The following is a 134058-nucleotide window of genomic DNA, read 5'->3' as shown; positions in this document are numbered from 1 at the left end:
CCCCCAGGTCCTTTTATTTGCCTTTTCTGCACGGAGAAGGGGGACAGCTCGCCCAGGGACATCCAGGCCCCCGTGCGCTCTGCCTCTCTTGTCTGCACCACCTTGAAACGCCCAAACTCCTTGTAGGCTCATCGGAACCTGTCCCAGCTCCCCAATTTTGCCTTCTCTGTGCCGCTGGCGTATTTCCTGCTGAGTCAGCAGGCAGACCTCCCCAACCAGGAGCTGAGCTCTGCGAGGGAGAAGGCCTCTCTCCTGATCCAGCAGGCGCTTTTCATGTTCCCTGGAGGTGGGTGTGTCCCCGCAGTCCCCGCGGGCACGGATGGGTCCCAGCGCTTGCCCCAAGCTCACGGGAAGATGCATTTTCCAGCGGGGACTTCAGGCGCCGGGGCTGCAGTTTGAAAGCTAGCTTTGCTCTCAGGGCACCTGGAGGTTTTAGGGTGTCCTTAGATATTAACGGTTCAAGCAAAACTTATCACCTGAAGTAGACGCGTTTTCTCTGGCGGTGGGCTAGGTGTGAGAGGAAACGGGGCCAGGAGGGGCTGAGTCAGCAAACTGGGCGTCTGTCCTCGTCCTCAAGTCCCGGTTCTCACTGGGGTGAGGAGCTCAGAGTTAGGATTGTCCTGGGTCCTCTCGGATGACCTGCTGGTTTCCATGGGCCCCTAAAGTTGTGGGTGTGTGGACGGGAAAAGGGCCCACGGCTCCTCTCCTGGGCGACATTCTCAAAGGGTCTGTGACCTGAGGGAGGAGCCCACTGCCCTCTCAGGCCCTGGTGGGGCTGGGGTCCAGCACCGCGTGCAGCTCTGCAGGGGCTGGGCCGTGCAGCTCGGGCCCTCGCGCTCCCTCCCTGGCGGCAAGCCTCGCTGTGGGCGGCCGAGGCGGGGGACGCCTAGCCGCTCGGGGTCCCGGCAGACAGCATCCTCAGCCAGCCGCTCCTGCTCATCTCAGCTGGGCTCCATCCACACGGGCTGCCTGGCCGGGTCTGAGCCGTGCTGGCCCTTCCCAATGAGGCCCCTGACGGGAGGTTAAGGCCCTGCGTGGGGGGCTGTGGCCGCCAGCAGGGCCTGCTCGCCGACCCAGAGTCTACCTGCTTCATCGGGAAGCTCCCGTCAGGCGCGTGGCTGGAGTGGAGCCTGTCCCTGGGAGAGCGTTGGGGCAGGGGTTCTCTGTGATGAGAGCATCCAGCGCATGTGCTCAGGGCTCCTGCGTGGGTCCCCTCGGGTGCAGATGGGGCCGCAGGGCAGCGGGACGGACAGCCCTCCGTGGCGGCAGGGGCCCCTGGGCTGGTGTGGGAGAGCGGCCTCCCCTGCCTCTCAGCCCTGGCCTTGCGGGCGTGACGGCCCTGCTCCCCCCGCAGTGCTCATGCCTCTGCTCGAGTACTGCAGCGTGCGCCCCGACGCCGCTGTGGCCGCGCACCGCTTCTTCGGACCCGACGCCGAGATAAGGTGCAGACTGGTGGGCGCCCTGGGCAGGGGGCGGGCCTGGGTGGCAGGACTGTCCTCCCTGCAGGGGCTCTGGGGCCCTGACCACGTGGGCATCAGCCTGGCCTGTTGGACACAGCGGGGGCCCTGGGGCTGTAACGTCCTTGCAGCCGTGAGTGTGGTTCAGACGCCTGTGTTGGCAGCTGCTGCCTTTTAAAATTTCTCGTAAAACGTGAAGGAAAACGTGGGACTTGGGAGCCAGCCACCTCAAGCCCGGTCACGAAACTGGGGCGGGCTCTCCGGTGTCTGTGCGCACAGGTGTTTGCGTTCTCCTTGTATTTAGATTCTGACTGAGGAGCTCGTTCTCAGTAAGGACGCTGCACAGGAGCAAGTGCCTGCGTGCCCTGCCCCGGGGTCCCTGTCCCTTGTCGGCAGCCCCCTCTGGGCAGCCTCTTGCCCCTCCAGGTCTCAGCACGCCCTGGATGCCCACAGGCTCCGGCGGGCGCGTGGAGCCGGGGCCCGTGGGGGTCTCACAGGCCCCACTGCCCACAGCCAGCCCCCCGCCCTGAGCCAGCTGGTAAGCCTGTACCTCGGGAGGTCCCACTTCCTCTGGAAGGAGCCGGCCACCATGAGCTGGCTGGAGGAGAACGTGCATGAGGTTCTGCAAGCGGTGGACGCCGGGGACCCCGCCGTGGAGGCGTGTGAGAGCAGGTGAGCCCGGGGCCGGGGTGCGGGCAGTGCTCTCAGGACCAGGCCCGTCTCGCGGGCGGCGCCGGGCCGCGGCCACCTCCACCACTGCCCCTCGTCTCCCTGGGCCCTAGGCGCAAGGTGCTGTACCAGCGCGCACCCAGAAACATCCACCGCCACGTGGTCCTGTCGGAGATCAAGGAAGCCGTTGCCGCCCTACCTCCGGTAAGGGAGCGGGCTGGACTCGGGCTTCTTCCTACCAGCAGCTCTGCCCCCGGCTCGGGGTCACGGGCAGAGGCCCCTCCCCTCACAGACACTCGCGTTCTGAGAGGCAGAGGCGCGCCTGCAGCTTTCCGTGACCTTATGGGGCTCAGAGCGGTGACCTGGTGGCTCGGAGCCCCGAGGCCAGTAGCCGGCAGCCTGGGAGTGAGGCCCTGACATGTTGCAGGGGGGTCACAGCATGTGTGAGGGGAGGTCCTGTGGTTCCCACGCCCGCGCCGGCCCCTGGGCTCATCCCAGGCCTCTGAGCGGGCCGGATGAGCGTCCTGGTGGAGGAAGGGCCGTCCTGCCCCCTCGCCCAGGTTTTCAGTACGGGGAGCACGGCCTCGCAAGCAAGGGCCACTCCGTCAGACTCTTCCCACTCCCAGCAGAAGGGCCTGGTCCAGAGTAGAATCGGCTGAAAGTCGCCCCTCTGCTCTGTGCCTTTCTGAAGGACGTGAGCACGCAGTCTGTGCTGGGCTATGACCCTTTGCCTCCCTTGGACACCATCTACTCCTACGTCAGACCGGAGAGGTACTTGCTGCTCTGCTCCTTTGCCCACACGGCTCCGAGGTCAGTGCTGGGGCTCGGGGGGTCTTGCTGCCTCAGACTCAAGCCCTCAGAGAATACGGTGATCTGGGGTCACGGATCAGCTGTTGCAGGCCATGTGTTTTCACTTATTTGTCCATCTAAGGCCGTTTCTCTGTCAGGTTCTGGAGCAAGTGGTGGAGATAGGGTAGGAAGCAGTTGTAGAATCCGGGAATAAATGTAAAATCAGAACTGCAGTAAGAACCTGCGAGGAAACAGCGGGTGAGCCTGACATGTGAAAGGCTGCTGGTTTCCAGCAGGAGCCTCAGCCTGTGCGGAGGCCCCGCCAGGGACGAGTGTCTGGCAGAGTCAGGCCAGGACGCAGAAGGCCCCGAGGTCCAGCCAGGAGGGCAGGGGAGGGCACCGCGGTGCCCGCGTCTGCAGGCTGCCTTCAGAATTGGCTCATACAAACGCTTTTTTCCCCCTTTCCTTCCGGTCTTTAAAGCTTTACCTTAAGTAATTGCTTTACTTCAAGTAATTGCTTTACTTCATGTAGAGCCCGTGGTCACAGAGTCACCGACCTGGGAGAGTCACAGACAGACTTTCTCGTTTCCAGGCTTCAGGCGGACATACTTTGTAGAATGAAGTCCTTTTTGTTCTCTGCTGAATTATAAAAGTTGAGCGCCCATTCATAAGGAAATAGAGTCTCCAGTTAAACTCTCAACAGGTTAAGATGAAAATTATTAACGATCAGCGTCTGTGGCTTCAACACCAAGCTGACGTGCTGGGCGTGGCCACACTGGGGATGGCTGTGTGCTGTGCTGGCTCCAGGCGCCCAGGAAGTGCAGGGGGCCCCCCGCCGTGACGCACGCCCTAGAATCTTCTCTCCACCCCTCAATTCTGAGCGAAGGACACTTTGAAACACAGCTTTTCTCAAGAGCGAGTGGGGCTTGCCTGCAGTGGCCCCACTCTCCGCTCCACTCAACTGGCCACGTTCCGAAGGCCAGCCCCACGCTGGACCCCTTCCCCCTCGGGCCTGAGCCATCCCCCTGCCGCCCCCGCCCCCCTCTCTCCCCAGCCGCCGTGGGGGCTGCCCTCATGGCCCCGCCAGGGGCTTTCTGACCGTCCTGACTCCCCTTCCAGGCTCAACCCCGTCAGCCACGGAAACACCATCGCCCTCTTCTTCCGCTCCTTGTTGCCGAACTACACCGTGGAGGTACGTGGAGCCCAGCACGTGGGGGCCGCCAGCCTCTGAGAGCGGGTGTCGGGTCCCGGGGCGGGGGCACGACCCAGCAGGCGCGGCTCAGACGAGTCTCATTGCCGCAGGGGGAGCGGCCGGAGGACGGAGGGGCCGGGGGTCCACACCTTGACCAGGGCTTGAACAGGCTGATGCTGGCCCTGCGGGACATGATGGCCAACTTCCACTTCCACGACCTGGAGGTGCCGCGCGAGGACCACCCCGAGGGCGACGGGGAGTGGGACTGAGGCACGGGCGGGGCCCCAGCGCTGTGCAGTTACGTTCCTGATTCTGTGCTGGTCGGATCGGCCAGGTCCCCGACCTAGAAGTGCTGCCGTGTTGTCCTCCTGCCTCTGCTGTTCTATAAACGTGAACGGGTTGCGCTCTGCCCGGCGTGAGCTCTTCTTTCCGGGCGCTGCGGTCGGCGCCCCCAGATCCGCACACCCCTCAAGGCTCCCCAAGAGTGTGGCCCGTGGCCACTCACGGCCGAGCCCCAGCCCCGGGCAGGCCCTCCCCGCCGCTGCCCTGCCGGCCTGGGGCATCGCAGAGCCAGACTCCACGCTCGCTTCCGGGAGCGCCGTCAGTGGGGAGGCCGAGAGGTGTGCTTTGGAAAGGACGCTCGTCTTGGCAGCTCGGGGGGGTGTACGTGGCAGAGACTGGGGGGCACTTGGTCCAGGGGTGAACGGACCGCGGGCTGGGGAGGGTGAAGGGATGGGACCTGGTGCTCTTGAGTGACAGCTCAGAACCACACGGGCTGCCTGTGACCAAGGATCCTGTTTGGTTCTGGAAGGATCCAGGCCACCAAGGTTGTGAGCCCCACATGCTACCCTGTACGCTGGGCACCCTCCCAGCCCTGACCTCTACCCACAGAGGCTGCCCGTGTGCTCCAGGGTGTGATTGGGGCCCCAGGCTGGTCAGTGTGGCAGGAAGTGTGACCCAGCCATCTCCTGTCAGCATGCACCCAAGTCCTGGTCCGTTGGCCCATCTTCCAGGAAGTCTGTGGCATCCTGATCGTGATGTGGGCTCACCTACTGCAGAGGCCTGTGAGGTCATCCTTCCAGCTGTTCCCAAGTCGGGGGTGCCTCTGTGCCTTGAACACCCGTGGCAAGGACAGGGCCCTGCAGATGTGGTTACCCCTCCCACCATCCACAGCCAGCTCAGAGACTGAGCCTGCACTAGAACCACATGGTCCCCACCAGGGTAGCCTGTGATGAACTTCAGCAAGTAAGACAGTCTGCTGGGGGTCTTCTGGGAAGGGGTTTGATCTCTGAAAATGACAGGCAAGCAAGGAGAGCTTGGCACCCTACCTCTTCCAACCTTAAATACATTTAGGTGAGGATGTGATGTGTGGAGCTACAGCAGCCATCTTGCAACCAGGAATCAAACTTTAAAATGAAGAGCCAGTGTCCTGGGGATAGTGAAGCAGAGGCTGGGCCCAGGAAGTGATGAAACTGCTCACCACCCCCAGGCCTGCTGCCCACCCAGTGCTCAGTCATGCTGCTCCGTCTAATGGGGGTGAGAAGACAGCCAGGGCCCTCACATCTAGACACCTACTGTAAAGGCTCAACTGACCACTCAGGCCTTGCGCTGCTCATGGATTGCTGATGGGTTGTGCTCTTTCCCATCAGGTCACACGCCACCTCAGGTCTTCAGCATGGGCACCAAAGGGTGGGCACAAAAGCCCCTCCTTTCCCCAAGTTAAAGAAAACTGGACAACCCTGGAACGCAGACCCTGTGACCCAGCTCTGGGCCAGGTCTTCCTGAGATCTCTCCTTGGTGAGGGGAGGGGGCAGGGGGGCTGGCTGCACTCCCCATGGCTGCCGTCGGGGGACCCCCATAAAGGCAGGCCGCCTCGGCATGGCTGTGGCTAGACAGGGCTGCCCCTTGGCTCTGCAGGCAGCAGCTCGTCGGGCTCCAGCTCCCATGAGCTCCCTTACATGCTGAGCCTTTGTGTGCTGCGGGCCTGACCCTGTTCTGGTGCTGGGGACCCAGCACTGAGACAGTTCCTGCCCTCACAGCCTCATGAGTGGTCAGCACGTGGTCTCATGTGGTATGTCCTCTGAGGGGGTGGCCGTCCCCCCCACCGCCTGTCTGGCCAGTCCTCACTTGCTTTCTTCCGGGGGCACTAGAGGTCAAGCGGGTAGGACTGGCCGCAGGGTTAGCTGTGGTTTCACGTGGACGTTTCCCAGGCCTGTGACCAATCGCAGCTCAGCTGTACCTGCTGTCCCCCTCCCTCGGGGTGAGAACCAGACAGGGAGTCTCGAGGCCTCCCCAGGAAGAGGGCTGTGGTCTCATGGCAAAGGCCCCCCAGTTCTCCTGGCCTTTGAAGTCTCAGGCTGGGGGCGCTGGGTCCGGGGAGGCACGGCAGTCTCAAAGGCCTCATTGATGGAGCCGTGATGACACGTAAGCTAGAGGCAGGACACTGCTCGCCCGGCGGCCAGGGAGTCCTGGGACTCACGGGGCAGAGACGCCGGGGTTCAGGGCAGCGGTGCCAGCACCGCCCCCACTGTGGCTCTGCCTCGTGGTCCTGCCCTGGGACCCTTTGTTCCCTTTGGGGTTCTCCACCAGGAGGTGGGGCGCCCTGGTTCCTGCGGAGCCCAGGCAAGGCCCTTCCTTCCACCCTCCTCTACGTGGCGGGTGGGGGCTCGTGCATGGCCAGAAACAGGCAAACAGGTCCACCAGGGTGTAAAACGGTTTGGCAGAATCTACCAGAGCTGAAGGTGTGCCTCTGACCATGCGGTCCCACCCCTGTGTGTCACCCAGCAGCAGTGTCTGTGACGGACGGGGGCCACCCAAACGCCCACGCGGCCTGCGCGTTAACGACCGCTGCGTGTGGCCGCGAGGGTGTCTCAGTGCTGAGTGAGGAAGGGTCCAGAGTCCACACGTATCAGGTTCCAAAACAGGCAAAGGTAACCGATGGTCGGGGCCAGGAGGACACCCCGGAGGGTCTGGTGCAGTCAGTGTTTGATTGACTGACTGATTGGGTGCTGCTCTCCCGGCTGTATTTGGATGAGGTGTGCACCAACCTGCATGTTTATGATTCGTGTACTCTCATGTACGACGCGCTTCAATAAATAGCACCAGCGGAGGCAAAGGGGGAAAGGGCTGTGTGAGTCGTCAAGGGCAGGGAAGGGAGCTGACGCTGGTGAGCAGGTGCGCCCTTCCCCGTCTGGTGGGGGGCACAGGACGGACCCAAACGGGAACATCACAGCCCAGCGCCTTCAGAGCACCAGACCCTCGGCCCGCCTGACTTCCCCAACCCGTGAGGGGCCGGCCCCGCGGTCCACACCCACCCCGCCCTCAGAGGAGGCTTTGTCGTCAGCACCGGGCCCTCTTTAGTGACAGAGTGCTGGCTCGGCTGGGGGTCCTTGGGGCAGGGCCGCCTTCAGTCAGCGTTTAACGTGGGGCAGGCGGGGTGCGTGTGTGTGTGTGTGTGTGTGTGTGTGTGTGTGTGTGTGTGTGTGTGTGTAAGTCTCAGAGGCAGGTCCGGAGCGGAACTCCCGTGCCCGCGACACCTGGAGGGGAGGTGGGCTGAGCACGGGCGCGGCTGGCCAGACTGCCTGCAGTGGTCTGAGCGCCAAGCAGCCGGGACAGGCCCGGGTGCCAGCTGCGCCATCTAGCGGCAGCCCTCACGCTGCAGCCGGGCACACGCCCGTCACGGTGCCGCCCTCAGGAGGAGGGGCTCTGCGGATGACTTTAAAGATGCTGAGGAAGGCAGGAGGTCTCGTAGGACCGGAGGTAGCAAGAGGCCTAGAAATGTCCGGATCTGGGCGACCGCACCTCCAGGGAAGAGGGGAGGTGCACTGAGGACCAGGAGAGAGACACTGAGCCCACAGGGCCGGCAACTGGGAGCTTGGGGTCCTGGCTGGGAAGTGACTGGACTCTGGTGGAGAGGCCTGGGGCCGCGCCTGGGCCGACATTTGCCCAGCCCCGGAGGACGGAGTGTGAGGGGCCTCCCGGTGGAGCCATGAGTTGAGCGGGACCCTGAGAGCAAGGACCTCTTCCTGCTCCCTGGCAGGACGATGCCAGTGCTCGGCCCCCAGAGGCAGCTGCTGGGTCCCCTCAACTCCACGTCTCCAGCCACCCCCCGCCTCGGGCTGGCCACCAACCAGACGGGGCCCCAGTGCCTGGAGGTGTCCGTTCCCGAAGGGCTGTTCCTCAGCTTGGGGCTGGTGAGTCTCGTGGAGAACGTGCTGGTGGTGGCCGCCATCATCAAGAACCGCAACCTGCACTCGCCCATGTACTACTTCATCTGCTGCCTGGCCGCGTCCGACCTGCTTGTGAGTGTCAGCAACGTGCTGGAGACGGCCGTCATGCTGCTGCTGGAGGCCGGCGCCATGGCCCCTTGGGCTGCCGTGGTGCAGCAGCTGGACGACGTCATTGATGTGCTCATCTGCAGCTCCATGGTGTCCAGCCTCTGCTTCCTGGGCGCCATCGCCGTGGACCGCTACATCTCCATCTTCTACGCCCTGCGGTACCACAGCCTCGTGACGCTGCCCAGGGCGTGGCGGGCCATCGCGGCCATCTGGGTGGCCAGCGTCCTCGCCAGCACCCTCTTCATCGCCTACTACAACCACGCGGCAGTCCTGCTGTGTCTCGTAAGTTTCTTCGTAGCCATGCTGGCGCTCATGGCGGTGCTGTACGTCCACATGCTGGCCCGGGCATGCCAGCACGCCCGGGGCATTGCCCGGCTCCACAAGAGGCAGCACTCCACCCAGCAGGGCTTCGGCCTCAAGGGCGCGGCCACCCTCACCATCCTGCTGGGCACCTTCTTCCTCTTCTGGGGCCCCTTCTTCCTCCACCTCTCGCTCATCGTCCTCTGCCCTCAACACCCCACCTGTGGCTGCGTCTTCAAGAACTTCAACCTCTTCCTCACCCTCATCATCTGCAACGCCATCGTGGACCCTCTCATCTACGCCTTCCGCAGCCAGGAGCTCCGGAAGACGCTCCAAGAGGTGCTGCAGGGCTCCTGGTGAGCTGCTGGGCAGAGGGAGGGGGTGCTGTCGTGCGGCCCAAGCCCTGGGTGGCCGGGGCAGTCCCTTGGCAGAGAGGACGGGCTAGGCCACCTCTGAAGGTGTGGACGCACAGACCCTCTGGGGCCCGAGAGAGGAATGGCACGAAGCTCCAGGAGGAGCTGTCGGGGATGGAGGAGGCTGGGGAGACGGCGGGGCACTGCCCACGTCTCTAGAGTCCCCCCTCATCCAGAGACCCGCCGCACCCACTCTGGGGACTGCCTCCCCGCCACCCCGCCCACTGGGATGTGCAGCGTGGCGGCAAAAGCTGTCGGCAGTGCTGCTCCAAGGACTTCGTGACCAGCAAGGAGGAAGGTGTGGAGCAAGGTGGGAGGGCGGGGCTTCTCTCTTCTAAGGCTCAGTGGTGACCGGAGAGCCAGGGCTCAGCCCATCTGTCGACACCGCACGCCCCCGGCAGACAGTGCCGGCCAACACCTGCTCTGGGTGAAGCAGGGGCCATCGGCCTGAATCGGGGACCGGTACCCAGGCTCCTGGGGCCAGGAAGCAGTCTAGTAATAAATTCTATGTTTGGTGCAGCCTCCTTGCCATCTGTCTTGCCTCCTTCCAGAAGCTGCTTGAAGCTTGAGGTGGAGGAATGGGGGCGGGGCTGAAGAGGGGAAGGAAGGAAGGAAGTCCCAGGAACTGGCCAGAAACCGTGGCTGGCCTGCCCAGGTGAGGAAACCACAGCCCCACCTGGGGGAGAGCGTGGAGAACCTGACCACACCCACTCGATCCTCTGTCTTTGCTTTCTCTCTGGGGTGCAAACCCCAGCCCAGAGCAACTGGCGGAAGGGCAGCAGCTGCCCTGCCCCCAGTCACCACCATGGTGACAAGACCCCAACACTGTGCAGGCGCCCTCAACTGCAGCACAAGCAGGACCACAGTGACCCATGTGTGACCCTGGCCAGAACGTGGCCCTCTCTCGGCCCAGTCCCGCAGCCCCTCGTCCGTATCCCTGCCTCGTCCAGCGGCAGGGCGGCCCGGAGGCTGGGGTCTGCTCTCTTCCAAGTACTGCCCTTCTGGGAGGAGGGTCAGGGCTCCACCAGCCCTGGGGAGTGTGAGGCAAGGCCGCCCAGAATGGGGTGAGGCTGTCCAGGGGCTGCAGGGGTGTCCAAGCCCCAGGGGAGTGGGCCTCTGGGGTGGACCGTGCTGCCTGATGCTGGGAGCCCTTGGGCCCTCCCTCTGCTGCGACCCTGGGCTGAGTTCCCACCCGGTTCCTCCACAGACACAGCATACATTCGACCCCCTTCCTGGTACAGGCTCAGTGGAGGAACAGTGATGGTACCAGCCAAATCCAAGGCAGGTCTAGTAATGCCTGCAGCCCCTGCCGCCCCCTGGCCAGCCACCCGAGCCCTGTCCCGGCCAGTTCCTGCCCGCCCACCACTGGCAGCTCCAGCCCTGACTGCTGACCTCGGAGCTGGGAGCTGGTTCCCAGCAGGGCCGGCTTTTGCTGGGAGACAGGATGATGAGTCAGCCTCGAGCCGGGCACCAGAGCCCTCTGGGGATGGAGGGGGAGCTGGCCTGGCCCGATGCCATCCTGCAGGGCGGCAGGGCGGGTGATGGGTCCTGGTCAACAGGATGCAAAGCTTCTTCCTTTGCTCAACAGGGAGGCGCAGCCAGCTCCAGGGAAGAGCCAAACGCTCACCAGGACCCCCTGAACGGGGACAGGGAGGGGCCCCAGGCAGCTGGAAGCCAACCACAGAAAGCCACATCATGGACGTGTTGTGAGGGAGGGCGTCTCTCGAGAACAAAAGGCCCATTTCTAGACTTGCCAAACTGGGGAAGCTGCAAGAGGAGAGAGAGAGGGTCGTGCACACAGCCACACCACACAAGCAGTGTGAACGCACGGACAGGAACAGGTCCGCACGCTGTGGCCGAGACCCCTCCTGAGGATTTTGTTACTGAAATATCAGGAGGACTTTATGACAGGCGGCTTCACTATAACGTCTGACCCCAGCAGACCGCTAGGCCAGTGGGTCGTCCAGCCTCTGAACTGCGTGCCCACTTCACCGCCTCCCTTCTCTCCCTTATGCGCACACCATCTCCCTACATAGGTCCCCCAGCCCACCGAATTTCCTTGGCCTCACTTGGACCAAGACTCCAGGGGTACAGGTGACATCAGGGAGAGTGAGTCAGACAGAAACCACTGCCCCACCCCCTCGTCAGTTCTGTGCCTGGCTTGTTTGTGGCCTTATGACAATTCCTGACACCGACGTCCACTGAGCAGCAGCTACATGCCAGGTGCTCTGCCTGGCAGGGGTACAAAGCAGCCCCACCTGCTAGGTCCATTTGGAATCTCATGGCAGCCCCCTGGGGAAGAAGGGGCAGGTGGCATCCCCCAGTGCAGAGAAGAACAGTAAAACTGAGATGCCATAGCAACCCACCGCCACCCTCCTGCACTCACAGCCCTTCTGACTCAGACGTTTGGGAGCCCTGCCCCATGATTTCTTTCTTCTGTTGAGAAGTCGGTGCCTGCTGCAGCCTTTTCCTGGCCACCCCGCCATTAAGGGACCCGGCAAAGCTCAGAGTACCTGGTCTGCCCCTTCGCGACACAAGACAGGGAGCTGGGAGGCGTCCATGTTGGCCTTTCGGGGTGGGAGATGGGGTTGGTCCCTACACAGGTGTGGACAAGAAAAACCCTCCTCGCAAAGCCCAGGGGTGAGGCTGCCGCTGGGGTGGGATAGAGACGGCAGCCGGGGCTGGGGCCGAGGGCCAAGGGGGCTTCTATTGTCCTCCCTGGAGCTCGCCAGCCCCTCCTTTCGGGTGCGCGGTCCCCAGACCCCTGGGGCGGCGGGAGGAGGCGCTGCAGCGCGCGGTGGAGCGGGGATGCGCGGTGCTGATGCTGCAGCCCTGCCGCATTCTGCGGCGGCGTCCCCGGATTGGCCGCGCGCGATGACGCCAGGCCGGGCGCGGCGGGCGGGGCCCAGCCTATAAGAGCGGGCGGCGGGGGCGGCAGATCCTCCGCAGCCAGCCCCGGCCCCAGCGCGTCCGCCTGCGTCCCGCAGCCGCCCGCCACACGCACCGAGCATGAGGGAGATCGTGCACATCCAGGCCGGCCAGTGCGGCAACCAGATCGGGGCCAAGGTGAGGCCGCGCGCCGCCCCCCTGCGCCGGGCCCCGCACCCGGCGCGCATCCCGGGTCCCCCCCGCCTACCCCTCGAGCCGGTCCCCGGGGGGAGGGAAGCAGGGAGGCGGTGCGCGCAGAGCCGCACCCCGAGCCTCACTCGCCACTGCGAAGCCTAGAAGAGAAGGATGGGCTGGCCCTCTCTCCGGGCTGCCGGGACGCCGGGTCGTCCCCTCTGCCATTCCCACCCCCGCCTTTCCTCTGCCCCTACCGGGCTTACCTCGGGCCTGCGGGAGCACAGCGCAGGTCAGCCTCTACGCTCCATCCACCCGCCGCTGCAGGTGCGGGGTGGCGGGGGGGCGCTGGCTGGGCGTGGCCCTCTTCTCTGGGGTCACAATGCAGCCTCGGGCGAGATGGGTGGGGTGGGCAGGTTTGGGTGGGGCCCCCCGCAAAGCCGTAATGATCCCCCCCACCCCGGCACGCCAGTAACTTGGTACCCTCCAAGCGTCCAGAGCCGCCCGCATGCCCCCGCCTAGCTTTGACCACCCTCAGCTTCCTGGCCCCACCCTTTTCCTTTGTTGGGGGAGGCATTGGGCCCGGACTCGGGATGACCTTGGTCGAGGACTGGACTCTCCCTCAGCGTAGCCCTGCCTGGGCAACCTGTCGCCCCTCGCCACAGGGTTGGATCAAACCCACGTAGGGACCGCGAGTCTCGGGGTCGGACGTGGGAACAAAGCCGGGGTGGGCGGGTGGGGTCGAGAGCTACTTCACCACTAGGCCCCTCCCCTCCATTGTTAGCCCACCTCACAGATGTTGGAACTGAGGCGGGAAGGGGATGGCGTCATCCCCAGCCGAACCCAGGAGGCAGGTGTCCCATCCCTAAGTCCAGGGTAGCTGTCCCTTGCCCAAGGTCACACAGCAAGTGGAGACAGAGCCTCTCCACCCTCCGGCTCTCAGTCTCTGCAGATGCCCAGTGCAGGGCTCAGGCTGGGTGGGTGCGGCCTGCTGCCCCCTGTGCTCTCCTCAGAACAATATGGGGGGGGGGGGCGGGTTGCTTTGTCAGCACCAAGGCCAGGGACCCAGCGAGGGATGGTGTCGAGCTGGTTCCCCAAGGAGGCAGTGGGAGGAGACAGGTCCTGGAGGGGAAGGGGCCAGGAAAGGCTTCCTCTGGAGGCTGTTGCCATGGAAACCGGGCAAGAACAAAAAGCTAATTACAACAGGGCTGTGGCAGCCACGTGGCTGAGATGTAAATTGCAACTTGGGCTCTAGGGTGGAGGCGCCTCACATGGGGGGGAGGGCATAGTGGGGAGACACCCTAATCACCGAGGAGACAGCTGTGCCTGCCAGAGGAAGGGGCTGGGGGAGGGGAGGCCTGAGGGACCAAGGCCTCAAATTAAATCAGGGCTCTGGGGGCTGTCACTGACAGCTGCCCTGGACGGGCAGAAGGGGCCATGGGCTCATTAATGTGGTCACAGGGGCCAGGCCTGCCCTGAGCATCTGCTCCTCCGATAGTCAGGGGTCACTGAAGGGAAGCAGGGCAGCCTGGGTCCCACCGTGAGCCTGTGGGAGTGGTGATCCTGTCACGGGGCTTCCTTCTGTGGCTGGACCGGCACGGATCAGGCAAGGGCATGTTCATGCCCAGCTGCAGCCCCATGGGTGGGGGGCAGGGCAGAGGCAGCGGCCCGAGTGCTGGACAGTGGCCTCCGCAGAGATTTTTCCTGCTTCAAGTGCAGTGGCCCTTGGGTTTGCTCATTACTTTTTATTCATTTTGGCTTAATTTCCTTAACTCTTGTTTGTTTTTAAAACTAATATCTGATCCTTTTTAACAATGCAAAAGAGAGAGTGGTGGATTTGGGGGGGAGGGGGATCGTTTCTTCCTTTTCAACCACTGCCCTTTGCAGTGACCAATGGAAGCAGTCTAGTGGTTTCCTTCCGGCCTCCCTGCCCTGGAAAATCTCCAGAACCGAACTGGACGCGCTCACAGCGTGTGTGGGGATTTGCCTGCCCCGGCGCACAGCACCTGCCCTGTGGACAGGCAGGCGTTCCTTGGCCATTTTTGTTTCCAGCTTCCGTACTGGTTGTGGCCTCCTGGTGGAGGGATAGCAAACTTTTTTCGCCCATCACCAGCAGTAGCTGACTGGGGTGGGCAAGAGGGGCTGCTTCCCCTGCTTGGGGGCGGGCCGCCCACTTGGGGGAGGGCCTGGCTGCGGGTGGGGATGGGAGTGGAAGTTATGGAGGGAGGTCAGGGCGATCGGGGCCAAGAGAGAGCACGGCTCTCGTGAGAGGTGACATGACAGCATTTATGACTCGTGACAATGACCACTACGTGTTGGGCGCTGCACCTCTCGAGGCTGCGGTGGGATTGGGTGTCGCCCTTCCCCCAAGGATAAAAAAAACGCCTGGGAGGGACAGGGCAGGAGTTTGAATCTAGGCCTGTGTGGACACATCAGGATGGGCAGGGAGCCCCCAGCTCCCACAGTGGGGCGAAGAGTCTGGGAACCCCACCCTCCTCCCCTAGGGGGGCAGGGCCGTCCTGGAGCCTTTGTCTGCGCCCAGTCTCTCGGCCGCTGGGCGGGGCCTCGGAAGGGCGGGCCCTGGCCCTGACAGCCAATGGGAAGAGGAATTTCTGGTTTCCGCACCACCCCCACCCCCCGCCCCTCCCAGTTGGGTCCTGTCGGTGCTCGCTGTGCACGGGCCGGGGAGGGGCATGGGGTCCTAGAGGGGCTTAACGGCCCCCAGTGGGCCAGCCCTCCCTCCCGGGAGCCACTGCACCCCTCTTGCCTTGGGCTCCTGCGCGCGCCCCGCCACCTCCCCCGCCCACGAGCGTAGGCGCCGGAAAGGTCAGCACCACGGACAGCGCCGCGGCGCACGCCCCCAGCTCGAGACAAAACCGTGGGGTCTGAAATAGGAGCCCTGGCCTGGACCCTGGGGTCCACGCGCCATCTGGCAGTTTTCTCATCTGTAGTGATGATCATAATTATTCTTTAATTTATAAAATAGTACTTTGTTATTTATTAAATGTTATATGATCTGTATATATAATATATTCTACTAAGTTTTTATTATTTTAAATTACAATTCGTATTTGTTTTAACTACAAAAGCTATTATTAACATATTCTCCTTCTAAAAAGTTGAAACATTGCAGATAAGGCTAAAGTGCCCATGTGAGCACCTCACCCCTCTCGGTCCCTCTCTTCAGGCAGGACAAGTATTTTCCACCATTCTAGTCCATCTTCTGGGCATATGCACCTATGTATAAAAAATATAGCATCTGCTGCGAGATTTTTGCTTTTACTCTGTATATCACTGCAATGTGCCTTTTCCCCTAAGGGTGTGCCTTGGAGATCTGCTCATACAAGTGATGATCTTTTATTGCAACACAATATTCCAAAGTATATTGATTTTATTTTATTTATCAGTGAATATGACTTTACAAATTTAAATAACATCTAAGGCCTTTTAATTTGGTGAGGCCAACATTTGCTGACTGCTTTTATGTGTCAGGCCTTGAGTTGACCACTTGAAGTGGGTATCATATTATGTCCACTTTACAGATGAGAAAATGGAGGTCCTGAGAGGTGGAGTCACTGGCACACACTGGCCAGTGCTGGAGTCTGCACTCACTCTGGTCTGCTGCCTCCTGGAAGCCTATGCATTCCATAGCGGGGTCCAGAGAACTTTCCATAGATGTGTTGGTAGCTCGGTGGCTGAGACACTCTCTGCCCCTCCCACACTTGCCATCTCAAGCTCATCCCTTCTCTACAGGGGCTGTGGGTGTCTCTGAAGCCAGAGGTCTGGGGTGTTCCAGGGCTGTGGGGAGCAAGGCCCCCGGCTCACACTCTCCTGAGGAGGGCATGGGGAACCAAGCAGTGGGAGGAAGCTCTGATCAGGCCCTGAATGCTTCAGTGACACCGCTAATTACAGCGTTAATACACACTTAATGCAGAAAAAAAGAAGAAAACTTATCAATGACAAAAACACACAAAGGAGGAAGAAGTCCAGCCCCCACCCTTGCTGAGAGCTGACCTCTGATAACAGTCTCTTTGGGTGAAATGCCAAGATTCTTCTGTGCATTTTATAATAATGACTGTTCATACTTTTCAGGTTTTAAGATTTTTTAAAATTTTAACTAATCTTTTTTTTTTTTTTTGGAGAAGTTAACATGCACATGACCAAAATTCCCAAAGAACCAAATGGTGTGCAGTGTCAAAGCCTCTCCCCCCACCCAGGACCACTCTCAGGCACGGCTGCCGGGAGCAGGTTTTTGAATGTCTGTCAGAGACATCTATATATAGATACGCACGTGAAAACTGATTTCTAACTGCTTTTCTCACTGAGCAGTCTTTTCCCCAGCACATGACCCATATGTAGAGGCCCTTTGCTTCTTGGGGCCTTCACACCCATTCTTCTGAGTCACCCCAACCCTGAGGGGCAAACGGGAGGGGCACTGGTCAGTCACACGGTGTGTGACCACGATCTCCGGCCTGCACGGGCAGCTGTGCTCTGAGACAGCCTGGAAGTGCCCCTGGGGCGAGCACAGAGCACTGTGCAGCCTTCCCTTCACCCAGGGCGGGTGTCTGCGTGCTAATAATCCCACACGGCACTCACCATTCACAGGCTCTGGGCAGAGTAACTTGCTTTATTCTCACAACAACCTGGCTTCATCATCAGGCCCACTGAACGGGTGAGGCCACGGAGGCACAGAGAATCTTCAGGACTTGCCCAAGGTCACGCAGCTGGGAAGGGGTGGTCCTGCCCTGCCCCAGTCCTGAGAGAAGCGCGGTAGGTTCCTGCCCAGGGCGAGCAGGGCAGGAGGCCGGGGACAGAGTGAGCCCTTGAAGCTGGAGCTGTGCCGTCTCAGCTTGGCCAGGCTGGGTAACCCCAGGCAAGTGAGTCCCCACTTAGGCCCCTGTGGTTCCTGTTGGCTGAGGCTGCTGATGGGCTGGACGCTGCCAGGCCCTGTCACTGGACATCTTTGCCTCGACACTGAGGGGCACGCATATCCTGGACCCTGTCTCCAGCACTTACCTTCTCTGTGCTTCAGCTTTCTCATCTGAAAGGAGGGAATTAAAAAAGAAACACCCCAAGAGGGTGTTTATTACTCATGGAGAAGTGGACTGCCCAAGGCCCCTGGTCACCAAGTGCAGAGCCGGGTCTGGGGGCCCGGGTCTGTGTCAGTTGAGCCCTGAACCACCCTGAAAGCTCTGGTCTCCATGGACATGCATATTTATTATGACAATTTTCTTACAGACGACAGAGCTAGGGGCTCTTTTTCAAAGTCACTCAAAGGCCTAGTGCAGGCTTTGGGACCAAGCCCCTAATTTTGTACCAGGGCTTCAAGGCTACGGGAGGGAAGGGGCCTGGTGGGGGTCACGACCACCTACTGACCCCTCCGTTCCCCCTGCAGTTCTGGGAGGTCATCAGCGACGAGCACGGGATAGACCCCAGTGGCAATTATGTAGGGGATTCGGACCTGCAGCTGGAGCGCATCAGCGTCTACTACAACGAGGCCTCTTGTGAGCCCCCATCCTGGACCGAGGGGTGGGGTGGGGGGACCTTGACTGCTGGGGCCCAGCATCGCTGCCCTCCTTTCGGTTGGCTGGCAGGTGCAACCAGAGACTCACAGAATAAAGACAAGGGATCCTAATAACCCTAGCGAGAGTCAAATGTGTTTAATGGCCATGAGACACACGCACAGTCCGGTGGAATGGCCAGGGCTGGGCAGGGTCCCAAAGGCCCCTTCGGGAGGCCCATGGGAGGGTCCAGAGCAGGGGTTACCTGGAGAGGTCGAGCAGGGGCTACTCAGCAACTGGTGCGAAATGGTGTCTTTAGTGAACTGGCAAAATATTAACCTGCCCACGTAGACATGGGATTTGGTCCTGGCTGTCCGGATGTCAACCATGACTCCCTTTTCACACATGGCTCCTGCCTCTCTGACCCTAGAGTCTGAGCTCTTAGGGTGAGAGCACGAGGCTGGCAGTCCGGGGCAGGACTTAGGGGGCAGGAGGGGCGCCTAGCTTCTGTGACCCACGTAACCCACCCCTCTGCCCTCAGCTCACAAGTATGTGCCTCGGGCCATCCTGGTGGACCTGGAGCCTGGAACCATGGACAGCGTCCGGTCTGGGGCCTTCGGGCACCTCTTCAGGCCTGACAACTTCATCTTCGGTAAGTTTCCCCTGCCCCAGCCTCTCCTGGTGGACCCCACTGCCGGCAAACCCAGATCAACAGAAACAAGGGCAGAGTCACCCCTGCCTGTGACCCTGTGCAGAGCAGATCTGATCTCCCCAATTTGCAGCTTGGGACAGAGTCCCAGAGAAAGGGTTCTGTGCAAGGAACAGACACCACTTGTGATTTCAAGCAGAACGATGTGTGAAACAGAGGCTTGAGCTCACAGGATCCTTAGAGAGATGGGGGGCTGGGTGGGGGCGGGGGGCAGAAGCAGAGCCTCCAGAGGACACCAGCTCACGAGCACGCAACGCAGCTGTCCTCACACCCGTGACTCTGGCGGCAGGGCCCTGGGTGCTCACACAGCCACAGGAGGAAGGCCACACCCCGCTTCCACCCCCCAGCGCTCAGCACCCCAACTGATGGGCATGACCCTCCTCCCGACCCCGGGCTGCAAGGGATTCTGGGGGCTGCAGTCTACCTTCCAGCACAGCCGGCCAGAGGGTGGGTGGGCTGGAGGGGAGCGCTGATCGACTCCCCACACGGTGTGGCTGGTGCTAAGAGCCAGGGAGGGGGTGAGAAGGTGCGGGCAACCCCACTTCATGGAGGGTAAACAGGCACAGGGCTGTGTCCGCGGTTGCCCTCAGGCAGGCTCTGGAGGTCTGACCCCGTCCGTGTCCCCCTGCCCCCGTCCCAGGTCAGAGCGGGGCCGGCAACAACTGGGCCAAGGGCCACTACACGGAGGGTGCCGAGCTGGTGGACTCGGTCCTGGACGTGGTGCGGAAGGAGTGTGAGAATTGCGACTGCCTGCAGGGCTTCCAGCTGACCCACTCGCTGGGGGGCGGCACGGGCTCGGGCATGGGCACGCTGCTCATCAGCAAGGTCCGCGAGGAGTACCCCGACCGCATCATGAACACCTTCAGCGTGGTGCCGTCACCCAAGGTGTCGGACACGGTGGTGGAGCCCTACAACGCCACGCTGTCCATCCACCAGCTGGTGGAGAACACGGACGAGACGTACTGCATCGACAACGAGGCGCTGTATGACATCTGCTTCCGCACCCTCAAGCTGGCCACGCCCACCTACGGGGACCTCAACCACCTGGTGTCGGCCACCATGAGCGGGGTCACCACCTCCCTGCGCTTCCCCGGCCAGCTCAACGCCGACCTGCGCAAGCTGGCCGTGAACATGGTGCCCTTCCCGCGCCTGCACTTCTTCATGCCCGGCTTCGCCCCGCTCACCGCCCGCGGCAGCCAGCAGTACCGCGCGCTGACGGTGCCCGAGCTCACGCAGCAGATGTTTGATGCCAAGAACATGATGGCGGCCTGCGACCCCCGCCACGGGCGCTACCTGACCGTGGCCACCGTCTTCCGGGGCCGCATGTCCATGAAGGAGGTGGACGAGCAGATGCTGGCCATCCAGAGCAAGAACAGCAGCTACTTCGTGGAGTGGATCCCCAACAACGTGAAGGTGGCCGTGTGCGACATCCCGCCCCGCGGGCTCAAGATGTCCTCCACCTTCATTGGCAACAGCACGGCCATCCAGGAGCTGTTCAAGCGCATCTCGGAGCAGTTCACGGCCATGTTCCGCCGCAAGGCCTTCCTGCACTGGTACACGGGCGAGGGCATGGACGAGATGGAGTTCACCGAGGCCGAGAGCAACATGAACGACCTGGTGTCCGAGTACCAGCAGTACCAGGACGCCACGGCCGAGGAGGAGGGGGAGATATATGAAGATGATGAGGAGGAATCCGAGGCCCAGGGCCCCAAGTGAAGCAGCTGAAGGGGTGGGACGTGGCCGCGGCCGGGACCGAGAGGTCTGTCCCCTGAGCCATGTAGCCCCTGACACACCCCTGCCCTTTCCCCCACCAGGCCCGGTCATGTCACCCTAGGGCTCCCAAGTGTGTGTCCTTTAGTATTTACAGCATCCCCGCCCTGTGTGAGTCTTCTCAGCTGTCTTCCGCCATAGGTCAAATCCATTTTGTGTGGCCCGTTTGTCTCTCTGCTTTATTATCAGCTCCAGGCCTGATGTTTTATGGTTTGTTTTGTTTTTTTTACTGGTTTGTGTTTATATTTTGGGGGGATACTTAATAAATTTATTGCTGTCAGATACCCGTGCCTGGTGCTGGAGATTTCTTCTTATTCTGGAAAGTTGGGGCCAGAGGGGTGAGGAGGGGCAGACAGGGAGGCCCGGCGGCGGGGGCAGGACAGAGCGTCATTGTCTCCCAGTGGGGGCTGAGACGGGCCTGTGCTTGGAACCTGCAGCTGTCCCAAGGTGCAGCCCCTGGCAGGGGAGCTCCTGGCGGTGGCGCTGGAGAAGGTGGCCATGGCTGCAGGAAGCCCAGGCGTGCTCTCAGGCGACCCGGGACCAGCCCCAGTCCCCTCCAGGGTGACTCGTGCCGCAGACTTTTCCTCTGGCTTATCCGGGTGCTAGACGTTAGAGGCAGGCAGCCGAGACCCAAAGGGGAGTGAGGACCTTGAGGACTCCCCCGGAAAATGTGGTGTGCTGGAGGGCTGGGGCTTGAGCCCTGGGGAAGGGCGGGTCGGGTCAGCGAGTTGTGGGCACGGCACCCGGCGCAGCCGGGCTGGGAGCGAAGTTCTGGCCCACGCGCCCCCTGGCGGTCGTTTCCTGTGGCCGCAGGGCGTCCAAGGTCCCGCTGGAAGGGGAAACCTGGCCGCCCCCTCCTCATATAGGGAGAGAAGTGGAATCCCAGAGGCGCTGCCTGCCCGGGGCCCAGGTGAGCCCGTGCAGAGCTGGACGGGCCCAGACCCTCTGCCCTCGGCCTCCGCACACCCCACCCCTCGAAGCCAGGGTCTCATCAAGCCCAGCTCCCCCGGGACACCCCTGCACCCCACCCTTCTGGGTGGATACCTGGGCAGAGAGAGGCCGAAGGGGCTGATCTGGACCAGGGAATGGAAGCCCCGGGAGGGCCGGCATCCAGGGCTCTGGCAGGAGCGGATGCTTCCGGGCGCCTGCTCCGGGCCAGGCCAGCTCCAAGCCCGTCGCGCGGCTGACCCTGAAGAGCTTGCTCGCCCACCTCACACGCAAGGCGGCCAGGCTACAGTGAGTGTGACTGCTGTGTGTGTGTGTCTGAGCCCCGCGCTGGGCCCTCCTCTCTGGGTGGTGAAGGCCCCGACTCCACGCCCACGGCAGCTTCACAGGGCTGCGGCCTCCATGCGCTGCGGGGTGGGGTGTCCACAGCTCAGGTTCTCAAGGGGCTCAGGGACCCCCAGAGACTGGAGCCCCCCGCCAGGTGCTGACAAAGGTGCTCCCGGTAGCCAGGTGCTCAGGCTGGGTGCCCCGGCCCACGGTCTTCCCAGGCTCTCTCCTGAGGGGTGCAAACCTGTGCCTTCTTTAACCTTTACAGTGAGGCCACCAGGTTTCCAGGCAGGAAACGAGGCTCAGAGAAGTGAGTGTCTGCCCGTTGGCAGGTGGCACGGCCGGGGGTCCGGCCCAGGCTCTGTACCTCTCCACTCTGCTTAAAGTGGCCACAGATCCACTTCCCTCCTGAGCACCTGCACCTGTGAGAACTTCGTCCTGGCTCGGGTCACTGAGATGAAGGTGGCCTCCTTGGGCCACCCTGCCTTCTCCGCCTAGAGAGCAACCCCGCTCTAGCGCTCACAATGGCCTAGGACGCCTCTGTTGCTCCCTGGGGTTCCTCTCCTGCGGGGGGGGCTTGGCGCCTCCCTCCTCTCCTGCTGGGTTCCTCGCCCCCGTCCCTTGAGCCTCCGGCTCCCTTTCTTATGAGGGGCCATTTAGTTCTCTCCTGTTTTCCTCAGTCCTAGCCTCACTCCTTACCCTACATCGCAGACGTTGTGGAGCAGAGACAAGCCAGCCCTGGGCTCTGCGTGCATTCCTGACCCGCAGCATCCCTGAGCGAGCTGAATGGCTGTGCTTTACGTCACTGCATTTCAGCGTGGTTCGCTGTGCGCCTGGAAACAGGAGCACACGTGGAAAGTGTCTGGAACAGCACGTGGCCCGTAACAAAAGCCCTAAGTGTCAGCTCTCACATGCCTGTTATTAGTGGTGAGGCGAGATTATTTGCAGGGATGCTTGGACAGGAGCGGGCAGGGGAAGCCCGCTCAGGGGCTACTGAGTCTCACCTGAACCTCCCAGAAGGGCTCTGATTGGCCCAGTGCCATCCAGTATTGACACCACTATTGGATGGCCTTTGGGGCCACCTACCTCATTGGCTGTTTTGCCTTCAGGTCCGTCTGTCCCTTTCAGCCTGGGTGATGGGCCAGGGGCATCCAGACCTGGGCACACTCCCGGCCCTGGCCCTGCGCCCTCAGCCTGGCATGCGGGCTGCTCAGGGGCCAGGAGATGGCCTCACCCCCAGGGACAGGGCTGCCAAAGCAAATACAGGATGCCCAGTGACACTGGAATTTCAGACGAAGAACAAATAACATTCCACTTGGGGACATGTTTATACTAAGCAATTATTCCTCAGTTACAAAATCTGGTAATCTGAGACTGGGGTCCCCGCAGCCCCACAGCTGGGCCTGTTCTGGGGGCAGGCAGCCCTGAGCTCTTCATCCACTAGGTCACATGTCCCGGCAAACTTGTGAGGCAGATGCTTCAGAGGAAGAGGCCGAGGCCTGGAGACAGGCAAAGCTGCCCAAGACCCCGGCCTCCAGCAGCAGGGACACAACTTGAACGGAGGATGCTGGAGCCGATCATCATGGTTCCCACCACCCCTGGGGGACAACGACAGCTTGAGAAGGGGGGCAGTGAGTGTGGAATGGAGATGACCGTCATCTCTGCCCCTCTCCACGTGGCAGGGCACTTCCCCTCTCTAGGGCACCTTCCCCAGCTGCAAAGAACACGTCCGCTCATATTTTAGGAGTTGGAACTCCATATAGATCCAATTGAAAGAAAAGACGTAGGCTCTTAAAATTCTTTGAAAACGACTTGCTTAGATAATAATAAATGAGTGGGTACACATACGAGTGCAATAAAGCTCAGCATGTCAAGGCCACCAGATGCAGGGGCTGCTGCCAGCACAAGGGTGGGGTGTGGCGTGTGCGGTCCTCCCCAAGAGAGGATGGGCCAGGGCACCAGGGGTTTGGAGGAAGGATGGAGCCAAGCAAAACTGAAGGGAATCAAGTCACCGTGGGCTGGGTGTGACGACATCCACCTCAGACCAGGACTTGGAAGCTGACTAGGGTCCCATTTCCTTGGGAACTACAGAGTTCAAGTATTAATAGACGTGGGACATTGGTGTGGATGCTTCCGTATGTTTTTCTGTCTTCTTCTCTGAGGGTTTTAGAGGAGGACTGTATTCTCATCCAGCAGGAACCGTTTATAAGGTCAGCTGAGAGTCTCCCCGGGATTCCTCCACTTTCCAGCGCCTGTCATACACCTAACATTCCTTCCAGCAGCCCTGGGGAATACAACGGCATGATTGTCAGAGGAAAACTAGAGAACAAAGATGAACATGGTTGTGCTAACGCTGGAATCGAGCCAGCATGTCCCAGATCAGTGGCTGCCTGGGGATAGAGGTGGGGACAGGGAGGGGGGATGGCAAGGGGGCAGGAGGAAGCCTTTGAGGAGGAGGATGGACAGGCTTACCATCTTAATGATCGTCATAGTTTCTCAGGTGCATGCAATTGTCAAAACTGATCAGATGGTGCACTTAAACATGAAGCTTGCCGTATGTCAATCACACCTCCATAAAGCTGTTAAGAAAAAAGAAACTTCCAACAGCTGTCATCTCACCGCAAATCAAAGGCAGTGTGTTTACAGGGACCCGCAGCCCCTCGCCTCTCCCGTTCCCCTCCTCGCCCTTCGCCGTTCACCAGACTCCGGCCGCAGGAGGCTGCTCTCTGTTCCGCTGGCACACAGCCTCTTCTGGCGCCTGGGGGCCTTCGCAGGTGCAGCTCCTGAGCTCTCTGTCCCAGCTGTCCTGCGGTTCTCTCCTTCTTACCCTCTTGGTCTGGAGCATGATATCCTCCTCCCAGACCTTGTTTGCCACCTTGTCATCCTGTTTATTTTCTTACTGTGCTTCACATCTCTTACTGATTTGCACCTTTGCTTATTGTCTGTCTGGCTCCTTGAGGTCTGGGGCCGTGTCTGTCTTCTCCCCGCTCTGTCACAGGGGGAGTGGGCCCCTTGCCAGGTGGAACATTCTTCCTCTGAGGGCCAGTCTCACTCAGGACTAGCCCTTCCTCAGTCCCTGTAAGTAAGCACCCACGTGTCTAGGTACTGTTCTAGGCCCCAGAGAGTGAAGAAAGCAAACAAAACCCTTGCCTACAGCCTTTATTTAGTGTCTGGTGCGGGAGGGGGGTGGGGACAGACAAAAATCAAGTGAAAATGTACAAGACAGGACATCAGACAGTGACACGAGTTATGGAGAGAAACCCAGCAGGGGCCCCTGGAGAGCAGTAATTATACTGGTTCCCACAGACACAGACTTCTCCAACACTCGCCCCCATCTCCACTGAGCAGCCCCTAGTCTCACTGTGCCTCAGTTTCATCCTCTGTGAAATGGGGTAGAATTGCAGTGCTTCCCTCCCTCACCAGTTGTGAACATGGGTGGAAGGAAGCACGACCATCTGCTGCTTGCACAGTGATTCCCTCTTCCTTTTTTCTCCCTCAACCACTGGGGTTTCAAAGAAAATTAGGGGACTTCCCTGGTGGCGCAGTGGTTAAGAATCCACCTGCCAATGCAGGGGACACGGATTCGAGCCCTGGTTCGGGAGGATCCCACATGCCGCGGAGCAACTAAGCCCATGTGCCACAACTACTGAGCCTGCGCTCTAGAGCCCGCGAGCCACAACTACTGAGCCCACGTGCCACAACTACTGGAGGCCGCACGCCTAGAGCCCGTGCTCCACAACAAGAGAAGCCACCACAATGAGAAGCCCGTGCACCGCAACGAAGAGTAGCCCCCGCTCACCACAATTAGAGAAAAGACCGCGCACAGCAACGAAGACCCAACGCAGCCAAAAATAAATAAATTAAAAAAAAAAAAGAAAATTAAATACCAACGTTTAAAAGAGTGGTTTCGACTTAAACCAGGACTTTTGTGATTATGGAAAATCTAGGCAATGCTGTCCCCTGCCTATACCATTGTCGATGGAAAATCAATCAGTCGATCTAAGGAAGAAATGGAAAATTTTATTCGAGCCAAATTTGAGGATTACAACCCAGGAAAACCATCTCAGTAAAGCTCCAAGGACTGTTCTGCCATTAGAAGTCAAGTCACAGTTATACAGGTTTTTTAAGACAGAGGGCTGGACATCAAATGACATATTATTGACAGTTTAAACAATCTAGATCTAAGCTCATCCTGGCCCCTTACAAGATCAGGAAGGAACCTTATCTTTTTCTAAAAATAGATTTTAAAATGTTTATTTATTTATTTTGGCTGTGCCGGGTCTTTGCTGTGGCATGCGGAATCTTAGTTGAGGCATGTGGGATCTAGTTCCCTGACCAGGGATGGAACGGGAGCCCCTTGCATTGGGAGCGCAGAGTCTTACCCACTGGTCTACCACGGAAATCCCGGAACCCTATCTTCTAAGCAGCTGTCCTGGATGCCAGGAGAATGTCGCTCTTTGTGGTTGAGCAGGCATTTCTGCCGATGGGGAGGTTTGATCGATGCATAAATGCAGATACAGCTGCACAGCGGGGGGAGAGGAGGCCAAAGGGCAGAGAAAATTTTTATGTTTAAAATTTTCTTGTCTTGCCATAAAACATGAATTTTATTTCACGCCAGCTTGAAGAGCTGAGATGAAGTGTCACCCATTTCCTGGAGAGGGAGGTGGAGGCCTCCGGGCCGGGGGCGGGACGCGCAGACGCCGCCTGTGCTGTGAGCCTCCGGGCCGCAGGAGGCAGCAGCGGGCGGGGCGGATACAGTGTATCGAGGGCGGCGGTGGATACGATGTAACGAGGCCGGCGGGGCGCACACAATGTAGCGAGGGCTGCGGCGGTCAGGTGAGCGGCGGAGCGGGCGCGGGCGGGGGTCTGGGTGGAGGAGACGGGGACGCTCGGGCCGCCGCGCCCCGGAGCTCGCAGAGCCCCCTCTCCCGACGCGGACCCCGGGGCGCAGGGCGCCAGGGACCCGCCCGAGGCCCCGGCCCGGGCGCAGAGCAGGATTCAGACCCGCGGGTCCTCACCAGGGCGCAGAGGGGTTTGGAGACTCAGCCACCCCCACCCACTCGAGCAGGGTTCAGCGGGGAAGGCCGCCCCCCCCCCCCCGGCAGATGACACTGTCACTGCTTCCAGCTGCCGACACTCGCTGTCTGCAGGATCCGTGAGGCCCGAGGGGTCGCCGTGGCTGTGCCGCCCTGCGCTGGGGCTGCACCACTCGGAGCCTCAGTTTCCTCATCTATGAAACGGGCGGGCGTGGTGGAAGAGACCTGCCCTTGTGCGGAGCCAGTTGGCGAGGGTCCCCAGAGTGTATGTTGTTGTTGTGGGTGAAGGTGGAGGAGGCCCGTTTGGGGGCGGCGTCTCCCGGACGCGGGGGCGGCTGCTGCTAAGCTTCAGCCGCAAACAGGCCTTCAAGGGACAGTAAATGCCCCTGCGCGGTCCTGGCGGGCCTCCTTCCCGGTGTGAGCAGTTAGGATGCTCCTTCGGCCCTGCCCCCTCCGGGGAGAAGTCCAGGGGCCTCTGGTGGCAGCCGGGGTGATAGCAGGACCTCTTGGTGGCCGTGCCTCCCGGAGAACAGGAGAGGCTGGTTGGGGCACATCTGAGCTTCAGCCCCTGTTCCTCGGGGCCCTGAGAGGTCTTGGCCTTTGTTCTGAGCTTTCCTTTGATTGCAAAGCCGTGGAGTCCGCAGCCCCCGTGAGAGGAGGTCTCTGGAGGAGGGTCGACAGTGGAGTAGCGGGTTTCCTGCGTGCCTCTCAGTGCCCACCTTCCTGCGTGCTCCTCTCTGAGGCCAAGCCTGAATTCCGGGTGCAGAGCTCTCTGGGGGGTGAACCTGGTGGGGTGGTGAGGGTTGCTGTCGCTTCCCTCAAAGTCAGCTGCCGCGCACTACATCTGCCAGGCCCCTGTGTTGGGACATCATCTGTCTGCCCTCGGCAGCTCCCCTCCCGCACCCCCAAATACGATTCTCCAACTTGGCCGGAGAGAAACGGGGGCTGAGAGAAGTCAGGTGACCCCACTCATTCACTCACCTGCAGCCTCTCTGCCAGGCCTGAGACTGGCACTGCCCATGAAGGGGTTAATGAGAGATGCTTTTTCCAGGAGAGCCTGTAGCCCAAGGAGGGCTGCTGGGAAGAGTGGAGGTGTTCCTGCCTTTGAGCTCCTCCGGGCATATTTTATTTTATTTATTTATTTTTCTAGGTAGGGCCTGAGAACCTGTGCTTTTTATTTATTTATTTATTTAAATTGAAGTATAGTTGATTTACAACATTCTGTTAGTTTCTGGTGTACAGCAAAGTGATTCAGTTAAATACGTAGATATAGATAGATATAGTCTTCATATTCTTGCCGATTATGGTTTATTACAGGATGTGGAATATAGTTCCCTGTGCTATACAGTAGGACCTTGTTGTTTATCCATCCTATATATAATAGTTTGCATCTGCTGACCCCAAACGCCGGATCCAACCCCCCACCCCCTCCCCCTTGGCAACCACAAGTCTGTTCTCTATGTCTGTGAGTCTGTTTCTGTTTCGTAGATAAGTTCATTTGTGTCATATTTTAGATTCCACATATAAGCGATATCATATGGTATTTGTCTTTCTCTTTCTGACTTATTTCACTGAGTATGATAATCTCTAGGTCCATCCATGTTGCTACAAATGGCATTATTTCATTCTTTTTTTTTTTTTTTGGGATTTAAAAGTGATTTATTTCCAGTTCTTACTGATTTCATTTCTCACATACACTCTTTAAGAAACAAAGGACAAAGTAGGAAATTAAAGTACATTACTAAAGACACAGCAGTGTTTGCAACACACACCCATGTCATCACATCCTCTTGTTAAGTGCTGTGTGTTTCCCATGCTCAGGCCTCACCGGACAAATTCCGTTTGAGTCTAAAAAAGTAAAATATCACCCTGTGGTCCAATAGATGGGTGAAAAAAAAAAAAAAAAACTTTCGCAATTCCCTGGGGACAGGCCAGGGTTCTATACTGGTTGAGCCCCAGCATCCAGGCTGCACAGGTAAAGAGAGAAAAGGTGGGGTTGGGTGGGATGCCAGAAACCAGAGAGGTGAGGTGAAGGGATTACAGGAAATACCTCCTGAGGGAGGGAGTCTCCACTTTCAGACTCTTTTTTTTTTTTTTATTGGAGTAAAATTGCTTTACAGTGTTGTGCTAGTTTCTCCTGTACAATGACGTGAATCAGCTATATGTATACCTATATCCCCTCGCTCTCGGACCTCCCTTCCACCTCCCCCCGCATCCCACCCATCTAGGTCGTCACAGAGCACCGAGCTGAGCTCCCTGTGCTATACAGCAGGTTCCCACTGGCTAGCTATTCTACACATGGCAGTGTATGTATGTCAAACCTAATCTCCCAATTCATCCTACCATTCTCTTCCCCTCCCCGTGTCCACACATCCATTCTGTATGTCTGCATCTCTATTCCTGCCCTACAAATAGGTTCATCTGTACCATTTTTCTAGATTCCACATATATGCATTAATATACGATATTTGTTTTTTTCTCTTTCTGGCTTACTTCACTCTGTATGACAGACTCTAGGTCCATCCACATCTCTACAAATGACCCAATTTCATTCCTTTTTATGGCTGAGTAATATTCCATTATATATATGTACCACATCTTCTTTATCCATTCGTCTGTCAGTGGATATTTAGGTTGTTTCCATGTGTTGGCTACTGTGCATAGTGCTGTTGTGAACATAGGGGTGCGTGTGTCTTTTTGAATTATGGTTTCCTCCAGATATATGCCCAGGAGTGGGATTGCAGGATCATATGGCAACTCTATTTCTAGTTTTCTGAGGAACCTCCATACTGTTCACCATAGTGCCTCTGGCCATCTTTTAAAACGCTGGGAGGTTTCTGGGGAGAGACCCCTGGGGGTGGCTCCTGACCCTCGCAGTCTCTTGGGGTAGGGCTGATCATCAAGTGACGTCAGGGACAGTTTGCTCTGCAGCGACTGTGGGTTACAGGCTTTACTGCCACGCACAAGTGCTTAATCCTCACCGCCCCCACCCCGCCCCAGGAGGCAGGCATGCTCCCTTATTTATGGGCAAGAAAATGCTCATCACTGGGAGAGGCAGCATTAAATCAGGCCTGGCTTATTCTTAATAGTAACAGTGATAATGATAAGTTGCAGCTGGTGTTTATTTCTGGCCAAGGTAGTCAGAACTTTGTATTGACTAATTTAATCTTTAACCCTACACAGTGGGTACTATTATTATCCCCACTTGAAACATGAGAACTCAAAAGCACAGAAAGCTTTAGGCATTTGCCCAAGGTCGCACAGCTGGAGCTGACAGAGCTGGGATTTGAATAGGGCCAGTTTGTCTGCTGACCACAAGGCTGTTAGGGTGATCAGTCAGGATCTGTTTTGGCTGCAAGAGACAGAACTCCTCCTCCCAGTAACAGTAGTTTAAACAGAAGTTTATTTCTGTCTCACCTGAATGAAGCCTGGGGGTGAGCAGCTCAGGGCTTCCTCACCACTCCGGAAGAAGGGCTTAGTGAATATGGATCTCACTTGTTAGTGACAACTGGATCTCCCCTGCGCTCTGGGGGCTTCCTAGGGCACTGTGGCCCTTGCCATCTGGGGCGGTGCTGGGCATCAGGGCCTGACCACCCTGTGTGAGCTGCCCAGAGACATCAGGTCATAAGGGAGACCGTGACTTGGGCCCATGGCATCTGTGTCCTGCCCTGTTTTGACCTAGGGGCAGCTAGTCAATGGGTGCCAGGTTCTACCAGGCTGGAACTTCCAACCCACATCCCACTGCAGAGACCAGAGAGGCAGGCGAGGTCCCAGGGGGTGTGTGAGAGTCCCTGCCCAGGTGCAGGGCAGCACTGGGTGGGGTGGGGTGGCCCTGGGCCACCCACTCTGGCTCAGTTCTCCTTTCATGGGCTGGAGGGCAGATAGGAGTCAGAGGATTGCCTTGTATAATAACAAATTATTTCAGACGGTAACCAGGTATAAGGAAAGCATAATCAACGACCATGCCCTTACTACAAAGCTTTAACAAACATCTGTCCAACTTCTGTGAACTCATTTGGCCCTGAAGCAGAGAGAGGCTAAGGGATGTGGACCCGCTAGTTAAGTGGGGGGACCTGGGAGGCAAACCCCACCAAAGTCCCTTCTTCTGTCTCAGGAGCATCAGCCCCGTGTGTTCGCGGCTTGCTGAGCTCTGGGCAGGGGAAAGCAGTGCCAGGCTGTGAACCAGACACTTCCTGCCTGTTTCCTTGGATCCCGAGGTGTGGGGCTGGGCATGGGCTCTGGCCACATGGGGCATCGGTGCAGCGCCAGCCTGGCCCACACGGTGACTACACAGCGTTCGTGGGCCCTCCCCATGGGGCATGGGGAGGTGGGCCCTGCCCAAGGCCACACTGCAGGTGGCAGAGCAGGCCTGAGCCCTGGTGTCAGCACTGACCCTTCTGCTGGGTGGGGGGGGGGGGCGGGGAGGGCGGGTTCTGGATGCTCTGACTGGAAAGGAGCACCTTGGGTCCAGGGCCAGAGGGAGGCACTGAGTCCCGGCAGGTGTGATCCTCGGGTCCAGGGCCAGAGGGAGGCACTGAGTCCCGGCAGGTGTGATCCTGGGAGCAGCACAGCCTTGGCCCCTCGGTGGACAGGGAGGGCACGGCCCTCCCAGGGCAGGCGAGGCAGGTGGGATCCACGGGGCCCGTGCTGGAGGTGTGACTGGGCGCGCCCCCCTGGCCCTCCTGCCCCATCAGCGGCTTGGACATCGCTGCTGTTTCTGCGGGGGCTCCAGCAGTGGGCGCCGGGGTGAGGGGGCTGAGCTGGTTTGGGGAGGGTCTGAAGGGGGAGGCCGTGGTGTGGGGGTGTTCGGCCCGGACCCTCCTGGGGAAGGGAGAGGGGCCAGGCCTCCCCTCCGAAGCCCCAGACACTCAGAAAGGCGGGGGGACCGCGGCGAGCCCGGGAGCTGGACGCCCACCTCTGCCCCGCCCGGCCCGCCCGCCCGCAGGTGGGGTGCTATGGAACATGACGAGAAGCTCGCCCGGTTCCGGCAGGTCCACCTCAATCCTTTCAACAAGCAGCTCGGGCCCTGGCAGCATGAGCAGGGGGCTGGCAAGGAGGCCCTGGAGGTCGCTTCTGAAGGTGGGTGCTGGGGGCTGCTGTGCGGGTGGTCTGACCCCGTCACACCGGCGCCCCCTCTACAGGGTTCCTCCCGTGGACACGCGGGGGCCCCCCTCTTCTCTGCAGCACAGCCCGCTTTCCCCTGCTGCATCCCCTGGGGAATGAACACTCCCCTGGGCAGGGATGTGTGCCCGTCTCGTCACTGCTGTGTCCCAGGGCCCAGCACACACCGGGTGCTCACTTGGAGAACGCGTGGGGCGTGAACTCAGCGCCAAGATCTGGAGGGTGAGAGGTCAGCAGGATGTGAGCCCCGAGACTGCGGATGGAGCCAACGGGGTGCCGGGGGCCCCGGGGGCGTGTGTGCAGAGGTGGCCGGTGTCCACACGGGGTTTCACGTGTTCTGGTGTGTAGCGCTCCAGCGGCCTTTCTCGAGCCCGTAGATGTACACATGAGGCATGGGCCTTAGAAATCGGCATGTTTCCATAATATTTCCTGTTTTTGCACGGCACTCTCCTGTCTGCACAAGGATACGGGTGCCTTCGCGAATGCAAACAGGGCCGATGCCAGGGCAGGGCCCTGCTTCCCTCGCCTCCCGTGGGCTCCACGGCCTCCTCCTGGGGGTGGCAGGCTGACTCGTCTCTCTGCCGCCCTCCCCAGAGGCCCTGCCCGAGCTGCCCCCGGGAGAGCCAGAGTTCCGCTGTCCTGAGCGCGTGATGGATCTAGGCCTGTCTGAGGACCACTTCGCCCGCCCTGTGGTAAGGTTCAGGGTCTGCGGGCGGGGAGGGGGACAAGGTGAGCCCCCAAAGCACGAGGAGACGGCCATGTCCATCTCAGCAGGGGTTCCTGGGCCTGGAATCTGAGGCCCATGTGACACCTGGCTCCCACCCCCAAAACGTGTTTGCAGGCCTGTGGGGGCGGGCTGGACCTGGGATTGGGAGCCTGGGCCGCTGTTCTCCTGAGCGCTGTTCCCTCCCCTCCGCACCCGGATCCTGTGAAGCAGATGTGAGAGTTAATTCCACCTGGGGTCCCAGGGAATGCTATAGTCACGCTGTAGGGCGAGGGAGAGGGCGGGAGAGGGGAGCCCCCTGCCCACCCCCGCTGCCCACTCAGCTAGGCAGGGCCACTCTTGTCTGTGCTGTATTTTGTTCCATGGAAACCTTGCTGTTTCTTGTTTTGTTTGTTTGTTTGTTTTTTAATAAAAGGGCTCTAATAATTTTTTTTTAAAGTTTGAAAGTCTTCCCGTTTTATGCAAACTATCTCCAACTTTTGAGAGAAACGTTATAGTAACATTCAAATATGATTTTTTAAAAATTCACCTGGAGACCCCAGTTCTCTTCTGCTATTCATTTTTGTTGTTCATGTGGCCTTTAAGCTTTACGCTTTGCTGGTACAGATACCTATTTCATTTATGTGTTTTGCGTCTTTATTATAACATTTCTGAGCCCCTCCTATGGGCCACACACTGGTTTCCCAGAGAGGTGGCACCTCCTCTTTGCCTGGAGGCTCAGTGTACTGGGGGGAGGAGCATGGCTTCTGAGGGCAGTGACACTCCTTTCCTGGGGCAAGATCAGCCCCAGCTCTGAGACCTGGCCCGTCTCCCTGCCCCTGAGTCTAGGGGCTTTGCTGGGCCCTGCCCCCGGTCCACCTGTGAGGTGCTGGGGCCAGGGGCGGGCGGGCGGGTGCCCGGGGTGTCTCTGAGCTTGGTGACCGAACCAGAGGCCACTTCCTCTCCTTGTTGACAGATGAGTGTCATTTCCCTGCTTTCATCCAAGAGGAAGTTCTGTAGAAGTAAGCGAAATAGCATAGCCAGAAAAGCAATTGGATTTCTAAAAGAGGGAAGTTGTGTTTTGAGAAACATCCTGGATTAGGCCTCCAGAGGCCCATGGGTGGACAGGTCCAGAGGGGCAGGTGGTGTCGGGGGGCTCCTGCCTCTGCCGCCCGGCTTCCCGGGTCCTGAGCAAGTCCTCGGCCACCTGGGCCACCTGGGCCAGCAGGGCCAGGGAGGTCTTCTCTGGGCGCACCTGCCTATGAGGCTGGGCCTGGCCAAAAAGGAGAGCACGCGGGGGGCATCTGTCATTGTCCCCAAACCCGCCACCTCCCACCTCCGCCCGAGCAGGGCCTGTTCCTGGCCTCCGACATCCAGCAGCTGCGGCAGGCCATCCAGGAGTGCAAGCAGGTGATCCTGGAGCTGCCGGAGCACTCGGAGAAGCAGAAGGACGCCGTGGTGAGGCTCATCCACCTCCGGCTGAAGCTCCAGGAGCTGAAGGTGGGTGCCGGCCGCCCCCCACCAGGCAGCTGGAGCTGGGCTGGGGCGCGCACGTCCGGAGGCCGGGCCGCCTCTGGGGCCGAGGGGCTGAGGTTCCACCCTCCGCACCTGACTGGCTGAAGCTACCCGGGCAGGCGGGAGGGAGAGATGGGCCCTCACCCCAGGCGCAGCCTGTTTCTCTGCTAGTGTGATGTGATCGCAGTCTCCTGGGTCATGTGTCCACCCACTGGGGCAAGTGGGTGAGTTAATCCCACCTTGAACCACATGACCCAGAGCAGGGGGTGCTTTGCCGAAGGTGACAACAGAAGGGCTCGTGGATCCTGGAAGCCAAACACCACAGGGGTCCATCATGTAGCCCTTGAGTCTGTGCCCTGTTTGGCTGGGGCCCCTCCGCATCCCTGCGCTGGTTCCTGAGTCCCTGGGAATATAGAAAGTGGAATGTTCATTAGAATATAGGTAAGGCTATGGCACGAGCTAAGACACCCCAAAATACAGTGGCTGAAAGGAATTGGTTGTGTAGTTTTACTCGTGTGGAAATGTTGTAGGTGGCCCAGGGCCCATCTGGCAGCTCTTGGTGTTGGAGACCCCAGGTCCTCCTTTTCTGGCGCTCTGCCACTCCCTGGCAAGTCCACGACAGCCCCCCACTGCCTCTGGGTCTGCACCCAACCGGCAAAAGCAATGTGGGAAGGGCAGCGAAGGCCCTTTCACTCCTGCTCACGTGCTCCGGGGGCAGCACCTAGGTACCAAGGTAGTCTGTAATCTGGGTGGTCCCGGCCTGACCAATCACTGTGTTCTATTGTAAGGGAAGGGCTGCGGCACTGGGGTAAATTTCACAACCTCTGCTACACGTGGTACCTGGGAGACGTCGTCAAGGGGCTCATGTGACGGGAAAAGAGCTGCCGCCTGGCTCACCTGTGACCCCTCCCTGGCCCCCTCCCCAGGACCCCAATGAGGATGAGCCCAACATCCGAGTCCTTCTTGAGCACCGCTTCTACAAGGAGAAGAGCAAGAGTGTGAAGCAAACCTGTGACAAGTGTCACACCGTCATCTGGGGGCTCATTCAGACCTGGTACACCTGCACAGGTGGGGCAAGACCAGACTGCTCCTTCTGGGCTGGCACTCCAGGCCCCAGGGGAGGGGGAATTCTCTGCTGTGTTTTCGGTATTTACTGAACCCTGCGGCGTGGGGGTGTGGGGGTGGGGGGGATGGGAGGTACAGCAAGGGATGAAAGACCCAGATACCTGCCTTCACCAGGCTCACATCCACTACCACGCGTGGCTATGCAAATTTCAATTAATTAAAGTAAATAGCTAGTTCCTCAGTTGTACCATGCACATTCCAAGTACGCAATAGCCACATGAGGCTGGTGGTCACCCGTTGGACAGTGCAGACAGGACGTTTCCATCACTGCAGAAAATTCCATTGGAGGTGCTGTTGTGGATGAAAAATCAAATAAGTAAATGAAATGGTATGTTAGACATACAGTGAAAAAGAATAAGGAAAGGGACTGGCCTGTGTTGGGGAGGGGGATGGGTGCTATGTTAGGGTGAAATGAAAAGGCATCATGTGACATTTAATAAAAATCTTGGAGGTTGGGGGCAAACCAGGAGTATATCTAGGAAGGAACATTTCTGCAGGGGAGCTGTCTGTGCAAAGGCCCTGTGGTCAGTGTGTGTCCACTGTCTTCGAGGAGGAGCAGAGAGCAGTGTGGCTGGAGCACTGTGTCTGGGAGGGGGCGTGGCAGAGGTGGGCTCAGAGGTGGCTAGAGCCTTTTGCGTAAGCGCACTGGGGCTACAGGTGAGTGCAGGACGTACTTAGGTTTTAACTCCGGCTGCTGAGCTGAGCGTGGCCTGAAGGAGGGAAAGGGATGGCCTGTGACCAGGGTGGGGCGTTCGCATGAGAAGGGGCCAAGTGCAGCCCTAGCGGAAGGACTGGGGTGACGTCTCAGTAGGTGGAAAGATGCAGGCATGGAAACCTGAGCTGGGAAGACCGGGGCGGGGCTGGTCAGGAAGAGCTGGATCCCACTTAGACAGCTTGGGTTTGAGCCCTTTAGGCACCCAGATGGGAACGGCAGGTAGGTCCCTGGCCCTTTGAGTATGGAGTTGGGGGGGAAAGGTCTGCATGTACCTTCAGGGCAAGACTTGGGTGGGGACTGAAGGGACCTCTGACATTTGGGAACCTGCAGTGGTGCCTGGAGAGGCTCTTGCGTTGGTCTGGGAATCGGAGTAGAGGCCCCTGGGGGTCCCAGCAGCTGAAGGTCAGCCTGGGCCGCAGGGTGCCCACCCTTCTAAGAGGCACGTTGTCGGGCCCCCAACCAGGGTGTTATTACCGCTGTCACAGCAAGTGTTTGAACCTCATCTCCAAGCCCTGCGTGCGGTCCAAAGTCAGCCACCAGGCCGAGTATGAGCTGAACATCTGCCCCGAGGCAGGGCTGGACAGCCAGGACTACCGCTGTGCTGAGTGCCGGGCGCCCATCTCTCTGCGTGAGTGCCGCGGGGAGAGCAGGGCACAGGGCCGAGGGGACCGGCCTGGGCCAGGAGCCCTGCCAACAGCTGTATGAGACGCTTGGGTGCGTGCAATGGCTAAGGGTAGCGTGACTCCGGTGGAGCGAGTCCTGCTCCTTTCCTGGGGAAGCGACAAGGGGCTGCTACGGGTGCCTTTTCACTTCGCACCCGGGCAGAGTGAGGTTGCAACGTGGGTCCCCTAGGAGTCCCTGCAGGGCTGGGCTGCCCTCAGCCTCCCACGTGTGGCCCCACTGTCACAGGAAACCCCCCTCGATGGGGAAATCCCGCAACAGTCACTCACAGGCTGTGTACCAGGCCTTCTTCCTAGAAATCTACTGCCTCTGGCAGTCGCCTGGCGGGAGTCCTACTATTGTCCCATTTTACTGGTGAGAAACAGGGAAGCAGGGTGGCCTAGAAGACGATGAGTCGGGTGTGGAGGGTGGAACCCTTGGCCCCGCTGGTTCTCGTCCTGTGTGCCGTGGGCGCAGCTGGGGGAGGGACCTCGCAGGTCTCCCAGACTTTGTAACGCTCTCCCTCTCCACAGGGGGTGTGCCCAGCGAGGCCCGGCAGTGCGACTACACCGGCCAGTACTACTGCAGCCACTGCCACTGGAACGACCTGGCTGTCATCCCAGCGCGGGTGGTGCACAACTGGGACTTCGAGCCGCGCAAGGTGGGCGGGGAGCGCAGCGAGGTGGAGCGAGGGGCACGGCCCTGGGGTACAGCCCTCGCCGGCTGGGGATTGGGTGGGGAGGGGGCGTGGCCTGGGGGAGAGGCGGGGCTCAGGGTGGGGGCTTGGGGGCGGGGCGCCGGAGGTGCCGCCTTCCCGCCCCCGGCAGGTGTCCCGCGGCAGCATGCGCTACCTGGCGCTGATGGTGTCGAGGCCCGTGCTCCGGCTCCGGGAGATCAACCCTCTGCTGTTCAACTACGTGGAGGAGCTGGTGGAGATCCGGGTGAGGCTGGGGAGGGGGCGGGCGTGGGGCGACTCTGCTCCCCCCGGGGTGTGGTGGAGCGAAGAGATGCCGCCTGCTTAGCTGGGCCCCGCCCCTGTCCTTTAAGTTAAAGTCGCTAAAGCAACTGTCCAGCCGCAATATGAAATACAACGCAAGGATCAGAGGCAATTTGAATTTTTCTAGTAGCCACATTAGAAAGTAAGAAGCAGGTGCAGTTCATTTCAGTGATGTAGTTTATCTAACCCAACCTATCGGTGTACATTATGGAGATACACTGCACTGTTTCTCTTTCATGCACTAGTTTGCGTCCCAGTGTGTATTCTCCACTTAACCACGTCTGTGTGCTCAGGTGCTGGACGCGGCTGGGGGCCACTCTCTTTGCCACTCAGCAGGAGGCCGGGGTGGGGCACGGGCAGGTGAGGGTGCCTCAGGCTGGTGCTGAGAGGGGTGGGGCTTGAAGGGGAGCGGGCTGAGGCACAGCAGGCTGAGCTGCCCAGATCCCGGACTGAGGAGGGGTTTGACTGGTCAGTCTCCATCGACGGAGGCAAGCTCAGATGCGCCCGAGGTGTGTGTGCACGTGTGCGGCTGGGCTCGGGGGAGAGACTGCGGACCAAGGAACCTCAGGATCCTGCCTGGCCGGGACGCTGTGGCTTGAACTTGAGCTTGGCTGGAGCGCTCAGATCTGGGGCTGCGCTGGGGGACGGGAAGGTACCTCCATTCCCTACTGACCCAGAGGGTAAGATGACATAACTTCCTACACAGCCAGAGCAGGGCCAGCCCCGCCCCCACAGACACACCAGGCGCAGCCCCTGCCCCCGCCAGGGATGCCCACCTGCCCCTCTTGTCCACAGAAGCTGCGCCAGGATATCTTGCTCATGAAGCCGTATTTCATCACCTGCAGGGAGGCCATGGCAGCACGCCTGCTCCTGCAGGTCAGCCCACCTGCCCCGGGGGGTGGGGGAAGGGGATCTGTCGGGGAGGGTGGGTGGGAAACAGACCAGGGCCGTGAGGGGATGACTTGACACCTTGTGTGTGTCGTGCTGCTAGCAGAAGGTCTCCACACTGTCCCTGGGAACACTAGGTCTGCCGTAAGCAAACAGGCATTGTACCCACAAAACGTTCTCTGATTCCGTCCACGTGGGAAGCGCTGAGAGGAGCGGGTCTCATCCTGCAGCCTTCGTGGGAGTCTCCATGGAGTGGACCAGGCACGGCCAGCCCAGGAAGGGTTGACCACAAAACACTTTTCAAGGCTCACCTGTTTATTTCTTCTACAAATACTCACTGGGTGCCTGCTGCAGGCAGACAGTGTCTGGGTCCTGGGGGGCAGGGAGCAGAGCAGTGCCCTTCGGGTTGGGCAGACAAGAAAAGCAGGAAGCAGCGCGTGTCGGGGGGTGGCGAGGTGTGTGGACAAGATAAAGTGGGGAAGGGGGCCCAGCTGCTGGCGAGCCGGGGTGTGGGCAGTGCGAGGGCCCTGGCCCGCCACCAGGGGTCACGGTGGCTGGGCCCGCAGCTCCAGGACCGGCAGCACTTTGTGGAGAACGACGAGATGTACTCCGTGCAGGACCTGCTGGACGCACACACGGGCCGCCTGGGCTGCTCGCTGGCGGAGACCCACACGCTGTTTGCCAAGCACATCAAGCTGGACTGCGAGGTGGGCCCCCCCGCGGGCCAGGTGGGGAGGGCGGGAGGGGGGCTCTGGCGGACGTGCCTCCCACCCTGGGAGCGGGCACTGACCATCCCGCCTCGCCGCCAGCGGTGCCAGGCCAAGGGCTTTGTGTGTGAGCTCTGCAGAGAGGGTGACGTGCTCTTCCCCTTCGACAGCCACACGTCAGTGTGCGCGGACTGCTCCGCCGTCTTCCACAGGTCGGTGCTCGAGACCCCGACCCCCGACCCCAACGCCGCCCCCCGCCCCCCGCCGATAGACACGGGGAGAGGGAGGGAGGGAGACACTGGGGCTTGATCTTTGCCGCCTGGTTTCAGATCCCTTTGCCTTGATCCTGAGATGTAGACTTAGACCCTGATGGTGAGACTCAGCTGAAGTTCCGCTGGGAAGAAGCCCCCGTGGGCTGGGGAGGGGTGCGCAGCCCAGACCCCGTGGGTGCGCACGTATCCGGCTGGCTTCCCTCCTCCACCGGGACTGAGGTTTAGCTGAGGTCAGAGCTTCCTAAACTTCTTAGCTCTTGTGATTTTTTTTCAAACATTCCCTAGGCCACAAGAAATACCTAACATTTTTGTTTATTAAGTACTTAGGTTCAAACAACTTAAGCATTTATGTCCTAAAGACTTGCGGGTGTTTGGAAGAGTGATACACATAAATCGGAAGAAAGATATTTGAATTCGTTAAGCCCAGTTACCAATAGGCGTGCGCCTGCTGGGCCCACACAGCTTCTCACACTGGGCTCAGATGGGACCCCACCACCCCTGTTTCAGTCCACACTGGTTTTTCCTGGCACTTGATGTTCCTCAGAGCCACCGCCGACCTCACAGGTCTGCAGAGCTGGGATTGCGGTTGCAGTGACTATAGCAGAAGCTGTTGTTAAAACCGTGAGCTCCCTCGAGCTAGCAGTTTGCGTGGTGTCTGTCCTGTCAAATACTGCTACGCCCCCTTCAAACATTTAAACTGCCGTGGGGACCGTGTGCACCTCCACAGAGCCCTGAGTGGGGGCTCTGCATGGCGGTGGGGACAGGTCAGGGGTCACTGAGCTCTGAGCAGAACCCTCCCCGTCAGAGGGTGACAGGCAATAGGTGTGGAGCCGTTAGGAGGGGTCCGCACAGAGGGACAGGACAGCGGGCCTGGCAGGCACGCCTGGGTGCAGCCCTCTGCACTGACCCTTTGGGAGAAACTCCGCTTCAGTTTCCCCGTCCGTCTGGAGGGATACTGGGACCTGACTTAAGGAGCTTGTGAAGCCTCGGTGGTAGAAGTCTACATGCAGAGAGCTGTGCCCCTTCCCGGGCTGACCCTGTCTCCCCGCCCCCAGGGACTGCTACTACGACAATTCCACCACGTGCCCTAGGTGTGCCCGCCTCACCTTGCGGAAGCAGTCACTCTTCCAGGAGCCTGGTCCAGACGTGGACGCCTAGAGCTGCGGAACCCCTCGTGGGCCTGTCTGGGGCCCGCCCTGCCGGTCGTTGCCAGAGTCAAGGTGTTTCTTGTGCTCTGGAGACCCTAGGCTACAGCCCCCGGACCTCTCCCCAGCACCTCGGGGACGATGGTAAGCGCTGGGGGATGACTGGCCTCGTGGGGCACCACAAGGACCATCATCCCCTAGCGCTTACTGGGACTTGGGGCAGCCATGCCTGGCTGTTTTCCGGCTGCTGTGTGGGCCAGGATGTGCACCCCCTCCCCGAACTGCAGAGCTGTAAGGGGAGGGGAGTGGGGGAGGGATTCTTCTCATCTCCCCTTGGCCAAGAGCCCCCCACACCCTTGGGACCAAGGCTGCTGGGCCTGGGCCACCCTGGAAATCCTGGAGGGCTTCCGGGGAGTGGCCGACAAGACTGAGGAGACCAGCTGCACACACTCAGCCTTGGCCTGGGTTTTATCTGCGGTGGATGCTTTGGGTTCTACGTGGAGGCTCCCTCCCCCGGCCCCTTGTCTCTCTGGGGACCTCTGGTTGTCCCTGGCTGGGGCTGTTCATAACTATCTCCCAAGGGCCCTGCCCCTGCCTCCCCCCAGGGTTCTCTCTCTGGGTCCTCCTCTGGAGGGCCAGTCCAAGGGTTACTGGCTTTTTCTACACGGCGTGGAAGGAAGGGGCCATCTAGCTGTCACCTCTGGGGGGACCGGCCACCGCCCCTGCCTTGGCCCAGCCCAGCTTACGCTGGTGCTCCAAGCTGGGGGGCTGGGGGTCCCGCCCAAAGAGGCTGCCCTGCTTCCGGGTATGGAGCAGGGACTGTGCCCCCGGGGGAGGTCAGGGTTAGGTGAGAGGGCTGGTGACAGTAGGCCCGGGACCCAGTGTGCCGAGGAGCTGCATCCTGCCACCACGGTGCCTGCCTGTAGAGGCCTCGGAGACCCCGACCGGGGGCCTTCCGTTTGGGGGCCTGAGGTCAGGCACCAGAAATCTTTGCTCCAGCAGAGGGAGCCCGGGATGCAGGACTGACCCCCAGCTATCCAGTGGGGGAGCTGCGTTTGCAGGGACCCTTGGGAGACCCTGCCGTCCAGGGGAAGGCCTGTGGGAAGAGGACGTCTCAGGACACGGCTGCGCAGTTCTTCCTGCCTTCCTCCCCGCCCTGAACTGTGCTCGACTATTGACGCACAGGCGGTGGGCGGTGGGCAGGGGATACAGCCAGCTGGGCGTCCATCACCTTTGACTGGCAAGCCCGAGCAGAGGCTCGGCCAGCAGAAAGGCCAGCTTACCTAGCTGTTGGGCCGACGCGGGCGGTGGGTAAAGACAGCGCCACCCCCTCCTCACCCCTCTGCACCCCAGGGAAGCCCTGTCCGGTGGCTTTAGGCGACCCCCTCCGTCTGTGCTGAGCACAGTGGGAGGCTGGCCCCCATCGGGACCCCTTTCTTCTCGGGGTTGAGTGGGGGTTAAAGGCTAAATGCCCTCCTGCTACACCCCAGATCTGCACACGTCTCACCGCAGCGTCGCATTTCTGTCATAGGGATGTTGGCTATCCCCGAATTCACCGTGTAATCAGCACATCATTCCAGCTACAATGACTGTGTCCACAGGAAACGTTAGTGGACTGCCATTTGTTGGGCAAAGTTGGCTTTGTTTTTTTTTAAACTACCCCCATTACCTCTGTCCCATCTCCCCCTTCTGGATGACAAATTCTTTAAACAGAATCATGTGTGGGTCTTTCTGAGTCCACCTCATGGTAGCAAGAACCCACCAAGGAACCAGTTAGCATGGGCAGGCCCTCCCAGGAGAGCTACGTAATGGGCTGCAGCCCCTGTCTCACTAAATCTGTGTTCTCCAGACCGTGGTGTGTGTGCTGAACTGGGGACAGGGCAGGGTTTGCTTGACATACGAATCAAACACAGGTTTAGTCACAGCCCACAGCCCTCCCCATCCAACGGGGTCGACTGTAATCTGGGCATCGTGCCTAGGCCTCAGTGTGCTGACCCCTCTAAGAGGCACTAAAACACATCCCTGGCGGGGCTGTTTGGGTGCCAGGAGGCACCGGGCACAGCCTGGCACACGGAGAATGCTCAGTGGGTAGAAGCTCCGTCTTCTCGGCACAACCCTCCCGCTGGGAAGACTGTCTCGTTAACGCACCGTAAGTAGCGCACGTCCCAGGTGTAGCTCCTGGGAGCCTCTCGCGTCTTCACAAGCTGGACCCACTGACAGGGCCCTTGGACTTCAGGAGAGCCCTACACCCCCTCCCAAATTACATTCAAAGCTCTGTGTATGTACATTTCTCTAGAGATATGAGCCCTGGTTTTGACCAGGATCTCAAAGAAAACATCAGGAATGTGCTTGAGAAGGTGCCTTTATCCAGCTGCATCCAGACAGGCTGGGAGACAGCAGCCCTATGGCCGAGGAGACCTGAGAGCTCGATGGGGGCACAGGCAGAGGGTGGGGGAAAGGCGTGTGAGGGGGTCCGTGGGCCTGGTGCTGGCACCCCCAGCTTCAAACAGCTAAGGCTGCACGTGGGCATCAGAGGACGCGGCCTCCAACCACCCCCTTCAGGTATGAAAGAGTACTTTCTTTTAACCTTTTAATTTTGACAAATTTAGGTTTACAGAAGTGTTGCAGAAACACTCCCAGGTGCCCATCTCCTGGATTCCATAAATGTTAACATCTTGCCCCATTTGCTTCATCCTTTCTCCACACTCTTGTGAACCATCTGGCAGTTAAGTTGCCCCTTTGCCTCTAAGTAACTCGTGTGTTACTCCCAAACAAGGACGTTGCCTTACACGGCTGCAGTGCGGTCATAACATCAGGAGCTGACATTGATTTGGGACCATAAAACCTACAACAAACCGTATTCACATTTTGCCATTCAGTTGCCATGTCGTTTTACCCTTTAATCTGGAAGGGTTCATGACACTGACATTGAAAAGCACAGGCTAGGGACGTCCCTGGTGGCGCAGTGGTTAAGGGTCTGCCTGCCAATGCAGGGGACATGGGTTTGAGCCCTGGTTCGGGAAGCTCCCACATGCCACGGAGCAACGAAGCCCGTGCGCCACAACTACTGAGCCTGTGCTCTAGAGCCCGTGAGCCACAAGTACTGAGCCTGCGAGCCACAACTGCTGCTACTGTGGCAGCAGAACAACTGAAGCCTGTGTGCGTAGAGCCCCTGCTCTGCAACAAGAGAAGCCACCGCAATGAGAAGCCCGCGCACGGCAAGGAAGAGGAGCCCCCGCTCGCCACTAGAAAAAGCCCGCGTGCAGTGACAAAGACCCAACGCAGCCAAATAAATTAATTAAAAAAAAAAAAAAGAAAAGCACTGGCTAATTATTCTGAAGACTTTCCTCCAGTGTGGGTTTTTCTGATTGGATTTGGGCTTTGCACTTTTGGTGGGATTTTCACAGAAGTGATGCTGTGTCTGTAGTGGGTCATCTGTCCTACTCCTGGAGATGCTTTGGTCCCCCTGTCTCCTGTGTCCTTTTGACACGTTCCTGGCATTCTTTAGGCACTTGCTTCCTTTCCAGTATAGCAAGGTGTTCCAGGCTTATTCTGTAATTTCCCCAGTCCCAGCCCTGGAACCAGTCATGTTTCTGAGGAGCCCCAAAACCTTCTGGTGGAGCATGGCACTCAGGAAACAAGATGTGGTCGTTGGTTACGCTCATGGCTGGGGTAGGAAATAGTACCCCATGTCCATTTCCTTATTGGTCTATAAACATATTAAAAACCATGAGTTTACACTGATACTTCCAATTTCAAAACAACACAAGAGTCATTCTTTCCCTTTTTCATATTTGCAATTCCCTTGCTTGACAGTGAGAAACCCGGCTCCGTTATCCATAGTATACTTATTTGCTCCATCCTAGAGTACACACAGACCGCCTTCGGCATTGCTCACCTATGCTGGTGAAAAACAAGGCTACTAACAAGCGTTTAATATTTGTTTAGATTCTTTTTTGTCTCTAGTCTGAGGGCATATAGTCAAAATAAGGTGTTTAAAATTTACTTGGGTGTTTCTCCCCCTTCGTTGTGGATATGCAATTCATGCGCAATATGGTTCCGTTCATATACTCCACTGTTTTATTTCCCTACCCTTGTTTACTTTTGTTTGTGCAATATATTAACATGGTTCCCCAACCAGAACTTCCCAAAAGGTACAAAAGTTACATCTCCCCCCGACCCCCATAACCAATCTCTTTAGTCTCCGATTTCTCCTTCCTGTGTTTCTTTTCGTACAGGATACGTGTGTATTTTATTTCCCTTTCTTTCTTCCACAAAAGGTAGCACACTCTACTCTTGCATGTTGTTTTTTTCAATTAATAATATATCCTGGAAACCACTCCGCATCAGCTGAGTTCTTCCTTATTCTACTATTATGATAGCTATCATCATTTACAACTGTCTTACATTCCACCGTGTGGAAGCGCCATTTTATATTTGACTATTTCACTTGAGACTCTTCAGGCTGTTCTGTAGCTTTTGCAGTTACAAACAAGGCTGCAACAAATAATCCGTGCACATATATTTTCTTTTGTTGTCAGTATATTTTTAGGGTATAATCCTGAAAGTGGGATGGCTAAATCAAAAGAAATGTATTTTTTATTAGTGTTCAATGCCCCTCGGTAAGGGATGTGCAAACCTGCACTCTCACCAGCAGCGAATGAGGGTGCCAGTAACGCCACAGCCACACCAAGAGAATGTGCAGTCACACTTTTTGATTACTGCCCATCTGAATGATGAGAAATGGTATCTGTGTAGCTTTCATTTGCGTTTCTCGAGTGAGGTCAAGCTTATGTTTCAAGATCCAATTTACTCATTTATGAATTCTATCTTTTGCCCACTTTTCTATTGGATTTTTGGTATTCTCAATCTTTAACAGTCCTTCACATATCAGGGATATTAGCCCATTATCTGTGAGAAATTTTCTTCCAGTGTGTCATTTGCCTTTGACCTTGTTTGTAGTGTTTTATCCTCATAGAAAAGTTTCGTTTTGTTACCTTTTCATATGGTTAAACTGATTAATCTTAAATCTCCTCTGGATTTTGAGTCCTAGAAAATCTTCCCCAACACCCATGTCAAAGACATTCATCCATGTGTTTTGTAGTACTTGTATGGTTTCAATTTTTACATTTAGATCCCTCATCGGTTTGTTTATTCTTGTGTATGCTGTGAGTTATGAATTAACTATCTTTTGCCAAATTTTAACCAGCTGTCCTGCACTATTTAAAAAAAAAAAAAGCCTACCTGTATCTATTTCTGGACTTTCTATTGTATTCTACAAGTCTGAATTACCTCCCTGATTCAATCACAGAGGTTTTATAGTGTGTTTTAATGTCTACCAGGGCTAGTCTCCTCGTAGTTTGTTTTAAATAACTTTTCCTGGATCTTCTTTCATTCAATCTTCTTAAAGCACATATTTAAGTAAAATTTTAATGCCAAAATTGATGCTCTTAAGTGTCAAAATGAAAATACCAGAAGCAGGGTTTCCAGGGATGTTAAACACCTGAAAGCAGAGGCTTGGCTGGGCCTCACCCAGGAGGTCACCCTGTTGCATCTGGTCACGCACCCTGAGGTCGCCTAGGAGAGCTGCTTTGAGCGCCGCTCCTTCTCACTGTACAGGTCCCTGTAGCAGCTTATTGCGTCGTTGATTGCTCTCGAAACTTTCAGGTTCCACGCATCATCAGGGCTGTTACTGGTAAGGACCTGCAAGCCGGCCTCGAAATGCGAGAAGGCTGCTGACAGCTCCCGTGTGGTTAGTTGGCGCAGGGCAGGTGCAGCCTCTTCACCTGCCTCCTCCTCCTCTCCTGCCGGTTCCTGCTCCAGCCGCACCAGCTCCTCATTTGAGAGACCCTCCTCGTGGGACAGCAGCAGCTGGTCCACGTCAGCTTCTCCCACCTCTCCGAGCGCCACACTCTTGGCAAGGGTCACAATATTCTGTTGAAGCTGGGCAATGTTGTCTGTTTGGGACACACTCTGGAACTGAACACACTCGGGCCAAATCTTCTTCCACACGCCGTTCATTGTTGCTGGCCTGAGCTCCTCCCAAGCTATTGCAATGTTGTCCACAGCATCCATGATGCTGTACTTTCTCCAAAACTCCCTGATCTCAGCTGTATCGTCCCCATCTGTTGCTTCTAGGATGTGCTCAAAAGTCCTTCTCAGGTAATGAGCTTTGAAGGTAGAGGCCACACCTTGACCCATGGGCTGGATCGAGTCAGCTGTATTGTCATGAAGATATTCCACTCTTACATTATCAGACAGATCGCTCAAATTTACTGGGTGGCATGGTGCGTTGTCTAAGATGAGCAGTGCTTTGTTGGTGAGATTATTTTGGGCACAGTATTTTTCAATGGCAGGGCAAAAAAAGTATGTGAACCACTCATGAAAGATGCTCCTGGTTGCCCAGGCCTTTTTATTTGAGCGCCAAATCACAGGCAAATTGGGCTTGGAGTACCCCTCCAGAGCCTTGGGGTTTTCTGAGTGGTACACCAATAAGGGCTTCAACTTAAAGTCCCCAGCTGCATTGCCGCCAAGAAGCAGCATCAAGCGATCTTTGGATGATTTAAACCCGGGCTCAGCTTTCTCTTCTACCGAAATAAACGTTCTTTCAGGCATTCTTTTCCAATAAAGCCCTGTCTCATCTACATTAAAAACTTGCTGGGGGGTGTACTCACCTTCTTGGATGATGCTTTTCAGGACTTCTGGATATACATCCTCCTTGCCAGGAGCCGTGCTGTTCATCTTGAAGTGGGGCAAACAGTGGCGTTCCTTGAATCTCACAAACCACCCTTTACTTGCACTAAACTTTGCTGTTTGCGAGCTTTCCCCTTGTTCACGCTGTAAGTCATCAAACAAACTCTTAGCCTTCTCCTGAATAACGGCGACGCTCAGGGGCACGTTTCGCTGGCTCTGGTCTTCAAGCCACACACGCAACAACCGCTCCATGGTCTCCATGACTGCACTTCGGTGGCGAGTCAACCGGGAGGCTCTCAACGGAGTAGCTATTTGTGAACTCGCTTTGATTTTTTCTTTGTTATCTCGGATTGTCGCCACTGTAGAGACAGCAAGGCCTAAGGCCTTTGCGACCTGGCTGAGCTTTTCACCCACTTCAAACCGTCTTAACACTTCTAATTTCACGTCGAGGGTAATTGCTTTCCGTTCCCTTTTGGCACTCGGGATGGCCGTCGCATTTCGGGGCCTTTTCCCAGGCATCTTTGCCTCCGGAATGTACTAAAAGAACAGCAGTCCCAGGTGCGAGAAAGCCTGTGGTTACTCTATGCCCCCTTGCAGAACTTGGGGGAGAGAAAGTGGGGCTTCGAGGAGGCGCAGGCTGCCGTCCCTGGGGACGTGGAAGGGTCAGCACAGGCCGGCCCACGACACTGTCCAGGGCGGCCAGCGTGGGCCTCCGGCGTCGATCAGAGCGTCCACATCCCTGGACAGCACGCGTGGGTTTCCGTGATGCAGAAACAGCTCCGTGAGCGGCAGTAGGCTGCACAGCACACGCAGCCCCAGTGCTATGCTTCCTGCCGGAACCGGTTCCCAGCGCGGCGCCGGGACCACCAGGAGCCCGCGGGCTGGGCCTGGCGGGGCGGCGTTCGCTCTTGTGAGCCGCTTCCCATGGAGGACCCCGGAAATACCTGTCCTTGGAGACGCCGGATTTAAAATAAAGCTAAAGGCGCTGGCTGTCCCCTCAGCACCTCGCCCGCGTCGGTCACCGCGGGCCAGGGCGGCGCGCAGGTTGAGATCCGAGTCAGGCCGTAGAGTAGACACCTAAGGAGAGGTCCCCGCGTCGTCGCCTTGGCCTCACCGCGCATGCGTCCGGCACCCGGAGGTCGGCTGGGGGTGTGGCGCCCTAGGACCTATTCACAGCTGCGCTGGGCGTGCGCGCGCCCGAGCGGCGCGAGGTCGGGGTCGGGGGGTGTCGCAGTGGCTGGTGGTGGCGGCCGGGCCGCTCGCCGTGCTGTGGCGATGCGGCGGTGGCCCACGAAGCGGCAGGACGGCCGGGGCAGGCGTGAGGGCCCTCGGAACCGCCCAGCAGGTGAGCGGGGAGGCGTTGCCCGGCGGTTCCGGGCGGCGGGGGCCGGGGCTGCGCTCGACGCCGCGGTGACGTCATCCAGCTGCGCCGGCCGGCGCGGGGACCGGGTGTGAGAACCGGGGCACCGAAAAGCGGGGGTGCGGCGGCGGCTACCACATCCCCCGGCCAGCGCGGGGGAGCGGGGCGCGGGAACCGGGTGCGGGAACCCGGGCACCGAGAGGCGGAGGCGTGGCGGCGGCGATCACACCCCCGGCCGGCTGGCCCCGGGGCTCCAGCCCATCCCCGCGGCTGAGCAGGCTGACGCTCGCCCGAACCGGTCTCCGTGTGTCCTCGGAGCCCCCGCCCTTTTCTTCGAAAGTTCCCGCTGCCTCCCAGCGCCCTGCCCACTGCCCGCGCGTCCTTATTCCAGTCTCCCAAGAGCCGCGTGGAGCGAATTGCGTTCAGGCCTCTCTCCGCTGCGAACCTACCGTGTCATCTCGGGCGCTCGCTCCGACCGCGAGGTGGTTTCCTCCTGGGCTCAGCGGTGGTATGACTTCTGCACTATCTCGCAGGGTTGCTCTCTGTTATGATGACGGACGTGAAAGAGTTTTGTCAAGTCTTATGCGGTTTTTATTCGAGCAACATTCGTCGAGTCCAGTTCTGCCACTCTAATCGTAGCTAACATTTTTTGAGGGCTTCCGTGTTAAGGGCTTTACAGGGACGGTCTCCTTTAAGTCTTATACCCGTCCTGTAGGTAGGAGCTGCTCTAACTCTGTTTTAGAGGAGAGGAAACGTAAGGCCACAGCTGGTCAGCATCTGCGCTTTTAGATACTCCTGTATTGTACGCCTTCCCCTGGGTTAGATACTCTGAAATACACCATATTTTAAGGTTTGTTTTTGTACATCCCAGGGAGCAGTGATCACATTGAATTCTTTTCTGAGGGACTAATGTGGAGCCTCGGATTTTGATCGGAGGAAGTTATCTTGGTTTTAAGACAGTATTGAAAGACGGAGAAGGGTTCCATGGGTTCATTTTCTGTCCTGTCTTCAGGAGTGAACTTTTCTCTCTCATCTCTGTTCATTTTGGAGCTGGTGCACGTCAGTTTCAGGTTGTTTCCGGTAATATCAGTGAAAGCAGAGCCTTTCACCTGTGGCCACGTGGCAGCTCAGTATTGCAGGGGGCTGTGCTAGTTGTTAACCGGGTGGAAGGCAGTCATTGATGGGGTGCAGCGCAGGTGTGTCATGAATTCTATGGACCTCAGTGGTTTTAGTTATGAAGGGAGGAAGTTGGATGATCTTTGTGTTCCTTCCCAGACTGAGCTGTCCTGTTCATCTGTGGAGTCTGCTAGCCAGGGCATGTCACAGGGAACGGGACAGGCAAGGGCTTTGCCCCGTGAGCTGCTCTGCTTTGAGGGCTTGGTGACTTGTAGTCTGAGGGGGGCATGTGAAGGCTGGAGATGAAGTAGCAGACTGCTTTATAGTTAAAAGATGTGCCCATTTAACTATAGTCAGCACTCCTCAAGGGGAAGCTTATGTTCTGGAAGTTTCTATGAGTTATTTTTTCATTCAGTGAGCTTCCTACATTGTTCCTGCCACACAAGACAACAAATGTGTAGGTAGCATGTTAGGCGGTTATATGAGGTATGAAAGAAGAGGAAGCAGAACAAAGGAAGTAGGAAACGAAGAGAAGGGGTGGAGGAGGATAAATGCCACGTTATCTTAGGTGGGGTAATCGACTTCTGAAGGAAGTGAGGATTGAGCTGGAGCTGCCGGCCTATTCACAAGCGCCTGGTGGGGCTGCACCTGTGTGCATCTGAGACACAGACCAGGGTCACCTGATTTGTGATCTTACAAAGAAAGGACAGTGGTGCTTTGCTTGTTAAAGGGAGACTGTGGTGTGCACAGGCACAGCTTCACGTGTTGGCTTTGCATATCCAAACACCAAGAATGGATGGTAGACCCCTGTCTTTGAGAGCTGCATCTGACCTAATGTGGTCCCCTAACCAAATCAGAAAAAGACTAAATTATAAATTAAAATAAAGGAATTGGATATTTTCTCAAGTTTCGGGGACCTGAAGATCATACTTTGTCCTTCTAGGGTTGGAGGCTGCCTGACAGCGAGACTGGATGCCAGAATCCTCGCCACACACCTCCGGCTCCCAGTTGCCTTGCCTCAGGTGCTCACCAGCCCCTCTGAACTTCTGCGTTCCCACCCCGCAGGGGGATGGCAGCACCTGCTTCCTCAGGGTGGGCACTGGGGAGCAGAGGAGGGGACCGAAGCGCCTGGCACCCAACCAGGGCCCAGGACCACCACCTTCTGTGCGCCTTTGCCTAAACTTCCCCTCACAGTGACAGCCTTTGCGACATCAGGTTCTGGTCCCCTTGTGCGCGGTGACCTGCTGCGGTGGGGAGGTGGCATTCATGGCGCACAGGCTCCAGGAGCCTCAGCACTGGTAACCGCCATGTCTCCTTCCTGAGCTTCCCTGTTTGGAGTTTTCCCTGATTTTAGTACCTTTCTCATAGCTTACCTTACTTTTTAGTGCTCTGTGGCCTTTGATAGGGATGTGTGAATAATTTGGCTTATGAGCAAATTAATAATCATTAGGGAATGAGTTTGCTTTGGGGAATAGCCTGCCTCACCGTGAAAGATGGCACGACTGAAATAACACAAGTGTCGTCACCTGTGGATCCAGTTTCATTGTAACAAAATATTGGGAACAATCCAAATCTTTGGTTAGGTTGGGGTTTTTTTGAATACAGTTAGTACTAGGTTACTGAGTGTGCTTAGAGCTTGTTTTTTAGTATGGTGGCTTTTATTGTGCTCGTTTTTGCTGTAATGGCTTTTGACCTGTGATAGTGAAAAACCGAAGTTGTCTCTAGTTCTGTCCTTAATTGATGTTAAGTATTGTTAGCAGCTTACGGTAGAAACTGTTGTTTTCCTCTCTGAGAACTATGGAAAATACAACGTCTAGGAAAACGTTTGCTTTCCTGACAAAAACACTAACCTGTGGCTGATCAAAGATAAATCATAATATTCTTTGGTTTTTAAATTTCATATGATTTTAATGTTAGAATAATGTTTGTTTTTGAGGCTGTAAACATTTCAGTGACTAAAATTGCCTGAGGCAGGAAGTGATTAGTTTTGTTTTGTTTTTTTTTGACAGCTGTAGCTCTAAAAATTCTTCATGTATCTCTGCTTTGCATTCAGTTTCTTCTTCTCCTGTTTGAATCATATTTTTAATGAGGTAAAGCAGATAAAGGCCTCAGGTTTACACCCCAGCCCAAATCCTGGTCCCTTTGAGCCTGTAACTGCCACTGTGAGAAGATGCCCCATCGGATTGCAGAGGAAGCTAATTCTCTTTCCCATTTCAGTGCCTCCAGGGAATCCGCTTTCAGCAGTTGGCTCTGTGGAAGAGACAGACGTCAGTTTCCCAGTGGCTGTGTTCAAAACCACCCAAAGGTACCTGTCTTTCTCCTACCATCGTTGGCAGCATAAGGTCACAGGAACCGAGGCGAGTGTGGCTTCCTTGGTGTCCTGCATCATGGGGAGTGGGGACAGGGTGCATGATGGCTCAGGAGGCCCGGACCTCTCGTTTTCTAGCTTCCGTATTCAGTCACGCTTAGCTCTCCCCATTTCTGGGTCACCTGCCGCCACGTCTTTACAGTTTTGATATATCAGTGTAGGCGGTGAAAGAGAAACTCTTCCAGAAGGAAGTTGCTGCTGGGTGAATCTTTGGGGATGCACGGGAACAAACCTTTGTTTCTGCACATCTGAGGGCCAAGCTGAGCCTCACGTTTGGAAAGCAGAACAGAGACCTCATGTAGAGTGCAGTTAGTTTGGGGCACGTGTAGCCCCGAGGGCGGGCGGTGGGCTGTGCTCAGCGCTTCTCGGGAGACCCTGTGTGGAGGCTTGCAGTGCGGAGCGGAGGGCACTTAGGACGCGGAGGCGCACGCTGGTCTCGCCAAGCTGAGGTCAGGAGGAAAACCCGCTTCTCCCGTACTCTTCCTCTCCTGGGTTGACAGTGTGGCTGCTTTTGTGAGTGTGGTGTGCGCACCTCATCATTTTGTCCCAGTGGGTTTGAGAAGTTCTTTAAGAGGAGTAGAAGAAACACAGACTTAGAAAACCAACAGCTCCAAAAAAAAAAAAGAAAAACCAAACAAAATGGTAAAGGGGACATCTGACAAATCAGACTGTCAAAATTTTACGTTTGAGAATTTTTTAATTCTTTAATTAAGTTAACTATTTTTGGCCACCCATGCAGCATGTGGGATCCTAGTTCCCCGACCAGGGATTGAACCCATGCCCCCTGCAGCGGAAGCGCAGCGTCCTAACCACTGGACCGCCAGGGAAGTCCCCACTGGAGAATTTTTTTTTTTTTTAATTTTTATTTATTTATTCATTTATGGCTGTGTTGGGTCTTCGTTTCTGTGCAAGGGCTTTCTCTAGTTGCGGCGAGTGGGGGCCACTCTTCATCGCGGTGCGCGAGCCTCTCACTGTCGCGGCTTCTCTTGTTGCGGAGCACAGGGTCCAGAAGCGCAGACTCAGTAATTGTGGCTCACGGGCCCAGTTGCTCCGCGGCATGTGGGATCCTCCCGGACCAGGGCTCGAACCCGTGTCCCCTGCATTGGCAGGCGGATCTCAACAACTGCGCCACCAGGGAAGCCCCCCACTGGAGAATTTTTAAAGCGTTCATTAATGTTGAGTTAGTCTGGGGAGGTGAGCAGCAGGGGTCCCGTGCGTGGGTGGTCCTGGTATTTCCTTCCCTTCACTTGTCTGTGGACGTGGCCTCACTCCCTCCCTTTGTCTTCGGGGCTCAGCACCTCCACAGCTTGTGTGGATCTGAAGCCTCGACAGATCTGTTTGTGAAGTTATAGCGTAGTTTGGTGATGTGGGTGGGTGAAGTGAATATTCAGCGGTGTGTTTCTCCTGGGAAATGTCTCCTGCTCGGGTAGCCAGGAGCAAGAAGTGGAACGAGGCCCATAAAAGCTCGTTGGGAGGAGTGCTTACATGATTCGCTACAAACGTAAGACTTCTTTGAAGACTCGTGTTTTGTCCTTAATGTTTATGCAAATCTTCACTCTATCTCATAATGTGTTTGGCCCTTCCTGGGGTCATTCTGGCCTTCGGGCTTCCATGGCTTTGAGTTGGGGTTGCTGCAGTGGTGCCGTGTACGTCATGGGGCAGCTCGGGCTTTTATCCTGGAACTTGGATGAATGTTGTGCTCAGGCCCTGCATCTGCTGTTGTTGACTGGCTGTGGATGGATTGCCTAGTGGAGAAAGTGATTTTTGTCTCAAGTCTCTGTCTGCCCACCTTTTCTTTCTTTCTTTTTAACATCTTTATTGGAGTATAATTGATTTGATTTTATTTTTTATTATTTATTTATTTATTTATTTATTTATTTATTATAACATCTTTGCCCACCTTTTCTTTACTCAGGGGAATGATTTTTTTTTTTTTAATATTTATTTATTTAGCTCTGCTGAGTCTTAGTTGCGGCACGCGGGATCTTCATCGCCGTGTGCGGAATCTTTTTTAGTTGTGGCACTCGGGCTCCTTACTTGCGGCATGCGAGCGCTTAGCTGTGGCATGTGGGATCTAGTTCCCTGACCAGGGATCGAACCTGGGACCCCTGCATTGGGAGCGTGGAGACTTAGCCACTGGACCACCAGGGAAGTCCCAGGGAAATGATTTTTGTTTGAGTTTTGGGTTAGTTTCCTAAGTTCTGATGGAAAAACACATTCCTGTGTGTGTTCTCCACTTTCAGCTCTTTACTTCTGGTTTCCCCATCAAACGATTCTGCAACAGCTCAGCTCAGTTCTGACACTCTACCTGGAGTTGGCATCAGATTCCGCCCACGGGTTAAGGGCTCAGTCCTGAAATCCGCCCCCCAACACCCACTTCAGACGCCAATCACAAATCCAGGTTGTCACCTGCGCTTCTGACCAACTGGTTGTAAGTCAGAGGTTCCCGTGACCCCCTTCTCTGGTCCAGTTAATTTGCCAGAGTGGTTCCCGGAACTCAGGAAACTGATTTACTTACTGGACGGCTGGTTTATTAGGAAGGACGTTACAAGTGAACAGCCAGACGGAGAGATGCACAGGGCGAGGTTGGGAAGGGTCCCGGGGGCAGTGCGGGGTGCACCCCTGTCCAGCGGGTGGACGGGTTCCTGTCCGCCAACGTGGAAGCTCTCTGAACCCGGCCCTTTCGGGTTTTGTGGAGGTTCTGTTGCACGGGCAGTGTTGATTAAATCACTGGTGATGGATGCAAGCTACAGAGGTCGTGGGGCGGGGGAGCTGCAAGTTCCAGCCCTCCAGGCCCCTGGACCCAGCCCCCATCCTTGGGGGCTTCCCAGAAGTCATCTCATTAACGCGAACTCTGATGTGGTGAAAGTGAAAGGGGCTTACTGTGGACAGCAGAAGGTCTTCTTTCTTCTCACTTAAGAAATTATGAGGGTTTGGGGGGCTCCTTCCGGGAAGACCAAATGTATATTTCCCATTAAAAAGCACATATCACACAGGCCAAACAAAGGTAAATATCTGTCAGACGCCACGATAGCAATTATTTGCCTTTGTCTTATGTTCTTTCCCCTTGTCGTTTTTGTGTACGCTAAAATGCTTTCTGGAAATTTTAATTGGAGGTGTAGTTGATTTAGTTACATGGGGAGAGGAGGGTTTTTCCTTGGATGTGCCCAGCTTTCCAGGACCGCTCAAGCCTCCTGACCCTTAGATTGCACTAGGAGGTAATGGGGCCTTTAGAGCACAGATGGGCATGTCCTGAGTAAGACCCATCCCCCCCCAGTACATACTTGGCATCTGACGGAAGGGTGGGGGGCTCCGGGGGTACTTATGGGGCTGGACTGGTGTAATTTCAACTGTTCCTGCTTCACACGTGCACGCTACAGGAGGAGGCTTGGGGACTGGACCAGTCGTCTAGTCTGTGGGCCACAAGTGTTCTGAGGGGAGGGGGTCGTGTCTGAGAGTTGGTGGCATGAGTGCCAGCCTGTCTCATCACTTATTTAAAAGTAACCCCTCCTGGGGAATTCCCTGGTGGTGCAGTGGTTAGGACTCCGCGCTTTCACTGCCAAGGGGCCCGGGTTTGGGGAGGTGAGATCCTGAAAGCCGAGAGGCTCAGCCCCCCTCCAAAAAAAAACAAAAAAAAAAAACTGGTGGTGCTAGGTGACAACTCACACGTGGGTACAGTCACTCATGATTTCAAAGAGTGTGAGAAACTGTTTTAAAATTTCCTTCTTTTCTGGAAACGTGTGGGGTTGGCGTGGGCCCGCAGCCCCCACCACCTGGGCCATGCCCTGATCCCAGGAGGGCACGGCAAGTTCTCCTGCCGCCCTTCCGAAGGGCACACCGCCACGTTTCGGCTCTGCCCCTTGCCGCCCCAGCCGCTTCCCTTCCGCTCCAGGAGGCACCCGTTCTGGGAACATTGTATGTTGGAAAGCATTTTCCTATTCTCTGAATCCTCCTTCCCTGGACAGTTAGATATGATTGTTTTCTGAGGTCAGAGTTTGTGTTTTCCCTTAGGAACTAGTGAACCAAAGGACGCTGGTCCTGGAGCGGATGGAGAGAAGAGGAGGAAAGCGGTATGACCTTGCCTGGTGGAAGCGGTTGCAGAAGGTTTGTGTGTGTCCGAGGACCAGACCCAGATGGGCTGTCACTTTTCTGAGGAAGTAGTCACTGCAGGCTCGGGCTTCGGACAGCTTTTCTGCTTGTGTTGCAAAGATTCTAAGCAGTGGATTTAATTTCTAAAACCGCGGAGATTTCCATCTGAATTTTTAAAGACCCAGAGAAGCGATCGCCTCAGGGCTGCTGCCTGCTTCTCCTGGGTGGCCCAGGGAGCTGCAGCGCTGCTGTGGTCTCAGCCGCGGGCAGTGGGTGGGTTTGGCCTTGCACGTGGAGGCCGCAGGGAGCGGGGTCAGGAGGGAGGGTCTGGGCGACCTCTCCCGCGTCTGTGAAAGGAAATGGCCATTTTCATGTAAGAACCACCCTCATTTAACTGTAACATGTGTCTGTGTTCTATTTTTCCACAGGGAGAGGTCCCCTGGGATGACAAGGATTTCCGCAGTCTGGCTGTTCTGGGGTCAGGTGTTGCTGTGGGATTTCTCTACTTCTGTTTCCGAGATCCTGGGAAGGAAATCACCTGGAAGCACTTCGTGCAGTATTACCTGGCGAGAGGTCTGGTGAGGGACTCACACACTGCCTGCCCGGGGAGAAGGTGGCCGGTCAGCCTCGGGGTGCAGACGCATGAGGCTTTCCTTTCGCCAGTGACTGTGCCGCCGCACGCCCACGCCCGTGCTCGCCGGGCGGACGTCTCTTTAACATCACGGCCTGACTCATCTTGCGTTAGCTTTGGCTTCTGAGACTTGGTTCTGTTTGTTTATCTTTACACTTCATTCTCGAATCTGATTGAGAGCTTTCCTCCTCTTAGGGCGCCCCTGCCCCGCTGGCTCGCACCAGCAGAGTCCCCCCGGCTTGTCCTGCGGGGTGCTCAGGCTGGAGTGTAGACTTCCCCAAGCACGGAGGCCTTGCTTCCCCGTTGCCCTAAACAGCGCACGGTTAAGGTCGGGCTTTCCCCCTGTGTGGTGAGGTCCATAAGGAGCTCTTGTTTTCCACCAGGTCTGCGGCTGGGGCCTGTGTTGGCCTCTGTCCTCAGAGAGGCCGGTGGCGATGCTGCCTGTGTAGTGGGGGAAGGCTGCTGCGGCCCCTCTCGGCCGAGGACCTGCCCCTGTAGGTGTGGCGCGGGCGGGGTGAGGGTGCGGTGAGACCAGCGTCCTGGGCCTGCATTCGGGGCAGGTTCCAGACTTTCCTCGAGGTCCGACGTGGCTTACGGAGACACGGTTGTTCCAAAACGGCCTGGAACACGTAAGGGCGACGTGTTCCCTCCCCAGCCCACCTGACGCAGCCCTGCGCTCAGCTCCTGCAGTGCCTGGTGGGGCCCGACTCTCGCCTGGCTCAGTTAGACGAGGACCAGATCCCGTTCACTTGGGGGAACTTTCACGTCAGCTGGGAGAGTCCAGCACGTGAACATGAGGGCTGCATCCTCTCCCAACCCCACCTGAGTTGTCTGAGGAGATCCCCTGATAATACCTTCAGGTGTCACGGAAACAAGTCATCTTAGGCACAGAGATTCCTGGCCTGGAACAGATGTTCTTTTGTGAAGGGGTTGTTTGGGAACAAAAAACTACAATATTCCAAAACCTCGGTAGCAGTCTTCGGTTTTTTGGGGGATTTTTTTTTTTTTTTAAATGTATGTACATTTTGTTTCTTTTTTTAATAGATATATATATATTTATTTGGTTGCGCCGGGTTTTAGTTGTGGCACATGGGCTCCTTAATTGCAGCACATGGGCTCTTTAGTTGTGGCATGTGAACTCTTAGTTGTGGCATGTATGTGGGATCTAGTTCCCTGATCAGGGATCGAACTCGGGCCCCCTGCACTGGGAGCGCAGAGTCTTAACCACTGGACCACCAGGGAAGTCCCAGTAATCTTCATTTTAAAACAGCATTGTTTTTTTTCCTGATTACAAATGTAATACATGCCTTGCTGCAAAAAAATTTGGGGAAATAAATAAAAGTATAAAGAAAGAAATCGCCGTCTGCTAACCCAGGCTGGCCTTTTTTTGTGATCCTCCTGGCCGGTCTGAAAACGGAGCTGCTCACTCTTCTACACCCTCTGTCTGACTGTCCCGTTGCACACTCAGGCAGCGGTGCACTGCGCTGGGGGAAGCGTGACGGGTCAGCTGGGCAGGGGTCCCGCGGGGCAGGGAGGACGCGCCCTGCCTTCGCCTCCATGAACCTGAGAGCTGGCGGGGCCCGGCTGGCTGGGGCTCCGCGTGTTGGCGGAGAAGCCAGGGCGGGCAGTCACCTGGAGTCCTGTCTGCCGTGGTTCCAGCTGTGTTACAGGCGTGTGCAGGAGTCGGGTGGTGGTGAGGTTCCACACTCGGGGTCGTGTCCTCGCCGTGCAGTCCTGAGTCTTCCCGCTGTTTCCAGGAGGAGCTGTGTTGTTTCCAGTGGTTGTGGTGGTGTGGGCAGCAGGCCGTGTCTGAAGCTCCCCAGAGGGTGCGTGCCTTCGGGGCAGCGGGCTGTTCAGGCGACAGCAGCTAGCAGGCCTTGGGGCTGCACTTTCATTCTCATCGGCACCGTTTTCTCGTGGTGCCTGCTGTCCGACCAGGGATTGAACCTGGAAAGCCCAGAATCCTAACCACTAGGCCACCAGGGAATCTCCCTCCTCTGGGAGTTTTAAGCCAGTTTGGAGGCTTAGTGCTCAGATGTGCCACATCTTAATCCCTCTTCTTGCATTGGTTCCTGTTTATTAAAATAACCCCAGGCTAAAACTGTCCATGTTAGTAGGAAACAAAACCAAGACCTGTCCTGCGGAGTGTGAGCTGCCGTCGGACAGAGGCGCAGCCCGTGTGTGTGAGGCTCGTCCGAGGAAGAGGCCCAGGGTTGCTGCGCCGTGTCCTGCCTGGGACCCCAGCTGTTCTGACTTGTCGTCTCTTTTCTAGGTGGACCGACTGGAAGTCGTGAACAGACAGTTTGTGCGTGTTATTCCTGCCCCTGCGACGTCTGAGGTGAGGGCTGGGCTCAAGGCCGGTGTCCCAGACGTAGGTTTTGGTTTTGGTTTTAGCATAAGGTGTAGTTTTCTGGGAATTCCCTCGTGGTCCAGTGGTTAGGACTCCGAACTCTCACTGCCAAGGGCGCAGGTTCAGTCCCTGGTCAGGGAACTAAGATCCCGCAAGCCTCGCGGCCAAAAAAAAAAAAAAAAAATGTAGTTTTCTGTTTTTTTAGAGAAATGCCTTCCCTGGTTTCACTTTCCAGCACCCACCTGTGCTCGTTTGTTTTGGTGACACGACAGGAACAGTCTTCCGAGTAGCACAGGACCCTCATAAAGCTGTAACTGTGCTTCAGTTTTGCCAAGTAACACGTGACAGCTGCCAGCTGAGATCTGGAAGGGGGAAGAATAAAATGACAGAGGAAGGCGATGTCAGCTGTCGATGGGCATTTATACTTCGACCTCAAACCTAAGCCTGTGGTTTGGGGCCAGGACAGGTGGCCTGTCAGAGCTGCTCGGGGCTTTGCTGGGAGAGGCTCTGGGGAGGGGCAGCGGCTGTGGGGGGCACCCCCTACAGCGCCTGGCGCCTTGGTCTCGACAGAAGTTCGTGTGGTTCAACATCGGCAGCGTGGACACCTTCGAGCGCAAGCTGGAGACCGCCCACTGGGAGCTGGGCATCGAGCTCGCGGAGCAGACGGCCGTGGTCTACACCACCGAGAGCGACGGGTGAGTGGGCGCAGCTGGGCCCGGGACTGGCCACGCAGCGCTTCCTGCTGAACCCACTTAGGCGTGTTACAGGCGTTCTCCGACAGTCACAGTGTCTGAGGTGGAAGATAAATTTGTTAGCTCTGTTTTTATTGAGGAAAGAATTGATCGGGGAAATGTTTAGCTAGGCAGCCTGAGGACTGTGTGCAGTGGGCCGGGAAGGGCTCAGCTGCGGGGAGGCCTTGCTGGGTCTGGAGGGGTTCTGAGGGAGGGGCCGCAGCTTCCTTGCCCGCCCCACAGGTGAAATCGGGCAGGTAGATGTGCGTGGATGGGGGAAGCTGCATATACAGGTTGGCACGTTCAAAAACAAACTGTTCCCTTTTGTGTAGCAAAACCAAGTTCTGGAGCCGTCCACTGTTCATGGCCTGGAGGCAGTGTTTCTGGCCTGTCTCTCAAGGGAATGTGACAGATGGTTTTCTTGGACTTTCTAGGTCTTTCTTGCGAAGCCTGGTGCCCACCTTTCTCCTGATCGGAATCCTCCTCTATGTCGCGAGGAGGGGCCCGATGGGGGCTGGGCGTGGCAGGCGAGGAGGGGGCCTCTTCACCGTTGGCGAGACCACAGCCAAGATCATGAAGAACAACATCGGCGGTGCGCCTTGCAGACGTGGTTGGTTGCGAAGAAGCCAAGTTGGAGATCATGGAGTTTGTGAATTTCCTGAAGAATCCCAAGCAGTATCAGGACCTCGGGGCCAAAATTCCAAAGGTACTGATGTGAGAAAGCATGGTGATGGTCTGAGCTTCGCCCTGGTTCACTGTGGACAGAGCTGGGACGGTGTAGCTTTTGGTAATGCTTCTGTGTATTATTAGATCACAGTGGGGAGTGGAAATCTCATTTTCGGAGTAGAAGAGTGAAAATCCTCTTATCTGATTAGCTGTTTTAAACTATAAAACTGGAATCATAGGGACAGTGCACGCCCACCTGGAGTGTGTTTATTTCACCTTCAAGCACAAACATACGTCTTTGTTGGTGTGGTGTCTCGTTTAGAGCACAGGCCTTCCTTTGAGTTTGGCCCCAGTGATCAAATTCTCTGTTAAATATCCTGCACAAAGCACTTAACGTCTATAGTTTTGTTTCTTTAAAATGAACCGAGAATGTAGAAGCAATCTGAGTGCAGAATCCTGTATTTTTGACTGTTTCTTACTCTTTCAGTTTTCTATCCATTCAATTTGACAGCATTTTTCTTTAACAGTTTGCCTTTATTACTTTATTAGCTAAAGCCTTCAACTTTGTTTTTGAAGAAACAACTTTCTTTACCATTACTTGTTATCAAAGTATATAGTAAAAACAAGTACATGGAATTCCCTGGCGGTCTAGTGGTTAGGACTTGGGGCTTTCCTTGCCATGGCCCGGGTTCAATCCCTGGTTGGGAAACTAAGATTCTGCAAGCTGCATAGCGTGGCCAAAAAAAAAAAAAGAAAAAACCATCAAGTACAACTCTCGTAAATGGGTCTGGGATCAGATGCAGCTGCCTCTCGGGAAGCCCACGACCCAGTAGTGGGGCAGGTGTGCGGTGTGGGCGCAGGTTGGGGTGCCGTGCAGAGGAAGTGGAGCTACGGTGATTCCGGCCGCTCCGTCTACCTGCGGGTGCCTCTGGGTGTCGACCTTCCGAGGGCCCGGCCGAGGCTGTGAGTCCTTTTCCCAGAAAGGTTTGCGTCTCACGTAGAACAGATTCACAGGTCCCTCGCGGCATCCCTGGGCCCTGGACCAGGCTACGAGCTCTCGGGTGGATAGCGCTCACCGCGCTGACCTTCCTGGTGGCCCCGTGCTTCCCCCAGAGCGCCCTGAACAACAGGAGAGCGTGACTGACCGCTGGGGCTTTGTGGGCAGGAGGTTTGTGCTTCTGTTTGACCACCTGGTGAGAGCTGGCTGGAAAGCTGGCTGTGGGGGGCACAGAAGGCGCCCTGGGTCCCAAGGCCCCTGCCTTGAGGAGACCCTCTGTGAATCCACATTCACGGGGACGTGGGGCCCTGACGCCTTGTGGTTTTGAGTTTTGTGGCTCCTTCCTCCCTCCCTTTATGTATTTTGTTTTTGTCCTTAAAGACTTAAAAAAACAACCTTAGAGTCTCCTTTGAAATAAGTAGGTATTAACCCACACCCTCGACTAGAAATGGAGGAATATGAGCCCCGTTTAAATCTCTCCTCGATTTTCAGGCATAATGGTGACCCCGAAAGGAACACCGAGGTGTGTTTCTGGGGCGTGAATTGTGAATTTAAACCTAAAGTCAGCGTAGAAACAGGCAGGTTGTCGATCAGGAAGCACAGGTGCCAGTGGCCACACCCAGGTGCCGCCTTCACGGCTGCCGGTGGACCCGCTGGACAGAGTCACATGACCAGGTCTGGGGCGTGGGCTCTTGTTCGTCCTGGTGTGAGTTGGTGTGTTTTCACAGGGCAGTTTGGCAAAGGCCATTAAACGTCAGACCGCGAGATCCAGCGAGCCCTGCCCTTGGGAGCGTTGCCTGAAGAAATAACCTGCTCGGCTGGACTGGGGGTGTGGGGGGCTTTCCCGTGTCTGCAGCGTTTGAACATTTCGTGGTGAACGTGCGTTCATTTTACAAGCAGAAAGTAATCCCACCGAAAGCAACCCTCAGCCGACCTGCGTGGAGCAGGCCTAGAAAACGCCTGTTCAGTAGAATGTGACTTTCTCCTCGGCTCCATCTGTGCCCTTTCAGAACCAGCCATTGTCTTTCTCTTTCAGGGAGCCATGCTCACTGGTCCTCCTGGTACCGGCAAAACGATTCTCGCCAAGGCGACTGCAGGGGAGGCCAGTGTGCCCTTCATCACCGTGAATGGGTCCGAGTTCCTGGAAATGTTTGTCGGCGTCGGTCCAGCTCGGGTAGGGGGATGCGCCCTTGCCCTTGCCCTGGGCTTCGTGTGGGGCCCTGGCAACAGGCGCAGAGCACAGATGGGCAGGGGGACCCGGGCGGGCAGGCAGAGCAGCTGAGATGGGAGTCGAGTTCCAGAGGCGAGGGCTCAGCTTGGTGAGCTCTTTAGTCCTGTGATGGTACCAGTGACAAAGCAGACCCTGCGTGGACTCCTGTTTCAGGTTCGTGACGTGTTTGCAATGGCCCGAAAAAATGCTCCCTGCATCTTGTTCATTGACGAGATGGACGCGATCGGCCGTGGGCACCTTGGGGGCCAGAGCGAGCAGGAGAACACCCTGAACCAGTTGCTCGTGGAGATGGACGGGGCGGCCGCACGACTGTACCCCAGGCCTTCGTCTGTGCCGGACCTCCCCGGGCGAGAGCCCCTGCTTGCTCTGTTTTCAGGAAGGCTGTTCTCGGCACACACGGTGGAGGGAGCTGCCCTCAGAGCTCAGCGCGGGACGGGGCTGACGCCCAGGCTCCTTCCACGCTGGCCTCGGACTCGGGCCGCCTCCTGCCCAGAACCCCTCTCCGCTCTCCCCCTGGGGACCACTGCTCGGGGAGGTCCCAGCTCAGCGTGACAGCCCGGCAGCCCTGCCGAAGCTTCGCGGGAAGCGTCTAGGCGTTCTTACTAGTTTCCAAATTTGGAGAAGATTTTGGAGAAGCGACCTTTGGCAGGTCTTGTCCTCGCTTTGGCTTTGGAGCTGTGCTGGGGTCCCCGACACGACCCCGGGTTTGGTGACTCGCCGGGAGGACTCCGTGTTTAGTTGGATTCAGGAGCACGGTTGAGTGCAGTGGCAGCACACAGCGGAATCACAGGGAGCCTGGCGGCTAGGGAAGCCGGCCGCAGCCTCTGGAGCCCTGGACTGGCAGTATGCAGCTGCTTGCCTGGCAGCGGGCTGGGCGACGCTCGGGAATGGGGTTTCCGCTGGGGGCTGGTCACGTGGCAGCCCCTGCCCCGCACGTGCCACGATCCCAGCCTCCCAGGAGGAAGGCAGGTGCTTCGCAGAAACCACACGTCTGCACGCACAGTTGAGGCGCAGGGCGCCCCTCTCATCAGGGGGCGGTCCTGAATCCCAGGTCCCAGAGGCGGCCGAGGGCCCCCGCGAGCAGGCCTTTCTGCGGATGAGGGCTGGGTGAGCTCAGGCCCTCGCCGCCCCGCCTGCCTTCCGGTCTGGCTCCCTGAGCCCAGCAAGCCGTCCAGGGCCTGGGTGGAGGGAGGTCTCCACAGCGGCCCAGGGCCCCGACGGTGGCGGCTCTGCCCGGCCCCTGCAGCTCGCCGCGTGGTGTCAGAGGCTGGCCGTAATAGACCAGTAGTGAATTAGGATGGGCGTCCGTGGCCTGAGGAAGGTCTGCACGTGCGCCTCAGAGCAGTGGGGGCCGCGGGGACCAGAGCCGCTGGTTGCTTCCTGAGACGGGTCAGAGCTAGCCCTGGGCGTGAGTGTCCGCCCCACTCGGAGTGGCCTGTGCAGTGGGCTGCGAGCCAGCAGGAGAAGCAGGCCCAGCCTCGGGCTTCCGGGGTGGGCGGCAGGGGTCCTAGGAAGATGGGGGCCAGCTGCGCAGGGGAGGAGCCCTGGGAAGCGGAGAGACTCCTGCTGCCTGGGCCCGCTCCTTGGCCTCACCTGCTTCTCTCCTGTCCAGGGTTCAGCTCTACCACGAACGTCATGGTGCTGGCCGGCACCAGCCGCCCCGACATCCTCGACCCAGCCCTGACGCGGCCTGGCCGGTTCGGCCGTCAGGTTTACGTTGGTGCGTGTGCTGGTCGCCTGGGTGCTGAGACGTGGCTCTCCCCTCCTTTGGGTTGAAAGTGTGGTTAGATCTTTAGCTGTGTATTTGGAGGAGGTTTTGATCGGGGTCCTAAAGCCGTGAATACAGTGTCGTGAAACGGCGGAGGTGCGTGGGTGCCCCTCACTTTGGGAAGAACAGGTGTGCTTGGGGCTGGGAGAAGGTCACTGCGGTCCATGCAGGTGGGAGCGAGGTGACAGACCTGGATCCTTCAGCTTTTATTTTTTGTGCGCCGTTACGGAAGTTCAGAGGGCGGTTAGCGAGAGGAGCACTCACCCTGGCCCTTTCCGCTGGTGAGGAGGTCCTGGGAAGTTAGGGCTTGAGTCCTGCACGGAGCCCGTGCCACCAGGGCGGCCAGACGTTTGCTTGTGGTTGGGTCCCTGTCCTGGGATGGATTTGCGCGGACCAGAGGCTCCACGGTCAGGAAGTTCTTCGATGTGATGAAGAGCTGAACGTACGTGACCTGTGGGTCGTTTCTGCCACGGGGAGCTCCCTGGCCCAGGTCGGACAGCCGAGTGTGCAGCACAGACACGCAGGGGAGGGCCCTTGCAGTGAAGTGGCTGCAGGTGACCCCACCCTGGCCCTCAGTGCCTCTCTCTCTGTTAGCCCCCCCTGACATCAAAGGCAGGTCGTCCATCTTCAGGGTCCACCTGCGTCCATTCAAGTTGGACGAGAGCCTCAGCGAGGACGCCCTGGCGAGGAAGCTTGCGGCCCTCACTCCAGGCTTCACAGGTGCGTGTGGCCAGGTGGGCCGTGCGGGTCTGGACGTGTCGTCGGTGGGTGGTGTCTCGTTGTGCCATTGGTCCTGGCATGTGCTACCCTTGTCTTTGGAACTTTTGAGTCTGATGGACATATCGGAGGCCTCAGAGATGATTAGCCCCAAGGCTGGCTTGTGCCTGTTTGAACTCCTCCCACCCCGGGAACACAGTGCAGTGACGCCTCGTCCCCTTGGCATGCTGCCCATCGAAGAGGTCATGGTTCAGCACTTCCCAAATTGGATGACAGACCTGAGTCTACACGTCCAAGAAGTTGAATAAACTGCAAGTAGGGATAAACCCAGAGACGTCCACACTGAGATACAGTGTAATCCACGTTGGTCAGAGATAACGAGAGACTGTTGAAGCCAACCAGACAGAAGGGACACCTAGTGGGGATGGGTCTTCAGTAAGGTTAACAACCGATTCTCCTTGGAGACCATGAGGCCAGAAGGCAGTGGATCTGGCAAAACTGTTCTTCAATAGGGAAGGAGAAATAAAGGCATTCCTAGATTGTTTTTTAAAGTTGAGGGAACGTATTATATTTAAACCTGCCCTCCAGGAACTGCTGGAGTCCTTTGGGCTGAGACGAAAGGGCGCCGGCCAGTGACTCGGAGCTGCGCGGGCAGGTGGCCCTGGAGAGGCGGCTGCATAGGTGAACGTAAAGGCCAGCATCCTGCGTGTTTTTGGTTTGCAGCTCCTCTGTTTTCCCTTTATGCTTTAAAGGGCAGGTGCTTAAACCCATAAAGACATGTCTGTGTTAATGGGCACGTAAAGTAAAAAGATGTAACCTGTGAAGGTGGGAGGGGCTGTGTAGGAGCAGAACCTTTGTACGTTGTTAAAGCTGGCAAGGGAAAAACTGATTCTAACCTTCCTGGGGAGCTGCCAGGGGACTGAAGAGCCAGCACCGTCTGTGCAGAGCAGAGCTGGAAGACACACTTCCCTAATGCAGAACTTGCTACAGAGCTCCAGTGAACAGAACGGGGCTGCTGGCACAAGGGTGGCCATAGACCAATAGAGTAGAACTGAGAGCCCAGATATGTGCTTGTACATCTCGGTCAGTTGTTTTTTTAAATTTATTTTATTTATTTATTTTTGGCTGCATTAGGTCTTCGTTGCGCACGGGCTTTCTCTAGTTGCAGCGAGCGGGGGCTTCTCTTCGTTGCAGAGCGTGGCCTTCTCATTGCGGTGGCTTCTCTTGTTGTGGAGCACGGGCTCTAGGTGCACAGGCTTCAGTAGTTGCGACTCGCGGGCTCTAGAGCGCAGGCGCGGTAGTTGTGGCGCACGGGCTTAGTTGCTCCGCAGCATGTGGGATCTTCCCGGACCAGGGCTCGAACCCGTGTCCCCTGTATTGGCAGGTGGATTCTTAACCACTGTGCCACCAGGGAAGTCCTTGATCAGTTGTTTTTGTCAAGGGTGTGAAGACCATTTGATGGGGAAAGAACAGTTTGTTCAATCAAATGCGCTGGGACAACGGTGTCCACAAGCAAAAGGACGAAACTAGACCTTAGACGACATGCAGCGGTCAACTCAAAATGGATGAGACTTAAACTATGGAGATAGAAATATAAAGGTCTTAAAAGAAAATCTTTGTGACCTTGGATTTGGCAATGGTTTCTTAAAGCGCAAGCAACAAGTGAGAAAACAAATTAGACTTCTTCAACATTAAAATCTTTTGTGCGTCAAGGGACATTATTGAGGTGGTGAGAAGACAGCCCACAGAATAGAAGAAACTATTTGGAGATTATGCATCTGGTAGGGGTTTATAATCCAAAATATTTAAAGAACCCAATTTAAAAATGGGAAAAGGATTTGAACAGACGTTTTTCCAAAGAAGGTATACAGATGGCCAGAAAGCACATAAAAAGGTGCTCAGTGATATTAGTCATTAGGAAAATGCATATCAAAACCACAGTGTGACAGCACCTCACGCCCACCAGGATGGCCGTAAAAGGCAGATGGATGAGTTGCCAGGGGTGTAGGGAGATGGCCGTGCTCGCGTGGTGCTGGTGGGGATGTAAGATAGTGTGGCCACGGGGATCTGCCTGGCAGTTCTTCAAGAAGTGAAGTACAGTTACCGTATGACCCCAGTTCCACTCCTCGGTGTCTAAGAGAATTGAAAACATTTGTTCACACAAAGGCTTTACACAGATGTTCACAGCAGCATAATTCATAATAGCCAAGAGGTACAGACCACCCCAGTGTCCAGCGGTGTGTGACTGGATAGATGTGTATAGAGTGGGTACAGAGGGCCCGCTGTACTGGCCATGTTATATCAGGGCCTTGAGCGTCCATGGAGTTTGCTGTCTCCTGTGAAGGCCTCGGGGCGGCTGTGCATGTGATGGAACCTCATTCATCTGTGGAAAGGAATGAAATACCAATACATGCTACGATAGCGGATGAATGTGAAAACACTGTGTCGCGTGAAAGAAGCACACACGAAAGACCACCTATTGTGTGATTCCATTTATGTGAAACGTCCAGAACAGGGAAATCCATAGAGACAGAAAGTAGGTTAGTTGGCTGGGCATGGGTACAGGAATTAGCCACATACATCACATCCGTGATGGAAATGTCTGAAATGAGATCAGGGCAGTGGTTGCACATCTTGATAAATTTACTAAAAGTCTTTGAAATGTACACTTAAAACGGGTAGATTTTATGTTAAATAAATCATACCTCAGTAAATTGTTGAACCAAAATACTGGCTGAAAGCAACAGTGACTGACAGAGCAGGTCCCATTTCCTTCAAGTCCCTGACCTAGTTTAGCTCTGGTCCCTCTGCTGGAGATTTTCCTCTAAGAATCCGCCCTGGGGCACTGATGGGACTGTTTCTCCTTTTCCGGGTCAGGTGCTGATATTTCTAACGTTTGCAACGAAGCGGCCCTGATCGCCGCCTGCCACCTGAGTCCTTTTGTCCGGGAGAAGCACTTGGAGCAGGCCGTTGAGAGGGTCATCGGAGGTGAGCCGGGCAGTGTTGAGGGGCGGTTTCCAGCTCTGACCTGCAGCAGGCCCACCCTGGGGCCCCAGCTTCACTTCAGTGAGCTGCAGCCGTGGACAGTTTTCCAGACCAAAATCTGGGACTTGGGATCTGCCAGCAGCTTTCGTGCTCTTACTAGAGCAACATTTAGAATTTCAAAGAGATGTAACCTCCAGGGCGCTGCGTCAGACCCAGGTTCGGGTGCTGCCCGTGGCCGAGAGGCAGGTTGTTCGCGTGCTTCCTTGGGAAGCTTCAGCGTGGGGTAGAGGTCTCCCAAGTGCCCTCCCGGGGACGGAGGTCAGGGAGGTAGGTGTCCGTGTGGCCAGCAGCCGTCCTTCCTGATCCCGCCCCACGGCTGTGAGAACCAGCCCGTCTCCAGACAGCAGGTTGGCAGGGCTGCTTTGTCTATGCTTGACGTTTTGTTGAAGTGTGGCGTGCACAGACAAGTGTCAGCAGGTTGGCAGGTCTGCTTTGTCTTTGCTTCACGTTTTGTTGGAGTGTGGCGTGCACAGACAAGTGTCAGCAGGTTGGCAGGTCTGCTTTGTCTTTGCTTCACGTTTTGTTGGAGTGTGGCGTGCACAGACAAGTGTCAGCAGGTTGGCAGGGCTGCTTTGTCTTTGCTTCAGGTTTTGTTGAAGTGTGGCGTGCACAGGCAAGCGTCAGTAACCCAAGGCAGTCGCCACAGCTGCTCGACACTGTCCTCGTGGCGCTGCTGAGCTGACCAGCTCTGAAGCTGAGCTCACGCGAGTATTGGTGCCTTCTCTGTGCCCTGTTCCCTGCCCGTGACTGGGTGTAGGCGGCGTAGAGAATGCTCCTGGTCTCCCTGCGTCCGGCCTCTCTGCCAGTCAAGCCACGGAGAGTAGCTAAGCCCCTTGGCTACAAACGGGCCCCCAAAGGCACCTGCCGCTTGCACGGTGGGGCGGGGCTTCGGCAGGGTAGAAGGCAGTGTAGCGTCTGGCGTGGAGGGACAGGCGCCCAGCAGGCCTGAGCGGTGTGCGTGGAGCGGACAGGCTGCGGGTCTGTCCTGGGCGGACGGAGGCCCTGACCAGCCCCCAACACGCCTGCAGTGCAGAATGGGACCTTGGCGCCCACCTCTCAGCTGTCCGTTTGTCCTCTGCCTCTTGCCATGAGCTTGACTTGTAGGTCCCGAGAAGAAGACGCGGGTCCTGCAGCCCAGTGAGAAGATGACGGTGGCCTACCATGAGGCCGGCCACGCGGTGGTGGGCTGGTTCCTGGAGCACGCAGACCCCCTGCTCAAGGTTGGCCCATCCCCTCGCGCGTCTGCGGTGTGGTTCAGGGCCCACTTCCCTCCCGGGGGTGCTGTGTGGGCACGGTGCCTTCCGGGCGGCGGCCCTCTTCACTCTTTGAGGATGTAATGGTCTAGAATTTGCTACAAGACTCCTTGAGGGGTGGGTGGGCAGAGAGGGGCTGCTGGTTCCAGGAGGGGCCTGGATGCTGGCCACCTGACACCTGGAGTTTCCATGTTAAACTCACCTCGCCCTAAACTTTCCCCTGATGGCACGGCCCCTCCACAGCTTCCTGGGACGGCGGGACAGAGGGGCTTTCTGTGTTCATCCTTGGGGTGACCTGTCAGTGCTGGGGCCCAGGGTTTCCTTTCCTCCTCCGGGATGCCCGGGGACCCTGGGGGTGACAGGGCGCGCCTGCCGTGTCTGGCAGGCGTCCATCATCCCCTGGGGCAAGGGGCTCGGCTACGCCCAGTGCCTGCCCAGGGAGCAGTGCCTGTACACGCGGGAGCAGCTCTCGGACCGCATGTGCGCCGTGCTGGGTGGCCGGGTGGCCGAGCAGCTGTTCTTCGGGCAGATCACCACGGGGGCCCAGGATGACCTGAGGAAGGTCACCCAGAGTGCCTACGCCCAGGTAAGGCGGTGGCCGCGGGGGCTGGGAAGGGGGCTCAGGGCACCGTCCGCCAGGCTCACGCCCGCCCCTCGCCTGCCCCAGATTGTGCAGTTCGGGATGAGCAAGAAGCTGGGCCAGGTGTCCTTCGACCTCCCCCGACCCGGCGAGGTGCTGGCGGAGAAGCCATACAGCGAGGCCATGGCCCAGCTCATCGACCAGGAGGCTCGGCGGCTGGTCAGCTCCGCGCACGCGCGCACCCCGGACCTGCTGACGTGCTGCCGGGAGCAGGTGGATGAGGCGGGTGGGGCCGGCCCGTCCCCAGGGTCGGGGCGGGGGCTCTGCAGGGCGCCGGGCGGACGGCCTGGCGTGGCCTGGCGTGCAGCTGGGCAGGCGGCTGCTGGGGAAGGAGGTGCTGGAGCGGGCCGACACGGTGGAGCTGCTTGGGCCCTGACCCTTCGCGGAGAAGACCACCCGCGAGGAGCTCGTGGAGGGCACGGGTGGCCTGGAGGAGGACACGTCCCTTCCCGAGGGGCTGACGGGCGGGCGGCACGGAGTGCCCCGTGGAGGAGAGCCCAGCCTAGCGCCCCTGCCTGGAGGGCAGCCTCCGCGGTCTCCAGAGAGCAAATTAAAACGTGATAATCACAAATGGGTGTTTTCAGGTCAGGGTCCTCTGAGCCCACGGGGATTCCAGCTCCCAGAACGTGCCCTTCCACCAAGGCGGGGGCTGGGACCCTGTTCCCGAGTCGGAGGGGAGGGCAGTGGCCGAAACTCACCTGCCCCCTGGGGGCCTGCGTGTAGGACCCCCCTGGGCCTCCCACGAGGTGGGTGGTGGGCTCATCTGCTGGGGACAGCCGCCCAGCGGGGGCACATCGGTGCTGGTCACCTCACGTGCCCCGGGGAGAGACGGAGAGGGGGCTTTTGGCCCAGTTCAGAAATCCTCAAGGTCTGTCCGTGGCGAGAGGTTCAGAACTGAGGAAAGGAGAATGCTAGCCAGGCGTCAAGCGAGTAGCTGTTAGGGTGGCGGGAGACCAGTTAGTCCTTTTGGAGGGGCCGCGCCACTTCCACAGGCGGGGCGTCTGGGGGGGGTCTGAGCCTGAGGGGTACCCCAGCGGAGCTGCCCCTGTTCTCAGGGTAGGGGCCTTGCCAACCGTGCGTCTCCGGGTAGCTGTGTTCCTTGTGGCCCGTGTTGTTAGGGTCCAGGAGAGGGGGCTCTGGGTTGCTCCACGTGGGAGGACAGCCACCGGGGGTCGTAGCGAAGCTCTAGGGCCGAGTCTTCCATCCCCCGGTTGGTCCTGGAGCGAGGCCAGGGCCCAGCCCCCGGGGAGTCGGGGTTAGTGGAAATGGCCCCGGGGGTCCCCAGAACACGGCCAGGGTGTCGGAGTCGTCAGAACTGTGACAGTAGCAGCAGCTGCTGCCTTGGGGTGGGCGACGCGGGCTGACTGCGGGAGCAGGGGCACTGCCCCATGTGCCCGCCGCTGCTGTCCCCGCCGTGGCCACACGCTGGGCCTCGGGGATGAAATTTTCCAGATCTTTTGGTATATTTGCCTCAAAAATAGAGTTTCCAACTTGGGACAAACACTTTCAAGTTTGTTGTTTGTGAAACGTGTATTGCTGAATTTCTGAGATCTCTGGGGCTCATCCTGTGATGCAGCCTCGAACGCTCAGCCTCTGTGTGTTGCGCTGCTTGGCGTCCTGCAGGGGCCTGTCATGGGGCTCCTTCTGATGGAGGTGGGGTGCCCTCCTTGACCCCAGGAAGGACCCACGTCGTCCCGAGCCTGGGGCTCTGTTCCTTGGGAGGCTGGGTGCAGCCCCTCCGCGGGTCCAGGGCACTCCCCTGGTGACAGCGCCCCTGCCTGCGTGCCCCGTGCCCGCACCCCCTCCAGTCTCCTCAGCCCCCCCTTCACCTCGCACCCCGCCTGGGCCATCGCACCCCGCCTGGGCCATCGCACGGCCTGGGCCGAGGCCTGGCCGAGGATCTCGGGTTAGGAAGGCTCAGCCCCGCAGGAGGGACCGCCCGGCACGGGGCACGCGGCCTGCATCTCGTGGTGGTGAAAACGGTCCCGGTTTAGGCTTCATCCCTGGTCTCTGCTCACAGGCGGGCCCTACCTGGCGGCCACCTCCCCAGGAACCTGCCCCAGGCTGGGAAGAGCCTCTCGGGAGCGCCTCTGCCTCTTCCAGCCTGGGCTTGTGGGGGCAGGGTCTTCGCTTCTTTAACGCCTCGGGAGCCAGGGCGCTTGGCCCTGAAACGTGACCCAAATAAGAGCCCAGGGTGTGTCACAGTGGAACCCCCAGTGGCTTTAGCTGGGGGAGGACCAGAGCGCGGAGCTCCTGGAGGCCCCTAGAGCAGCCAAGCCCGCACGCCGGAGCTCCCACGTCAGCTGGAAAGGAAGAGACTGGTCAGCGAGACTTGGGACAGGGTGCTGTTTTAATCCTGCTGTTTGGAAATGAGATCTGCAGAAGCCGTAGCAAGAAGGATGGGAACTCGGCGGCGGGGAAGACCTGGGGGGCGGGGGGCGCGGCTGCCCTTGCGGGATCCCTTTTAAGTGAAATTCTTGGTTGTGTCTGGAAGACACCTCCGTGTTGCTGCCCCTCATGTGCCCCTCCTGGCGCAGAGGGCGACCCTTTTCCTGGCGGGACGTGCTGTAGCCACGCCCAGTGGGCCCAGCATGTGCCCAGGCCTGTTTTCCTTCCCCAGAAACGTTTCAGTGGAGAAGGGGTCAGGGCAGGTGGCCTTGGGGACTGAAAGCAAGCTTACACGTTTGTTTTAAAACTGTTCTCGGACTCGCTGTCTGACTGGAAGCCGGTTCCGTCCCTTAGTGTGTAAGCAGTGTGTGGAGCAGCCGAGCCTGGCGCCCCCGAATTGGGGGCCAGGCGCTGTGCCCAGGTCCCCTCACGTCCCCATGCCCCTCGGGCTGCTGCACGCGTGTGCGTGCCTGTGTGTGCGTGTGTCAGGTGGGCCGCGGGGACTGTCATGGCAAGGATGGGGGGAGGGCGAACCTCGCCTGCCCCTGCCCTGCCCGGCGGTCTGAGGCAGTCGTGACATATTTGGTGTTCCGAGCTCAGGAGGTGGGTCTGGCTCTCAGGCAGGGACCACGGCAAGCAGGGTATTAGGGTCTGGGGGCTCTGGTGCTGATACTTCCTGGGCGGCAGGAGGGGGGCAGGGTTGGAATCAAGGCGGTTAGGGCAGCAGGGTGTCCCGCGGGCTGGAGCTTGGCACTGCCGTTCAAGACTGGACCCCCGAGACCCCCGGGGGGTTGCAGAGCGCCTCTCACGGGCAGGTCTCTGCTCACCGCACCCCTACCCGGGAGTCTAGTGACAGACGAGGACACCATTCCTACAGACAGAAGTCTCATTTCATCCCTGGGCCTGGTCCCTGATCCAGGGACCAGGAAGAGCTGGACGTAAGGCCACTGGGCTGTGCTTATGCGGAGGCGCCACGTGGGGCGGGCAGCGTCCACGGGGCCACGGCTGCCCGGACCTGCCCCGCCTCGGCCCTGGGCCAGCCGGCCTAGTCCTCCTTGGGCCTCTCCACGGTGAGAAAGGTGTCCACAACGGCAGGCTGCCGCTCAGGGTCGCCGAAGGGCTGCTTCTCACGGTTCTGCTCGGCCCTGGTGCGTGTCCAGGAGGGGGAGCGCAGACAGCCGGCCCTGGGCAGCGGGTGTAGGCCTGGTGGGAACACGGGCTGGGGTCAGTATGGCTTGGGGTCCCAGGTCACTCCTTCAGCTACTGGGCTGGGCCCGTGTGTGCCTCCAGCACGGGGTCGGGCCACATGTTGGGGTCCCCTGGGCACCAGCAATGTGTACATGTGGGTCTGGGTGCAGCCCGGCCAGGGGCTTTCCTGTTGTCCCCAGGAGGGTCCCCTTGCAGCCGAGGCGCCCGCCCTGGGGGTGAGCCTGGCCCGGAGCAGGTGCCACCCCCTCACCCCCCGCCCCCCGCCTGTATGGGCAGTGAGCTGAGAAGGGGGAAGGTCCCTGGGCCCCCATACCCCCGGCGGCTCCCGAGCTGTTTCTGCGGCCTGCGGGCTCCAGCACTTGCCGGGAACTGAGCTGAGGAGGGGCCAGGACTGGTGAACACCACCCCCTTTGTGCTCTGCCTACTTGGGATTAAACCCAAGTAGTGAATTCTGCTTGCAGTGGGACTGTGGCTGTGGCCTTACGTTGGCATTTGAAAAGTGAAATTAAGGAGGGGTAGAAAAATCCCTTTGAGTCGGCAGACAGGTGTGTGAAGTGCAGAAATGGTGAGTGAGATGGTGCTGTGTCGACAAACACTTAAACACGCGTCAGAAAGGAAATCATTTTCCACAGTGGGTCTCCAGGGAGCCGTGCTGGGTGGCCTGAGGCCCCAGGACCCCCTCCAGACCCCGGCAGCAGCCCCACCTGCGGGCGAGTCGCTGGCCAGGTTCTCGTCATCTGAGTCGGCAAAGACCTCGGCCAGCTCCTGGTCGGACATGTCGGTCAACTCGGTGAGGTCCAGGAGGTCAAAGTGCACCTCCAGGGAAGAGACGCTGCTCAGGGGCTCTGCGGGCAGAGGGGCGTGTCAGCGGGGCCAGGTGAAGGCCAGTGCGGTGGGAACAAGGAGGGGCTGACCCATCCCCGGTGCCTGCTCCCCGGGGCGCACCCGAGGCCCAGGGACCCGCCTCTGGTCCCGGGGAGCACGCTGGGACAGGTGGGCGGTACTTACGCCGCCTCTCCGTGACCTGCAGGAGACCTGGTGCCGGTACTGGGACGCCCACCTCCTCCTCGGCCACAGGTGAGTGGCTGCCGGTCCCCGTCCCAGGAATGGGGGTGCCCAGGGCAGCCCTTGGCACCTCGACCTCCTTAACTACCCCTGCAACAGAGAAGGTGTTACCCGGGAGGGGACTGCGGTCTCCCACCGCCACCCCCAGGACGCAGGCTGGGAGGACTTGAGAACCTGGCCCATTGAGCCTTCCCTTGAGGCTCTGGGCAGTGACCGCAGTGGCCAGGGGTGACCTTGGGTCAGGAAGCCAGACAAGGGGCAGAGGGCTTCTCCGAGGATGCTGCCCTTCCCTGTAACCCTGATTTCCAGACCCTTTGCCCTGATTACTTGAGCAGGAATGACCACAGGTCTCGCGGGGACACTTGCTGGTCCTGTCGGAGCCCCCAAGACACCAATACGGTCACCTGTCTCTACTTTTTGGTCCAACCTGGGGTCGGGTGGGCGGTTGTGCATTTCCTTGCCCTTTGGCTCCCTTTAATCCAGAACGGCCCCGGCTCACCTGTCTGTCCCGTGTTGTGTTTGAATCCACGTAACACGTTCTCACATAAAACGATTCCCGGACGGTGGACGCAACAACCCCTCCCCACCGACCACGCCTCCGGACTGGGAATGTTACTCCAGGGTTTTTTCTATGCAATTCTTGTTTTTATGTAATGGCTCATTTCATGTAATTTTTTGTCGGGTGAGAGGCGAGGCCCCTTGGGGATCTGCTTGGTGGAGACTGTGCCACTCAGGGGCGGGCCCTCCACCCCACGGAATGCTTGCTGTCACCAGGGCAGACACTGCTCCGTCACGCCTCCTACCAGCTCCTCCAGAGCGTTCCAGGGCCCTCCGCCCCACACGGCCAGGGGTCCCAGTCGTCTGGCAGGCACGTGCCCTGAGGCGACGGGACCCCTTGGCTCCCTGGCGTCCCCACTGCTGCTCTCTCTGAGCCCCCCCCCCCGACAGAGACCCCACCTGCCCCCAGCTGGGGGACCCCCAGCTGAACAGGTGCTCAGTAAAGAGTGAGGAACGCCCTCCCGCTCCCTCAGCAGTGTGGCCGGCCATCCCGGGGGTCCAGCGCCGAGAGCTGGGTGTGGACGAAGCCACAGGAGCAGCTGCTAAGGGGGGGCCCGCCAGGGGGGCCCAGTGCCGACAGCTGCCAGTGAGGGGTGGGCCTGTGTGGCCAGCAGCCTGGCGGGCCGCGTGGGTCTGGAGGGTCCCCGGCTGGGTGGGATTTGCAGCTGCAGAGCTGGCTGGGTCGCCCCTGGCTTCTAGGAGGGAACCGCTCCCTGGGAAGCATGGCTGAGGGGAGGTGGGCCTGCTGACTGGCGGGGCCTGCCTGGCTCTGCCCCGTGCTGTGTCATCACTCAGGGCCCAGGGCTGGCCCACTGGACTGGGGCTGGGGATCTGGTTTCCACCTTGCTGCCGCATTTGGAACGTGGTGTCTGAGCACCCTTGGAGGGTAGGGTTACACCCCCTGGTGTCCCGGCCCGCCCAGCCCAGCAAGGACGCCTTCCCGACCAGAGGGCACGGGAGCTGGGGTGAGCGGGGAACCTCTCCCGAACCTCAGAATCCCTGCTGAGGGTCGAAGGCCCAGGAAGCCCTTGGGGACCTTTGCTCTGCAGGACAGTGTTCTGCTTCCTCCAGGGGGGGTGGCACAGCGGCCCGGGTCCCCCTCCCCCAGGGCGCACGCGTGCCCGGAGTGTCCTGCTCTGCTTCCACACGTGTCCCATCGTGGTGGGTGGCTGGCTGGCTGGGGGCTCCGGCTAGGTGCTGCCATTCCTCTGGAGCCTCCCAGTGGGGCAGGTGGCTCTGGGTTAATAACAAGAAGAATGACAGTGGCTCATGGTTTTCTGTGCCAGGCCGAGTTCCAGCAATACGTTTTTCAGCTAGTGTCACGACCAGCTACGAGGAAGGGACAGTGGGTCTTGTCCGGTAACACCGAGGGGCTCAGCTTGTTGAGCGGGAGCTCTCAGCCACCACCTGCCGGCCAGCAGAGGGAGGGGAGACCCTGACCTTGCACCCACAGGGAAGCTAGGCCCTGACCAGGTGGAAGGGGACTTAGCATAAAAGCTGGGGCAGAGGCGGGGGTCTCTGCTCATAACGGCCCTCTCTCACCTTACCTAGAAAAGAAAGCGCTATTCACCTGTGCATCCGGCAGATTCCTGAGCGGGACTTGGATGAACAAAATAGGTGATTCCTGCCCTCTTGAGGTGGGGCAGGGCTGGGGAGCCCTGGGGGCTGTGGCCCCGCTTTGGGGACAGGTCTGAAGGAGGGTGGGAGCTGGGTGATAACTGGGGAGACAGCACCATCAAAGGCCCTGAGGGGAGCATGGCTGCCTCTGAGGGATGGCCGGGGTGGGTGAGGGCAGGGGGACACCGGTGGGGAGACACCTCTGGCTCCTCTCTGAGTGAGCTGGGAGGGTTCCGAGCTGAGTGGGACAGACTCTACCTGCATGTTTATGGGATGGGACGCAGTCCAGGTGGGAAGGAGGAAGTCCACAGGTGCTGAGATGGGGGCAGGGCAAGGAGGCAGGACCTCTTCCCCATCCAGCCTTGGGTTAGGGGGCTGGGTATGCAGATACGCCTCATTATAGATCCTAGGATCCAGGGGTTCCAGACAGCCCAGGACAGATCTCCAGCCCCTACAGGCACAGTGGCCTTTTGTACTCATTGTAAGAAGCACATTTTATCAAATTTCAGCATCCCCGAAACAGCAAACCATCTAGTCGATGGTGTCACAGAGCCAATGGAGTATGGTAATGGTGCACTTTTAAAGTCACCTTATGTCTACTTTTTTATTCTTTTCAGCTCCCTTTGGCAGTGGTCTGGTCTTTATTTTGTAAATCCTGGTGTCCTGGCCTGTGTCAAAGCTGTGCAGGGGAGGAAGAAAAAGCAGAAGATGCAACTTCTGGCATCAAGGACACTGATCTTTTGGCTGGAAGGATGTGAAGGAAGCAGGACCTTTGCTTGGTCCTCGTGCGCAGTAGGTGCACCGTAAATGCTGGTTGAATGAATGAGCCCAAGACCCCACCCCAGAGTCACTAAGCGGCTGTGCTAGGAATCACCTGGGTCTGCCTGATACCCTCTCGATAAGCCCTTGTAGGAGGAAGGGAGAAATTCTTCCCGAGTGAGACCCCCTGCTCTTCCTGGGGTGTGAAGCAGAGGAGTGACCGATCACACAGGCAGGCACAAGGGCAGGGGTCCTTGGCAGCCTGGCCAAGCCGTAGGCTGGGTGGGTTCAGCAGACCCCAGGGTTGCCCAGGCCAGGGCAAAGGTGAGCGGTGTTTCTGATGCCCCAGGGTCAGCAGAGCACTGGCAGCCTGGCAGAGCCCCCAGTGAGGGCGTGAAGCCCCTGGCCCCTGCGGGGGGCCTGCTGCCCTGCCCTGCGGAAGCAGCACCCGCGTGGGGAGGCTGGAAGTGGCGGCCCAGGGCCTGGTATGAACGGGTACGATAGTGTTACCCTGTGCTACACTGCTGACCTATTTTCTAGCACATTCGTGCCAAGAACTTGGCCCAAATCTCAAGTTCCCTGCTGTGTGCCCAGGGTTTTGCCCCAAGCATGGAGGAGGTGCTCTGCACATACCCAACACGAATGAGTGAAGTAATGAAGTGAATGAATGAATAGCATAAAAACCAGCATGGCTGCAGGGAGGGAGGGCTGGGCACTGCCCCCCGTTTCCCCGGCCCCTGTCCCTGGAGTCAGCGCTCCTCCTTGGAGCATTCTGAGGATGCCGGCTGGGCCCCGTCTAGGCTCAGCCCCTACAGGGCAGGGCCCAGGCCTCTCTCTCCCAGTCGGACAGACTTGGAGGTAGGTGGGCTAGAGACTTGGTCTCCCAAAGGCACCTTCGAGAAGCACACCCTGTCCTCTCCCCTCCATGTCTGTGCACTTTGATATTAAGAAATTACTGTTAATTCATTTAGGTGCAAAAATGCTGTTTTAATTATAAAAACCTTATCTTTTAGAGGTAATTTCAGAGATACTTAAGGATGAAACAATATGTCTAGATTGGCTACAAATTACTACTGAAGGAAGGTGGGTGCAGGCGGGTGAGCAGCCGGCAGGTAGCACGGGGTGAGGGGCGGGGGGGGGGGCTTTACCATACTGTTCTCTCTACTTGTGTGTGTGCCCCTCTCTCCAGAGTAAGTTCCAAAAAGTCAGCAAACTCAGAAAATGACAGTCACAACTACCCATGCATGACGCCCCCATGTGGGCAGGACGTGGCTACGGGGTAAGAAGCGTGTGAAGGCCACCTCCCGCTGCTGTGGCCCAGCCCCACCACGGTGCCTGCACAGAGGAGGTCCCTGGTTAATAACATGTCTGAGCACTGCATGAGTTAGGTCTCTGGGGCTCCAGTAAGTGACGTTCAGAAATTGAAGGGTCGTTAAGCTCCCCCCCCCCCTCAGGCCTGCCCTCTGCTCCCTCTCTCTGCAGGCAAGGGGGGGTCTCCACTGAGAGAAGGGGACACGGAGCTCAGAGGGGCCTGGCTGCTTTGCCGGCATCCCCAGCCTTTGCTCTCCAAACCTGCCCCATCAAATCCTCGCAAAGCTGCCACCCGGAAGCCCCGGGGTCCTCGTACTGCCAATGGGAAGAAAAAGCTGGATCCCTCCCACAAACAACAAAACAAAGAAAACCCACACCCACTAGCCCCTGAGTGTCTCTGGTGGTGCTTGGAGGGAGCGTGACATGGGCCCCTAGACAGCCGTCTGGAATGCACCTGCCCAACTCAGCCTGCAGACAGAGCAGTAGGTGGACCCACTGCTGCAGGACACCTCCATGGCCAGCATTTTGGTCTCCAGAGCAGGCCACTGGTGTGGCTAGGGGACCCCCAGCGGACCCCTATGTGGTCAGGGAGTGGCTCCTTGGCATGGGACCTCCAGGAAACCCCGGGGGCATCTGGGGCCTGGCTGGGTGGGTGGAGGAGCCCGGCACTTTGCATCCAAGTTCCGAGGCCGATGGCACAGGAAACCCCTCCTGAAAGGTTCCTGGGAGGTTCCTATGAACCTGTCCTAGGAAAGGTTTCCCTCCCACCGGGCCAGGGCCAGAGTAGGGCCAGACTCCAAGGGGAGAGACCCCCGGTACATCTCTACCGTCCCGACAGCTGGCAGGGGCCGTGAAGAGGGGTCACTCCGTGCACACCTGCCCTCCCAGATGTGTGAGCTCCTGGGCCTCGCCCCGGCAGCCAGCAACCCCTGCCGGCGTGGGAGCCTCCGCAGGCGGCGCCAGGTGCGCCCCCCGCTCCGAGCCCCTATCTCAGCCTGGTGCCCCGAGGATCCCGGCCGCGGCCTCCCCGCCCTACACCCAGGGAGGCTCGGCTGGGCCGAACAAAGCAGACGCGCAGCTAGGAGGGCAGCATCCCCCCCACGCCTCGCTGACCTGCATCCCGACTCTGGCCCTGGCACGCCCCATCTTCCAGATCCCCGGCTCCGCTGGGAGGGGGCTCAGGACCAAGCTCTGGGCCAACCACTCAGGAGCGCGCCAGGCACCGCTGCCCGGGTCGGGAGCGCGGAGGACGAGGGGGCGGGGACGCGATCCGTGCGCCCCCCGCCCAGCGCGGGGGCCGTTCCGGGCGGTGCCCCCGCTCGTCTTCCCGGGCGCGGCGCACGAGGCTCCCCCCACTTCGGCCCGGCGCAGGGGGACTCGGAGCTGCCGGTGGGTCTTCACGGCCCCGGGGCGTGGCCGATGTGTGGGCCCAGGGGGAAGGGGCTGCGGGCCGCTGCGGGGAAGGCGCAGCTCGTGGGCTCCCGGGGGCTGGGGCCGCACTCACCTCCCGGGCTGGCGCCCTCCGGGGGCTCCATGCGGCCGGCAGGGCCTGGGAGGGGCGCGCGCGGCGGCGTCGTCACCCGGCCCGGGCGCCCCTGCAGCTGCGGCGGCGACGGCCCCGGCTCCCGGCGCAGCGCATTGGGGCAGCAGCCGGGGGGCCGCGGCGGCGGGGAGGAGCCCGCGGGGCGGGGCGCGCAGCTGCTCCGGGGCCCTGTTCTTCACCCCCGCCCCCCCCCCCGCCACCCCGTTCTCTTTCCCAGGCCCCGCAGCACAGGTGCGGCCCCGCCCCGCCCCGCGCGCGCCCCCTGCCGGCCCCTGCCCCTGAGGACCCTCTCCCACGCGGAGGCTACCCCCTCCTGCAGACCCACCCCGACCTGGCCGCGTCCCCCAACGCTGGCCCGGCCCCTGCGGCCCCTGCGCGCGCCCTCATTCAGCAGCCGCGCCGGCTTCCGTCCGTTTGTTCTCCCCCGCAAATCTGTGGGCCGCCAACTACGTGCCGGCGCTCTGCGGGGTATGGAGGGGCGGGCCTAACACCCTAGGGCCCTTAAGCCAAGAATTGCAGATTGTGATAAATGCTATGGAGAGACACGGCGAGGGGGCGGGAGGGGCGGCGAGAGCGTCTAAGGGCTAGGCTGGGGGCAGGGGCGGGGGGAAGGGAGGTCAGGAGAAGGAGGCGGGCAGAGAGGGGGCCCCGGAAGGAAGGCAGGCAGGGTCTGGGCGTGCTGAGAGCACCAAACGGTTCGATGGAGCCCCACTTCCAGACGCTGGACCCTGCACGAGGCCCTGGAATGCGGCTTTGTGCCAGGCCCTTGGTGCATTAATTCTCCCGGGGAATCCTTAGAAGACGGGATCCTGATTTTCCAGGTGAAGCTGAACACAGGGTAGGCAGCCGACCAAGGTGCCACAGCCGGGCGCTGGAAGCCAGGAGATCCAAATGCAAGCCCATGGTCTGCACAAAGACAAAACAAACCGAAGAAAAGCATCAGGGAGACAGAGTTTGTTCCCAGCTGGGCGTGGAAAAATCCGCAGAGGAGGGAGGTATGAACTTGGTGTTTGCAGGAAAGGCACCCTCCCAGAGGCAGGTTGTCCATACAGCTTCAGCCAACCAAGGGCCTCACCACCTGGTCCAGCTCCAGTCACACGGAGCCCATGGACTTTGAAACGGTCAGTCAGTGAGGCAGGCTAATAGTTCCCATTTTTCTTTAGTTTACAAAACAAACAAAAACAAAAACTGCTAAAATGATCTCATGACCCACGAGGACAAGCCGCTGCAGTTTGTACTCTGTGCCACTCCAAGAGGCAGGTCAGCCCCTTGGGGACAAAGCTGAGCTACAGGGTGGGTGGTGGGAACATAAGGAGGTCAGGACAGTAGGTGGGCACTGGCTGCTCAGACTCAGCTGGGGTGGAAGTTTGTATTGTCTCAAAATGGTCAGAGCAGTATTTCTGATTCCCCGTGTCTTCCAGAACCTTCTGCTCCCGTCAAGACATTCCCTGTCTGTGCCCCTTCTGCTCGAACCTGGGCAAGCTTGTGGCTGCTCTGGCCAGTGGACTGTGGCAGGTTGATGCCATGTGACTTCCAAGGCTGGGTCTTAAGTAGGATTCAGCTCTTTCCGAAGGCTCCCCTGGAACCCGGCCACCCTGTGTGAGAAAGCCCAGGCCATTTGAGGGGCCACTTGAGTGTTTTCTGGCCCACAATAGCCAATGAACCAGACATAAGGTCTCAGCCAGTAGCCAGGCGTGAGAGCCTGCCTTTGAGCCACCCCCAGGGGTAATACGTAGAACCGAGGTGGGCTGTCCCCACCGAGTCCCAGCCAAGTTGCAGATTCATGGGCAAAACAGATGTTGTCGGGCTTCCCTGGTGGCGCAGTGGCTAAGAATCCGCCTGCCAATGCAGGAGACACAGGTTCGAGCCCTGGTCCGGGAAGATCCCACATGCCGTGGAGCAACAAAGCCCGTGCGCCACAACTACTGAGCCTGTGCTCTACAGCCCGTGCTCTGCAACAAGAGAAGCCACCGTAATGAGAAGCCTGCGCACTGCAATGAAGAGTAGCCCCCCGCTCCCCACAACCAGAGAAAGCCCGCACGCAGCAACGAAGACCCAACGCAACCAAAAATAAACAAATAAATAAACTTATTAAAAAACAAACAAACAGATGTTGTCACTGTATTTCATTTGGGGGCAAGCTGTCACACAGCCATAGTAACTGTAACAGTATTGGTGTTTATTAATTATCCCCATTTGACACATGAATAAATGGATACAGACGGAGTCTTGTCAAGGGCATCCCAGCTGGTAAACAGCAGGTGATCTGACTCCAGAGGCCAGTGCTTATTTTTAACTTTTCATTAAAAACATTTTCATGTAAATCAACTATACTTCAATTAAAAAATAAACTAAAATAAAAAAGGAAAAAATCCATTTTCAAACAAAAGTAGAGAGAATAGCACAGTTAACCTACGTGAACCATCATCCAGATTCAACGATTACCAACTCATGGCTGATCCTGATTTTTCTTTACTTTCAATGCCTCCCTCCACTGCTGGGTTGTTTTGAAGCAAATCCTATATATATTATGTCATTTCATCTGTAAATACTTCACTGTTTAAAAGAGAGTCTAGGCTTCTTAAGCACTGTGTTATCCTAACATCCAGGCCTCCATCGAGTTGCTGCTGTGGTCTGAGGCAGTTTACCTGGATGACCAGGTACGTGGGTGTTAGGAAGAGCCAGGTATTAGACATAGGTCAGTGGATTTGTATGTATTAACATTTGGTCTTTGATTTTACAGGAAACTCAGATGCCACTTATCTGGATTTCCGAGATGCACAGCTTGATGCTGAATAAAAGTATCTCAAGCCACCCATGTGAAGAAAAGGCTCTTTTCTAAAAATCTGAACACAAATATGAAAAGCACAGGTCGCTGTGGGTCTTATTGGGAGCCCAGAGAGCTGGCAGCAAGGCCTCCCTGAACTATTCATCTCTGCAGTGCACACTGATAAACCACGCCGTGCTGTTGATTTGTGACAGATGAATACCCTGTCTCATTATCCTGAGCTAACCCTCCTATTCTTGCCCTTTTTGTTGAAAGGAATTATTGTTAATGCATTTATTTAATTCAGGACTCCCAGCCAGACTTCTAAAGCAAAAAGCCCGTCAGCATGAGGCACCTAGCGTATTGGGTCTGCAAAGTAAGTGTTAAGTAATTATCATTACCCCATTGTGCTACCCAGCTGCACTGTCTCACCTGCCAAATACCCTCTGGGAGGACCCCATCTTAGGGGAGAAGACCCCTATCAGGCCAGAGGTCTCTGACACAGAGGCTCAGGCTCTTGTCTGCCCGGCACAGTGACACCACCAGACCTCACAAAGGCCTCAGGGCTGCTATAAATAAATCACAGCCCTGTGCCATACAGTCCCTCCAAAGGGCTGTTCCTTTCCAGGAACGATCAGGGCTTGGGTGGGCAAACAGGAAGCCCCCCAGGCTCGTCGCTGTGGCTCTCACATGCATGCCCCTGTGTGGGTGCCTGAGCCTAAGCAAGCCCAGCTACGGAGGCACCTTTGTCTCCCACCTGAGCCTTGTTTCATCATTCACACCCTGCTCCCAAGGAAGCTCTCCAGGGAGAGAAGATTCTTCTCCATCCCAAAACTGATGGAAAAACATGACCTCATGCAAAACCACTATTTAGGAAGATGCTAAAGTTGAGAGTGTAGAAAAAAGACAACAAATGGTGTGTAAAGACAGCACCTTGCATGTAGGTAATTGGGTGGGAGGAGGGATTGGAAATTTGCTTTGGAAATCTTAAAGCGGTTAGCAGTTTTCAGAGCAAGAGCTTAGGAAAGGAACCTGATGACTTTTTTTTTCTGCAGTGCGTGTCTGGAAACCTCTGGCAAAGGTTTCTAGTTTTTCCTCATCACAAGGACAAGGCCTCTTCAGGCAGACCGGTTAATTTTTGTGAAGGGGAGACTTGCTGATTGCAAAACTTTGGACCCAGCTGGAACATGTTCTCTTCCCTACTTTTGTTTCTTCTGAGGGTTTGTGGAAACCCAGCTATCTTCCAGCCTCAGGTGGGAGGAATCTTCAAAGATGGGCGGGGGTGGGGGTGGGGTGGGGGTGGGGTGGGGGTGGGGTGGGCCCAGGGGCAGAGCCTCAGCCTGAATTTGAATCTAATTTGGAAAACGTCGCGGCGCATATCTTTCCGGCCCCTCCCGTCACTCACTCACTGAAATTATGCACTGTAGGACCCGTACGCACGTACAGTAAGAAGTGGATGGAAACAGTTCCTCCCACCTCCATGGAGCTTAAGTTCTAGTGGGGAAGACCCGCAATAAACAAGACACGTCCCGCAACGAACGCGTTCACGGGCGTCGTGGAAATCTAGCTTGTGGATGACGCCCAGCTGCGGCCCAAACCCAGTGACTCAGCCCAGCGCGTTGCTGGGGACGCGCTCCCGCCGTTGCCAGGCCCTGACCCCTCGGGCGGACTCTCGCGAGGGTCCTCGAGACTTCGCGCGGAACCTAGCAGCGGTTGCCTGGAGACCGCGCAGCCTGTGCTGTGTTGGCGCGTTGGTCTGCGGGTCGCGGCCGGCGGGACTCCGGAGCCATGGTGAGGAGGGGTGGGGGTCTGGTAGGGTCCGCGCCGGGTGCCTGGGGCTCGGGGGCCTGCCCTGCGCTCAGGGAGACCCCGGGACGGGAGGCCTGGAGCTCTGGGGTCCCGGAACTGAGGGCTTGGCGCTCTCGTGGAGTCCTCGCGGGGAGGGCCCAGGGTGCTGCGGACCCTGGACCCCGGACCCCGGACCCCGCACGCACCTGGAGCTGAGAGACCTGGGCTCTCCAGGATCCTGTGCTCACAGGGGTGGGTGGTCAGAGAGCACCCGCCTCCCCCGCCCCCCAGATCCAGGGCCTGGTGTGCGCGGAGTCCAGAACAGAGAACTTGGGTCGAGGGGCTTTCCTACCTGGAATGGAAGGCTCATTGATGAGATCCTTGGGACCTAGGGTCTCACCTGGCAGGGGCCTGGGACACACAGGTCCTCCAGTCTCTGGGGTCGAGAGCCCGGGGCATACCAGGGTGGTCAGAGGACCCTGTACACCGGAGGGTCCTGACAGCGGGTCCAGTGCCCGTGGAGTCCTTCGGGGCAGAGCTTCAGGGTAGAGGAACCGCTGTTTCCTTGGAGAGCCCGCGAGGAGTGAGGCCGGTACTGAGCAGAGCAAGGCGGGAGCTTGCTGCCTCTGGGGCTCTCCATCCCGACCCCTCTCTGTGGTGGGGCTCACAGCTGCGCCACCCCACCCCCGCCATGATGTAGGGGTTGTCGGTAACTCAGTTTCCAGGCAGGGTGGCCATCAGCTATGGGAGGCAGGGACGATGCCTCTCTGTGGGGGAGCCCCAGGGGCTCTACCGGGCGGTGGCCGCCGGCTGACTGTCCCTGACGCTGGGTGGTGACAAACCTTCAGGCTCTTCTGATGGGGTGGACTTATTGGAGTAGAGGGATTGGAAAGAGGGCATTGTATTAGGAGTGAAGATTTCCGTGGATGGGTCTTTTGAAAGTCAACTGGAAAAAGACCACCAAAATACATTACTTTTACTAGCTTGTGGGAGTATAGGGTGATTTTCCTTTTTTCTTTACGTTTTGTAAGATTTCCACCAAAACTTTTTTTGTAGTGAAAATGTTACAGAGTCACGTAGATGCGCGTACACACACACACACACACACACACGCACACACGCACATACGCACAAGCATGGGCCACAGAAACTCGGGAGAAGTAAAGGCAGAAGAATAAGGAAATTCACCATCTGCTGAGCGGCCCTCGGGAAGGGAGTGAGGGTGGAAGGTCTCCTCTGGCACCTTGTTGAAGTTGTTAAAAGCGGCCTCGCCCCATTGACAGAGCCCACAGTGAGTGCCACGGTCTGGTCCGGCTCCCTCCACCAGGGTTCTCTGAGGTTTTGTGTTTTGAAGGAAGGAACCCTCATCTTGCCAGCTTTGATTGTTGCTGTGAGGCACCTCTCCCTACACTCACTGAACAATTTATTGCAGGTTTCCTCATGGTGCTTGCCAAGCATTATAACCAGTGTGGTAACGTTTGACAGTGTGGTACTGGGGAATCTTCCTTTTTGAGGCCGAGTAGACTTAGCATCCACACCAAGGAGGTCTCTGCTATATACTAAGGAACAAGTTTCCCTCCCTTCCTTTCTGAGGGAAAACAATATTCTCTTCTGAGAAGGCAGATTTCTCCTTGCTGCTCCAAAGGTGTCAACAGAATGTGCCTGTGGTTAACGGTGGGAAACCTTAGGGCAGAGTGATGTGGTCTGGGTGGGAGCAGGAGACAGTGGGCAGTCAGATGGACGTTCCAGAACAGGAATTCCTCTCCCAAGCGGCCCCGGGAGGGAATCAGCCAGCCAGAAGGCGAGCTCTAACCCAACCATCTATTCTTCAACCGAAGGCGCCCAAAAAGAAAGGGAAGAAAGGGAAAGCCAAAGGTACCCCGATCGTTGACGGTCTCGCTCCGGAGGACATGAGCAAGGAACAGGTGAGCGGGCTGGCCTGAGCCGCGGACCAGCGCTCGGTTGGAGTGGGATGGGTTTGCTACTCCGCGCTTCTAGGAGCCTCTTTCAGACCGCTGCCCCCGCTTCCGCGTGCACCTCCCCTCAGCCTGGCTCCTGCTGCCCTGCCCACACGAGGATACGCCCCTCCCATGCCTGCACGCCCAAGCACAGCACGTTTGTAAAACAACGCGGTACAGGCACATGGGTGAACTTTTTTATAGGGTAGTAGGCATTTGGAAGGAAATGTCTTTCTGATATAAAAGCTGTTTTAAGTTTTCTGTGATTTCTTTCATTCTTATCTTTTTTAGGCACCTGATGTTTACAGAGCTGTTATTGTAGTACATACACTTATAGCATTCTCATTTATTTTATTTACCATTAAACATTGTGAATTATTTTTGGCCACTTGTTCATTTTGATGAACTTAAGGGCTAGAGAACATGGTTATATAATTACAATTTCAATTACAAGGCTCCTGAAACCTGTAACGTGTGCAAACTGTGAGAGCAAGTGTGGTCTGGGAGCATCTGACATGCACTCCTGTGAGCGTTAATGACACTTACTTACTTTTGATGGTTTTGAGATAAGGAAATGAAAGGTGACTGAAAGAGGCATAAGACCTGAAGTTGGAGAGCTGGGCCGAGGCCCTTGAACAGTGGTGGAGAGGCTTTGTGTCACAGGCAGGGAGCCCGTTGGCAGTGTCCGCAGAGGGTGGTGGGTCAGGTTGTGCTTTGGAAAGGTCCCCAGGCTGCCGCGTGAACGGCTTACCCACCGCGCTGCCCCAGCCGTCAGGCTGTTTCTCAGCTCCCCGTTTCCTCCTGTCCGGTGGGGACAGAACTGTGACGCGGCAGTGGTCAGTCTGCAGAGCAGAGCTTGCTCCGGTGTTCCAGGTGTGGACACCTCGGAAGCTTCCAGGGTCCAGGCAGGAGTGAGAGACTCAGGGCAGCTGTGGCCAGTTCGCTGCATGTTAACCTGTGGGCCCTGGGCTCCAGAGCTGTCTGTTTGCTGATTTTTGTAGAGAAGCTTGAAATCTAGATATTTATAAGAAATCTAGATATCGAGTGATGGAACGTCCAGAGTGAGCCAGTCAGAGTCCGGAGGAGCCTGGTTTGGGTCCTTTGTTTGATTGACACAGTAGACCCCCCTGTAGACCTCCCTCCTGGGGAGCCCAGCCCCGCCCCGGCCTGGTGGCCCTGTTTTTTTTTTTTTTTTCTTTAACCTATTTGCAGATTTGCATTTGGCTCTGGACCAAACCATCTTGACTGTTTTGGGTCTACTGGTTTTGTATATTTTTTGCTTAACGTATATCTTTAAAGGTGAAAGGTTTTTTACATTTTGCATTGTTTTGTGAACATATTTACATCATTCTCATATCTTTGTGTTGTTGGGCCATATAACCTTCCAGCTGTTATACTCTAATTTCTCAACCATTCTCCTATTTATTTATTTATTTATTTATTGGCCGCGCTGCGTGGCTTGTGGGATCTTAGTTCCCTGACCAGGGATTGAACCCGGGCCCCGGCAGTGAGAGTGCGAAGTCCTTATCACAAGACCGCCAGGGAATTCCCAACCATTCTCCTACTTAAAAGCATCTTAGATCATTTCCTTTTTAATTATTTCGCTGTTGTAATAATTGTGTAGCTAATATCTTTAAGTGGAAAGCTCCTGTGTTCTTTTGAGAAATTTCTTTAGTGTAAATCCCCAGGAAGGAATAAAAGGATATAATCATTTTGTGACTCTTGGCCAAATACAAGAGATTTCTGCTGTTTGCTGAACGTTCCCTGTCCCCGAGCCTTCCCAGCCCCCTACTTTAACTTCTCACTTTTAGCTCTGATTTACTTTGAGGTGAGAGCGGCCCCTCCCTCTTTCTTCCTGGCCTTTCTCCGTCCACGCTCCCCTGGCGGCAGGTGGCCCCGCCCACCCCGCCTGCCTCACTGGCCCCGTTCTGCCGGCCAGGTGGAGGAGCACATTGGCCGCGTCCGGGAGGAGCTGAGCCGTGAGCGGGAGGAGCGCAGCTACTTCCAGCTGGAGCGGGACAAAATCCACACTTTCTGGGAGATCACGCGGAGGCAGCTGGAGGAGAAGAAGGCTGAACTGAGGAACAAAGACCGGGAGATGGAGGAGGCTGAGGAGAGGCACCAGGTGGAGATCAAGGTGAGTGGGGCTGGCCTGTCCCCATAGGAGTTGCCACATGGGCAGAGGAGCTGGACCGGGGGCCAGGGACATTGTCTCACCTTGCTTTTGGGAGTCACAGCCCTTTGTGTCCTTGACGTGGGGAACCTGAGGGTATTTTTTATGTGTGTGCAGGTGAACCTCTGTGTGCAGGTGGGTATGTGTATGAAGGTGGGCAGCTGTGTGCAGGTGAGCCTGTGCAGGTGGGCATGTGTGTGCAGGTGGGCATGTGTGTGCAGGTGAGCCTCTGTGTGCAGGTGGGCATGTGTGCAGGTGGGCATGTGAGTGCAGGTGAGCCTCTGTGTGCAGGTGGGCATGTGTATGTAGGTGGGCATGTGTGTGCAGGTGAGCCTGTGCAGGTGGGCATGTGTGTGCAGGTGAGCCTCTGTGTGCAGGTGGGCATGTGAGTGCAGGTGAGCCTCTGTGTGCAGGTGGGCATGTGTATGCAGGTGGGCAGGTGCGTGCAGGTGAGCCTGTGCAGGTGGGCATGTGTGTGCAGGTGAGCAGGTGTGTGCAGGTGGGCATGTGTGTGCAGGTGGGCATGTGAGTGCAGGTGAGCCTCTGTGTGCAGGTGGGCATGTGTGTGCAGGTGGGCATGTGTGTGCAGGTGAGCAGGTGTGTGCAGGTGAGCCTGTGCAGGTGGGCATGTGTGTGCAGGTGGGCATGTGTGTGCAGGTGGGCAGGTGTGAGCAGGTGTGTGCAGGTGGGCATGTGTGTACAGGTGGGCATGTGTGTGCAGGTGAGCCTCTGTGTGCAGGTGGGCATGTGTGTGCAGGTGGGCATGTGAGTGCAGGTGAGCCTCTGTGTGCAGGTGGGCATGTGTATGCAGGTGGGCATGTGCGTGCAGGTGAGCCTGTGCAGGTGGGCATGTGTGTGCAGGTGAGCAGGTGTGTGCAGGTGGGCATGTGAGTGCAGGTGAGCCTCTGTGTGCAGGTGGGCATGTGTGTGCAGGTGGGCAGGTGTGTGCAGGTGAGCCTGTGCAGGTGGGCATGTGTGTGCAGGTGAGCAGGTGTGTGCAGGTGAGCCTGTGCAGGTGGGCATGTGTGTGCAGGTGGGCATGTGTGTGCAGGTGGGCAGGTGTGAGCAGGTGTGTGCAGGTGGGCATGTGTGTGCAGGTGGGCATGTGTGTGCAGGTGAGCCTGTGCAGGTGAGCAGGTGTGTGCAGGTGGGCATGTGTGTGCAGGTGGGCATGTGTGTGCAGGTGAGCCTGTGCAGGTGAGCAAGTGTGTGCCGGTGGGCATGTGTGTGTAAGTGAGCCTGTGCAGGTGGGCATGTATGTGTAGGTGGGCATGTATGTGCAGGTGGGCATGTGTGCAGGTGGGCATGTGTGTGCACGTGAGCAGGTGTGTGCAGGTGAGCAGGTGTGTGCAGGTGGGCATGTGTGTGCACGTGAGCAGGTGTGTGCAGGTGGTATGTGTGCAGGTGGGCATGTGTGTGCAGGTGAGCAGGTGTGTGCAGGTGGGCGTGTGTGTGCAGGTGGTATGTGTGCAGGTGGGCGTGTGTGTGCAGGTGGTATGTGTGCAGGTGGGCATGTGTGTGCAGGTGGGCATGTGCGTGCAGGTGAGCGGCGGTCCTCCCCCGGCCCGCAGGTCTATAAGCAGAAAGTGAAGCACTTGCTGTACGAGCATCAGAACAGCTTGATGGAGATGAAGGCGGAGGGCACCGTGGTCATGAAGCTGGCGCAGAAGGAGCACCGCATGCAGGAGGGGACGCTGTGCAGGGACGTGCGGGCGCTGAAGGTGGGGCTGAAGGAGCAGGAGCTGGCCAGCGAGGTGGCGGTGAAGAACCTAAGGCTGGTAGGTACCGGGCTGGCTGTGGACGCCTCGGGATTCAGTCGAACTGGGAATTCATATTTCTGTATAATAACTCCTGCATTTTGGCAATTAAATATTAAACAACAACAGCAGTAGCATGCAGCCAAACAAGCCCTGTTTGGGGTCCAGACGCAGAATTCTGTCTCAGGCTTGAGCAACAGGTTGGCTTCCCATGAGGGAAATCCGCCCCAGGGTCCCTCTCTGCATACTGTTGACCCCTGACCCCAGAGACGCGTGCACGGCCCCTGAAGCGAGCAGCCCTCCAGCCCTTTGGCAGCCACAGCAGTTTGTCCTGTGATCTGTGCTCTCAAGTGCCTCGCTGACCTTTGAGACTCTTTGGTCCTTTCTGAGGGAGGCTGCGGGGTTCCTGGTGGAGGTTGGAATTCCTTCTTAAGCGCCGGGCCCGGTTCTGATCTCTGGGGACACAGAGGATGGGGCTGACAAAATGCCTGCCCACGCGCGGCTGATGGTCTAGAATGGAGAGGCTGCCCTTGAGACAGAAGACAAAATAAATTGTCAAACCTGTGTCGCAGGTCTGTGGGCATTAGCGCTACAGGAAGGTGCTGAGAATGAGGGTGGTTGCATTTTTCTACGCGTTCTGGAAATTCATTGAGAAGGTGATACCTGGGCAAGGGCGGGGGGAAGGCAGGGCTGGGGGAGACCAAGCCCTGAGAAGGGCTGGGGATGGACCAGTGCCACGGCCCCCAGGAGTGAGGAATGAGGGGTCTGGGGGACAGGACTGAGTCGGGGACCTCTGGAGGGCGTGGGCAAAGGGAGGATATGTCCAACTTTGGTTTTCAAAGGTTGTTCCTGGCTGTGGGTTGAAAGACTTTGTCAGTGCACTTGCCTCTGTGTATGTCTGGAGGCAGCCCAGCCTCAACTGAATCTGGAAATAAATCAGTAACACTGCAGACTTTGCCGTGAAGCTTGAGGGTGCTGAAGTCTTGGACGCTTGAGGGCGGTCTGGCCTTTCTGACAGAAGCACAGAGCGGGCTGCCTGCCAACAAGTACAGCGGTGCGGGCTCTCTGCTTACGCGAGGCCTGGGCGTGGAGTAGGTACCTGGTCAGAGTGCCGCTCTGAGTGAAAACACTGCTCTAAAGTCTAATTTAAACTTTTTATTCAGAATTTATAACTGTCTCTTAAAATAATTTGTAACGGTGTTCTAAGCCTAAGCAGGTTAGCAGACAGCGGGGAGCCGGCAGCTCTGTGTGGGTCTGGCCCCTGCTGTGCAGCCTCTGGGCAGGGTGGGAGGGGCTGGGCAGGGCCAGGGCTCGGGATGTGTGTCAGCCTTCTCTGCAGCTCCGAGGCGACCTGCGCTGAGGGAAGTCCATTATCAAACGTGGAATTTACCAAACCTTGTTATTCCGGGCTGGGTCCGTGAGCTCGGAGGTGGGGGGCCCAGCAGACGCAGCACAGGTTTACTGAGCCGGGCTTTCCTTGCCAGTGAGGCGAGGGGCCGGGCTGAGGGGCCGGCGTCTGTCCCGTCCCGTCTGACCTCCAGTGACCGGCCACTTCCGCCTCTGCAGAAACACGCCGAGGAGATCACCAAGATACGCAAGGACTTTGAGCGGCAGGTGCGAGGTCAGCGTCTCCCGCGCTCCGTGTAAGACGGCCCCAGAGCCCCTCCCGTCAGGAAGGAACTGCCCAACAGCGCTTGCTAACCGGGCACATAAACCAGTTAAAACAGCCCAGACGTGCAAAGCGAGGCTGGTGGACTATTCAGGATCCCAGAACACCCTATTTCCACGAGAGGTGGGAGGCTGTGAGGACCACCCACTACCCGCCCATACCCCCAGGCACAAAGCGGCACCTAGAAGCGGGTGGTAGTTATCCAGCCTCGTGGGCAGCGTCCAGGTCTCCCGGCCTGCGGAGGCTCCAGCCTCGGAAGTCTGTCTGGTTTACTAATAGAGCCCGTAGTCTGGCTGGCTGGCCGTGGTTAGAGCCCATTGGGACTGGGTGACACTCGGCTGTTGGGATCCCTGAGGCAGGGATTGATTAGCAATGCCTGTGATGGGCAAGGAGGGCAGGCAGGTGTGTGTGCTGGTGCCACAGAGCAGGAGAAACTCCCCGCCCCGTCCTGCTGTCCGCAGAGCTGGTTGGTGAGGCCTTTGTCCTGGTGGGTGTTCTCGGCCCTGGGCACAGCTGCCATCTCTTCTCGTAGCCACAGGGCGAGCATTCTCCTCAGCCGCTCTGTGTGCTGCTGCCTTTCAGAAATCGAGGCCAAGTATGATAAGAAGGTCAGGATGCTTAGGGATGAGCTTGACCTGCGCCGGAAGACAGAGATCCACGAGGTGGAGGAGAGGAAGAACGGCCAGATCAGCATGCTTATGCAGCGCCACGAGGAGGCCTTCACGGACATCAGGAACTATTACAACGAAATCACCCTCAACAACCTGGCTCTCATCAACTCCCTCAAGGTGCCGCCGGGGTGCCCATCCCCCTTGGGCCGACACCCCTGCTTGTAGAAACATTTGACCCTGCCCTTCTGCTGCCCTTGATCGAAGCTCACAAGTTGTGTTGCCCGCTACAGCCGTCGCTGCGGTCTGGCTGTTGCCCTAACCCTCACGTGGCAGGGAAGTGATACACCTGTGTGCACTGGGGTATGTCAGAGGTCAGGCGGAACCACAGGGGCGTCATCGTCGCCCAAGTGCTGGCAGCCGTGCAGGATGTCCTCTGGGGGTCACAGCAAAGTGTAATCTCTCAATTTGCACGGAGGCTGAATTACTAGAAAATTCAGAATAAATTAAAACTGTGAAAAAATACTGTGTGTTTACACATAAAACAGATGTAGGTCCTCACGGTGCCGGCAGGACCATTCTCTGTGGGCAGGAGAGCTCGCGGCCCGCTGCCTGCAGACCGCAGCCCCTGGTCCCGGCTGCCGACGCCCCGCCCCTCGCGCCCACAGGAGCCCCCTGACCCCCCTGCCCCTCGCGCCCACAGGAGCGGATAGAGCGCATGCGGAAGAGGGAGGAGCTCCTGGAGAAGGAGGTGACGGAGGCGTCCACGCAGAACAGGCGCCTGGCAGACCCCCTGCAGGAGGCTCGGGACGAGATGAGTGAGATGCAGAAGCAGCTTGGGGGCTACGAGAGGGACAAGCAGATCCTGCTGGTGGGTTTCTGCCCAATTCCTGGCCCTCCCTGGCACCTCCTCCTGGGCGTGGAAGGGCAGGAAGGGCAGGGGTGCTGAGCCCCTCCTTCCTGGGCCTGGTGGCCCTGGGGCATGTGAGGTTGGCACCTGTTCTGGGAGATGGGTGGCCCCGGCGGGCTGCCCTGGCGGCTCAACCCCTCAGGTCTGGGAGCCGGTTCCCTCTGACGCTCACCTGGCCTGGCTGTTGCTCGGGAGCTGCATCGTGCGGGTGCCTGAGCCACCCCCACCCCCATTTTCTCTCCAGTGCACGAAAGCCCGTCTGAAAGTCACCGAGAAGGAGCTGAAGAGCCTGCAGTGGGAGCACGAGGTGCTGGAGCAGCGCTTCACCAAGGTGAGCGCCCGGGACGCCCGGGGGCCGGGCAGGGCTCCCAGCTCCAGCAGCTGGAGCTCCCGTTGCCCTCCCCGTTCTGCGCGGCTCGCAGTGGACGGCCCGGGTCTCAGAGGGCAGTTCCTGGTGGGGAGCGGGTTGTGCCCACTGCCGTCCCCTGGGGCTCTCCTCTGAAGCGTGGAGGTGGCCTGGCCCCTTGAAGGAAGGGCTTTTTTCATCTGTGTGTGTGTTTCTAAGTCCCAAACATTTATGTGTGCGTTGTAAGAAAGCCTGTGGGTGCAAACACGAGGGCCCTGGGGCTGTGCGCTGGTCCTCACAAGTGGTCAGAGCTTCCTGACTCTCCTCCCAGACTCTTGTGTGTCCCGGCGTAGGGACACTGCTTCCCAGAAGTGAGGGCGTCTGGAGCGCCCGTGTTCTCTTCTCAGCCTGTGTGCCGTCTCTCCGATCGGGTCACACTTGAAATCTCTGTTTCAGTCCTTTGCTGTTACAAGCATCCTTTTAAGTTCGTCTTTGTGCAACTGTGTATCCCTTTCAGGGAAGTCGATTCCTAGCAGGGGAACTGCTGGGCGAGAAGGTTCACGTTCAGGGTGCAGATAGTCTGCCGGGAGGGATGTTCAGAGTTGTGACCCCACCCACAGTGCCCAAGGGGCCACTTCCGCCGGCACCAGGTCTTCGCTGACGTGATTGGGTGGCAGGTGTCTCGCTGCACGTGCTTTTCTGCAAAGATGGCCCTCCCTGCCTGCAGGTCCCGGGCTCTGGATTGAAGCACATCTTGAGAATACGATCCTGTAGTTAGAAAGACACGGTGCTACAGGGTTTCAGCACAGCCCTCTCCTCTTCCTAGCAGTGATGTGTGTTTTTACGGCAGTGCAGAACATTCTGGAAGGAGTCCCAGCAAATGCTCAGATGGTGGCCTCTGGGAAGCGGGGTTGAGGAGTGTTTTCTTTTTCCGTTTTACACCCCTACTCAGTCTTGATTTTTTAATGGTGCACCGTTAACAGTTAAAGGAGATGGAAAGGACCCTGTCCTTGGTGGACAGGCGGGTGGCTCCAGCGCTTGCTCTAGGCCCGTGTTCCAGGGTCTGGGGCCGGCAGAGGGAGCGGACCTCCAAGGGGCCCCCACCCCAACACTGCTGAGTCAGGCCCTGGACCTCATGGGGATGATCAGGGATGTGGTCCCGAGTCTGCTGCCCAGACCCAGGGCAGGGCTGGCCCCAGCCCCTCTGGGGGTCTGTGCAACTTGTACTAGGGTCCCCGTGGCTTCCTGAGACACCTTCCCAGAGTTGTTTCCTCCTGCCGCCCATGGTGTGGACAGCCGTACACCTCTAATTCGGTCACAGAGAGTGGGGCTCAGGCAGTGTAGAGGATGCAGACCCACCTGCCCGTGGCCGGGCGCTGGTGAAGGTGGTGTGTCGTGGCCCTGGGGCAGAGCCGGGAGGGCCTTCTTGCCAGTGAGATGCCCGGGCGCATCCCGCAGGTGCAGCAGGAGCGGGACGAGCTGTACCGGAAGTTCACCGCAGCCGTCCTGGAGGTGCAGCAGAAGGTGGGCTTCCAGAACCTCGTCTTGGAGCGCAAGGTACAGGCACTGGCCGCCGTGGTGGAGAAGAAGGAGGTGCAGTTCAACGAGGTGCTGGCAGCCTCCAGCCTGGACCCTGCGGCCCTGACCCTCGTGTCCCGCAAGCTGGAGGTCGGTCCCGGGGGCTCCCGGGGAGGGGCTTCCGGCAGCCTGGGCTCCGGTCGGGGCTCCTGTCTTGTGCCCCAGCCTCCGTCCCTCAGTGGAGAGTCTCAGTTCGCCTCGGGGAGGGGCGGCTGTGGCTTCCTGGGCCCGAGCGCCCAGGCCTGTGTGTGCCATCGGGCTCCCCAGGTTCCCGGGCTCTGCCCTAGCATCTCTGAGGTCTGCCCCGGCCCCTCCTTAGCCTCCCAGCACCTTCGAGCCCGCGTCCACTGCCCATTCCAGCTTAGCCTCTCAGCCAAGGCCGCGGCCGCCGTCCGCCTGGGACACTGAGACGTGCTGGTCGAGGCCGTGGCAGGGGGAAGGCAGGGCCGTGGGTGGCCTTTGGGATGGCTGCTGGGAAGGCTTCCCAGAGGGAGTCACATCTGAGCAGAGGCTGGAGCGTCGGTTCACTCGTGAGTCTGCAGTTGTGTGTGGCTTCCCTCTGTGCTGCGACTGTCCCGGGCATGGGGCACAGCAGTAGAAAGACAGACGAGGCCTCGGTGCCCACAAGCCAGCAGGGTGAGCTGAGGACTCAGGACGGCGGTTGCCACTGCCGCTGGCTCAGCAGGCAGGAGCCCTGATGCCCCTGGCGGTGACCTTACCTGGAACTGGCCTTGCCCCTCTGCTCCCTGACCTGGGTGGGACGTGCCACAGAAAAAAACGGGTGATGACGGACAAGGGGTCTTTGGTGCTGCTAGGGAAGCGTGACCTAGCTCTGGGATCCTGGCCAGTTGGGTGACCTGTAGCCGCCAGGCCTGAGGTGGCCCCAGGTACGGTTTCCTTGGGGGTCTAGGAGACGGACACAGACCACAGCTGGCCCCATGACTCCACGGAAGGTCCTTCCACGCTGGAGGGCCTGTCCGTCCCTGCTGTTCATTCACACAGAAGCAGATCTTCTGGGTTACAGGCCTCAGATGGCAACAGGAGGGCAGGAGAGGGTGGGCAGGGCTGACACAGGATGACTCGTCACCAGTGGAGGAGGGGGCTGGGGTCCGAGGTGATGTCGTGCCCACGGTTCTGGCTGAGACCAGGTGTTTGCTCACAGGGGAGCGATGGCCCTGGCTCAGTGGGTGGCAGTGCCTGGAGGACCCAAGTTACCCAGGCTAGGCTCTCGGAGCTGGGGTAGTGCAGCCTCGTGGTGGGGCCTCGTCTGGGCCGGCATCACCGTGGTCCTGAGTCTGGGGGCTCGTCTCTGTTCTTGTCCCTGTCGTGTGTGAATCACAAAGGGGAGGAGGGCTTTCCTGCTCTCCTCTTGGGAAGGACAGCCGGTCTGGCAGCTCGGCCAGGCCCTGTGCTGCCAGCGACCAGGATGAGGGGATAAAAGCTAGACCCGTCCATGGCAGTCACCATGGCTGTGCCTGGGGGCCAGGGCAGGGCAGGTGGGGGATCGAGGGGGTTTTCCCTGGGATGGGGTTGGCAGCCGGGGTGGCTCCAGAAGCAGGCCAGGCTGCCCCTTCTCACCATCTGGGCAGTTTCCTTATGGAGATGCAGATCTGTCTCCCTTGGAGACCTTTCCACATCAGCCGCTCCCTGTGTGGACATCCTGACGCCTTCCTTTCCTCAGGACGTTCTGGAATCGAAGAACAGCACCATCAAGGACTTGCAGTACGAGCTGGCCCGGGTCTGCAAGGTGCGAGGAGACCCCCACCCCTCCCCCATGTTCTGCAAGGTGCCCGGGGCTCCACACCCCTCCCTCAGGCCCCTTCCTCACCCGCGACCCCACCTGATCTTTACCCTTGGGTGCTGACACAGTCTGAGGCCATCTGCGCCTGCCCAGGGTCACTTGGCGTGCACGTGGCCTGCAGCACATCTGCATGGCTCTGACGCTGTCCTGGTGTCCCTGATGGGGCCTGCCCAATGCATGTCTGGTGTCCTGTCCAGCAGGCTCTGTCCCTGTGTCCCTGTCCGACCCTTGCTCTGGCCCCACGGTGCTAGCCTGGCCTCTGGGGTGGTTTGGGGTGGGGGGTCTCTGCCCCTTCAGTTTAACGTCCACGCCTTCCAAGCAGGGGCAGTTAGGGTCTGATCTCTCCTGAGTCCGTTGTGAGTCTGGCGAAAGCCACACGCAGAGGCCTCCTGCAGCTGGGGAGTGCAGTGCCCTGACCCTGGTGCCGTCCGTGCCCTGCACCCAGCGTCCCCAGCTCCGTGGCTGAGCCCGCAGCTCTGTCAGTGCTTGGCCCGTGGGGACGCAGACACGGTGCTGCCTGCAGACGCGCTGACCGAGAGCGCGCACCCGGCGGGTGTGACTCGTGAGCCCTGGGCTGTGGAGCCCCAGGATGAAGGCAGTGCCCATCATGGGCACTGGGCTCCATGGTGACCAAATCCCCTGGGCCTTCCCTGCCCATAGGGCCCTCCCCAGGTGCTCTGGGAACCCCTGATACTTATATGCATTCTTGGGGGTATTTCCGTAACGCACATCTGATTGTGGGGAGGGCTGAACCCCAGAGATGGGTGAGGGCCAGGGCCCAGCCCCTGAGTCGTCCTGGAGCCCGGCCCTGGCTCACCCTGGCTCACCCTGGCTCACCTGGCTCTCAGCTCCCAGCACCTTGTCTTGGCGGTGCTGAGGACAAGGAGCCCCTTTGAGCTTTTGCTCTGAGTCGGGCCAGGCTCTAAGCATGTAACATGCATCAGCTTTTCAAACGCTTGCAACCGTCTGGTGAAATGTGCCCTTTCAAAAACATCTGCTTTTAAAGGATGGGGGAACAGAAACCCTGTCTGCGTTGGCCCTGCCAGCACTGTTGCCCAGATCTCGGCATTTCTGGGGTGGGTGAAGGGAATAGATGCCAGTAGACAAGGCAGGGGTGCTGAGCCTGGAGAGAGAAATGCTTGCAGGGAACCGGGAACTCAAACCACAGTCCTGCTCTGAGTGCACACCCTCTCAGTCTCCCCAGCCGTGGAACAGGGATGGTGGGGGCATCTTCCATCGTGGGTTAACCGAGGTCCCGCACATGAAGCGGTTGGGTAGTGCCCGATAAAAGTCCTCAGACTCGGGCCAGAGTTGTTCTCGACAGAAGGAAAGCCTCTGGTTGTCTTCTAGCTGAGCCAGGAGGTGTCTGTGCATGGCCATCACCACCTGCTCATCTGGACCCACTCTTCTGGGGAGGTGGAAACTCAGCTGCATAAGATCCCTGGGCAAGTCACTTGGCTTAAAAGGGTGGCCCCTTCCATGGGGCCTTTGATTGGTTTGGTCTTGATGACTCCAAACACTGGGGTTTGTCCTGCTTTTAATCATCATAATCATACCCCTGGTGCATTATGTTTTCCCAAAAGCTTTAAAGGCATGTTCACAGCCACTAACCACCAAGCAAATGATCTCCTTAAGACTGGAATATTGAAAAGGACGTGGGGAATGACGGACTTAAAAAATGTGAACCCGAAGTCTTGACCTGTGAATCCCAGAGACTGAGGAAAACAAAAACAAAAACCCAAACAGAATCAGCAAAAGCTGAGATAATACAGGTGGTAGCTGTGAGCGGCACTAATGCCTTAAAGTTTTGATCCTATCTCTCAGGCTAAGAGTTTGATCAAAAGGGGGGACTGTTAAAAAGAAACAACAGGCCCTAAACGGAGTCACTTATGTGAATCCTACCAAGACTTAATACCTAATCTAATTGAAGTTTTAGCCTCTCCCTAGAGTGGAAATTTAAACCCATCAGCAGTGGGAGGTGATCTGCCTAAGACCCCCTGCCTCCCCCAAGGGAAGGTGCCCACCCTTTTAACCTCCTTGTCGCACCCTCCTGTGCCCACAGAAGCCTCCATTCTGTAAAGCTCCTTGGAGCACCCTTCCGCTTACTAGATGGATGGGATGCTGCCATGAGTAAAGCCAATCAGATTCTCAAATTTAAATAAGCGTGTGAGGGTCTGGGTCTGGTGTAGTGAGCACCTGGTGAAGGCTAGCTCTCCACGGGGCTGGGTGGGCCTGAGCGAGGGTCAGCCCCGGCTATCCCTCCCCTGAGGCCTCTGTGTCCCCACAGGCCCACAATGACTTGCTGCGTACCTATGAGGCGAAGCTCCTGGCCTTTGGGGTCCCCCTGGACAACGTGGGCTTCAAGCCCCTGGAGACGGCCGTGATCGGGCAGACGCTGGGCCAGGGCCCCGCAGGACTCGTGGGCACCCCAGCGTAGCCCCTGCCCGGGGCCACTGCCCGGGTGACACCCCCCTCACGCACCGAGGACAGCAGGTATTTGTTCTGTAGACGTGCGTCGTCAGCAAATGAAGGTTTTCACAAGTGCTGCGTGTCCTGTTGCGTGGCTGTGGGGAGAGGCGCCCCCAGGGCCCACGGTGCCGTCCGGCCCCTTCCGCGAGCCCGCCAGCTCTGTGCGCACGCCCGCCCCCATCCCACCTGGGGCTGGGCAGCTCCAGCCGAGCGTGCCTAGTGACCGCAGCCGCCTCGCAGATGCCAGCAGCAACTTTACTGAAGCCTGAGTGACAGCTGCCACTGGGAAATCGGGGCCAGAACGTCCCCGGGAAGTGTGAGCCTGGTGCCCGGGAGCAGCAAGCCCGCCCTGCTGGTCGGGGGCGGCTCAGCCTGCGGTGGTGACGGGTCCGGGCTCGCAGGCCGGCTGCCGCTCAGCCGCTAGCTCCCTCGGTACGTGGTATAAGACCACGGGCTCAGCAGCAGCGGCACGTGGAACTTGTGGGTCTCATTCGTGACGGTGAAAACGACCTGCGGGCAGAGGGGACACCGGGATAGCCAGGGGCCAGCATGGAGCGCACTCAGCCTGGCCCCAGTGCTGCCGTGGACTCAGCAGCCCAGACGGCTGGCCTGGGGCTGCAGTTGTGGGGCAGGAGCCCCAGGGCCAGCGGGGAGGGGGGGGGGCGGTGGGTGTGGCTGGGTCCTCCCCAGAGAAAGCACTCGATCTGAGGGGCCCTGGGCTTGCAGGTTCCCAAGGGGTCCCGCCTGAACAGGTCAACTGAAGGGGGACGGTGAGCTGGATGGGGCTCGGGTGACCCTCTGTCCGCAGGGGCTGAGGCAGCCTGACCCCGGAGCAGGGCAGGGACAGGCGTGACGTGGTCAAGTCCGGCATCCCTTTCTCCTGGGAGCCCGAAGCAGGTGCGAGGTGGTGGGAGGAGCAGGGCCAGCCTGTGGGTCACAGTGAGTCATGGGCCTCCACCCGTCTGGCCCTCACCTCCACGTACGGGTAGAAGCTCTCCTGGCCCCTCTTCTGCCAGTAGCCCTCAGTGTCGAAGGACAGCTTGTAGGTGCCCACCTTCATCTGGCCTGGCAGCAGGAGCCCAGGGCAGCGGCCGTCAGGGTCCGTGTAGCTGGGGAGAGGAAGGGGGGGGGCACTGCAGAGGTGGCTGAGGAGCCCCCGGCCTGGGTCCCCCGGGGCTGTGTGCCCACCGGCCTCAGATGCCCCCGCAGCCCGACTGTTTCTCGGGTGAGCAGGCCTGGGCGGCTCTGGAGCAGGACAGCCTCCAGGACCTGGGGCTCTGGAGCAGCCCAGGGACACTGCGCACTGTTTAAGAAATCACAGAGAAGCAGAAGGGAGAAAATTCCCACAACCTGCCCCGTGAGCAATAATCACTTTGTATCTGGCATGTATACTTTTCAGATTTTCTCTATGCATAAATATGCTTATTTACAAACTTTAAAAACGGGTTGTACTAGTCACACTGTTTTATAATGTGTACTTTTTGTTTAATATACTGCGCGTGGCTTTCTGGTTCAGTAACCGTGCCCAGATCGCCGTCTGCACGGTGGCCTGTTTCCAGCGGCACCAGTGGAGGCTCTGAGGGCCTCTGCCCACCTGGAGCCTCCGGCACCTCTAGCCGTGCTCGCAAGCATCTGTGCTGTGATCAGAAAGGGTGGCGTTTACCAGCGCAGTTTAGGGCGTGGCTGGGAGTGGGTCTGTGTGGCCCCCCCGCCCCGGACTCCGTGTGTTCCTCCAAGCTCAGGCGGGACCTGGACCCCCGGCTTTTCTGAAGGGCTCCACACCCTCAGGCCCGGAACCTCTGGGGTCCAGCCTATCAGCCCACACCAGCGGGAGGGTCGGGGGAAACTGCTCACAGGCTGACCCATGACACCTGCCAGTCTGGGCTGGGCGTCCCCCCGCCGAGCCTGGGCCTGGGGCAGGGGTAGCGCTGCCAGGCGGTGGACACCTCCTGCTGCCCCAGCCGTCCCCCCTCGGCCCCCCAGTCTAGGAGAGGGGTGCCTGCGGTGTCTGTACACAGGGTGTAGTGAGAGTATAAAGAACGTCCCGTGCTCGCCTGCTGCCCTGCACAGGCCACCCGGTAGGCAGTGGCAACCGGGCCTTTCAGGCTGCACCTAGGCCTCAGCCGGCCCAGCCCGCAGGAAGAGACAGACCTCTCTTGCCCCTGCAGCGGGCACTTGCGGTGTGAGCTGCCCAGCACGTTCTGTGGCCCTGACCAGGACTCCACGGCCTGGGGAAAGAGCGGCCCTGAGGGTCTGTAGGACACTGTCCGGCTGGGGTGAGCCCTGCTCCCTGCCCTTCAGGCCTGCACCCCTTGCCCTGGCGTGGGGCGGGGAGGTGGTCTGGACTCGAATCCTGCCCCAGCCCGCTCTCCTACCTTTTCCTCAGCTCGGTCCACTGCTGGCCATGGTCCTCGAGCCTGGACAGACGGAGGCAGAGGCCCTGGGCCGGAAGCCCTGAGGCAGTGTCCAGTACGTGTGTGGTCAGCGGGCTGCTGCCCGGCTCCATGCCTCTGCCCTGGGCCACGAGAGGGGCAGAGATGCTGCCTTGTGTCTGCGCCCGCCGGTATGAGGCAGCGGAGTTGGTGTAAACAGCCCCGGGGGACAAAGTCCCAAACTGCCCCTGGGCCCTGGGTGAGGAGCTGCGGGTGGAACTGCCGCGCAGGCTGCAGTGACACACTGCCATGCAGGTCGCTGGCCTGTCCCCCTCCTCCCCCAGCAGCCCCCTCCCCCCAGCACTGAAGGGGTCTCCACACCCAGGGGCCTCGCCCTCAGTCAGTGCCGGCTGTGGGTGGCCACACGGGGTTCTTCTCCCGGAGCCCAGCTCTGTCCCCTCAGCCCCAGGTGGAGGAGAGGTCAGGGGCTCCAAGTCCGGGCCTGTCCCCCTACCTCCGGGGAGCCCAGGTGTCGCTGGAGTGTCCGCAGCCGCAGGGCGACCCCGGAGCTCATGCCGGGCCGGCCTGGGGGCTGGCGAGGTGGCCACACCACGCTGCCACCCCCAGAACCTCCCCGGGCTCCTGCCCTTACCCGGGCACCTCCCAGGCCCCGGGGACCACGTGTCTGACCAAACACGGGGCGGAGCCACAGGGAGGGGGGAGGCCGGTCTGGTTCGCAGTGGCCTCACCTCCGTGCCCACCTGGAGGGGCCCGGGGTGCCCTGAGGGGTGGGCGATCGCAGTGCAGAGACCTGCGGGGCCGTGGAGGCTCCTCCCGGCCCGGAAGTGGAGAGGCCCTGGGGGGGGCGGGGGGGCTCGAGGGGCGGGGCTCAGGGACGTTGGGGTGGAGTGCTGGGCGGGACCGGACGGGGAGGGGCGCGGGGAGGGGGTGGGGCTCTGGCGGGGCGGGTAGGTCCAGCCAAGGTCCACTTCGGCCGCTGGGCAGCGCAGGGCGAGCCTGACGACCCCCGGGAGTCCCTGAACCGGTGTAGCTTGTTTTCTTCCCTGGGAAGGTTGGGATCTGATGGAAGCCCCGACAGCCCACGTGGTGGTGCCTCAGGCGGGACCGATGGCCTGTGTGGTCGCACTGCCCGCCCCTCCTCCTACTCCCTCTGGCCCTCGACCCCCAAGGAGCAGGGGCCCTGCCCACTGACAGGGTAGGGTCTGGGCTATTCAGAAATGAGGAAACAAGAGACAAGGCTGAGCCGACGGGCACGAGTCCATCATTGTTTCGCGGTCGTCCATGATGTACACACGGAGCAGACTTGACATAATGTATAAATAAAGATAAGGGCGTTCTCTATTTACAGTCTGGCTGACTGTTGCCTGATGGGTTGGGTTGCTCTGGTTGTGGAGTCATTTTTCTTGTCGCTAAAGAGCCTTTTCTAATGATTTGGATAATGAGTGTGGCCAATTTGTACGTAAAGGGTCAGACCCCTCTGAGGTGGGGAAGGGGACCTTTCTAGCGACACTGGGGTGTGGGTTACAGTGCTTTGCTGGCAATCAGGAAACGTCTGTCTGAGATTTAAATGCCTGTGACGTTTGGCAGGGCTCATGTCTTTAGGAGGTGGCCCCAAAGAGACACACACCTGTTTTGGTAAATGCCCATGGGGACGGGACCAGAAACAACCAGACTGTCCCCACGGGGGACTGTTAAATACATGAACTCCGCCACACACAGCAACTGTGCAGCCCAGTGAAAAGAGCGAGGCCCATTTGTGTGTAAGGTGAATGGTCTTGGGGGGGGAGGCGTGTATAGCTTTGTGGTTTTAAATCCATAGTAGCTTTCAGCCCGTTACAAGGGCAAGCTCACTTATCACCATCACAAGCTCAGGGTGCAGCTATTAGAATCCCCTTTTTACAGAGGAGGAACCTGAGGCACAGGGGGGCCATGTACTGGAATACTTTCTAGTGTGGCACACAAAAGAATGATGATACCAGGTCCACCTCTGGGACAAGCAGTTAATTATTTTCATTCTGTAACCTTGCTTTGTACACTTAAAGTCTCAAATGTCGTAAGCAAGCTGACAAAAACAACAATCAAACCTTTTTTGGAGGGTGCCCTTTCACCCCCTCCGTCTACAGCGCTGACGCCTTCTCTGCCTGAGAGAAAACCTAGTTCTGGGAGAACGCGGGGCAGGGCAGGGCGTTGTCACAGCTCCTTCTGGGGCCTCGCTAGGGCCCCCTCCCCAGCCTGCAGGCTTCACCGGGAACCTTCCCTGTGCCTCTGGGAGGGCAGTGAGTAGGCATGGGGGTCCAGCCTAACAGGCCCAGTGCCAGCCATGCCGTGCTCGCCGCGTGACCCCCGAGCTGTGACCCTGCTGCCTAACACGTTCCAGCCAGGAGTGGCCACAAACCCCACTCGGGGGAACGAAGTGCGCGTCTACCTGCTGGGCCTCTTGTAAAAAGAGACCAGACACAGGCCTTGAGCTGCTCCCTCCCCCCATTCCTTTCTGACCAGGTGAGTGTGATGCTGGAGCCGCAGCATTCTACCCCCGCCCCCTCCCCGGCACCAGGAGGACAGACACGGGCCCTACGGAAGACACACGCTGAGGAGGAAAGAAGCTGCATCCCTGGTGTTGCCACTGGGCTGCCTGGCAGGTGGGTGGGGCCTTTCGCGTCTGGATTGTGTTACGTGCAGTGATTTTAAACCACTCGCGTTGATTTTTCCAGGTGGGTAGCCCAAAGCGTTTCTGCTTCAGGGAGTTGAGATCATGCAGGTAAAACGTATAACTACACACAGGGTGCTCAGTACCTTGGAACTGACCATTCTTCCCGGGTGGCCAAGAAGAGCAGCAACGAGAGACTCCCGTCCTCCTGTCCCAGTGAGAAGGCAGCTGGTCGGGCTGCCGTCTGGGTCTGCGCTGGTGCTGGGAGGTCCCCGCCCTACCCTGAGCCCCTGGAGAGGCCCACGTGGGACCACCCTCTGGGGCCCCGCTGAGGCACTGCAGCTGTGCTATGACACGAAGGGTGCCCGAGCCCCTGCCCCTACTCCACACCCCACCCCCGGAGTCCTTCCAGGCCGCTGTGACGGGAATTTGTGGTCAGAACTCAACGGAAGGGACATGAGGGCAGCTGGGACCTTCCTCCACTGAGGAAATATTGAACATCGCCAGGTACACTGAGGTGACACAGGTGACAAGGGGAAGGCCATTTCACATGGTACTGTGCGCTGAGAAGGCCACACGATGGGCGGTGCCAGAGGGTGACAGGTGCTGGAGGTCAGGGGGCCTGCCGGCAGGCTGAGGAAGGCGAAGCCAAGGGTGGGGGTCACAGGAGGGGTGCATTTGGCCCCCGGTAGAATTTCAGCTCCCCAAGGACCTAGGTTATTGTCTGTTTCCTCAAGGCTGTTCCCGTGCCTGGGATAGGACCTGGCCAGAGGTAGGTGCTAAATCAATATCCCTTGAATGAATGGACAGAAGGAGTGTGCAGATATGCACAGAGGGCCAGTGAGTGTGCAGATACGCAAGGGCAGAGACGTCAGGCTGCAGAGCGGGAGTTAAGTAGATGAAGAAGGCAGAGATGCAAGAGAGCGCGGGAGGGAGAGAGGCATGGTTTCCGGGCCCTGCTTCCCAGCCCTCACAGGGCTCTCCTCCACCCCAAGCCCGTCTGCACTCTGTTTCTTTACGGGAAGCTCCCTCTGTCCTTCACTCACCCGTGTGTCCTGCACTGCGCGTCTCTGAAGCAGCTCCGAGTCTGTTCCCACCACACCACCTGTGCCCGAAGCCTCCTTAGCCCTAAGCCGGGGCATCGGAGAGCTCTGGCCAGAGATGAGGCCCCTTCCCTGCCCCGGGACCAACCGCACCTTGTCTGTGTCGTGGACTCTGCTTTCTGCACCTGTGTGCCCGTTCGGGTCACTGCCTGGGCCAGGATTGGCTGCCCTCGCCCTGGGACAGGGAGCATTCGTGGGTCAGTGCATCCCAGCGGGTTCTAATGTTCCGCCAGGCTGAGGACCGCTGGCCTGCATCATGACACTGCTGCTCAGCAGTGACACATGGGCCACCGTAGAACATAGTTCACGAGACATCCGCTGGTCTCAGCTGGACTGCGAGGTCGGGCCGAGGATGGGAGTATTGGTGCCTCTGGTGCCTGGGATTGCGGCTGCGATCACAAGCCTTCACCTTGGGGGTTGCCGGCACACAGGCACGTGGTGGTCAGCGCGGGGATCAGAGGTGCTGCCAGAGAGCAGACGCACCAAATGTGGGGGGCCTTCCCTCCACTAAGGGACTGGCTTCCCGGGCGCTGTCTTGTCAGGCACACCTCAGGGCTCATCTTGGCCCACCACTCAGCAGAGAAGCAGACTTTGATAAATTCAGACCATCCCCTTCCAAAACTGACCCAGGAGGAGACTTCCCCCGGATTGAGATCTGCTCAACGTATTCCCAGTCCCAGCACCGAACTGGGGGGTCCTGGGACCCCTTCAGTTATGTGGTCAACACTTACGGGGTCAGGATGCCAGGAATGTTTTCCGGTTTCACCAGGGGAAGTGGTCTAATTTTGTGGCAGGCAGAGCCACTTCTTTTTGCCAGGTAGAGGAGGGGCCTTGTGGGTACAGTTCTGATTTCCTCCAGGGGTCCCTCAGGGCGCGCTGTGCCCGGGGCTCACCGTCAGCCTGTGTGCGCCAGCAGGACCCCGCCTGCAGCAGCCGCCTCTTCTGACTGGTTGGTCCATGTGCCAGCTGGTCTGGGGTCTGTTCTCATGGGTTGAGTGTCTGTTCTGAGTGGCTGGTGTCTTCTTCTTTGTTTAATCGATATTTTTTTAATTGACATATAGTTGATTTACAATGTTGTGTTAATTTCTGCTGCGCAGCAAAGTGATTCAGTTATACATAGGTATACATTCTTTTTTAAAAATAATCTTTTCCATTATGCTTTACCATAGGATATTGAATGTAGTTCTCTGTGCTGTACAGTAGGACCACGTTGTTTATCCATTCTGTATATAGAAGCTTGCATCTGCTCACCCCAACCTCCCACTCCCTCCCTCCCCCAGCCCCCATCCCCTTGGCAAACACCAGTCTGTTCTCTATGTCCGTGAGTCTGTTTCTGTTTCATAGATAGGTTCATTTATGTCATGTATAGATTCCACATATAAATGATTCCATGCAGTATTTGTGTTTCTCTGTATGACTTACTTCACTTAGTATGATAATGTCCAGGTCCATCCATGTTGCCGCAAATGGCCTTATTTCATTCTTTCTTATGGCTGAGTAGTACTCCATTGTATATATGTACCACATCTTCTTTATCTCTTCAACTGTTGGTGGACATTTAGGTTGCTTCCATGTGTTGGCTATTGTGAATAGTGCTGCTATGAACATAGGGGTGCATGTATCTTTTTGAATTACAGTTTTGTCTGGATATATGTCCAGGAGTGGGATTGCTGGATCATGTGGTAGTTCTATTTTAGTTTTCTGAGGAACCTCCATACTGTTCTCCATAGGGGCTGCACCAATTTACATTCCCACCAACAGTGTAGGAGGGTTCCCTTCTCTCCACACCCTCTCCAGCATTTATTATTTGTAGAGTTTTTAAGGACGGCCATTCTGACCCGTGTGAGGTGGTACCTCATTGCAATTTTGATATGCATTTCTCTAATAATTAGTGATGTTGAGCATCTTTTCATGTATTCTTCTTCTTCCTTTTCTTTTTTAAAAATATTTATTTATTTATTTGGCAACACGCGGGATCCTCGTTGCCACGTGCGGGATCTTTGTTGCAGCGTGCAGGATCTTACGTTGTGGTATGCAAGATCTAGTTCCCTGACCAGGGATCAAACCCCGGGCCCCATGCATTGGGAGCTCAGAGTCTTAACCAGTGGACCACTAGGGAAGTCTCCTGTATGTCTTCTTTGGAGAAATGTCTGTTTAGGTCTTCTGCCCATTTTTTGATTGGGTTGTTTGTTTTGTTTTTTTGTTGCTGAGTTGTATGAGCTGTTTGTATATTTTGGAAGTTGAGCCCTTGTAGGTCGCATCGTTTGCAAATATTTTCTCCCATTGTGTAGGTTGTCTTTTCGTTTTTTTTATGGTTTCCTTTGCTGTGCAAAAGCTTGTAAGTTTGATTAGGTCCTATTTGGGTTTTTTGTTTGTATGTTTGTTTCTATTGCCTTGGGAGACTGACCTAAGAAAACATTGGTATGATTTATGTCAGAGAATGTTTTGCCTACGTTCTCTTCTAGGAGTTTTATGGTGTCATGTCTTATGTTTACGTCTTTACCGCTGGTGCCTGTTCTAGTTGGGTGATGTCTGTGCCTCACCAGCTGGGACAAATGTAGATTTGATTGCGTCACTGGGTGGCCCCCTCCTGAGCCCTGACCTGTCACTGCAGCCCAGCAGTGGGCACACCGATGGTTCCCCTGTGCTGGTTGATGGTGAACGTGTTGTGATGCGGCACTGAGGAGCTTGGCTGAGGGAGTAGGCAGTGGCCACATTGTTCGTATCCTTATCGCCATCTGCAGAGGTTCCTGTGGGGACAAAGGGGAGAAGAGTTGATGGTGTCAACAGCTAACAGCCAGCACGACCAAACAAATTAATATAAAATCTAAAATTAAGGACTTCCCTGGTGGTGCAGTACTTAAGAATCCACCTGCCAGTGCAGGGGACACGGGTTCGAGCCCTGGTCCGGGAAGATCCCACACGCCGCAGAGCAACTAAGCCCGTGCGCCACGACTACTGAGCCTGTGCTCTACAGCCCGCGAGCCACAACTACTGAGCCCGTGGGCCACAACTACTGAAGCGCGCCTAGAGCCCGCGCACCGCAACAGAGCGGTCCCCGCTCGCTGCAGCTAGAGAAAGGCCGCGCACAGCAACAAAGACCCAATGCAGCCAAAAATAAATAAATAAATGTATTTTAAAAAACTCTAAAATTAAATGTCTTCGCTTTTTAGTCTACGCACTATGCAGATAACAAAACTGCATCAGGTGATGTAAGTGCCAGCTCAAATACTTCACCAAAGTCTTATAATTATTTCCAAATGATTTGTTTACTTTCTCAGAAATCTTCACGTCATCCTTTGACGTGACTGTCACTATAGGAACCCTGTGCACCATTAACCTCAGGGGCTGAGACACTGTTAGGTGGCTGAGGGGAGGGCGGTCTTCCGTAGCCCATCTTTCCATCTGTCCCGCTGCTCTCGGGTCCCTTCTGTCCTCCCTTTTCCCCTACCGTTGTCAGGGGACTCCTGTCTGGACCCTGGCCACGATGCAGGAGCTGGGGCCGAGCACACAAACCAGAGGGAGAGAAGTGGTGAGGCTGGGCCGAGGGGTTGGGGGCAGTGTGTCCTGGTTGCTAGAACCAAGCCTCTGGTGTCTGGTCCACGGAGAGGACCCGAAATGGCTTTGCGCCTCAGGAGGGCGATCCGAACACAGCCTGTGCTGCCTGGTGAGTGGCGTGGAGGCCCAGGAGGAAGCGTTAGTGGCTGCTGGTCGCAGGTCAGGAGGGGACAGAGCACATCCTCTCACAGCTCCCTTTGCTACGAAATGCCCGGTACCTCCTGTGAACCTCAGCGTCCATCCCCAGGTGTCGGTCGGAAACGATGGGTATGTGGACACGGCAGCGCTGCCCGTGGTGCCTCGTGAGACCAACAGAAGCTTCCGGAGAAGCAGCTGCTGGGGCACCGCCGAGTCTGCGAGCAGGCTGGCGCCTGGGGAGGGAGAGCCGGAGGGAGTCCTGCTGGCCCCGGAATCAGGAGCAGTCAGTCAGGTTGCTGCCTTCAGGGGCACGAATTGGGAGCGTGAAGGGAATGGGGCCAGAGCAGCTGCGGGGGAGGGTCTGTGAGCAGGAGGGACACGGCAGGGGTGCGGCCGCCAGCGGGCGACCCCGGACAGCGGGCGACCCTGGACAACAGCAGCCCCACGATCCCAGAAGGGCCCCCGTGCTTTGTGGCCCCTGTCTACCCATCTCTGTGAGATTCTGCCTGTGGGCCCCCCCAGCCCCAGTGCTGTGGAGCAGGGTCTCTGCTGCTTGAAACCACAGAGACCTTTGCAGTCCTGGAGCTGCCCCCGCTCATGTCAGGGGGAACCTTCAGGGCAGTAAGAGTTTCTTTGATATTCGTACTTCAGTTTCCCAGAGTCTTCATATTTTCCCTGATTTTGCTGCCGTGTGTCCCTGAAACCCTCTGTTGTCTCACGGGGTGGGCTTTCTCTGTCACAGACCCCCTCAAAGGCCTCCCGCCGGGTGAACGTGGGCTTGTCACTCAGCTGCACAGTCTCCACGGGGCCCTTTGTCCCACTCTTGCTGTCCCCAAGCTGGGTCTAGAGAAGGCCCGTCCCAGCGAAAACCCACTTTCTGGCTTTATCTCTCGTCCCAACGACCGGGGAGTCTTCCAGCCTCGGAAAAATCACTCAGGGCTTCCTGCTTCAGTGCTCACGGCAGAGAGCTCGCGTCCTCACAGGAAGCACTTCAGCTGGGCACACGCGTCCCTGCAGCTGCATGTGACCCGTGACCGCGCTCCCAGGGACGGACCACGATGGGTGATGGGTGAGCTCCTGCACCACTTGCCTGAAGGCACTTTGCCCCCCAGCCCCTTCCTTCTCCCCACTCGGGGATGGAGTGTGGGCCTGGCCACGAACTCGCTTTGACTGTGGGTGAGGGCGTCCTGGAGGGAGAGCAGGGAGGGGGACCTGGGTCCCCAGGGAGGCCGTCCAGCGAGGTGAGGCTTCGTCTGGGCCTCGGTTGGGCTCGGAGGGTGTGGCCGAGGGTCTGCTGGACAGGACACCACGTGCAGAGGGCCCTCAGCCTCATACTGATGACAGCAGAGCCTGCGCTGAGAACTTCCTGTACCAACCCGACAGCAGGGGAAGTGGAGGCTCCAGGGCTTCACGGTAACTAAGTGCAGAGCAGGGAGTTGACCGAGCTGAGCTGGCGGCTTGGATCCTGCACGCTTAACACTGGAGTGACAGGACCTGCTTGTTCTCTCTGCTCGGCCCTTCTTGCCACCTTCTCCTCCAGCCCGCACCCTTATTTTTGCTGCAAGAGTCATGCCTCTCGCTTTATTATGTATCTTTGCAGCTAATACTTGCGGTAGAAAATGTCTACTCCGCCATCAGAAGCCGGCATCTCATGGAATCCTCAGCCTCGGTGAGTCCTGAAGCTCTTCCACGACCGTAGAGCTGGTTCCTAACACCCAGCTCTGCCCACCTCCACCTCTGCAACCCTCATGTGTGGTACCTGCAATATAACAGGTGCTCAAAAAATGTTTCATGAATAACTTCAGAACTCAGTGGTTGTCTGACATATTTAGAAAAGGAGTGGCCGCCCCTATTGCCAGCACCCCTGAAACCCCGCAGGAGACACAAGCTAGTGTGGTCCCTTCTCTCGCCCGGGGGAGCGTCACACCAGCCGCCCTGGCTCCCTGCCTGTAACAAACACACCACAAGGAGGCTCGCTGGCCCCTGGGCCAGTGATGCTGTAAAAACCCGGCCTTGTCCCTGTGAGATTTGGTGTGAAGACAACACAGAAACAGAACCAGCAAAGAAGGATCCTGGTCAGGAGTAAATCCCTCTCCATAGTGACCGTGTGAGACCCAAGCACTCCCTCTGCTAAGCCTGCTCCGACTGTTTGGGAAGGGGCCCTTGTGACTCTCCGGGCGGCAGGTGGGAGGGGTAACCCAGCCTCTCTTCTGCCTCCTGAGACCAAGGTGGGCATCGGGGAAACAGCCGCACCTCGGCCGGGGGTCCAGAGAGGGTGTCCCGAAAGGACAGGGCCTAGCCGCCCAGTGAGGCCAGCTCTCGCCCATGCCGCACGGGCCTGCTGGAGGGTCTTGGGTTTCCTGGCATCCAGCGCCCCCACCGCCAACCCCGGCCTGCAGCGTCTTGGGAGCCCCTCGCTGGCAGGCCCCCCGGGGGCAGAAAGCCGCACAGCCACCGAGAAGGAGGCTAAGCGCGCAGGACAGGTGAGGCCAGCACTGCGTGTCCCATGTCCCCTCTGCTCCCCAGGGAGCACCCCAGCCCCGGGCCGGCCATGGCCTTTGTCCTCTTTGGTAGTGTCTTTGCAGTCAGTAGTCCCAGACACCTTCCTCTGGAGGGGAAGACGCAGTGACCGCGGGAGGGGTGAGGGCGGGGTGTGCTTTAGCCCTAAACCCGGGAAGCTGCAGAACTTCCTTGAGCCCCGAATGCACCACATGGGTAAACCTGCAGCAAACCAGGCCAAGATCTGGACAGATTCTCAATGGAAACACTTTTCATGTCCAACAAGAGAAGGTCTGTTAAACCCCGGTCTGACCCCGGGACGTGGGGCACGTTGTAACCATGGAAACTGAAGGGAAGGCGTTTGAGAGGCTTCTTCCTCGGTGTCTCCCCTAATGGCCCCTGAAGGTACTGGACCCGGAGGAGAAGCACTCGCTCTTCTCTCCTCACTTCAGGCCAGGCGGTGCCCACCCCTCACAGCCCCTGCTCCTCCGCCCTGCTTCTGAGTTTGGTCACGATGCTAAAGCGGGCTCGTCTTGGTGAGCAAAAACAGAGGCCGGTGACAAGGTAAGATGGGGGCTCAAAAGATTTCGTAGAAGAAAAACATTCACGTGTGTTCCTGTGTGTGTGCACGTGTGTCTGTGTGTGGTGACGAGATGCTGTATTAATTGGTGTTCCCTATACAATTATGGGTGGCTTTTATTTTCTGTATTTTCTAAATTTCTTTTTTTTCTAAACAACTGCATATTACGAGAAAAAAAACAACAAAGCTGTTGACATCAAGCATGAGAGCTTGCAAAATAAGATCTTAAGGTACATATTTCAGAATGTTACAGGAGTTTTCTCTGGGTGATAGATGAACGGCCTCCTACTTTTAAAAACGAACTTAAGAAAACCTCTTTGGTAAGTTTTCAGCGGCCTGAGCTTTGAGGACAGCGTCTGTGGGCGACACCCTCCCCACAGGCAGCTCTGCCTCAGGTACTGGCCGGGCTCGTGGCCGACCAGGTGGAGTCTGGCAGCCGAAGACCAGTTTACCCTCTTGTGCTCCGCGCTCACCTGCTCAGCTAGGGTCCCGGTAGAGCAGCAGGCAGGTGGGGCTGGCACAGCCATGGGGCCACTGCGGTCAGAGCGGCACGTGTGATGGAGGCTGCTGGTGCCCTGTGTGCCCGTCCAGGGCACCCGCAGTGTCAGGTGGAGGCCCGGCAGGTGTCCCGGGGACAGGACAGGCGCCTCAGCCGAGCCCAGCGCGTGTCAGGCGGCGCACATTCCTCCGAGCCCCCCTTCAGCACGCGGATCGTGGCTGCCAGCAGCTGCCGGTGGCGGGAGGGTGTATAAACCGCCAGCCCCCTTGCTAGAGGTGAGCCGAGACTGGGTGAGAGGCCGGAGTGTCTTTTTGTGCCTGAACTGTGGGGTCGCACACCATCGCCGCCACCACACGGGTCCTCCATCTTCTGTGCAGGCCGTGGATGATGGGGGCCAGGGACTCGGGGCATCTTGGGGGCTGGCGGCCTCGCCAGGAGTGAGGTTTGTTGCCAGAGGGGAGGGGAGGGGAGGGGGCAGGCCTTGAACTGCTCAGCCTTGCAGGGGATTCTAGGGCCACCTCTGGTGGGAGGTGCAGGTGAGAAGCCCCTGGAAGTTTCTGGGGCCCCTCCCCCACAGTATTTCAGTCGAAGCCCCTCTGCCGGCATCACCCCCAACTCCGTCCCTCCCGTGGCCCCTGCAGAGAGCCGCAGAAGCTGGAAAGTTTATGGCGCTTCTCTTCCCATAGGGAAACAAAGCCACAGACACACACGTTCCCTTAAAAAAGCATGAAAGAAAGGAGACAATAATAGTGGATGTTTGTTATTGACATCCACATGGTTCACGCAGAGATGCTTCACAAGCCTGCACGGGGAGGGTGCCTAAGGGCCGTTGTTCGTGGTCATGGGGTCTGGGCTCCCCCCTTCGGCCTTCCTGAACCCATCCTGGTGGGAACAGGACTGGGCCAAGTTAGGGCTCCCTCAGGGGCAGGGAGGTTGTTCAGAGAGGAGAGGATGGGGCCTCCTTTCTGTACCAGAACTCAGTTCTGGGTCTGAGCACAGCGTGGCCTCCTGGAGCTGTCAGTGCCCTCACCTACCCAGCGGGAGAGGCCTCGTGCCACCTTGTCCTCACGTGCAGGCTGTGCACCTGCACTGCTGGCTCCACGGGAGCCCTGAGCTGCCGGGGCCTCAGGGCCGTTAGCCGTGAGCCCGCACTGTGCGGGCCTGCTCTGCTCACAGCGTGCCCCATTCTCCATCAGACTTCTCTTAGAAAAAGTGAGTTGAAGGATAAAATATTCAACAGTGAAGAATTTCAAGGTGGCGACGCCGTTGCACTGAAGCACACAGGCCCAGGTACACAGCACGTGCGTTAGAGAAGCTGCGGTGTGGGCTTCGAGGACACTGTGTGCAGGGGGGCAGGAGAGGTTCTGAGACTCACGGGTGGTCCGGTTCCTGCAGACGCGGCTCCAGACTCTGTTCTCAGCAGGTGTGGGCGAGGGCTGCCTTTCCCAGGTGACTGTGTGTGGAGGGGCTCCGGGCCTGCCCAGGCTCAGTGGGAAGGGCAGCGGTGGGAAGGGAGGTTGCCCGAACTTAGCATCCTGACCTCTCACCTCCTCGTCAGGGCAGCTGAGTCTGCAGGTGCAGCAGCTGTGTCTGACCAGTGCCTGAGTGGCCCCTTCTTTGTCCAGCTCTAAAGACCTGGAAGACGTGGGCAGGGAGAGAATAACAAAGGGCGGGGCTTGCACTCTCAGCCAGCCTCTGTGCCAGATTCTGCCCGTGCTTATCCATCAAACCAAAAGGCTGGCGCTCCCATCCCATTTTATAGATTAGAAAAGAGGCACAGAGAGTTTGAGCACTTGCCCTAGGTCACACAGCTGGTGAGGGCAGAGCTGAGAATTGACCCACTATGGTTGGATCTGGAGTCCACATGCTGTGCTGACCCTGAGGGGACAGCAAAGAGAGAGCGAGGGAGACCAGATACCCCAGATTGAGCCAGGCACACAGGCATGCACACACACATGCACGAGGCCTTCACCTTTGAGGCTTCAGAAGTCAGAGGAAACCAGAGAGGAACGAGGAGAGGCCAAGAGAGAATGCCCTTCCAGGGGTTCAGTTCCTATGGAGACCGGGGCTGCGAGTGTGAGTTCTCTGTGGCCCTCTTGGACCCCACTGCTTTCAGTGATAAGGGGGGAATGAGGTACACAGTCTGGGCTTCAGATTTGTATGGAGACAAAATTTATTAAAACAGGAGTCCAAAAAACCATGAAGGGGATTGGTATGAACATCTCCAGGGCAATTAAGAAACCCTCTGCTGTTTATCTACCTTCTCTCTTATCGTGAAAGCGGAGGATCTATTTAACCCGTTATTTCTGTGCTCATCACACTCTTAGGGAATGTAAGGGGTCGTAGACTTCCTTTGAAGCTCCCTCAGAGCTGAGGTATGTGGTGGCTACATTTATCCTCCCGTGGCTAAGATGTGGTTTTTTGGTAATGACTCCCTCACCCTCCCTGCAAACATAGGGCTTCTCCCCTGTGTGTGTCCTCTGGTGTCTGATGAGACTTGACTTAAGACTGAAGTCTCGCCCACACTCCCCGCAAACGTAGGGCTTCTCCCCTGTGTGTGTCCTCTGGTGTCTGATGAGATCTGACTTAAGCCTGAAGTCTCGCCCACACTCCCTGCAAACGTAGGGCTTCTCCCCTGTGTGTGTCCTCTGGTGTCCGATGAGATTTGACTTACGACTGAAGTCTCGCCCACACTCCCCGCAAACGTAGGGCTTCTCCCCTGTGTGTGTCCTCTGGTGTCCGATGAGATTTGACTTATGACTGAAGTCTCGCCCACACTCCCCGCAAACGTAGGGCTTCTCCCCTGTGTGTGTCCTCTGGTGTCCGATGAGATTTGACTTAAGACTGAAGTCTCGCCCACACTCCCCGCAAACGTAGGGTTTCTCCCCTGTGTGTGTCCTCTGGTGTCTGATGAGATCTGACTTAAGCCTGAAGTCTCGCCCACACTCCCCGCAAACGTAGGGCTTCTCCCCTGTGTGTGTCCTCTGGTGCTTGATGAGACTAGACCTATCCTTGGAGCCTTGCCCACAGCCTCTGTACTTGACTTTTACAATTCTTGATACTCCTGCCCCCATGAATAATTTGCCTGTGTCCTCTGGATTCACTTTCTGGCCTGTGCTGGGCCCTTCCTCCATCATTCTCTCATGTACCCTAGAACTCCCCATTTGTCCTTTGGGAGAGTAGGAAAAGGCCCTTGAAATCCTCCTTAGCCTTATCCTTTTCAGCAAAGGTTTGGACCTTTCCTTGACCTCTTGACCTTCAGGTTTGTCACTCCAGCTGTGTGGATCAGAATATTGCTGCTGCCGATTTTGATAGCCTGGGCAGGGATCCTCTGGTTGGACGCGGTCTCTTGCAGGTGTTCTCGGGAGGACCTGAGACGGGTGACCGCATTGCACCTGCTGGCTGAGGGATTTCTGACTGGAGAAGGCCAGAGAGCAGGAGCCACATGGATGGATCTTGGGCTCTGGGTCTGCTGAAAGAGGAAGCTTTTGGTCAGGTAGATGGTTTGTCTCCGGTAAGGCCTGAACCACTAATCATCTCAGTGTTGACAGCGCAAGCTCTGTCTCCCAGCAAGTGTGCCTTTACAGTCTACTTTTCCATTCCATTTTTACTCACTCCGTCTTCTTCAGAAATCCAGAAAGCCTGTATCAAGGGCCTTTTCTACCTATGGCCCTGACTAGGGACCTTCAAGTAGCATCAGAGGCAGCGTCACTCCTTATAGGAGGTGGAACTGCAGTGACCTTTGCCCACGTACGAGTATCTGAAAAGTCCTATCACTTTGTGACAGAGGGGCCACAGGTATTTTATCCTGTTGGGAGAGAACACTCTTGATGACGGGTGGAATTGCCCCGAGTGACTTCCTACAAGGGGAAGGGATTTATTAAGTTAGGGGCACTCATCCTGGAGATCTCCAGATGTGGAAGGCGGGGTAGGGTAGTGGTTAGAGCACCTGTGAGTAAAGCTGGATTTGAGGCTCCTCATTCACAGAGACATATTAGTTGAGCAGCCATTGTGTCTGAATCTCTGTGAGGAGGTGGGATTCAGATTGGACAAGACCAAGTGGTCCAGGTCCCACTGACTAAAGGACTCTGGCTCCTGATGCCCCCAATAGGTCATGAATTGCTTCTCGCTCAGTTTCCCATGAAGCGGAAAATGAGAATACATCCTTCCTCAGAAAGCCTCACGAGTATTCACACCTCATTGATTTCAGTCAGGCTTAGTCCGTTTAAAATGCAGTAGGAAGTCCTGTTTAAAAATACACCCCAACTCCTGCCCTTCTTCAGACAGTCCACTCTCCCCTCTGCCCTGGTGATGAACTGACCGCTGAGCGGATTCCCCACTGCTATCTCTTTCCAAAAAACGAGCCAAAGCATGATCTTAGAGCAGAGAACATGCCCCTCGCAGCTGAGAACCGCACGGTGGTTTCACGTCACCCGGGAGGACCCCCGTGTCTGTGCGTGGAGCACAGGCCCTGAGGCCTCCGTGTTCTGCCCAGCCTCCTGCCTCTCCCTCTGTGCTTCCTTCTTTGACCACCTGCATGGCCTCTCTTTCCTGCCCTGGTGCTGCGGCACTGGCCGCTCCCCTGCCTGGAACACTTTGCCCACAAATGCTGTCTCTGGAGAGCGCCACACCCCACCCCTCCGCTCACATTGATCCAAGGCGCTTTTTCTGGGCTACTTTTCCTCAAAGCACTAATTGCTGTCTGGTATGAGGCACATGCTGCTCGAGGGCAGTGATTCTGACCGACCTGTTCAATCTCTATTTCCAGTTCGTGGAGCCCTGTCTGGCACAGTGCATGAACTCGTGTGACAGCAAACCGAAATGGTGACTGAATGCAAATCAACGTGTGCACATATCATCTAGAAATATGGAGGGGATTAAGAAGAAACAGCTAAAGGTGAGAGAGCTGGTAGGTGCTTGAAAACTTGTTTTTTTCCTCTAAGCCTTTCAGCCCTAAATGATGTTATATATTTTTTGCATGAAGGATTAAAAAAATTAGAAGAAAAAACTTTTAATATAAAAAATTTTCCTAAGAGTCAAAGGCTTATGAATCAATTTCTGAAGCATCTTAACTGAAATTTTACTGGCTCCAGACTGGAGTTTACTCCATTCAAGAGCCGGACCATGAAAGCTCCCCAGGAGCGCTTCTTGCTTTGTGTTGGAGGAGAAGCGGTGCCCACCTCTGCCCGCCGCGAGCTCGCCCTTCCACCTGCTGCCCCACTTGATGCCGAGCTCCTGGCTGTACTCCTCCCCGTACCAGACCAGCAGTTCGCAGCCCGGCCTGACCACCCGGCAGGTTCGGTAGAAGATCTGCCTGTGATACTGGAAGGCCACCAGGTTCTGCTCCTCGTCATCCCGGGCACAGTTCACATACCTGGGGTTGGGGCCGGGAAAGGGAAAGAAGGCACAGGCGATGAGTTCCCTCCGTCTGTCAGACCCAAGCCAGCTCCTGGCCTCCGCGCTCTGGCGCTGCCCCCAGCTCCCACTGCGCCTCCTCGGGAACCTTCTGTTCACACCTGCGACCTTGTCCTGTGAATCCCTATCTCCAGGTGCTGTTTCCAGCGCGCATCCAGGCCGGATTGCTTTTCTCTCCTTACCTAATTAGCTGTTTCCAAAGCCCAGTTCCAGACTTGTCTCCACCTGGATTGGCCATAAAACTGGTGACCTCTGGCTTCTCTAAACTCTCAATGAAGTTCTGTTTTTATTCCACAGAACTTGGTGCTTCTAGTTTAGCACACATCCCTCAGCACTCAGCCCCAGCCTACGTTCTCTCGAGAGGCCTGTCTCCAGTCTCCCCACGTGTATCCAGGGCCTCCCATTCACTTGCCTCCCCCAGGTTCCTGTAGAAACTTGGAGAGCTCTCTGACTTAGCTCGAAACACAGAACAATAGTAGTTTATTCACTTTCTGCCTCCCCTGATGAAAGGAGGGGACCTTAGAGAAAGGGGCGGCTCACAACCATCCTGCAGTCCGTTTGTTCCCCAGCTTCAGAACCCAGTTCTCACTGGAACCAAGGCTGGGAAGGTGGCCGCCCTCACAGACTAAAGGTCCCTCATGTTAGGTTATGCTGGTGCTGTGCACTTCTTGAAAAATAGGAAAATTATGATTAAATATTCCTAAAATCAATTGCTTAATGTCTGTCTGCAGTGTGTCCTCCGTAAGGACATGGGTTATGTGATCTGTTTAAGTAATGGACTCCGTTTTCTAAACTGGAGCATAATAGTAAGTGCTTGATAAGTGTTAATTAGGTGAATAAGTGTCCCTGGTGAGTCTAGACTCCTCAAGTTGTTTTCAAGTACCCCAATTTTCTTGAGCACAGAGACGTATTTTGAGGACGTATACTATATTTTTATTTCCTTTTTTCTGACATCTCTTGAAATGAAAGAGCACTGTATGGAAAAAAAGAGGGACAGAAGATGTAAAAACCATTGAGGGGGGCAGTTTGAGAAGGAAAGGGACATGGGCTTGAGAGAGATGAGTGTCCTCTCTGGAACCTGGAAACCTACTGGACTTACCTCATCCAGTTGGCCCAGGACTTGTCCTTTCCATCCACGTACTCGTAGCAGTTTCTCCCTTTGGTGATCTGAGTGTCAGAAAAAGAAGTTAAAGGCTTTTTTTCTTTTCTTTTTGGTGGGAGGTAATAGAAGAATTATTTCACTCTGCTATCATCAATGCTCTTCAGCCTGCATGGATGCAGCTGCTGGTCGTGACCACACAACAAGCTCCTTCATCACCATCCTCATGTCTGAGTCTATTTGTCCCCTCAGGTCAAGGGCCCCGCACGGGAGGAGCCACTTCTCTGTGCCGGTACCACCGTGCTCCCACCCGTCCTCTGATCTTTAAACAGAAGTTCCGTGTTCATGCAAAGTGCACTCAGTACACAGAGCTAACCGTGTTGTCCCCATCCACGTCCTAGCATGTTGAAGGTGAGGCCCCCCCCCATCCACAGAAGGGATGTGGAGGCCAGAGGACAGGGGAAGAGGTGGGTTTCTCACCAGCCAGGAGTACCCACTGTTGGCGGCCTCTTCATCTTCTGTGATCTGGCCCTCATAGGGGCCAAAGTGCAGACCCAACGGCAGATCGGATGCCTCGTTCCATACGCCAAGCCCAGCCTCAGGGATGCCTGATGGTCTGATACTTAATCCAGGGGGCAGAGTGAGGGCTGAGCGGTTGGGATGCCCCTTCTCCACTGCACTGTCCTTTACAAATGTAGGGGCCCCGTGAGCAGCACAGCTGTCAATGAAGAAGTTCTGACACTTCTCACAATCTGGAGGCGAGAGCAACAGGGATTAGGGAAGATACAGTGCGTGTTCCTGGTCGTAAAGACCTCCAGAAAGAACCGGGGCGCTCATGTCATTTGGCCTCAATCCTGTACCCCAAGTCACTAGACAAAGGGGATGATTTGGGGACCAAATGCTAAGGTGAGATTATTGTAGCAAGACATAACAGCCTTCTCTGTAATGGGCCAGTGGGGTCACTCACAGAGGTAGTCGTCGTCCTGGGGCTCGCTGACCTCTTGGTACACATGGCCCTTTCTTTCTCGTAGGCTATACATCTTCACTTCAATCTGCTTTGTTCTGCGTTCTAAGTTGGAGAAGAGTAGGTAACTCTAGGTAACAAGGTTGGTGGGGTCTGGAGTGTTGGTCCCTGTTTTATCAGAAAATGTGAAATCCCCTCCCATCAAATTATCACCTGTCCTTCTGTATACTTTGTTTTTTCCCCCTTTAACTACTGGTTCAGAGAGACCGAGGCTCCACACTGACTACAGATGCCCAGTTCAATGTTAGCTTCCTGTTCTTCCCGTTATTAGGTTTAACTTCCCAACCTTTCTACTTAGAAAATGGTTCATTGACACATTTACTCATTCAGAAAATATTTGTTAAGGCACATTACATGTTAGGCATTGAGCAGAGGCCTTAACTAAGAAAGCATGGTCCCTGTTATCACAGATGGATTTTTGAACAACGTGTATGTGTCAGTACTTTTATATTTAATTTAATGCTTTCAAACACTATACGAGTTATGTATCCTTATATTCACTTTAGAGATTAGCAATCAGGACCTCAGAAAATGTGTAAGATTTTCCCAAGGCCCCAGTGCTAACTTCACGTCTCAGATCAGTCCAGCCTAAACCCACGCCTACCCCAAGTCCACCCCACACACCTAGGCCATACTAATCAGCCTTTCTAGAGGAATTAGAGGGACTAACGCCCCCAAGGTATTTTCTCTTACCCAGCTTTTGTCTAGCGTGCCGTGCAGAGGTGCTTGCTGCTCCGGTAGGGGGCGCCGGGCGCTGGGCCTGCGCAGGGCCCCTTGCCTTCTGCGGTTGCGCTGCTCCTGGCAATTTCTTCAAACTAGATTCATTACTTAATGGCACCGGGGGCACTCCCTTCAACGGGAGAGTCACATAGTAAAAGACAACATGCATTTCTTTAGTTCTTTAGGGCTTATGAAGTGTTTTCACATGCATGACTTTAGTCAATACTTCAACAACCCTTGGAAATACCCGGGGCGGGTGGAGTCTGAACGCTAGAGCGTAAATAAAGGGCCTAAGCGGGTAGTGAATCAAGACTAGAACCCATATCTTAAGGTTCCTTCCCTTCAACTTTCTCTCAAATTCCTCCGTAAAAGTGAGAGCGAGGCAGGGAGAATAACTGGGAAGAATCAACAAAGTCTGGGAAAGAAGCGGTGGGTAAGGGCTTATAGAAAAAAAGAGGGGGTCTTCTATTAATTAGTGGACCTCTGATGGACGAGGAAATGTGGAAAAGTACAGAGGGGACAAAACACTTCTGGAAAATGAGGTGACAGAGCAGTGAGATTGGGAAGGGAACAAAGAAATGGTATGGCAGAAACATATCTAGACAATAAAGAAAACGATGCTGAAAGTTGCAGGTTGCCATATCCCAGAGAGAATGTTTGGAATTAGAGTAGCTGGTTCCCATCGATTCTGCTTGAATAAGGCTGTACGACTAGCTAGTTCTCCTCAGTTTCCTGATCCATAAATTGGTATACATGCTAATTCTTAACGTTACAGTGGACATGAAATTTAATAACGTTCACCAAATTGTTTTGTGAGCTATTGATATTTAACACAGTGTGAATGTGAGAGTCCAGCCCTGCTATCAATTTACCCCCTCAACTGTCTCCCTATTTGAAATCTAGCTCACAGATACTATCTTCAGCACTCCTTGACCCTCTTACTTCTAGGTGAATGTTTAAATGTGGAGTCACTCAGGGGCCTTGAGCTGGGCCTGGGACTTCTGAGAAGAAACGGGTATGGACCAGGCTCTCAAAGCTTGCAACGCAGGGGCAGGCTAAACAAATGATTCCAAACATGAGAGTTGCCTAATTAGAGCTCAGAGGAAGGAGCTGTTACTTCCTCCTGCAAGAATGAGCATTTGAAATCAGTTCCAGAGGGATGAGTTTCTGTTGAAATGTGGGTAACCTCTATGAAGTCCTTAAGTTATTTTCTTATTTGTTGTTTTCAATTATCAAACTTGAAGCTAGTCAGGGCTGGGAGATGCTTCCTCTTATCAGAGTAGGCGGCTCTGAGGTTGGGGCATCCATCTCCTTCTCCGTCTCGGACAATCCACTCTACAAATTGCCTACACATCTGTCAGCTTCCTGTAGTCAGATGGTCTTAGCATGTCACTCACTTTGGCGTAGCAGAAAAGAACTGAAGTTGAAATCATCCATCAGATGAATGATATAAAGATGTATGAATAAGACAGTGTAAACTGTATAAAACTATGGAAGTTCTACTCAGCTTGTAAGTGTTTTAGAGAAGGAGCTTTGGATGAGATTGCACTACCAGTGATACTGTGATCTCAGGCATATAATCATACATTTCTTTACCTCAGTTTCTTGATCTATTCAATATAAATGGTGATAGTTACACTACCTATAGGTACTATAGGATTGTTTTAAGGTTTAAAGTGAGTTTATTCATGTAAAATGCTTAAAATAGAGTCTGAAATATTATGAAAATAATGTGAAAATAGAACGACCTACTATTGTTGCTATTCTTATTAACTATAAAAGTGACAGTGATATCAGACATTGTGCTAAAGAATCATGAAAGGAAGCAGCAGTGTCTAGGATACTCTGTGTGTTCTCCTATTCTTACCTGTGATTGGATCCATGAGGAAGATTTCCTTGTCAACAGGATTTGGGAAATACTTACCTTCTGGTGTTTACTGTGCTCCACTCTGAAGGCCACCCAAGAAGGTTTAACTAAAAGATGATGAGAAATCAGTGTTTCGGTTGGTAAATGTTTCCAAACTCTGGGCATCTGAATTAAGGACACAGAATTCTGAACCAGAGAGGGACAAGTACAAGGATTACCAAAGGGGGAATGGAAAATGATTTCTGTATCATCAACGCCTGTGCTTCTGCTGGGAGCATCACATAGTTTTCTTAAAATTAAAAAAAAAATAGACAAAACCTCATCTGTGCTTCATCCTATGTTCATAAAGTATCAAATAAATTTACTTCATGACAAAAATACTCAACAAAGTAGGAATAGAAGGAAATTACCTCAATATAATAAAGGTCCCATATGAAGAGTCCACCTCTAACATCATACTCATTGGGGGAAAAAGTGATCTCTTCTAAGATCAAGAAAAAAGGCAAGGATGCCCACTCTCGCCACTTCCATTCAACATAGTACTGGAAGTCCTAGCCAGGGTATTAGATAAGAAAAGGAATCAAAAGGCTTCCAGTTTGGAAAGAAAGAAGTAAAATTAGGTTTGTTCACAGATGACATGATTTTATGTGTAGAAAATCTTTAAAATTCCACAGAAAACACTGTTAGAACTAATAAAAGAATTTAGCAAAGTTGCAGGATACAAAATCAACACTCCAAAATCTTTCTATGCACTCGGGACTTCCCTGGTGGCACAGTGGTTAAGAATCCACCTGCCAATGCAGGGGACACGGGTTCGAGCCCTGGTCCGGGAAGACCCCACATGCCGCAGAGCAACTAAGCCCGTGCACCACAACTACTGAGCCTGCATGCCGCAACTACTGAGCCCGCGTGCTGCAACTACCGAAGCCCGCGCACCTAGAGCCCGTGTTCCACAACAAGAGAAGCCACTGCAACGAGAAGCCCACGCACTGCAAAGAAGAGTAGCCCCCGCTTGCCGCAATTAGAGAAACCCCGCGCGCAGCAATGAAGACCCAACGCAGCCAAAAAAAAAAAAAAAAAAGAGAGAAAACTATTGAGAATTATACTGGAAAACCCATACATCCACCTTCATTCAGTCTTATGTCACCATTCTGCCACAACCACTGCAGGTCTTTTAATTTCTATTTCAAAATTCAGAAACAAAAACAAACAAAAAACTAACCAAGACACAGTGAAGCCACCTGCCAGCCCTTACTCCTCTGGTGATGAATTTGGTACTTCTTATTCACATTCAAATTTTTATACATTTACGGCCTTTTAATGTACCTATAAACAATATATATATCTATATATATTTTCCAACAAAAGGTCTCATATTTATTACTGAGCCAAAGCACTAATGCAGAAACACTGACACAAGGAGAAAAATCATTTTTTTCCAATAAAACAAATGGATGCGTTTGTCCAGATAGTAGTGATGTTTTCAGAGTGATATGGTAAGAGGCAAGTGACCTTCCACAGCATAAATACGTGTGCCACCTCATGTGTGGCTCCTTATAGACCCAGCTTGGCTCTTCTCCAGTGTCTTCTCTTGGAGTTGTACCTGGTTTTATTACCAGTTTTCATTTGAGTCCACTGGGGAATGGGGCGATTCTACTTTTGTTTCTTGCCCAGGAATCGCTCGATCATGAAAGTCTTGTGAGAAGACATGGTGAGGAGCAGAGTCAACCGCACATTGGATGGCAGAGAAGGGGAGGCTAATTATTTTACATATTTAAAAACTTTATATGGATAGTCTCTTACTGTATAATATTCTGTTTTGCATCTCGCTTGTTTGGTGAACAATTATGGGGTTTTTTTGCTAATGCCTGAGATGCAGCTGAGACCTAAACCCAGGTTGGTTTCAGGAAGACACCTCTAAATCTTCCTGGCCCCTCACCTTGCTGCCTTGGAGTCCATTCTTCATCAGAATCCTCAGGATCATCCACCTGGGGTTTGGTGGCCTGCCTGCGGTGACACATGAAAGCTGGCCGAGGGGCTCTGAGACCTGGAAAGAAGCAAAATCTTCGTTCCAAAAGGGAAGAGCTGGAAGGAGGAATAAAGCCCAGAGGCAACGGAAAGCGCCACAAAGTCAGTGTGACTTGGTAGGATGGGCTGGGAGAGTCTAGAACGAGGCGAGAGGCGAGCTCTGCGTTGCCAGGGCCAGGCCCACACCGAATACGAAAGAACACACATTTCCTGCAGGTTCGTCTCCACACAGAAGGGAACTGTGAGCCGATGAGGCCACCCGAGAGAGAGCCGAGCTCACACGGAGACCGAAGACCTGCTCCACGCCCCCCAGGCTCCCAGGCAGCCAGCATTTCCCGTTACCTATAGCAATCAGGGCTTCATAGTTCTTTTTCACATTCCTGTATCGGACTTTTTCCCATTCTCCCATCTGTGTCCATTCGTCCTTGGAGAAGTATATGGAAATGTCTTTGAAAGCATCTTTGGCCTAGAGAAAATAACAGCCTTCCTCAGTGACTCACTCATCTCAGTCGAACTTAGAGCTGGGCCGCCCCCGCCGCCTTGGGCAGGCTGTAGCCTGATGCCGCTGGCGGCCTCTGTGAGACAAGGATGAAGGCGCTCCTTCCTGACTGCGTCCTGCTTCACTGAGCAAACGCTGAGCATTTTCCTCGCTCTCCCCGGACACAGAGCGGTGGACGATGCTCGTGTCCTGTGTTTCCCCCCCCCCCCCCCGCCATCTTAGCCAGCACCAGGCACCCCCATCCTGTGTCCCTTCACAGAGGAGGCCACCCAGCGGCGCAGGCCCGGGGTCTGTGGCCCTGCAGGGTCCAGCTCCGCGAGCCTCCCGTAGAGCCGGCTTGGCGCCCGGCTTTGCCTCCTGAAGCCCTCACCGTGGGCGTCCGCTCTGCTCTCCCAGCGTCGCCCTCAGCGCGCTCCTCCGGCCGCCTGTCGGTGCTCATGGGCCCGGGACCGCCTCAGGGCCGAGGCGCCTGTGGGAGGGGAAGGCGCTGAGGTCGCTGCCCAGAGCCAGGTCTGCGTCCCCCGGGTGGGCTGTGCCGAGCAGGAAGGTGCGAGGAGCCCCGCAAGGGTTAGAGGATGCGGAGGGTACTGATGGCGTGCATGGAGCCTCACCGGCCACGGCAGCGCCGCCTAACGCGAACCAGGCTCGGCTTCCTCAGTCCCCCTGCAGCCCGGCGCCCCTGAGGAAAGGCACTGGCAGGCCGTGTCTGCGGGCGTCTGAGGGAGCCCCGAGGAGCCCGGGAGCCCCGGATGCTGCGCTGGGGGCAGGGCGACGACCAGGGCTCGGTTCCAGCGACGGACGGGGACGGTTTCTCCAGGAGGGGTTTCGGGGCTCTCCACCTGGGGGCTCCGGAAAAATCTGGGCGTAACGTGCGCTCTATGCCTAAGGGACAGATCGCTCAGCCTGAGGAGATCTGGGTCACTCCGGCTGAGGGAACTGGGGTTCCTCAGACCCGAGGGGATTCGGGGTCCCTTAGGCTGATGGTATTTGGCGTCTTTGGGCTGAAGGGATGTAGAAGGCGCAGGCTGAGAGAACTTGGGACCTGTGAGCCTGAGGAAATCGGGGGTCTCTCGTGAAGGGGCTTTAGGTTCTCCCACACTGAGCGTAGCTGGGGTCTTTGAGGAGGAAGGGGTTAAGAGTTCCCGGGCTGAGGGTACTCCGCGTCTCTGAGGTTAGGGAAATTTGGTCTCTCTGCGGGTGCTATTTTTAGGGCGCCTAACCTCTAGGGGTTACTCCAGGTATTTGGGGGGTCTAAGCATTAGGGGATTTGGTGTTTCTGTGGGTGAAGGGACTTTGGGTCCCCGAAGCTGAGGAGATGTGAGGTCCCTCAGGTTAGGACCCGGGGTCCCTCCAAGCTCACGGGATTTGGAGACCCTCAGGGTGAGGGGATCTGGGGCCTCCCAGCCTGGAATTTGGAGGCCTCGGGCTGAGGGTTTATAAGGGTTTCGCAGGGCGTGTTCCCGTCAGTCTCCCCCCTGTCCCCTCGCGTGGCCCACCCCGGCCCGGCGCGCGGTCCAGCTCCCGCGGCTTCGCGTCCTCCTGAGCTGAGGCGAAGCGAAGGGGGCGGAGCCGGCTCGTAAAGCCCCGTCAGGCACAAGCCACCAATCGGCGCTGCGACCGAAGCGGTCCCGCCAATAGGCGGCCGGGAGGGTGCGGAGCGCGCACAAGGTCCCGCCCCGCCGCTCGGGGATTGGCTGCTCTGGGTCCCGCGCGTGTCTAAAAAGAAGCCTCCAGCGCGCAGGAGCAGCTTAGCGGTTTTCATTGCTTGCTTTTTCCGCCCGCCGTCAGGCACCCCGTCTTAATCCTGGAGCCTCAAGCGGGAGGTGGGTCTTTAGGGTGGACGTGGCCATCCAGTGCCCTGAACGAGAGTCTTTGCTGCACCGGACGGTAGTCGTGCTCCCGAACTTTCTCCTAGGCCCACGTGTTCCCTTCCTTGTAAAATCCAGTTTTGGCAAGAACTGTATGTGATGAGTATTGCTTTATTCAGGGGAAGACTAGGTAATTAACTAAAATCTGATGAGACACAAAATAAACAACATACGGTCAAAGATTTAAACGCAACAAATGGAATAATAAGTATATTAGAAAAAACACTGGGAGAATTTTAAATCTCAAAGTAGAAGTGGCATTTAGGAGTAATCTGTATCTTTAAGCAATGTAGGTCTAAAAAGGCTTCGGAAATGAGATATAAATAAAACCAAAAAGCCCTGCAAGTGTTTTCCATTAAAATGAGGCATCAAATTCGAGGACAATGGATCTGCAGAGGGGGCTTCACAAGATAAAATGGGGAGAGTGTTTCTGCCCTTTACCTAGCTTTGGTCACAGAAACATAACATGATTTCCATGTATTGGAAGCAAGACAACTGACTGTAGAATTATTGTCAAGGTGGGACCACGAGTGCTGGTTGGGGGTCTGGATGGAGAGATGTTACCAGAAAACTGGGTTTGCCTCTTGGTGGGTGTAGAGCCAAAAGACATAACCCAGCCAAAGACTGGGAGAAGGAGGGATTTATTACTTGCAGCAAGTAAGGAGAACACCAGGGATCTTGCCAAAACAGTGTCTCCCCAAACCCCCACACTGGGGAAGTTTTAAGCTATGGGTACATGCATGTTCATGGAGGGCCTTGGGCAGTAGGCAGAGTCCAAGCTTTAGATGATTGAAGTCTTGAGGGTCAGAAGCGGTCACCATCGGCCTCCCTTAGGTTACATTTGATCTGGCGTTGATAGATGATGTAGATATAGATATCTATTCTTTTTCAGATTCTTTCCCCTTATAGGTTATTACAAAATACTGAGTGTAGTTCCCTGTGCTATACAGTAGGTCCTCGTTGATTATCTATTTTATAAATAGCAGTGTGTATGTGTTAATCCCAAACTCTTAATTTATCCCTCCCCCTGCCTTTCCCCTTTGGTGACAATAAGTTATAAGATTTTATATTCCTCAGAAATGGGGGCGATTTTAGTTTCCTCAGAAAGAGAGGTATCATTTTCAATGGAAAAGCATTCAAAAGAAGATTGAAGCTTCAGCCAAGATTATTAGATGTACATCCTTGGAAAAAAATCACTTAATTTCTCTAAACTTGACCTGACAAATAAGACAAAAACCCTCCGCTGAACTTGCTTATAATCAAGTGATGGAAATATCAAATGGAAGTGTTAGAAACATCTTATTTTACACGAGCCTTATACACTGCTCTACGTTCATTACAGTTTGGTTTGCACATCTGTTCACTGAAGTTACAATGTTCTCAAATTCTGTTACTGATCCTCCAGAATGGGCCCCAACAAGGGTCCCCCTGCCCAGTGTCATTGGAGCCAACAGATCGAGACTGAGTTTGGTTCAGAAGCAAAGGAAAACTTTATATTTTGATCAGAGAATGGAGAGATGAGAGCGTGCGCTCCCCCGCGGGCTGTGGGCCGGGCTGCTGTGTAGGGATCCCGTCAGCGTCAGCGGGAGGGGGGGGGCGGAGCTCTCGAGGGCCGGGTTGGCTGGAGCTCAGGCTCTATGTCGCGGAGTCTGCACGGGGTCCCGCGAGCTGAGGTGTGGGCCCAGCCATTTTGCACTAGGAAATCGGGTCTGAAGTGCCGGGTGTGAGGCCTCTGCATGCGGAACCCTAGGAGCACGTGAAATTGGACAAAGCACAAAGGAAAAAAAGGTTAGACTTTATTTTATTGCCCAGATTCTATTTTTATCTCCCAGGAATTTTTAATGGGCTTTGCCGGTGACAAACCCCTCCTCTGACTTTTGTCCCATTCCTCATTCTTGGGGCGCTGAGGGTGCAGACCCCTCTTCTGTAAATGCTTCGTGCTGAGTTGGGTGTCCTCATACCCGGGGGGAGGGGCAGGACTTATCCCCAGCAGCCTCCAGGTGAGGTTGATTGCCCCCAGGCCTCCTCCCTCACTGCTCGTCCGCCTGAGCACCAGCGTTGGAAGTTTTATAGATTCTAATGACCTTTAAGGGTCCAGGAGAGAGATGCCCAGAGACGCTGGGGGGGCCGGTTTTACCCCGCCCCACATTTGTTTGGCCACACTTGGCTGACGGTTTCTGCCAGCCTAGATGCTCTGACCAGTAGTCTGCGCTTTCTTCAATTAGGCTCCTGAATTAACGTACAAACAGCACCAGGTGTCAGAGCCTTGCCTGGTCAACTCCCAGACGGTCCAGGGCCGGTGGTGATCCAGGACCATGACGGCCACTGAGGCAACGGCCTTTTGAAGTAGCTAGGAGTCGAGCCGGTCTCATTGGCCGCCATCACCGCGGTGGCTGCTGGCTTTTCTATGGTGACAGCGTTATATACGGTTCCCCCGCCAAGCTTATTAGCTCCCCTCTGGGTGCAGTAATTCCTGCAACCAGTAGTCTGCTCTTTTGGGGCACACTCTTGTTGTTTTCTGGAATAGAAGCTCCAGGTCAAAGAGATGGTCACATGAGTCGTCATGGGGGCCCATTGCCCCAGGTTGTCTCTCTGGAGGTTGGAGCTTGAGGGCCTCCTCGCTCGAGGTCAGTGTGTCCACGGAGCGACCCCTGCAACTTCAGGGCAAGGTGGGTGGTTAGGATCACCAAGTGGGGTCCTTTTCCCTTAGGAGGGAGAAGGCCTTGCGTGCTGCTGATTTCCAGGTTTTTAGATACCCCCAGTATCCTGGCCCGGTGGGGCGGCAGGCCCAACCCTTGGTTACCATGGTTTCTCCTACCCGGAGGGCATACTTGCGTTGTTCCATTTCAAGTGGTCCCAGTTTTTGCACTATTACTCCAAGGACGATTCACCTTCTACCGGGAATGTAAAGGTCAAAGAGTTTAGCTAAACTAGGGAGGTCCAGGGCAAGGGTCTGAATTGACTGCTCTTTCCATTCTTGAAAGGCCGCTTCTGGATTCTATTCAAAAGGATCATCATCTTTTCCTTTCAGTGTTTCATATAGAGGCCCAGCTATTAGACTGTAGTTAGGGACCCAGATGCAGCAAACCCCGGCCTCCCCAGGAACCCCTAAGCTGTCTTCTAGTTTTAGGAAGGGTGAGGCTGCAAATGGCTTCTTCCCTTTCCTGGGATGGGCTTCTCCGACCTTCTGTGAGAATGAAGCCCAGGCAGGTCACCTTAGTCTGTGATATTTGAGCCTTTTTCTTGGACACCTTCTATCCTTTATTGGCTAGGTAGTTCAGAGGCCTCCTTAGTAGGGCTGGCGATCAGAATGTCATCTGCATATTGAAGGAGGGTTCCCTTCTCCAGAGGGAGATCTTTTAGGTCTTTAGCTAAAGTTTTCCCAAAGATGGTGGGGGAATTTTTGAACTCTTGGGGCAGGACATTCCAGTAGCATTCTTTTTGTTGTATGTTGAGTCCTGCCACTCAAAAGCCAAAATTTCTTGTGACTCTGGGACTAATGGAATACAGAAGAAGGCATCTTTTAAGTCTAATACAGAATACCATGTCCTGGTGGATGGTGGAATGACCAGCAGGGTGTAGGAGTTAGGAACTACTAGGTGTATATCCTCTGTGGCTTCACTGACTGTCCTGGCGTCCTTTACCAGGTCCCCAGCAGCCCACGGGGCTCTCGTGGGCAGGCCCCTCCCTGGATACGGAGCTCACCTGGGCAGGCACCCGGCAGGGCTGGGCACACAGGAACCGTGCACGTAGCCCTCATTGCAGAGCACCCCCAGCTCACCTGTCGCTCAGAGCTGACCCAGAGCACCTCAGAGCAGGACTTCAACTAACAAACAGCAGCTCCGACAGGTCTGTGACCCTGGGCTTCACTCTGTGCGGCCTCCCTCCGCCTGGTCTTCCAGAGGCTTCCACTGCAGCTGGGGCACCAGGCCCCTGTCTCCACCCACCACCCCTCCTCTCCCTGACTCCTGGGTTCCTCTCATTAGGAGAGGGTCTTCTTGAAGTTGTCTCCCACTCATGGACCAGATAAAACGATTAGAAAACAAGCCAGAGCTGCAGCCCTGTGTGTATCCTGACTCTCAGGATGCCACACCTGTTCCTTGGGCCTGGCCGGTGCAGCAAGGCCCATTTTCTGCAACTGTGAGCCCCTGAGGGGCGAGGATTGGCTGACCTGGGCAGCCTGACCCGGCCGGCCAGCCCTCCCCAGGTGTGCCTGGGCTGAGGTCAATATAAACACCCCTCCAGGCAGCAAGAGCCCTGCAGCTGTGCCTGACGCCATATTCTCTGCGCCATATTCTCTGCCCCGTCAGCAGTCTCGGGGCTGGGCTGGTGGGAGGGAGTAGGGCCCACGGCTCTGTGGGTGGCCCGGTGTGAGTGGGGCTCTGCTGGACTTTCTGCAGGAGTTGCTGGGCTGCCACCTGCTAAAGAAGAGGAAGTGTCACCCATACCTGCCGCTGGAATTTCTCCCTGGGCAGAGGTGAGGAAGGAAAAAAGCAGTGGGGGCCGGGACAGGAGGGGTACCTCAGGCAGGGAAATGGAAAGCTTCCAGAAGAGCGCCCGGGGCCAGGACCATCCTGGCTGGCCTGCAGGCACCAAGTCGGGCCTGCGTGCTGTCGCTGGTGTGGCCCTTCCTCTAGTCTTTCAAGTCCTTGCACACATTCAGGTGTTTTACCTGGGAAGGGTGGGAAAAGTTCAGCAGCAGCTGGCCTGGGGCTCAGCTCACGTTTACTCGGAGACGCCTCGGCACGGTCCCCCAGCTTTGCAATGAGGACGCTCCTTGTGGGGGGGCTGCTGGCTGCGTGTGAGACGATTTCCCACCTCTGACCAACTTCAGAATTGTTTACCACTGGAGCAAGTGCCCTGATAGGGTTTTCCTCTGTATAACTGGTGGGTTCTGCTTTTTTTTTTCCTTTTTTCTTTTTTGGTTCAAGGTAGGTTTTATTCCTCTTTTTTGTATTTATAGATATAAGCATGGAAATAATTCATTCATATAAATACATCTATGGGAAGGGAAGAACTTTTTTTTTCTGTTTTTTAAAAAAATTTTATTTATTTAAAAAAATTTTAAATTTAGTTTTATTTTTTTATACAGCAGGTTCTTATTAGTCATCAATTTTATACACATCAGTGTATACATGTCAATCCCAATCTCCCAATTCATCCCACCCCCCCCCACCACCACCCACGACTTTCCCCCCTTGGTGTCCATACGTTTGTTCTCTACATCTGTGTCTCTATTTCTGCCCTGCAAACTGGTTCATCTGTACCATTTTTCTAGGTTCCACATATATGTGTTAGTATATGATATTTGTTTTTCTCTTTCTGACTTACTTCACTCTGTATGACAGTCTCTAGATCCTTCCACGTCTCTACAAATGACCCAATTTCATTCCTTTTTATGGCTGAGTAATATTCCATTGTATGTATATGCCACATCTTCTTTATCCATTCATCTGTCTATGGGCATTTAGGTTGCTTCCATGACCTGGCCATTGTAAATAGTGCTGCAGTGAACGTTGCGGTGAATGTGTCTTTTTGTATTATGGTTTTCTCTGGGTATACGCCCAGTAGTGGGATTGCTGGGTCATATGGTAATTCTATTTTTAGTTTTTTAAGGAACCTCCATACTGTTCTCCATAGTGACTGTATCAATTTACATTCCCACCAACAGTGCAAGAGGGTTCCCTTTTCTCCAATAAATGCCTCTCCAGCATTTATTGTTTGTAGATTTTTTGATGATGGCCATTCTGTTGTGAGGTGATACCTCATTGTAGTTTTGATTTGCATTTCTCTAATGATTAGTGATGTTCAGCATCCTTTCATGTGTTTGTTGGCAATC

General features: G+C 56.9%; 9 protein-coding genes and 2 pseudogenes across 48 annotated transcripts in view; 6 read left to right on the top strand and 5 right to left on the bottom strand.

Moving 5' to 3' along the window:
- The window catches only part of TCF25 (TCF25 ribosome quality control complex subunit), a 23284-nt gene extending 18768 nt beyond the window's left edge, over positions 1–4516 (top strand). The window contains exons 12-18 of one of the 4 annotated variants that reach the window (XM_082369498.1): positions 127–286; positions 1355–1442; positions 1971–2129; positions 2240–2330; positions 2818–2897; positions 4035–4107; positions 4218–4516. In XM_082369498.1, coding sequence (XP_082225624.1) covers positions 127–286; positions 1355–1442; positions 1971–2129; positions 2240–2330; positions 2818–2897; positions 4035–4107; positions 4218–4376 — 810 coding nt within the window. In that variant the 3' untranslated portion in view covers positions 4377–4516. Of the gene's footprint in view, positions 1–126; positions 287–1354; positions 1443–1910; positions 2130–2239; positions 2331–2817; positions 2937–4034; positions 4108–4217 lie in introns of all 4 variants that reach the window. The other 3 variants (XM_082369496.1, XM_082369497.1, XM_082369499.1) reach the window with 3 other exon arrangements.
- Positions 4517–4655: 139 nt separating this feature from the next.
- On the top strand, positions 4656–9679 carry MC1R (melanocortin 1 receptor). Its single transcript, XM_082369545.1, has one exon. It carries the CDS (start codon positions 8151–8153, stop codon positions 9102–9104), a length of 954 nt encoding a protein of 317 aa, XP_082225671.1. The 5' UTR covers positions 4656–8150; the 3' UTR covers positions 9105–9679.
- A 2403-nt stretch (positions 9680–12082) lies between these two features.
- TUBB3 (tubulin beta 3 class III) lies at positions 12083–20481 on the top strand. The gene is made up of 4 exons (XM_082369531.1): positions 12083–12223; positions 17613–17721; positions 18260–18370; positions 19068–20481. Exons 1-4 carry the CDS (start codon positions 12167–12169, stop codon positions 20141–20143), a joined length of 1353 nt encoding a protein of 450 aa, XP_082225657.1. The 5' UTR covers positions 12083–12166; the 3' UTR covers positions 20144–20481.
- Positions 20482–26188: 5707 nt separating this feature from the next.
- DEF8 (differentially expressed in FDCP 8 homolog) lies at positions 26189–42201 on the top strand. 16 transcript variants are annotated; one of them, XM_082370254.1, is made up of 13 exons: positions 26189–26305; positions 31451–31584; positions 31780–31855; positions 32221–32318; positions 33680–33829; positions 34771–34912; positions 36148–36312; positions 36878–37005; positions 37172–37285; positions 38137–38217; positions 38796–38936; positions 39039–39148; positions 40264–42201. In XM_082370254.1, exons 2-13 carry the CDS (start codon positions 31468–31470, stop codon positions 40364–40366), a joined length of 1425 nt encoding a protein of 474 aa, XP_082226380.1. In that variant the 5' UTR covers positions 26189–26305; positions 31451–31467; the 3' UTR covers positions 40367–42201. The 16 variants fall into 16 exon arrangements, 15 of the variants coding, with proteins under 15 accessions (XP_082226380.1, XP_082226372.1, XP_082226370.1 ...); XR_014238108.1 differs by lacking the exon at positions 31780–31855 and having other exon boundaries at positions 26211–26305; positions 31497–31584; positions 40264–40497; positions 41885–42201; XM_082370255.1 differs by lacking the exon at positions 26189–26305 and adding an exon at positions 31039–31131.
- Positions 42202–45930: 3729 nt separating this feature from the next.
- On the bottom strand, positions 45931–47565 carry LOC309617688 (tigger transposable element-derived protein 1 pseudogene; annotated as a pseudogene). The gene has a single exon. The product of its transcript is annotated as a tigger transposable element-derived protein 1 pseudogene (transcript).
- Positions 47566–48251: 686 nt separating this feature from the next.
- Positions 48252–83639, top strand: LOC309617717 (mitochondrial inner membrane m-AAA protease component AFG3L1-like). 8 transcript variants are annotated; one of them, XM_082370233.1, is made up of 21 exons: positions 48252–48391; positions 50466–50544; positions 51740–51827; positions 55902–55994; positions 56408–56557; positions 58883–58948; positions 59531–59655; positions 60126–60397; positions 62391–62528; positions 64198–64305; positions 64948–65073; positions 67948–68058; positions 69220–69335; positions 69754–69954; positions 70036–70221; positions 74636–74682; positions 76780–76845; positions 77463–77637; positions 79754–79878; positions 81280–81453; positions 81880–83639. In XM_082370233.1, exons 2-20 carry the CDS (start codon positions 50495–50497, stop codon positions 81281–81283), a joined length of 2247 nt encoding a protein of 748 aa, XP_082226359.1. In that variant the 5' UTR covers positions 48252–48391; positions 50466–50494; the 3' UTR covers positions 81284–81453; positions 81880–83639. The 8 variants fall into 8 exon arrangements, with proteins under 8 accessions (XP_082226359.1, XP_082226361.1, XP_082226360.1 ...); XM_082370235.1 differs by lacking the exon at positions 79754–79878 and having other exon boundaries at positions 81880–83638; XM_082370234.1 differs by lacking the exons at positions 79754–79878; positions 81280–81453 and having other exon boundaries at positions 81880–83637.
- On the bottom strand, positions 72341–80970 carry DBNDD1 (dysbindin domain containing 1). The gene is made up of 4 exons (XM_082370259.1): positions 80420–80970; positions 74614–74760; positions 74310–74450; positions 72341–73599 (listed from the first exon to the last, which is right to left on the bottom strand). The coding sequence occupies exons 1-4, from the start codon at positions 80448–80450 to the stop codon at positions 73442–73444; spliced, it is 477 nt and encodes a 158-aa protein (XP_082226385.1). The 5' UTR covers positions 80451–80970; the 3' UTR covers positions 72341–73441.
- Positions 83640–84865: 1226 nt separating the features above from the next.
- DRC4 (dynein regulatory complex subunit 4) lies at positions 84866–117193 on the top strand. Of its 8 annotated transcripts, XR_014237559.1 has the most exons (16): positions 84866–85016; positions 86852–86938; positions 88911–89108; positions 90716–90922; positions 92468–92522; positions 93153–93358; positions 93882–94049; positions 94333–94419; positions 95893–96102; positions 97694–97759; positions 100101–100306; positions 105175–105314; positions 105457–105829; positions 109170–111534; positions 111722–113184; positions 117055–117193. XR_014237559.1 is itself a non-coding variant. In XM_082367463.1 (11 exons), the coding sequence occupies exons 1-11, from the start codon at positions 85014–85016 to the stop codon at positions 100248–100250; spliced, it is 1437 nt and encodes a 478-aa protein (XP_082223589.1). In that variant the 5' UTR covers positions 84866–85013; the 3' UTR covers positions 100251–100358. The 8 variants fall into 8 exon arrangements, 1 of the variants encoding a protein (XP_082223589.1); XR_014237558.1 differs by lacking the exon at positions 105457–105829; XR_014237557.1 differs by lacking the exons at positions 105175–105314; positions 105457–105829.
- LOC309616662 (5-hydroxyisourate hydrolase-like) lies at positions 100519–103514 on the bottom strand. Of its 6 annotated transcripts, none has more exons than XM_082367468.1 (4): positions 103416–103514; positions 102658–102797; positions 101256–101391; positions 100519–100792 (listed from the first exon to the last, which is right to left on the bottom strand). In XM_082367468.1, exons 2-4 carry the CDS (start codon positions 102786–102788, stop codon positions 100703–100705), a joined length of 357 nt encoding a protein of 118 aa, XP_082223594.1. In that variant the 5' UTR covers positions 102789–102797; positions 103416–103514; the 3' UTR covers positions 100519–100702. The 6 variants fall into 6 exon arrangements, with proteins under 6 accessions (XP_082223594.1, XP_082223593.1, XP_082223595.1 ...); XM_082367467.1 differs by having other exon boundaries at positions 103404–103503; XM_082367469.1 differs by having other exon boundaries at positions 103466–103484.
- PRDM7 (PR/SET domain 7) lies at positions 114361–126790 on the bottom strand (the record flags this gene model as incomplete). Its single annotated transcript, XM_082370205.1, has 11 exons — positions 114361–117220; positions 117454–117559; positions 118784–119073; positions 120214–120281; positions 120694–120965; positions 121181–121282; positions 121931–122136; positions 122205–122227; positions 125717–125871; positions 126195–126318; positions 126722–126790. 11 exons carry the CDS (start codon positions 126788–126790, stop codon positions 116920–116922), a joined length of 1716 nt encoding a protein of 571 aa, XP_082226331.1. The 3' UTR covers positions 114361–116919.
- Positions 125179–125705, bottom strand: LOC309616663 (large ribosomal subunit protein eL39 pseudogene; annotated as a pseudogene). Its single transcript has one exon. The product of its transcript is annotated as a large ribosomal subunit protein eL39 pseudogene (transcript).
- Positions 126791–134058: the final 7268 nt, after the last annotated feature.

The sequence above is a fragment of the Balaenoptera borealis genome, assembly GCF_965194805.1.
Source record: "Balaenoptera borealis genome assembly, chromosome: 19".
Classification (NCBI taxonomy): Eukaryota; Metazoa; Chordata; class Mammalia; order Artiodactyla; family Balaenopteridae; genus Balaenoptera; species Balaenoptera borealis.
The sequence above is the reverse complement of the archived record's forward strand: the minus strand, read 5'-3'. Positions and strand labels throughout refer to the sequence as shown.

Coding starts and splice junctions, on each gene's coding strand:
- DEF8 (XM_082370254.1), top strand. CDS start 31,468: ATGACGAGAAGCTCGCCCGGTTCCGGCAGGTCCACCTCAATCCTTTCA. Junction 36,313..36,877: donor CCGGGCGCCCATCTCTCTGC/GTGAGTGCCGCG, acceptor CCCTCTCCACAG/GGGGTGTGCCCAGCGAGGCC. Junction 37,286..38,136: donor AGGAGCTGGTGGAGATCCGG/GTGAGGCTGGGG, acceptor TCTTGTCCACAG/AAGCTGCGCCAGGATATCTT.
- MC1R (XM_082369545.1), top strand. CDS start 8,151: ATGCCAGTGCTCGGCCCCCAGAGGCAGCTGCTGGGTCCCCTCAACTCC.
- DBNDD1 (XM_082370259.1), bottom strand. CDS start 80,450: ATGGAGCCCCCGGAGGGCGCCAGCCCGGGAG. Junction 74,451..74,613: donor GCAGGTCACGGAGAGGCGGC/GTAAGTACCGCC, acceptor CTCTGCCCGCAG/AGCCCCTGAGCAGCGTCTCT. Junction 73,600..74,309: donor GGCCAGCGACTCGCCCGCAG/GTGGGGCTGCTG, acceptor TGTTCCCACCAG/GCCTACACCCGCTGCCCAGG.
- DRC4 (XM_082367463.1), top strand. Junction 86,939..88,910: donor AGGACATGAGCAAGGAACAG/GTGAGCGGGCTG, acceptor TCTGCCGGCCAG/GTGGAGGAGCACATTGGCCG. Junction 93,359..93,881: donor CTCTCATCAACTCCCTCAAG/GTGCCGCCGGGG, acceptor TCGCGCCCACAG/GAGCGGATAGAGCGCATGCG.
- TUBB3 (XM_082369531.1), top strand. CDS start 12,167: ATGAGGGAGATCGTGCACATCCAGGCCGGCCAGTGCGGCAACCAGATC. Junction 17,722..18,259: donor CTACTACAACGAGGCCTCTT/GTGAGCCCCCAT, acceptor CTCTGCCCTCAG/CTCACAAGTATGTGCCTCGG. Junction 18,371..19,067: donor GCCTGACAACTTCATCTTCG/GTAAGTTTCCCC, acceptor CCCCCGTCCCAG/GTCAGAGCGGGGCCGGCAAC.
- LOC309616662 (XM_082367464.1), bottom strand. CDS start 102,965: ATGGCAGTGTGTCACTGCAGCCTGCGCGGCAGTTCCACCCGCAGCTCC. Junction 101,392..102,657: donor TGGACCGAGCTGAGGAAAAG/GTAGGAGAGCGG, acceptor TCCTCTCCCCAG/CTACACGGACCCTGACGGCC. Junction 100,793..101,255: donor GCTTCTACCCGTACGTGGAG/GTGAGGGCCAGA, acceptor CTCTGCCCGCAG/GTCGTTTTCACCGTCACGAA.
- LOC309617717 (XM_082370233.1), top strand. CDS start 50,495: ATGCCAGAATCCTCGCCACACACCTCCGGCTCCCAGTTGCCTTGCCTC. Junction 56,558..58,882: donor ATTACCTGGCGAGAGGTCTG/GTGAGGGACTCA, acceptor TCTCTTTTCTAG/GTGGACCGACTGGAAGTCGT. Junction 62,529..64,197: donor TCGGCGTCGGTCCAGCTCGG/GTAGGGGGATGC, acceptor TCTCCTGTCCAG/GGTTCAGCTCTACCACGAAC.